The 144,179-nt window shown below is 43.9% G+C and overlaps 1 protein-coding gene and 1 non-coding gene across 5 annotated transcripts; one reads left to right on the forward strand and one right to left on the reverse strand.

The window, feature by feature from the left end:
* Window positions 1–13,942: 13,942 nt before the first annotated feature.
* On the reverse strand, window positions 13,943–14,047 carry LOC147116643 (U6 spliceosomal RNA). Its single transcript, XR_015078893.1, has one exon. It is a non-coding gene; the product is annotated as a U6 spliceosomal RNA (small nuclear RNA).
* Window positions 14,048–14,362: 315 nt separating this feature from the next.
* On the forward strand, window positions 14,363–110,156 carry vps9d1 (VPS9 domain containing 1). 4 transcript variants are annotated; one of them, XM_085991732.1, is made up of 15 exons: window positions 14,363–14,591; window positions 22,095–22,167; window positions 22,334–22,426; window positions 25,712–25,871; window positions 27,236–27,347; window positions 39,795–39,857; window positions 41,320–41,372; window positions 42,770–42,857; window positions 43,338–43,423; window positions 53,304–53,896; window positions 57,769–57,898; window positions 59,265–59,470; window positions 60,834–60,918; window positions 80,692–80,796; window positions 86,001–86,376. In XM_085991732.1, exons 1-15 carry the CDS (start codon window positions 14,499–14,501, stop codon window positions 86,095–86,097), a joined length of 2,037 nt encoding a protein of 678 aa, XP_085847858.1. In that variant the 5' UTR covers window positions 14,363–14,498; the 3' UTR covers window positions 86,098–86,376. The 4 variants fall into 4 exon arrangements, with proteins under 4 accessions (XP_085847858.1, XP_085847860.1, XP_085847861.1 ...); XM_085991733.1 differs by lacking the exon at window positions 86,001–86,376 and adding an exon at window positions 104,955–110,156 and having other exon boundaries at window positions 14,365–14,591; XM_085991734.1 differs by lacking the exons at window positions 80,692–80,796; window positions 86,001–86,376 and adding an exon at window positions 61,150–61,875.
* The last annotated feature ends 34,023 nt before the right edge of the window (window positions 110,157–144,179 follow it).

A 144,179-nucleotide genomic window follows, 5' to 3' on the forward strand; every position in this document is an offset into this window, starting at 1 on the left:
TTACTTTCTCTGAAAGTCATAATTAAATAATACATTCATACACATAAATAAAGGAATATATACATAACACGCAAAGGAATATATACAGACATACATACTTTCAGAAGCTCCACGATAAGAAATATCTTCCTCCGCAGCCTGTGGAGCAACTGTACCCATGCTTCTTTCATGTGTAAGTTGTAATGACTGGACCTCACTGAAAGCATTAATGAAAGCGGCGAATTATACTGCGCACGCGCTGCCTGTGCAGTCGCACGCGTTCTGCCTCTGAACCCCTTCGTTCAGAGGACAGGAAATGCCGGTTTTCCCCACATGCACTGTGAATGCTGAAAACCGGCATTTCATCCGGCCAGATGCGTAAGTACCCCGACCGTACTAGCGCATTTGGAAGGGAATTACTGGGCCAACATTTTACATGTCAATAAAATAAAAAATTTAACAATTGCACGACTTGCCCCCTCGCATCTGCGACTGAGGGCCCAAGGAGGTGCATTGCGCAAGAGGTCATCATCGTACGTATCCTCACACTGTTCCCTTTGGGGAACTGTATGAAGTGGTGGAAGGATTTATGGCCGTGATTAACGCTCATTCCGTGACCGTAACCATCTTTGAACCAGCCATTAGGGTGGTTAGTCCTATGGCGGGAGGGTTTTACGGGCTCCCACAACTCTTCTGAGGGGGGGGGGCCACCAACACCCACGGACGCAAGTATCCCGCTGGATGTCCACCCAGAATTTAAAGTTGGAGCTCCGACTCCACTTGCCGGGACTGTCTGGAGTGGGGTTCAAAACCCTACTCCTTCTGGCCCAGCGGCGGGGATGCTTACTGCTACGCAAAAGGCCCACTCCGCACAAAAGGTGACACCCATACGTTTCCTGCGCCTTTTCCCTCCCCGTGACTGGAGCCCTATGCTGCCATTTCACGTTGCTAATTGGATTGGGCCTTTGTCATAGCGGTAGGATCCCCGCCGCTGGGCCAGATCAGGGTAGGGTTTCGAACCCCGCTCCAGACAGTCCCGGCAAGTGGAGTCGGAGCTCCGGCTCTAAATTCTGGGTTGACATCCAGTGGGATATTTGCGTCCGTGGGTGTGGGTGGCCCCCCCTCCTTGTATAGCTTGTGGGAGCCCGTAAAACCCTCCCGCCATAGGACTAACCGCCCTAATGGCTGGTTCAAAGATGGTTACGGTCACGGAATGAGCGTTAATCATGGCCATAAATCCTTCCACCACTTCATACAGTTCCCCAAAGGGAACAGTGTGAAGACACGTATGACGACGACATTGCTAAATAAATAAATGGAATTTAAAAAATTCTTTTAGGGCTTTTAAAAGTCTTTAAATTGCTTTAATTCTCTTTAAAACTACTTCAGATTACTCAAAATAATGTAAACATTTTAAAAAGTTTATAAAAGTTACCAAAATCTTCAAAAAACTTCCAAAAACCTATTTAAACTGCTGCTTTGCATGTAAAAATCCTTAGCAGCTTGACAGAAACATTGGGGGCGTGTCCAGTGAAACTGAGACCTCAAGGGGCGTGTCTCACTTACACTGCACGCTCCTGGCTTCGCGCTGGCTGCACTCCTGGGCGGCGTGACGTCATACGCTGCCCGGGAATGTGCTTTCTATTTCTGCAAGTTCAGGCGTCCCAGAAGCTGATCGGCACGAGCGCGGGGTAAGTGCAAATACGGGGCTTGCACGCGCTGCAAGCACCGTTCTGGAATTTCTGGGCCAATATTACTACACAGTGCTTATATACCGGTGTGGTCACCACCGGTATTACGTATACAGCAGCCAGAGAAAGTAGTACATCTCTTAAGGTGGAACAGGCTTAAGTTCTCTTAAGGTGGAACAGGTTACATACACCACAATCCTCCCTTTTTAGCTTAACAGTCATATCCCCATTTAACATAACATAATAACATATATACATATATAACTTCAGGTATAACAGTTCAAAGGTTCAGTCTCTCAGGAGGCTTTCTGATGCGGCTTGGATAACGCCTCTCAGTAGTCTCTGATTCTTGTTGTTGAGGTGCCTCCTCTATTTGGTTTCCAATGTATTGGACGTCATCATCAAGTACATTCCCTGCCGAGGTAGATACTTCAGGTTCATTAACGTCTTCCACAGTTGTCTCTGTCACAACCATGGGTTCGACCCTTGCTCTCGACTCTACCAGTTGATCCGCATGACGCCTTATCACATTATGACCAATATCTACTGTGTACATCAGAGGTCCTTGTCTGGCCCGAATTGTTCCGGACTGCCATTTTTCGTTTCCATAGCCCCTTGCCAACACTGGTTGTCCTATGTCGAAAGTTCGAGTGGTCTTGTTGTTAATATGCCGAAACTGTTTGTTTTCCACTTCCCTCCGCACATTTGGTTTTAACAAGTCCAACTTGGACCGCAACCTCCTGTTATAAAACATCATGGCAGGACTTTGGTTAGTCATTGCATGATCGGCGTTTCGATATGACATCAGGAACTTGTCGACCTTGTGTTGCAGCGGAATCTGATCATCGTTCATGGCCTTAATTGCCTTTTTGAATGTCTGGACAAATCTTTCAGCCAACCCGTTTGTCGCCGGATGATATGGGGCAGAGGTATAATGTTTTACTCCATTCTTCTTTAAGAATTGTCGGAATTCTTCCGATACAAACTGTGGTCCGTTGTCCGAACAGATCTGTTCTGGCAATCCGTTCCTTGCGAATATTGTTCTTAACACCGCAATTGTCTTTTCTGAAGTAGTGGTATTCATCTTGATGACTTCTGGCCATTTGGAATGTGCGTCCACCGCGATTAGGAACATGGAGTCCATGAATGGACCAGCAAAGTCAATGTGTACGCGTTGCCATGGGGCTGAAGGCCATTCCCATGGGTGTAGCGGTGCTATCGGAGGTGCATTTTGCACTTTTTGGCACCCAGCGCAGCTTTTCGTTAACTCCTCAATCTGTTGGTCAATACCCGGCCACCATACATAAGCCCTAGCAAGACTTTTCATTTTAACTCCCCCCAGATGACCTTCATGCAGTTCGTTTAAAACTCTTTCCCTTAACTTGGGAGGAATAATCACTCTTGTCCAGTACATCAAGGTACCATGGCAGACGGACAGCTGGTCTCGCCTTGCCGAAAATGCCGGTAACAGAGGATCACCCCGTGTTGGCCATCCTTTCACTGTCACCTCGTAGACTCTGGACAGTGTCGGGTCGTTCCTGGTTTCTCTTTCAATACTTGCATTGGTGACTGGTAAACACTCGATGATGGTCGAATGAAATAACTCAACAGGGTCAACTTTCGTCGTGTCTTCTTCTTCAGGTAGTGGCAGGCGCGACAGCCCATCAGCATTGCCATGCTGTTTCGTACCTTTGAATTCTATTTGATATTGATGTGCCCCTAGGAAAAGAGACCATCTCTGGAGACGCTGCGCTGTCATCACCGAAACACCCTTCTTAGGGTTAAAAATGGATACCAACGGTTGATGGTCTGTCAGAAGTGTGAATTTTTGGCCCTGCAGGTAATGATTAAACTTCTTCACTCCCCATACAAGGCTAAGAGCCTCCCTATCGATCTGCGCATAGTTGCGCTCAGCGGAGGTCAATGATCTGGATGCAAACGCGACTGGCCTTTCTGTGCCATTTGGCAACTTGTGTGAGAGTACTGCCCCAATACCATATGGAGAAGCATCACAAGCCAACCGAATAGGCAGTGTCGGGTTGAAGTGAGCCAACACTTCCTCTGAGGTGATCAATTCTTTGCTTTTGCGAAATGCCTTCTTACAGTTTTCGCCCCATTCCCATGGTACCCCTTTCTGTAAAAGAGCGTTTAACGGGTGCAGTACCGTGGATAGATTTGGCAGAAATTTATGGTAATAGTTAATTAATCCTAGAAACGACCTCAACTGAGAGACATTCTCCAGAGCGGGAGCCTTTACAACTGCCTCAATCTTGTCAGGAGACTTATGAAGCCCCTCCCGGTCAATGACAAGGCCACAGTACGAGATCCGCTTCTGGAAGAACTCACATTTCTGCCGATTTACTCTAAGTCCATACTCTTTCAGTCTGTTGAGCACCAGTTCCAAGTTTGCGAGATGTTGTTCATCACCATCACCTGTGATCAGAATATCGTCCAGGTAACATTGTGTGCCTGGAATTCCCTGTAATACCTGCTCCATGGCCCTCTGCCAAATTGCTGGAGCCGATGCCACTCCAAAAACCAGCCTATTGTACCGGTACAACCCTCGATGCATGTTGATCGTGAGGTATTGGCGTGACTCTTCCTCAACCTCCATCTGCAAGTACGCCTGCGCCAGGCCTATCTTGGTGAAGTGTTTCCCACCAGACAATGAAGCGAAAATATCCTCAATCCGTGGAAGCGGATACTGCACCGTGTGAAGCACCGGATTAACGGTGATTTTGAAATCTCCACAGATGCGAACCTTCCCTGGATCTCCTGGCTTGTTGCTCGCAGGACGTTTCATAACGGGAACAATGGGCGTAGCCCACTCACTCCACTCTACTTTAGACAGTAGCCCTGAACGTTCTAGTGCTTCCAGCTCCGCTTCAACCGCAGGTCGTATTGCATAGGGTACCGGTCTGGCTTTAAAAAATTTTGGTTGTGCATGTTCATCAATCTTGATGTTTGCCGTAATTCCTCTCAGTGTTCCCAGTCCCTGCTGGAACACCTCTTTAGCATCATCCAATATTCTGGACAATCGTTTAGGTTTAACATCTGTTTCCCCGGAATCTACCGTTAGTGCCTTCAAGGAGTGCCAGTCCATATTCATTTTCCTAATCCACTCCCGTCCTAGTAGTGGTGGACCTCCTTCAGGTAGCACATATAAGTCCATTACTTGGCTTTCTTCGCCCTTGTGGACCACTTCTACCTCTATTTTTCCGATGGGGTACACTCTTTGCCCCGTGTATGTTTTCAATATAATCTCCGTATCCTGTAGGGGAATATGTTGGAATAACCTTCTGTAATCTTTCTTATTCATGACCGTCAATGCCGATCCAGTGTCCAATTCCATTTTTACTTGGACTCCTGCTATCTGAAGAGTGACCCAAATTGTCTGGAGATCTGCATCCTTACCAACGTTGTGTACTCTTAAGCTATCCAGTTCATTACTGCTAGCGTCTGAATCTGACTTCTGTTCGGTCAAACTGTTCTTTGTCACCTTGTGTACCTTTGCGTATTTTCCTTGCGGTGACTTTTTGTTGCTGGTCTTCTTTCCTGACCGGCATACTTTAGCTATGTGGCCAAGCCTGCCACACGTTCTGCATTCTTGGTTTTTAAACCAACACTGGTTCTGATCGTGCGTTGTCTTTCCACAACGATAACATTTGACAGAACTCAAACCCAATTTGTTTGTACCGAGTTCCGGTGACCGTAGCTGCATTACTGCCGTGCCTCTCGCTGCGGCTTCGTGTGCTGCTGCCATAGTGACTGCCTTCTCAAGCGTCAGCTCATTCTCCTCGAGCAGTCGCTTTTGTGTATCCTGTTTAAATAAACCACACACAAATTTATCTCGTAGTGCCTCTGTCAGTCCCGTTCCAAACTGACAATATTTTGCTAGCTTACGTAATTTCATCAAATATTCAGCATTGCTTTCATTCTGCAGCTGCCTTCTGTCGTAAAATTTAAATCGTTCCGCTAGCATCAGCGGCGTGGGGTTTAGATGATTTTTCAGGACAGTAACAATCTCATCGAACGTCTTATCCGCCGGTTCATCTGGTGATAACAGGTGTTTCAATTGCCCGTATGTCTTCGCACCCATTACATTTAATAATGTTAGTGCTTTATCTGCATCAGGAATTTTATTTGCCTTACAATAATTTTGTATGCGTGCTACATACATGGCCCAATCTTCGATGTCACTATCAAAGGTATTAATGTTCCCATGTTTAGGCATCGTTGCAATTTATTGTATTTTTATGTTATCCAAGATGGCGGCTTCCCGCTCTTGTCTTCGTCCTCTGCCCACAAAATGGTGGTTTTCCCGCGCTTGGCGGTCTTCAACCGTCCCCCGACGCTGTCTCCGCTTCACCGCGGCTCTCGCGCCTTCAGTTTCCCCAGACGCTGCGCCTTTTAGCCCGAATGCGGCCCTTATCTCCGGTCGCGATCGATGTCCCCGCGCTGCGCCTCTCGCTCGAAAGCGGCCCGGCCCTTATCTCCGGTCGCGATCGATCTCACCGCCCTTATTCCTCCATCTTCCCAGCCCCGTCTGTACAGCCAACGCGGTTGACTTTCTGTCGCGTCGCTGCCCGGCTTACCCACCCCCGAGGTAGAAAGAAGAAAGCTGACAGTCGCTGATGGAGGCTTTGAGGTTAGGATGTCTTCTGCACTCCGGTTTCTCGATGCCTGCCGCTCGACGTGTCTTCCAGTAGGGTGATGAGGGTGGAAACCTCTCTTCGACGTCCTGTCTGTGGACGAAGCCGCCGTGGAAATAATTGCCGCAGGGTAAGAATCGGACTCGTCGCCACTGTTAAGTCTGTGTGTTATAGTGATAATTACTACACAGACTAAGAGAGTAAATTCAACAGGTCTTTACTGGTTGGAGGTAGGGACTATACTGAATACAATATTACTACACAGTGCTTATATACCGGTGTGGTCACCACCGGTATTACGTATACAGCAGCCAGAGAAAGTAGTACATCTCTTAAGGTGGAACAGGCTTAAGTTCTCTTAAGGTGGAACAGGTTACATACACCACAATGTCGGCAGTTAGCAATGAAAAGATCTAGAGAGGGTAGAAGGCCAGAGGGAGGGATCCAAGTAGAACGAGAATTTAGAAAGCGGGAGAAAGGATCAGCCGTGCGGGGGGAAGACTCCTGGCCAAAGTAGTGGGCACGGAGACGAAGGCGATGGAAGAAGAGCTCAGCATCGTGCCGAGCTCAAAATTCATTCAGGTGGGGGCGTAAGGGGATGAAGCTCAGGCCTTTGTTGAGGACTGAACGTTCGGGGTCAGAGAGGGGAAGGTCAGAGGGGATAGAGAAAACACGGCAGGGGGTGAGATTGGAAGAAGGGATCGGATCGGAGGAAAGTAATGGGGAAGAAGGTTCTGGGGGGGCGTTGGTGTCCACCAGTTGACGAAGCTTGCGATCCTTGACATCAGAAAGGAAGAAAAAAAGTTTTTTGTTGAAGCGTCGGATGAGTCGAAGGATGAAATGGAACTGTGGACCCGGACAGCATTGAAATAGAGTGCGTCGGTGCTGCTGAAGAGAGAGGTCGAGGTTGTTCATGTGGCGGCGCATGGCGTTGAGCGTGGATCTCAAGATGCGGCGAGAGCAGTAGTTTGAAGAACAATGAATATCGAGGAGATATTTGTAATCCTGGGTGGATCCAAAACATGAAGGGTGTAAGTTTAGTTGGAATCCACGTGGAATAACTCTGAACCGGAGACAGTTACTGAGGAAAGAGGTGTGGCTGTGAAACCGAGTCTTGGCAGATACCTGGTCAAAAATGAGAAGGGAAACTGAAAGCAATGAAGATGAACAAGGTTGAATAGATAAACGGTGTTTATGCTCCACATGAGCCTCCACCCACCCTACTTCAGAATGTCCTTCTATTCCTTTCTCCCTCATGTACTTATCTAGCTTCCCCTTAAATGCCAATCACCTCAACGACTCCATATTTTTTTTATTCCTTCGTGGGATGTGGGCATCGTTGGCAAGGCCAACATTTATGTAGTAACAAGTTCCATATTCAAACCACTCTCTGAGTAAAGAAGTTTCTCCTGAATTCCTTATTGGATTTATTAGTGACTATCCTTTATTTAAGACCAATGCTCCTTGTAAGTTGTGCTTTGTTCTGTGCGGCCTGTTTCTTTTAATGTGCGGTCCCTTTAAGTTTCTGCGCATGCGCAGCATTTACAATGGAAAAGCCGGTGAGCGGCCTGCGCGGGACCTTTCAGATTACGGTGTAGCCGCGCGCGCGCACCTTAGCAGGAAAGTTGTTTATGATCCCTAGTTTTGGATCCCCCACAAGTGAAAACATCTTCTCTACTGTTGTGTCCGTCAGTAGTAAGACACAGACTGCAGGAGAACGGTACAACAGGTGTTTACTCAACGTGGCTCACCCTGGAACTGAACTGTACAGATTACTACTCAGTGCTATATACAGGTGTGGTTACTGCCGGTACTGCAGTATACATGAGCTGTAAAATGTAGTTCCCCCCTTAAAGGTATATACATTACAATTCCTCCCCTTTTAGATTAACAGTACCATAGCACTCATTTAACAATTAAATATCAAACTAATTACAATTAACACTTTTAACATACAACGTTAGCTGAAAATAGTCCATTTATAGATTCAGTCTTTGGGGAGGCTTCCTGATCCTTTCTGGATAATGCCTTTCCCGAGTGTCTCGCTCTTGGTGCGGAGGCGATTCTGGCCCCCTGTCGTCGGTTGGGTCATCAGCTTCCGATGCTACTGTGTCTGGGGTAGATGTGACCTGTATGTCGGGTTCCTCACCAGGTACGTATGGGCGAGACATGGGGTTGACTCGTTCCTGTGACTCTAGGATCTGGTCAGCATGGCGTCTCACGATGTTCTCCCCAACGTCCACTGTGTACATTAGTGGGCCCTGCCCTGTGCATATCGTTCCTGGCTGCCATTTTTCTGTTCGGTAGTCATGGGCCAAGACTGGTTGCCCTACATTGAAGCTCCTTGTTGGTTTCTCATGGATGTGCTGGAATTGCTTACTCTCAACATCTCTTCGTACGTTTGGTCTGAGCAAATCCAGGCGAGATCTTAACCTTCGGTTAAAGAACATCATGGCCGGGGCCTGGTTGGTGACTGCATGTGTCGCATTCCGGTAGGCGAACAGGAAATTGTCCACCTTATGCTGCAGCGGAATGTTGTCATTGTACATAGCCTTTATTGCCTTCTTAAAGGTTTGTACGAACCTCTCAGCCAATCCATTTGTGGGTGGATGATACGGGGCGGATGTGTAATGCCTTACCCCATTCTTCTTCAGAAACCTCCGGAACTCTTCGGACACAAACTGTGGTCCGTTATCGGAGCAAATCTGTTCTGGCAAGCCATTCCTGGCAAAAATGGTCCGTAGGACTGCAATAGTTTTCTCCGTGGTGGTGGAGGACATTTTGATGACCTCAGGCCATTTCGAGTGCGCATCCACGGCTATTAAAAACATTGAGTCCATGAATGGACCAGAAAAATCAATATGCACCCGTTGCCATGGAGATGAGGGCCACTCCCATGGGTGTAGAGGGGCATGTGGTGGTGCATTTTGGACTTTCTGGCATCCTGAGCAGCTCTTGGTCAGGTCCTCGATTTGTTTATCGATTCCCGGCCACCACACATAAGCCCTGGCAAGGCTTTTCATTTTTACCCCTCCCAGATGACCCTCATGAAGCTCATTGAGCACTCTATCCCTTAACTTGGGTGGAATTACCACTCGGGATCCACACATCAAGGTCCCCCGGCACACTGACAGCTGTTCTCTTCTTGTCGAGAATGCTGGCAACAGTGAGTCGCCATGTGCTGGCCATCCCTTCACCGTCAAATCATATACCCGAGACAGTGTCGGGTCATTTCGAGTCTCCTGTTCTATACGAGCATTGGTTACCGGTAGGTATTCAACTGTAGTCGAATGACATATATCGACAGGATCCACTGCTGGTGCTTCCTCAGCAGTAGGCAGTGGCAGGCGTGATAGTCCATCAGCATTTCCATGCTGTTTCATGCCCTTATATTCAATCTCATAGTGGTGCGCCCCTAGAAAGAGTGACCATCTTTGTAGTCGTTGCGCAGTCATCACCGGAACGCACTTCTTCGGATTAAAAATGGAGACAAGAGGCTGGTGGTCAGTCAGCAAGGTGAATTTCTGCCCGTGCAGATAGTGATTGAACTTTTTCACTCCCCACACTAGGCTGAGGGCCTCCCTGTCAATCTGGGCGTAGTTACGCTCGGCTGAGGTTAGTGATCGTGACGCAAAGGCTATTGGCCTCTCTGAGCCGTCCGAGAATTTGTGCGACAGCACCGCTTCAATGCCGTAGGGTGACGCATCACACACCAACCGAATTGGTAGTGCTGGGTTGAAATGGGCCAATACCTCTTTCGATGTGATTAGTGTTTTGCTCTTCTGGAAAGCTCGTTTACATTCGTCACTCCACTTCCATGGCACCCCAGTTTGCAGTAGGGTGTTCAGTGGGTGTAGTATTGTAGACAAATTTGGCAAGAACTTATGGTAGTAGTTTACCAGCCCGAGGAACGACCTCAGTTGTGACACGTTTTCCGGTGCTGGAGCCTTGACTACTGCCTCAATCTTTTCTGGGGACTTATGGAACCCCTCTTTATCGATAACGTGGCCACAATACGAGATCTGTTTTTTAAAAAACTCGCATTTGGGGCGGTTAGCTCGGAGCCCATATTCCTTCAATCAAGTGAGCACCTGCTCCAGGTTGGCGAGGTGATCACTGTAATTTTCACCCGTGACCAGGATGTCGTCCAAATAACACTGGGTCCCTGGGATCCCTTGTCAGACTTGTTCCATTGCCCTTTGCCAAATAGCTGGAGCTGATGCTACCCCGAATACCAGCCGGTTGTATTGGTAGAGACCTTTATGGGTGTTGATTGTGAGGTATTTTTTTGATGCTTCTTCTACCTCCATTTGCAGATATGCCTGGGCCAGATCAATCTTAGTGAAGCGTTTCCCTCCAAATAGCGAGGCGAAAATATCTTCAATCCGCGGAAGTGGATATTGTACGGTGTGAAGGACTGGGTTCACTGTTACCTTAAAGTCCCCACAGATGCGAACCTTCCTTGGTTCCCCAGACGTGCTGCTCAACGACTTTTTCATCACAGGGACGATGGGTGTAGCCCACTTGCTCCAGTCTACCTTGGACAGTACTCCTGAACGTTCCAAACTCTCCAGCTCTGCTTCGACGGCTGGGCGGATCGCATAAGGTACCGGTCTGGCCTTAAAAAATTTTGGGCTTGCGTTTTCTTCGATTTTAATTGTTGCTGTCATGCCTTTTAGTGTTCCGAGTCCTTGCTGGAACACTTCTTGCGCGTCGGTTAGGATCTTTGACAGTCGCCCAGGTGTGACGTCGTCATCCTTTTTGGCAGCCACAGTCAGTGCTTGTATGGAATGCCAATCCAGCTGTATTTTCTGGATCCATTCACGTCCCAGTAATGGTGGTCCTCCATCTTGCAATACATACAGGTCTAGTTTTGGTGTTTCCTTACCGTTATTATATATAACGGTCACCCTTATTTTTCCTTTGGGGTAGACTTTTTGCCCCATGTACGTCTTCAAAATAATTCTTGTGTCTCTCAAGGGTATGTGTGAGAATAGCCGCTCATAGTCCCGTCGGTTTATGACTGTTAGGGCTGATCCTGTGTCCAATTCCATTTTTACCTGGACTCCTGCTATCTTGAGAGTGACCCAAATGGTTCGGTGATCCTCCGTTTTGATCACATTATGTAGTTTCAGACAACTCAGCTCCCTGTTTTCGGAGTCGGTATCATTCTTTTGTTCGTCTGAACTATTCTCCGTCACCTTATGTACCTTCTTGTACTTTTCTTTTGGAGATTTCTTATTGCTGGTTTTCTTTCCCGACCTGCAGACTCGTGCTATGTGTCCTACTTTTCCACACTGTCTGCACACTTTGTCTTTGAACCAGCAATCATTGTGGTCGTGTGTTGTTCTGCCGCAGCGATAGCACTTCTCTGTTCTGTATGACATTTCGTTTGTGCCATATTCTTGCGGTCTCTGTTGTATCTCTGCAGCGCCCTGTGCTGCTGCTTCATATGATACCGCAATGCTGAAAGCCTTGTCCAGCGTAAGGTCCTTTTCAGATAAAAGCCGTTTCTGGGTTCCTTCACTTTGAAGCCCACACACATACTTGTCCCTTAAGGTATCTGCCAGTCCCGTTCCAAACTGGCAGTGTTTTGATAGTTTGCGCAGTTCTGTTAAATATTCAACATTGCTTTCATCCTTATGCTGGTTCCGTTTGTGAAACTTGAATCTTTCTGCAGCAGCGGTGTGGGGTTTAAATGTTCCTGTAGTATCGTCACTGTGTCTCCAAAACTCTTTTCCACTGGCTTCGCTGGGGTTACTAGATTTCGTAATAAGCCATACGTCTTTGCACCCATTAAATTTAACAATACCGGTGCTTTCTTGTCATCTGACACCTCATTTGCCTTGCAGTATACCTCTATTCGTTCGACATATGTAGTCCAATCTTCGACTTCATTGTCAAATGCGGTGATACTGCCACTCTTCGGCATTTTGGGTGCGGTTTAAGATGGCTTAAAATGGCGTCTCCCGCGCTTTCCTTCCTCCCCCGCTGCTGCCAACGCCGCTCTCAGCGGTCCTCGTGGCAATGGCGGCGCCTCGCGGGTTTCTGCGCGTCTCTCTCCCTCTCCTCGACGCTGCTCGGCCCCTGAACACCGGCTGCACCCTGTGCGCTCTGCCCTCTCTCTCTCTCTCCCGTCGACGCTGCTCGGCCCTTTGCTGTGCCGCTCGGTCGGGCTCCAGCCCGCCGCTGTCTGGGAAGGGTCTGCACACTACCTGTTGCCAGCCCGTTTCGCTGGACCACCGCGACTGGAAAGCCAAGCCTGGCTCTCAACAGCTTCCCCCGCAATTCTCGAGTCTCTGCTGGATGACTGGGCGGTTGCCCGTGGTCGACGCCCGTGTCTCTGGCCTTGACCTCCAATCTACTGGTCTCCAGGAACGAATCCCTGGGAGGTGATGCAGAGTTGCAGGTAGGATCGAATTTGCCTCGTCGCCAATGTTGTGTCCGTCAGTAGTAAGACACAGACTGCAGGAGAACGGTACAACAGGTGTTTACTCAACGTGGCTCACCCTGGAACTGAACTGTACAGATTACTACTCAGTGCTATATACAGGTGTGGTTACTGCCGGTACTGCAGTATACATGAGCTGTAAAAAGTAGTTCCCCCCTTAAAGGTATATACATTACATCTACGTCCATCCTATCGAACCCCTTCATCATTTTAAAGACCTTTAGCAGGTCATCTTTCATTCTTCTCTTTTCTAGAGAAAAGAGTCCCAGCCTGTTCAGTCTTTCCTGATAGTCATAACCTCTCAGTCCTGGTATCTTCCTTGTAAATGTTGGGCCTCGGGCCGCCTTTAAATGAGACCGGCGAGCAGTGGGTAGCTGCTGGGTGTCCCTTGGCAGTTCACCGGCGAATTGATTTCGAAGCCCAGCGCCGGCCACGTTCAGAGTAACTCAGCTTTGCACAGGGGGTGTCAAACATGCGTTAGGCCCCGTATTTGCATATACAAAGGGCCTAACACCCGTCTCAGGCGAGGGCTCTGGACGCCTATTATTTTGCTACTTGTGGAGAAGCACAATCAATTTTGACTTTTAGCTGGTTGCCACACTTCAGGATTTTTTGACCAGTTTTTCACAACAAAAAATTTAGAAAAACCGTTACTTTTATCGTTGTGTTTAAAAAGCATGTTTAAAAAAAATTCATTCATGGGATGTGGGTGTCGCTGACAAGGCCTGCAGTCATTGTCCATCCCGAAATGCCCTTGAGAAGGTGTATTACAGCAAGCAGCAAAAGGGGAGGTCTGATATGGTTTGTAGTTCAGATGCTAATGAGCTAGCCTTAATGCTATTTCCCCAAACTGTAAATAATAAGTAGTGGTTTGTCTCTATAATTGATAAACATCTCACAACCATCGCGCTGAAGGCTTTTGATCCTTTTTCTTATTATAAGCAGTCAGGAGATAAAGCAGGATGTCAGACAACTAGAAATGCAATCTGTGTTTTGCAACAGAAGCTGCAGCTAGGACAAAAAGGTACCAGGAAAGGCTCATAAAAATCAGGATGCAGAGGAGTTGGTCTGTTTAAGTCAAGCAATACAACCCACGGAGATGGAGTAGTGTAGAGCATTCATTATTTTCATGTTATTACCTGGAGAAAAGTTTCAAGGACAAAGACTTTAAAGAGAAGGACTACTTCACAAATTCATGTGTCATCCTTCTGCAGGGGCTATGCTAATTTTCTCTGTATCGTTCTAATTTTTGTATATGAGCACTTGAAACGCCAAAGCCTACAAGGCTACGGACCAAGTGCTGGAAAATGGGATTAGAATAGACAGGGCTTGATGGCTGGCATGGACACGATGGGCCAATGGGCCTCTTTCTGTGCTGTATAACTCTATAACTGCTAGGTGGTATGTAAAGATTGTCAGTAAGGTCAAGAGATCTACCATACATCTGCAGCATTCCTGCTTCCTTAAATATAAACGTATGTACATTTTTAAAAAGGCACAATACATTTGGGAATTAGAGTGATTTGGAAGCTCTTTGCTGGCATGGGCCTCAGATCACTCCCAGCAGTAGGCTCCGTGTGTCCCACCAGATGGCGCTGTGACATAGCCGCAGTCTATGCCCCGCAGTGTCCCACGATTTAAGTGTCCGGGCGCCGACCATCCCGTCACACGATATTTTCCGGGTGATTCGGTACTCCCCGGTCGAAGGTTCCGGGCGGCGGGGACATGGCGCTGGCGGAGCCGGGAGCGAATGCGCTGCAGAACGCCATGAAACTGGCGAGAGTGGCGATCCAGCTGGACACGGACAGCAAGCAGAAGGTGAGAGTGAAGCAGCGCCGCCGCCCGCCCGGCTGCAGGAGGCCTCGGTCAGAGAGGAGCGGCGAGGCGAGGCACGGGACACCGCGGCAGTCAGTGAGCCGGAGCCACCGCCTCCCGGGCTCGGCTCGCAGTCAGACCCGGGGCCGGGGAGGGGACAAGACGGCAGGCGGGGCTCCACCGCCTTCAGTGTCCGCACTGGGCCCCGACTGACCCCCCACACGGCGCTGTTTCCCAGCCGGGCACAATGTCAGCTGTGGCTCTGTGGGTAGCACATTGGCCTCGGAGTCAGAAGGCTGTGGGTTTAAGTCCCACTCCAGAGATTTGAGTACAAAAATCTAGGCTGACACTCCCAGTGCAGTGCTGAGGGAGTGCTGCACTGTCGGAGGTGCTGTCTTTCGGATGAGACATTAAACCGAGGCCCCATCTGCTCTCTCAGGTAGACCTGAAAGACCCCATGGCACAATTTGAAAGAAGAGCAGCGGAGTTATCCCCGGTGTCCTGGCCAATATTTATCCCACAGTCAACATCACTAAAAATAGATTATCTGATCATCATCACATTGCTGTTTATGGGAAATTGCTGTTTGCAAACTGGCTGCCATGTTTCCTGCATTACAACAGTGACTACACTTCAAAAGTAAAGTGCTTTGGGATGTCGTGAAATGCACTATATATAAATGTAAGTATTGCTTACAAACTGGGAATATTGAGCCTGAGGACCCAATGATGGGGATATTGGGGAGAGAAGGGAAGGGGACGGTGCTGGGGCTGGTCCTCACCAAGCAGCGTACAGAGATTAAGTTCGCGAGTTTCATACAGAAGTATTATGTGAGACAATTCTAAAAATATATAGATTTATTAAAGAACCAACGTAATTACAGTAGGTGTTTCAATCGCAACATTAACAGTTCCAAAAAGAATAAGCTTTACAATTCTTATTAGAGATCTTAACTTCTCTACAGTTTTACAGTTCATAGTCTTATTCAAGGATATCCACCAAAATCAAATACAATACCGTTGATCCCCGAGATACAAAGAGGTGTAGACTTACAGAGCCTGCCTCTGAAGCCGAGAATCACTTTGCCCCTTTACACAAGTTTATCATCCCATTTGAAAGTTCAATATTTATATCCTTTTTCAGTGGTATTTCCTTTGAAGTTTTCTGCTGATGTAAGCTAATTATCTTTAGTCATTTTTCTGCTGACCCCTGCTATTCTTAGTCATTTCAGCTGGTAGCATTAAGAATCATGTCTCCTGTGTAGGTGTCTTAAGCTCACCATTTAAAAAAAAGTGTAACAGCAGGTGCATCTATTTGATGTCATTTTTACCAAGGTCTTCTGTTTGTGTCTTTTGCATTTAGAACACCTCAACTAGGATGATCTATGCAATTCTTAATCACCTCAGCTGGTTGTAACACAGTCCCCCCTCCGTAGGTGTTCTAAGTTTAACATAAAAATGATTTGATGGCAGGTGTTTCTTTTACTTGATGTCATTTTTACGAAGGCATATGTTTCTTCTTTTATGTGCCTGTTTACGAAGTGTACTTTAGAACACCTTAACAGGGTATACCATTGTCTTTTTTCCAAAGATTCAGACGTCGGGAACCTTTAACCTTCTGTTTTAACTATTGATTCAGTGTCAACAACTTATCTTATCTCAATAGCCTGAATGCTGTTCACAGTTTCTCCGTTGTTGAGGTTCCAGATTTCCAGACCCAGTTTGTCCTGTTTTAATAAGGCCAGAATTATTTCATAGAATGGTGTCTTTTTCTGCGTAGGTTCTATGGCTCATTCCTTCACAGTTCAACACCAACCCTAAAAGATATTGGAACACAATTATTAACCTTCCTCCTCCATTTTAGCAAGGCTTTTGATAAGGTCCTGCATGGCAGATTGGAAGGGGCAAGTTGGATCCAAAATTGGCTCAGAGGCAGGAAACCAGGGTAATGGTCGAAGGGTGTTTTTGTGACTGGAAGCCTGTTTCCAGTGGGGTTCCGCAGGGCTCAGTATTTGGTCCTGTGCTTTTTGTGGTATATATCAATGATTTGGACTTGAATGTAGGAAGTATGATTAAGAAGTTTGCAGATGATACAAAAGTTGGCCGTGTGGTTGATAATGAAAAGTAAGCTGCAGACTGCAGGAAGATATCAATGGACTGGTCAGGTGGGCAGAACAGTGACAAATGGAATTCTTTCCGGAGAAGTGTGTGGTAATGCATTTGGGGAGGGCTAACAGGGCAAGGGAATACACTATAAATGGTAGGACATTGAGAAGTGCAGAAGATCAGAGGGACCTTGGAGTGCATGTCCACAGATCCCTGAAGGTAGCAGGACCGGTAGATAAGGTGGTTAAGAAGGCGTACAGGATCCTTGCCTTTATTGGCCGAGGCGTGGAATATAAGAGCAGGGAGGTTATGCTTGAACTGTATAAAACATTAGTTAGGCCGCAGCTAGAGTACAGCGTGCAGTTCTGGTCACCATATTACAGGAAGGATGTGATTGCACTAGAGGGGGTGCAGAGGAGATTTACAAGGATGTTGCCTGGGCTGGGGAATTTTAGCCACGACGAATGATTGGAAAGGCTGGGGTTGTTTTCTTTGGAACAGAGGAGGCAGAGGGGAGACCTTAATTGAGGTGTATAAAGTTATGAGGGGCCTAGATAGAGTGGATAGGAAGGACCTATTTCCCCCAGCAGAAATGTCAATAACCAGGGGCCATAGATTTAAAGTAATTGGTCGGAGGTTTAGAGGGGGTTTGAGGAGAAATGTTTTCACCCAGAGGGTGGTGGGGGTCTGGAACTCACTGCCTGAAAGGGTGGGAGAGGCAGAAACCCTCATCACATTTAAAAAGTACTTGGATATGCACTTAAAGTGCCGTAACCTACAAGGCTACGGACCAAGTGCTGGAAAGTGGGATTAGGCTGGATAGCTCTTTGTCGGCCGGCACGGACACGATGGGCCAAATGGCCTCCTTCTGTGCTGTAAATTTCTGTGATTCTATGATGATTTGAATTCAACAAGGCAATTAAAGCCTTTCAGGTCTAATTGCACCAAAATGTGTACACTTTTCTGTAAATAATGTGATGATATTTAGCCAAGGTTTAGCTTTTTTTATTATAAATTAACATTGAAAACATTAACTTTACACTAGTAATGGGTCTACTCCTTCACTGCCATACGCTTCCTTTGTTACTGTAGAATATCTGCATTGGATGGCAGAACCCTGGGCAATTTATTTTTCGCTAATCTGCTGGCTGGGTTGAAATTGTCTTACTCAGCAGACAGGGAACAAAACTGAGCATCATGGTCTGTATCATTTAGGATCACCGCACGAGTGCATTGAATCCAGGTAGATCTAAAGGGACAATTATTTTGACTATTTAATGCCCAACTGGTCAGTTTCCTATGGCATTGCACGCGGAGAGGTAAGACCAAGTGAGATTGATAGATTTTTGGATACTAAGGGCATCGAGGGATATGGGGACAGCGCAGGAAGGTGGAGTTGAGGTAGAAGATCAGCCATGATCTCATTGAATGGCGGAGCAGGCTCGAGGGGCCGAATGGTCTACTCCTGCACCTATTTCCTCCTTCTGTTCTTATTCTTCAGGTGAAGCAGGATAAGAGGACAGGGATAATTGGACCAGAACAAACGTGTAATTCAGACCCAATGCTACATTTATACATTCTGTCCTTATTATTAAATTTCCATTCTAACTTCCTATGTCCACTGCTTATGTAAATTTGTCACCCTGTAATCACAGAGAATGCTGGCAACACTCAGCATGTCTGTTAACTTATCTGCTCTTTCCACAGATGTTAACATTTGAGGTGTAGACATTTCGAAAGGTCAACACCTGAAACATTAACTTAACAGTTCTCTCCACAGATGATGACTGACCTGCCGAGTGTTCCCAGAATTTTTTGTTCTATTTTAAATTTCCAGCATATGCAGTTTTATGCTTTGTGTTCAGAGTCATTACACCCTCCCACCAATAGTGGCACTGCACACTTCCACTGGAGGAGATGGTGGGTGGGCATCGGGCTATATTTAAGGACATAAGAAGTAGGAGCAGGAGTAGACCATTCAGCCCTTCGAGCCTGCTTCGCCATTTAATAAGATCATAAGAACATAAGAAATAGGAGCAGGAGTAGGCCAATCGGCCCCTCGAGCCTGCTCCGCCATGCAATAAGATCATGGCTGATCTTTTATCTCAACTCCACCTTCCCGCACTAATCCCATAATCCCTTGATTCCCTTCGTATCCAAAAATCTATCAATCTCTGTTGTGAATATACTCAACGACTGAGCATTCACAGCTCTCTGGGGTAGAGAATTCCAAAGATTCACAACCCTCTGAGTGATGAAATTTCTCCTCATCTGAGTCCTAGATGGTCGACCCCTTATTCTGAGACTGTGACCCCTAGTTCTAGACTCCCCAGCCAGGGGAAACTTCCTCCCAGTATCTACCTTTAATAATTTTATGTGTTTCCATGAGATCACCTCTCATTGTTCTAAACTCTAGGGAATGTAGGCCGAGTCTTCTCAATCTTGTGACAAGTTTACATAGGTACTTTCCATTGCAAATGTGCACCAAGGAATTTATAATGGAAAAGGTTGATAGGAAGGTCTGTGCAGATGCAAGATTTTTAATATCTTTATGTTCCTGAATGCCCAAATACCACAACAGAAAACTACTTAACTATCAAGTTTGAGTTTTGCCAGAAGCAGGGAGCAGTAATTGACAAAAGATTTGTTTCATAAAATGAAGAATGCAATATTCCGAGTTAGTGAACAGTCATGTAATTCAGGAAAAGTTAATGGTCTAAACAAAGTCTGAGACAAAGGAACCAATTTCACAGCAGGAGGTGACCTCAGGCAATAGATTTAGAATATTTTAACACAAATTTATCATAAATACAGAGCATCTCCTTCAATAATCCAGGGGACTTTACATGAGCTGGCTTTCAGCTGTCTCCACCTTTGGTTGCCACCGTGAAAATTTTAGCAAACATTGAAGTTTGAATTTAGGAGCAAGTGTAGTCCCTAAAATATGTTTAATAATTTGTCAGAGAGCTAGTTTTGCTCATTAGCACAATTACTCAGTGTCATTGTAAGTATCACAAATGTATTTTCAAAGTGGCCTAATGGCTAAGTACTAGTAATACTGAATCACTTCTATTTTAGGTCAAGGGAATGTCAAATAAGGAATTGAATCCTGTTGAGAAAGCATTTAGGTATTAAAATTATAGCCAGCACAGACTTGATGGGCCAAATGGCCTATTCCTGTGCCAGAACATTCTTATGATTCTAATACATCTGTTTGACATGTAGGTTCGGAGAAGAGAATAGAGACCTTGGGTGGTTGAGAGGAGGAGTCCATAGTTGTAGTTGTCATGTATAGGCTGAAGAATGAGGAACCTTCATTAAACAAATGGACTTCTCTTGTTCCAAGTTTTCCTGTGTTTTCCTGAATTTGAGTGGATCCTTATTATCTGCCTGGCTGCAGTGTGAAACTGTGTTTAGGATGTTGTAATGTTTACAACTAGTACAAAATTATTAAAATGTAGTCATCTTCGAACTTTGAAGTTCTGGGACAATGGGAAGTAGGAAAATATCCCCAGTCTCTGCAGTGAAATACATTTATTCAGATAAAATATTGAATAACAGTGTGCTGTGTTCCATACAGGGTGTGAAAATGATAGCTTTGTCACTCGTATTTTGTGATCTGTACTACCTGTATATAGATCGTATTAGCTAGCTCTTTATTGAACATGAAAACATATTTAATAGTACTGGGTAAGTTTTTTTCTTGTTGGGCTGTGCCTTCAAAACCGAAGGATCACTGCGATTGCACAAGAGTTCAAAATAAGTACCTTTGTACTGAGAAAGCTGATCATCAAAAATGTGTTTTGGAGTGGGGCAAAGGGGAAAGGCGAGTGAGTCACTGGAAAAAAACATCATTTTTCTGTCACATCCTGACCACAGTCATAACAGTGGATCTGCTGCAACAGCACATTTGCATCTTACCACAGATTGACCACTTTTCTGATTTGCTATTTGCAATAATTGCATCATTTAACCTTTCCTGCCGCTTTGTCCGTGCCCTGTATTTGTGTCCCTATACAAATCCTTTTTAAAGCGTGATTCACAGGCGAGTCTGAAGAACATTCTATCTAATACAGTATTAAAAAGTTATTTCTAGCATGTATTTTGTGGCCATCACGCGCCTGTTGCACTTGAAATGTCTTAAATTCTTGTACCACAGTTAAAAAAAATAAAGGAACTCTTTGGGAACATAATGTGGTGTCTGACTTCCAAAAGGCATTTGATAACCTTCCATGATTGGCTATTAGTTCATCTTAAAATGTCGGGATTCGGCGTAAACCCTGGGAACGAATAAGAAATTGGCTGAATGGTAGAAAATAATGAGTACCCGTTCGACAAGTTATTTTGGGGTAGGTGGGGATATACTAAGTGCCCCGGGCTCGGTGCTAGGACCACAACGCTTTCCAATTTACTTAAGTGACTTGAATTCAGATACTCAGTGCAAAGTAATCAAATTTGCTGAAGATACTAAACTAGCAGGAATCGGAAGAGGCAACTCGGAAGTTACAGAATAAGTTTGATTAAAATATGTAAATGAGAAGAGCCGTGGCAGATTAAATTTAATGCTGACAAATGTAAAGAAATCTGCTCGTACACCAATTTAAAGTTGAGATATGTTCATCACGCTAAATCCATCCTACTTTTAACAACAAAAAAACTCCTCGTAACTGACCTCAGAGTGTGCCTTTTTATCACAGTTCAATCTTGTGGCCTTAAAAGGACACCATGCAAGTGTACATGTTTTTGTTCACACTACGAGGTATGTAAATCCAGCAGCAGAACAATACATTGTGTGTTACATGATGGAATGCTCCTGTCCTTCAACTTTAAGACTGAGATGAGGAGAAATTTCTTCACTCAGAGGGTTGTGAATCTTTGGAATTCGCTACCCCAGAGGGCTGTGGATGCTGAGTTGTTGAGTATATTCAAGGCTGAGAGAGATAGATTTTTGGGGCTCTCGGGGAATCGAGGGGATATGGGGATCGGGCGGGAAAGTGGAGTTGAGGTCGAAGATCAGCCATGATCTTATTGAATAGCGGAGCAGGCTCGAGAGGTTGTATGGCCTACTCCTCCTATTTTTTATGTTCTTAACTTACTGTGAGCAACACTTGGGGGAGATCTGTTCTGATATATCAACACCACAAAAAGAATGACACGAGCATTTGAGGCAGTCTGCTGAATTATTCTGTAGTCCTCAATCATGCTCTTGATGGTCCGTTCGGTTTGTGGTATAATAAGGGTGATTGAGCCAGTGGTTTTAATTGGTGCCCGTTGATTTGCCTCATTGGATGCAAGTCAACTCGGAAAACTTTATCTTTCTCTGTTGTCACTAATTGTACTGCAATTATACTGAAGCCATAAAATTATGGCTTCTTGACTCATTTTCTTTTGTTGTTAACAGGAAGCTTATTGCGAGTACCTGAAGAGCATAAACTTTATTTCACAAGCTTTAATAGAAGATGCCCAAACAAAAGGTAAAGGTGTTCATCATATTTGCAGAATGTACATTTTCTTTACGTTTTTGGTTTAAAAGTTTAGCTCCCCATTAAGGTCAGCGTCAAGTTCTTGTTATATGACCACAAAAAATGCTGACAAAAGCAAATGCCAAGGAATTTAAAGTAAATGATGTGTCTGTTGCAGATGAGAAGGAGCTGGTAACACCTGAAGTGCAGAAGATGCTAAAGTTGGCCGACCAATGCTTAGAAAGAATTAAAACCACAGCTGCTAAACTCGGTGGGTACTTAGATTTGATATTTCGTGGTGGATTATTTCTCTTCAAGGAACAGGACAACTTCACTGCCACATTGTCGCAAACAACAAAAACTTGCATTTATATAGCAACTTTAACATAGAAAAAAACACCCCAAGGCACTTCGAGGAGATGCAATGAAAATATAAACCGTAAGCCAAAGAATGAGATACTAGGAGGGGTGACCAAAGGCTTGGTTGAAGAGGTGGGTTTTAAGGAGGATCTTAATGGAGTATAGAGCAGTGGAGAGGGGGCGTGGTTTATGGAAGGAATTGTGGAGCATAGGGCCCAGGCAGCTAAAAGCACAACCAACCAATGGTAGGGTGAAGGGGGGTCTCTACCAGAGGAATAGAGAGTTTGGGGTGGGGGGGTGGCAGGGGGTGCAGGGTTGTAAGGCAGGAGGAAGTTATGGAGATGGGAAGTGGCAAGATCATGAAGGGATTTAAACACAAGGATAAGAATTTAAAATTTTGAGCCATTGGGGACCGGGAGGCGATGTGGGTCTGCAGCGATAGAGGTGATGGGTGAGCGGGACTTGGTGTGGGATAGGATGTGGGCAGGAGAATGGTCTGAAGGTGGAGAATGGGAGGCCAGCCCGGGGAGCATTGGAATCCTCGAGGCTGGAGGTGACGGAGGCAGTGGTGAGAGTTTCACTGGCAGATGGGCTGCGGCAGAGATGAAGACGGGTGATGTTACGGAGGTGGAAGGAGGCGGTACTTGTGAGGGAGAGGCATTAATGCACGTTGTTAACTTCTAGAAATGCACAAACAAGAAGAAAATCATAGTGCCAAAGAAGCTTTACCTTGGCTTCTGTTTTATCTGGTTTCATTCGTATTGCTAACAACATAATCGGTGCTAATCTGATTTTTCTTGCCTCACAAACCATCTTATAAAATTTATATACTTAGTAGTGTAAACAAAAATGTAACCATTTATAAATCGCAACCAATAGAAGGGAGTGATTTTAAGGCTACATTCCAAACTCTGGTTTTTGATTGGTTTCAAGCCTTGCATCTGGATAAATGTTTCAATTTGAATAGAGGAAAAACTTGAAAAGGACGAAGGTATTCTCGGCTTTCTCCTTTTAAGTTGTGTTCACAGCAAAAAGGTTTCCATAAGCAGAGCAAGTTTCATATGAACCAAAATCCACAATCTTTATATATGCGAGAAGTAGGATAACAGGCTACATGATTACTAAATACCCCTTAAATACTGTATATCACACCAGAGAACATGAGGGACACCCACAACATTCCCCTTTATGTCCAAAAGCCAGTAAATGCCACAGCACCAGACCAAAGTGTAAGGCTAAAACTTATGGATAGATTCATTTACAAATAAGATATGAACAGTAGTATTTTAGATACAGCAAGCAACCAAAATGTATAATACTAGACCTACACACTATATAAATTGTTTCAAAACAAAGGAGCCAATCCATATTTTTTTCTGTTTTTTTTCCCCCCTTTGCCTCTGACTGAGTCGCTGAGGGATGTTAAACATAGAAACATAGAAGATAGGAGCAGGAGTAGGCCATTCGGCCCTTCGAGCCTGCTCCGCCATTCAACGAGATCATGGCTGATCATCCAAACCCTAACACCCGGTCCCTACACCGACAGCCATCCCACCCAAGCCCTATCCCCGTAACCCCACATATTAATCCCCCCTAACACTAAGGGCCAATTTTTTTTAATTTTTATCATGGCCAATCAACCTAACCCGCACATCTTTGGACTGTGGGAGGAAACCGGAGCACCCGGAGGAAACCCACGCAAACACGGGGAGAATGTGCAAACTCCACACAGACAGTCACCCGAGGCCGGATTTGAACCCGGGTCCCTGGCGCTGTGAGGCAACAGTGCTAACCACTATGCCACCGTGCTGCTGTTATGTGGGAGATGCAGCCCTCTTCGCTACCTCACGTGGTATAGGCCATGCAAAGCAGTCAGCTGAAACACATGGGACAAACTTTTGTTTGACGTAAAGGCAGGCTCTTTATAGACCATCCACCGCTGGTTATTGAAATCAAATCTTGTCCAGTCCTCGTATATGTGTCGATGTTTTCAAACAATGTACAATCTGAGCGTCTCTTGGAACAAAGCTCCCTTAATAATTCAGCCATTTAGGATATAATCCGTTTATCTGCAAGCTTACACACCTGCCAGCAATTGAATCCATTCCTATGTCCGATTGAGGTGAGCTGGAGTTGGCATATAAAATACCCATTATTCTTCAAAGGATCAATAGTTTGTTTAGCAGCAAGAACCTAGCTTCTGCATCCAGGCCTATCTGTAGATAAAATAGCGTGCCTGTGTTCTCTGAGATAGATGAGCTGTGGTCTCCATTTTGAATTTGGGGAAGATAAATCTCCTTCCAAAAGCTAAATACTGCAGATGCTGGAAATCTGAAATAAAAATAGAAAATGCTGGAAATACTCAGCGGGTCGGGCAGCATCTGTGGAGAGAGAAACAGAAAAAATGGGCGCAGTGATTTTTTGGACAGCAGCTGTTGGTAATGATTCTGCTATTCCCATTTACACCTCCTCTGGACCCATCTTTTGTTTATTTACTTGTTCCATTACCATCTCCTTTTGCCTTGCACCATCATCCCTTTTGTCATTTAATTTCTCAAGCCTTCCATCCCACCACAGACCTTCCCTTTGGTTCTTTCCTCCCCTCTCCCTTTCCCAGCCGCTGTACTTGCTTAAAACCTGTTACATCTCCAACTTTTTCCAGTTCTGATCAAAGGTCATCGACCTGAAACGTTAACTTTGTTTTTCTCTCCATAGATGCTGCCTGACCTGAGTATTGCCAGCATTTTCTATTTTTAAGTCACTTTCTATATTGACTTCAATTGTTTCAAGGTTGTATACAGTAATTTTTCCTTGTTGAGTGCAGGACGGGAATTCTGCTTCTATTACAGCAGATTTTTTCCCCTCATATTTTGCACATTGTATAAATACAACCTTTCCTTTGATCACACAGTACGCACTAATTGCCAGCTATGTTGATATTTCAAAAGCTTGTTTACACTAATGTTGCATTGATTTCTTAAATTCTTGTACCACATATATGGCTATTGTAAGTGATGGAGGGTAAATTTGCATGGTGTGTAAAGTTAAAAGAAAAATGAATTTACTAAATTCGTATTGGACACCAGTGACTGTTTGTTTGGTTAAATAGTTTTTCTTTAATTTTACACACACTGGAAAATATACCCTACAGGGAGCTGTTCGAATTAGTCATTGCTGTTTGCTGTATGTCTCACAGGTAAAGTGGAAAGTAAGCCTGCAGCAAGCCAAGTCACCAAGCCTTCATACACACCAAGTCATCGCAGAGTCGTCTCTGATGGGGGAGGCACTAGTACATCATTTTTACCTCCGGAAGTCTTCCAAAAAATGCAGATTCCAGAAACGCTAATACCCAAAAGGTTAGAACCAGAGAATGTAAGGAAAGATTCCACACTCTCAGCAGGGTTGCCACACCCAAAGGGAAGCAGATCAGAGATGGAGTTACAAGTTAGCCCTGATTCTGCAGCCCATGCTCCCACTGAGCGTGGCTCCTGCTGGCAGAGCAGGATCGCAAAATCACCCCATGGCTTGCATTCATAATTTGATCGAAAAGACAGCATGTTATGCGGGTACAACATAGTATTGCTATCAAAATCATTTTCAAGCGTTTTGCCATAAAATTCCATGCTTCATCTAATGTATGCCAATGAAATAGTCCTTCATCTCGTGTGCTTCAGGAGGGGAATGAACGTTAGCTATTTCCTCTGTGCCTTCAAATCTTGGTGGGAATAAAATATGTTAACTGTCCAAAAGCAGCCCTTTCTCCAGTCGTCGGGGAACTCCCCAATGTTCTCAAAGCCTGCTCACAAACCTGGTGCTCCCTTGGTGCCACCCAGCGAAGATCAGTTGAAAAATCACCCAATTATGAGGGACAGGTTTCAGTGTTAACCAGGATTTCAGCCTTTGGATTCACTGCTGGATTCCTCAACCAACTCGGTACCGTGGGATATTTGTTTGCCTTCTTCGAATTTGAACACTGTAAGTGTTTGGGAATACTAGTTTCTCGGGCCTGGTAAAGCTGTAGCATAGTTCAAGAAATATACTGGATTTCCAGCTGCTTTTCAATTTCACTCCCAATTCTAATTTTGGATTTAAAACATTTTTATAGAATCGGATAAGGCTACCTACCATTTGTAATCTGTACACTGCTGCTGCGCTTAAAAACGTTGCAAATTTGTGGTTTTAAACAAATTAGACTGTAATTTTTACGGCCCAAACATTCCCTGGAAACGTATAAAGCAGTGCTCAAGCCTTACGGCCGATAGAAGACATGGTGGCAGATTCTTAAAGGCTGCCAAGTTTCTGATGGGTGTTGATATGGTTGTGAATAGGTGAGCAGCTGTCCACGCAAGGAGCTGAGTTTGCGGAATCCAACCGTGTCCAAACATCGGGTATATTTTCATTTTATTTGCATCAACCTTTAAAAAGTTGAGCTAACAGTCCACCTTGTTTCAAAAGACTTGATTTAACTTAACCCCCACGATACAGAGAAGAATATAAAAAAAATTTCAGGCATTAAATGTGCACCTTATATTTTAGGTGCACTAAATTACCCACTTTCTTTTCAATTACTAGAAAATATATTGCTTCATAATAAAAACGGAAGGACATTTTCTGAGCATTCTCCCCTTCTCCTGCTAATAATTCAAAGACTGCAAAGCTGCCTCATTGTTTAACTAATTTGTGACACATAAAAAATAGTTTTATAACTGTACCAATCTAGAGAACTTACTCCATTGGAAGAAGCATCGAGACAGAACCAGAAATTGAAGGCTGCTTACGAGGCACGGATGGCACGGCTGAACCCTAACCAGGGCATGCAGAAAACATCACTGGTGAGTGGAATTGCTGTTCCAACAGCAAGGCAGAAACATCGATGCATAGAAGCAAAGAAAATGAAATGTATATCTCAATCGCTGTGCATACAGTGAAATCCTATTGTACATAAGAGGTTAGGAGTATGCAAAACTAGTGCGCATGCAGTGAAATCTTGTGCATAATAGGTTAGGAGAAACAAAAATGAAGCTTAGAATCAAACCTGCATGGAATGTGAATGCCTATCTTAGTACAGAATGCACCACAAACAGTTGAGGCTTTCAAATATAGCTAAAAACATCTGAAGGTTTTTCTTTCCATTGGTTGGCACTCTTATTCCTTCTATACACAACTTATTATATGGGGCAGCAAAAACAATTCAAGTCTGCATAATATTTCAATTATATGGGGCAGCAAAAACAGTTCAAGTCTGCATAATATGTAACAATAGAGTACATGAAATAAGGTTTGAGATTCACTGTTTGCTCTGCTGTACCTGGAGTGAAGTATTTTCATTTTGGCGTGGATACTAAATTTGACACCGAGCTCGCTGTAAAGCGATCATCTGCAATGAGTCAAGATCACTGTTTAGGCAGAATTACAGAGAGGTTATCCATCCCTGTTAATTATCAAGTAAGGAAGAAGATTTTAAATGGAAGATCCCAGTCCCCAAGAAATACTTTTAGTTTTACCCAAGGGATCACCCGCTTCTGAATGATAGAAATCTTTTTTAAATTGCATGAGAACACAGAAGTTAAGAAATTACTTACATCGTGAATATGTCAATTAATGCAAAAGGAAGTCCATTGCTAGCCATTCTTTTTATTTATTCTATACACACGGCATGACCAACCTCTGGAGCTATTCAACACAGAGCCAGCACGTGCTGACGTCAATAGTCACCTTGGCCCCAAATGGATTTATGTCGATACAGATCTGTTCAGTGCCAGGACTGTTTATTTCTTCTGCACTGAGCCAGACTGTTTCTGGGACTAAACCAAATGTGTAAGAAGTGTCGAAGTTGTAGAATGCATATCATTTCTGTTGTATCATAGCCAATGGCATATGCTATCATTGTACTTAGCCTATGATGTCCACATAAATGCATTGCCGTGTCCACAGCAATTCTCACAAAAGAAGTATGAAGTGTCAGGTTTTTGTATCAAAAATTAAATGGAATTATTAAATGGAATTATTGTCATTATTTAGTATTGTGAAGGAGAATACAGGAAACTTTTGATTAACCGGCCCCTAAATATCCGGAACGCTCTATCCACCGGCAAAATTCAAGAGTCGGTTCAGATAACTTTTATTACTTTTTTTACTCCATTTGTTGCTGTGCAAGGGTGTAGCTGAAGCTGTTGCTAAGCTACAGAGACGCTTGCAACTTGTGCCGATTGTTTTGAAGCTGTCGACAGGGTTTGTTGCTTTATACGGAGCTCTGAGCTCCGTATCTTTTACTATAGCGTTCGGTTATCCAGAATTGTTGATGAACCGGCAACACGTCAGTGCCGGATACCAGAAAGTTTCCTGTATTAATATATCTGCGTTTTATAAAAAAAAAAAAAAAAAGTGTCCATTTGCAAAATAACAAATATGAAAGAGGCTGAGAAATATCACCGCATTAATTCCTATTGGCTGCAAAACAGAACAAAAAAAATACTTGCGGAAATTAATCATCTGGACATCTTCAAAGCCTTTGATGGTACAATGTTATGCAGTTTTAAACAAGTTACCATTAGTCTTTCATCATAAATGACATGATTATTAAGGGACCTCTCATTGCGTTACGTTTGCTGTTGTTGATGGTTCATCCTCGAGCATGCGCTCTCGCTCACAAGCTCCACTTGTCATCCAGCCCGTTCCACTGATTTGATGATTGAGAAATTCTAAAATAAATAAAAATAAATCATTAGGGAAGTTAGTTAAGCCAAAGGAGGACAAAGTGCCAGGACCTGATTGAGATACACCCAAGGATCTTGAGGGGAAACGGGGGTAGAAGTGGCAGAGCCCGAGAAATTATATTTCCGGGTTCTGTTGGGAGTTGATTTGTGCTGGTAGACTGGAGATTGGCCAATGTAAGACCCATTTTCAAATGGGGAGACCAAGCTAACTTGAGTAATTGCAGACCAGTTAGCTCTGTGATAGGGAAAATTTTGGAGTCTTTCATTAAAAATAAACCACTGATATCAGAGAGGAAGATCTGCCTGGCAAACTGATGGCATTATTTGAGCAGGTGACATATGGTGGATGGGAAAATGCAATGGATGTGGTGCACATGGACATTCAGAAACCCTTTGACAAGATAGCATATGTGAGACTATTGGAGAAGATTAAGGAGTATGAAATTAGGGGCAAAGTAGCAAATTGGTTTTAAAAGCTGGTTAGAAAGGAGGAAACAGAGTAGGAGTAGAGGATAGTTTCTCAGACTGGGTTGGAAGTGGGTAGCGATGTCCCACAGGGTTATATTCTGGGGACTGCTTTTTTTCCACTGTATATCAATTATTTGGATTTAGGGTTAAAGGGATCAGTGTCTAAATTTGCAGATAATACTAAAATAGGAGGCATAAGAAATAATTCTGAGAAAGCTGCAAAGGAATATTGCTGGTGGAATGGGAAAAAAATGATAGATAAAATTCAATATCAGTAAATATGAGTTGGTACATTTGAAAGAACGACTTGCATTTCTATACTGCCTTTCATGACCACCGGAAGCCCCAAAGCGCTTTACAGCCAATGAAGTATTTTTGAAGTGTAGTCACTGTTGTAATGTAGGAAATGCGGCAGCCAATTTGCGCACAGCAAGCTCCCACAAACAGCAATGTGATAATGACCAGATAATCTGTTTTAGTGATGTTGATTGAAAGATAAATATTGGTCAGGACACCGAGGACAACTCCCCTGTTCTGCTTCAAAATAGTGCCATGGGATCTTTTACGTCCACCTGAGAGAGCAGACGGGGCCTCGGTTTAATGTCTCATCCGACAGTGCAGCACTCCCTCAGCACTGCACTGAAGTGTCAGTCTAGGCTTTATGTGCTCAAGTCCCTGGAGTGGGACTTGAACCCACAAACTTCTGACTCCGAGACAAGTGTGCTACCAATTGAGTCACGGCTGTCACACTGTTAAAGAAGAAAAGTAATATGAGCAGACGAAAATAATTAGTCTGTCCTGTACAGTTGTGATGCCTTGTGCATTATGATACAGACACTCCAGACCCACCCGGAGCCATGTAATCCTCTTGGAGAGGCAAAAAAAAAGAGAAAAACTCTGGCAATTAGCGAATAAAGATCTGGAAAATTACTCTCCAACCCCTTTAGGAGATCGAAACTAGTCCAGGAGACCTAATAGAATTTGGCTTATATTGCAGGTACAACATCTTGTACAACATGATCTCCGCCCTAGCCAGAAACAGGTCCAGTTCTCTCTTCAAGGTGTACAGCTAATCAGCTTTCACCACACGAGCTGGCAACCTGTTCCACAAGTATACTATTCTCTGGGAAAAGAAGAACCACTTAACATCCAACATAGTTCTACCCTCATGTAACTTGTAACAGTGACCCCCGGTCCTCCCTAATCTATCCAGTTAAGATAATTTGTTCATGTAAACACAATTTAGTATCTTCATTATTTTATAAACCTCGATCAAATCTCCTGAGTCTACACTTCTCTGAAGTATACAGACCCAGCTCTTTAAGCCTTTCTGGGTAGCTAAGGTGTTTTAAAGTGGGAAATCAATTGTGTGGCCATCCTCAATACCTTTCCCAAAGCCTCAATATACCCCACCATGCAAGGGGACCAAAACTGGACACAGTATTCTAAATGAGGGTTGCCCAAAATCTTGAACAAGGATAAAATGGGATGTTTTGTTTTGTAGTGTAATGTCCTGTGAATACAACCTAATACCCTGTTTGCTCTCGATGTACACGTTATTGGTCGTGAACCTTCAGCGAGTGATGCACTGTAACACCCAGATCTTTCTCCTTCATCACTGGTTTCAGTTCTGTTCCCTGTAAGGTGGATGTATATTTAGCATTAGACTCGCCCACATGCATAGCATTGCACTTTTCTAGGTTAAACATAATTTGCCAAACACGGGCCCATTCCCCCAACACATCGCGATTGCATTGCAATAGTTGAACATCCTCTACAGTCCTAACACTCGCACGTAGTTTTGTATCGTCCACTAACTTACATATCATTTCCCCAACAGCTGCATCTAGGTCATTAAAAAAGATAGTAAAGAACAAAGGACCTAACACCGATCCCTGTGGGACATCACTGATAACTGGTCTCCAAGAAGATCCAAATCCTTTGACAACAACTTTCTGCCTACAGGCATGCATCAAATTCTTCATCCACTACAGCAGATTACTACGAATTCCCCAAGATTCTGTCTTGTAGAGTAGCCTCTTGTGAGGTACCCTATCAAAGAATTTCTGAAAGTCTAGATAGAAAATGTCTATGGGTTGCCCTCATTCACTAACTTAGTAACCTCTTCAAAAACATTCCATCAAATTAGTAAGAATATGGAAAGCCTGGTGATGTGGAAGAACAGTGGAATTTGGGTGTTCAGGTTCACGACATTGAAAGGACCACCTCCTATGGATCAGGCTATAATGAAAACTAATGTAATACTGTGTTTATGGCAAAAGGTATAGGATACAAAAGTTGAGATGTAATGGTGAATCTATATAAAACTTTAGTGAGGCCATAATTGGGGTATTGAGCGCTGCTTTGGGCTCCACGCTATAGGAAGAATGTTGAGGCAACAGAGGGTACAGTGCAGATTCACTAGGATGCTGCCTGCTATGGTGAAATATAAATACCAAAAAAGATTTGAAAAATTGGAGTTGTTTTTGTTAGAACAGAGGAGATTAAGGAGTAATTTGATACAGGTGCTTAAAATTATGAAGGGATTGGACAGAACATATAGAAACAGATTCTTTCCAGTGATTGAGGGGTCTCGAACAAGGGGACATAGATATAAATTTAAATGCAAGTTATTTATGACAAAGAGCAGGAGAAGCTTTTTTACAGAGGATTATTTAGCTGTGAATTCACTACGAGAGTTAGTGACTAAATCAGAAGCCATGCCAGCATTTAAGAATAGATTTAGATAGGTGGTTGAAGGAAAGGGGAATAAAAGGGATTTGGGAACCTGGGATTCAGACTACTGCTTATGTGGAAGATAAACACCAACCTGGACTGATTGGCCTGTTTCTGTTTGAATTTCTGTATAATTCTATATAATATTCCTTTTGCAGTGCAATGGTTGAATCACCAGGTCGTAATATCTTTCGATGGCATATTGAAAACTTGTTTCTTTCAATTATTTAAAGGCATGTTTTATTTTAATCAGTCCTGGGATGTGGGCATCGCTGGCAAGGCCATCATTTATTGCCCATTCCTAATTGCCTTTGAGAAGGTGGTGGTGAGCCACCTTCTTGAACCGCTGCAGGTACTCCCACAGTGCTGTTCGGGAGGATGTTCCAGGATTTTGACCCAGCGACGGTGAAGGAACGGTGATATACTTCCAAGTCAGGATGGTGTGTGACTTGGAGGGGAACTTGGAGGTGATGGTGTTCCCATGCGCCTGCTGCCTTTGTCCTTCTAGATGATGGAGGTGCTGTCGAAGAAGCCTTGGCGAGTTGCTGCAGTGCATCTTGTAGATGGTACACACTGGAGCCACGGTGCGCTGGTGTTGGAGGGAGTGAATGTTTAGAGTGGTGGATGGGTGCCAATCAAGTGGGCTGCTTTGTCTTGGATTGTGTCGAGCTTCTTGAGTGTTGTTGGAGCTGTACTCATCCAGGCAAGTGGAGAGTATTCCATCACATTCCTGACTCGTGCCTTGTAGATGGTGGAAGGGCTTTGGGGAGTTGGGAGGTGAGACACTCGCCGCAGAGTACCCAGCCTCTGACCTCTTTATAGCCACTGTTTGTGGTTGGTCCAGCTGGTCAATGCTGACCCCTAGGATGTTGATATGGGGGATTCGGCGATGGTAATGCCATTGAATGTCATGGGGCAGTGGTTAGACTCTCTCTTGTTGGAGATAGTCATTGCCTGGCACTTGTGTGGCGTGAATGTTACTTGCCACTTATCAGCCGAAGCCTGAATGTCGTCCAGGTCTTGCTGCTTGCGGGCATGGACTACATCATTATCTGAGGAGTTGTGAATGGAACTGAAGGTTGTGCAATCGTCAGCGAACATCCCACTTCTGACCTTATGATGGAGGGAAGGTCATTGTTGAAGCAGCTGAAGATGGTTGGGCCTAGGGCACTACCCTGAACAACTCTGCAGCGATGCCCTGGGGCTGAGATGACTGGCCTCCAACAACCGCAACCATCTTCCTTTGTGCTAGGTATGACTCCAGCCAGTGGAGAGTTTTCCCCCTGATTCCCATTGACTTCAATTTTACTTGGGCTCCTTGATGCCACACCACATGCTGCACTGGAACCTCCTCCTCCTATTGGTTGTTTAATTGTGCACCAACATTCACGACTGGATGTGGCTGGACTGCAGAGCTTTGATCTGATCTGTTGGTTTCTTTGTGTTTCTCCAGGTCCAGTTAACTGCTGTGCCTTATTTTTGATAGATTCTCTTTCAATTCTTGACATTTTTTTCTTACTGTCTCCACTGATCTTAAATGGAATCCCCTTATCTTTTCCACTGCTATCACTGATTGAGCTTGTTTTAATTCACTCTTGTTAACTTGGGGGGGCGGGGGGTAGTATTCTGCACTTTAGACATTGGTCTTTTTGAATTAAGTGTAGAAGAATTGTCTGGAACATGCATTTTAAATTGTTTATTTATTTTAACTTACAAAATGGGAAGAGATTAAGGAATTCTAGCAGAGGTTTTTTCCAGTTACACAGCAGCAATGTTCCCTCAAAACTGCGCAGATGCGCAGTGTCTGTGAGGTCCCGCCCGGGCCGCTCACTGGCTTTTGCATTGTAAAAACCGCGCGTGCACAAAATTTGAACGTGCCGCACAGTAATTTAAAGGGATCGCGCACAAAAAAAAAATAGAGGGAGCATTGCACAGCAGCATGATCACTAGGGTTGCATTTGTAAATATGTATATTGGTTGAAGTGGATTTCTCAAGATTGTTATTTTCAGAAATTTAAAGTATTTGACTCCAGTAGTACTTCATTTCTTTCTGCCTCATCTTTCATCAACTATGGGATCTTGGGCTTCATAAATAGAGGTATTCAGTGCAAAAGTAGAGAAGTTATGCTGAACCTTTATAAAGTGCTGGTTGGGCCGTAACTGAAGTATTGCGTCCCGTTCTGGTCACCACACTTTAGAAAACTCTTGAGAGGGTGCAGAGGAGATTTACCGGAATGGTTCCGGGGATGGGGATCTTAGCTACAAGGACAAGTTGGAGAAGCTGGATTTGTTTTTCATTAGAGCAAAGAATGTTGAGGGGTGATTTGATAGAGGTGTACAAGATTATGATGGGTTTGGATAGGCTAGACAGGGAAAGGCTGTTCCCACTAGTTGCTGGCACAAGGACTCGGGGACACAGATTTACGGTTTTGGGCAAGAGATACAGGGGGGATGTGAGGAAAAACTTTTTTACGCAGCGAGTGATGAGGACCTGGAATTCGCTGCCGACAGAAGTGGTGGAAGCGGACACACTCAGTGTTTTCAAGGGGAGACTGGATAGGCACTTGAGGGAAATAAACTTGCAGGGCTATGGGGATAGAGCGGGGGAATGGGACTGACTAGATTGCTCTACCGAGAGCCGGCACGGACTTGATGGGCCGAATAGCCTCCTGTGCCGTTATGACTATGACACTATTCGGTGCCTCTATTAGAATGTTGATGTAGTTTCAGTAAGACATAACCTCATCATGGGGGCTGGTGATCCAATCATCAAATAGAAGGTCACTCATTCATTTACGATCTCCGGAAAGGAAAAAGAAACAAACCCTCATTATTAGAGCCATCCGGGATAAACGTCTATACTTTCAATTTGGATTTTTCTTTTAAGCTTATGCTCCACTTAGATGCAAAAGAAATAATTATATCAATGTAGCAACTGATTCCTCCAAACTTTTCACGGACAAGTAAATATTTTCCATGGTCAAAATCCTAAAATGCTTCCATTTCTGGCTTCATAAGTTTTTTAAATGACTATTTGTCAGGAGGTATCCCCTTACGCTGTGGAAACATACGTAATTGCTGGGTAGTTGGTGGGAAATTAGCCCAACTCTGCACCAGCAATTAGATTTACAATGTTGGTGCAGATGATCTGTCAAGTCAGAACTTGACAGATCGCAAGTTCGGGATTTAGCGCATGTAATCCCAAATTTGCTGTCCATTTCAAAGGCGGTATCATACCCACCGCTCATTCTGGACCAATATGTTTTTATAATTTTAAAAAGATGAGTATTTAATGGCATTGCCCTTTCTATCACAATTGACAAGGTAAATCCATAAAATATATCCACATAGATTTTGAATATTAAGCCCATTTGCAGCATAAATTACATCACAAAAGTGCGCAACTGTTAGACTGACTCATGCTGCTACTACTTGAGTTTACAGTTAATTTATTCTTACACAAGTACCCATTTGTGTGGAAATAATTATAAAAATATAAATGTGCTATTTGCTGACTGCAAAGACTCCTAATATCGCATTTTATTTACAAAAAGGGTATGTTGGCACTGAATGCAAATTTGAATAAGTTTACTATCCTTTTTGTAAACGAAACAACATGAACTCTCAAACCCTAAACTGGCCCAGATCCAGACCAATTCAGAGAGGCAAGGAGAAAAAAGCAATGCAGACTTGGCACCCTTTAGTTCTCCTGTTCTCTCCTTACCACGACACAGGAACTGGCTGAAGTATATAGGTAAAATAATATGATAGAAAACAAATTACATTATTCACATGTGAAGTATCCTCTATTTTGCATTTTCATTTGATCAGAAAGTGCTTTGAAAAGCAAGCAAACCATGACAACACCTGACTCCAGGCAAGCTGTAAACTGTCTTCGCAGCAGCTATCTTTTCTTTACTTGTTGGAGCAAGCGACTTATTTAACATATTGGTACCAATATGCTAGTGGGAAAAACTGCACTTCAACGAATGCATTCAATTTACATTAGACAAGTGTGCTTCCACACTCGCTGCGTCCCTGGGATCCGTGGGTCACTACACTGCCTTCTTGTACGCAGCATCAAACAGCAGGAAGGTCCCCATCGGTTAAGTTCGCATTCTATTCGGATGCTGGCAGCATACTCCATAGGTACGCCGCCGACTGTAAAATCCAGGCCATTAATGCTCACCATCCACCCATGGAACCATAGAAGTTAAGGAAGCCGCTCAGTCCATTGTGATTGTGCTGCTCTTTGCTACATCAGTTCAAAACTAATCGCACTGAATCTTTGCCTCAACCACTCCACGTGGCAAAGCATTCCATGCTCCAACAATCCTCTTCAAGTGGGTTCACGACTCCCACCCTGTGCTTAACTCAACATTTGATCCACCCTTTTGAAATATTTATTTCTAATTAAAAGGACTATAATCAGCAATAAAAACAGAAAACGCTGGAGATACTCAGCAGGTCAGGCAGCATCTGTGAAGAGAGAAACAGAGTTAACGTTTCAGGTCGATGACCCTTCGTCAGTTCTCTCTTCACAGATGCTGCCTGACCTGCTGAGTATCTCCAGCATTTTCTGTTTTTTCAGATTTCCAACATCTGCAGTATTTTCTTTTTATAGTCAGCAATATCTGTCCACTCATTTGATCCTTTTGTAGTTGTTCTACTTTTATTACCTTCTTAATTTAAGCATATGTTATCTGGCCCTAAATTAAGAGACTAAAATTTGAAATGATGCTTTGTTTTTTTAACAATTTTACTTGGGCTTGTTTTGCTTTAAGTTTATCATATTTTTGAATTCAAATGAAAAAATAATTAGATTGCCTTTTTTTAAAAGTGATTTGAAGCGTGTGTTTTCATCAGTTGCCCATGTACATGTGTTGGTCTGCAATCTAAAGGGCAATGGATTAACTAACCACCTACAGCGACAAGGCAAGTTAAAAATGATTTCAGAATTTTTATAACCTCATGGTTCACATATCTTAGATAATCTGTTGTCTGCAGTGTTTTTTTAACATTTTGCTGATGCAGTCACTTTCAAAATTATAAATCAAATTTATTTTGTATGTTTTATTAACCACCTGTTTGGCTATTGAATGAATTTACAGATGTTTCTGGTTAATAAGGTAATTATTTAATTCCGTGCTGTCAGATCATTAAGAAGCTTTTCGTGACCTATTAGCATCTAATTAGAGGGAGGTATTGACATAGCTCACTCTCAACCAGTTAAAAAGTCCAAGTGGCTTTCTTTTAAAAAAGGCTTAGAGAACCACACTGTGCTGCTTGTTGGCTGAGCAGGATCTCATTACAATGCAGCAGTTCCCAGTTAGCGTATAGTACCTTCATCATCAAACTTGCTTCAACCTGACCGGGAAGAATTTTAGCTTGGCTTAATACGTGGTGCAAAAGCAAAATGGCTGTCTCTGCTCGATCTTTTCGTGATCATTGGGATAGGTTGAAAACTTTCTTTCAGGTACAGTAAGGTTGGCAGTACAGTAGATGATTGCAGTGTGTTTGTTGCTAAGTCTACCTTTTTTTGCTAACCATCAATAATTGGAACGTGTTTGCATTTCATTTTCAGCTTGCACTATACTAATCTGTATCACTTAGCATTTTATTGATTTTTTCGAAATTTGAAGTCTTGTCTCAATATATATTGTTACTTGGATACCTGGTTAAAAAATGAAATTGTAACCAGTAACATCTGAACAAAACAGGAACTTTATTTAGACTCTGATTACTACAATGGTGTCGGTCCGAATTAAGTTTGTGCTTTTTGGTCGTGGATAGTTTGAGATGCTCTGTGAATTGGAAAATTGAAGTTTGAGTCATCTGACACTTGAGAGCCTTCTAGTTATCAGTTTAAATCAGCAATGAGAGAGGTGTGGGAGGACTTTAGCTGTTTTCTGGGGGAGAGGGAAGAGAAAGGAAAACGTAGAGTGTGAGAAAACAATTTAGAGACTGCGATGAGGATTGAAACTCTACAATGAGGTGGGAATATCTTACAACTTTTTTAAAGCTATATAATATAAAAAGTAAGCATTGGAAGGTACTTTACTTTATTTGGCCAAAACCTTATTCCCTAAACCCCTGCGTTATCAATCCCAAATAAGCACCGGCATTATTTATGTACCACAAGACGAGACACCTAGTTGCCAGTAAGGAAAAGTTTCCTCTTTGGGTGCTTTGATGTTGCCTATTGACCCTTCTTTCCTTCCTTCAACATATAAAGATGCCTGCCCTGAGTCGGTGCATAGTTCTTTTCCTCATTGTTTGCAGTTAAACATCCATTAGAGATTGATGAGGATTGAAACTCTACAATCCCATACAGCCATTCCTCTTTAAATAAGAAAGAAAGAAACTGGAGTTTTTTTCAATTCATTCTCTGGATATGGGTCTCGCTGGCAAGGCCAGCATTTATTGCCCATCCCTAGTTGCCCTTGAGAAGGTGGTGGTGAGCCGCCGTCTTCAACCACTGCCGTCCATGTGGTGAGGGTACTCCCACAGTGCTGTTCGGTAGGGAGTTACAACACTTCATTGGCTGTGAAGCGTTTGGGATGACCTGAGGTTGTGAAAGGCGCTATATAAATGCAAGTTCTTTCTTTGTTACTACATATTCTCATGACTTTGGTGGAGTACTTGTGCCCATGTTTGAAAAACCTTTCTGCCTTGCTAGCTGAAGCAATCTTAGCTGTGTTTGTACTGTAAGCCTGTAGAAGATAACATTCAGCACCGAAGATTGTCTTGTACTTTTTGCATTTTTGCCCATTTTCAGTTGCTTCAATACGTAATATTGAATTGCCAGGGTTATTCTTTTCCCCTTAGCCCTTCAAACAATAAATAACTAGACATTTGCAATTCGTCAATCTGATGGACAATAGTCTTCAAAAGTACTACCTGTCGGTGAGAGTTAAAAAATAATGATCTTTACCAAGCCCAGTAAAAGATGTACTGGATTCGTTTGCATCTTTCAAAATGTTCATACTTTCTGTCATACTAACTTTCAAGATGGATTTGTATCATTCTGGCATTCTCCTAAGCTAAAATTCAGTAAGAAATATAAGAAAAATTAAATGTTAAGTTAATTTTTCATGAACTTGAGCAGTAGCTTGGTTGTCAAGTTGGAGGACTTTGAAAAAATTTGCTTCCCATAATTTGTTTTTTAATTGGAACATGAAATAAAAATGTAGAGAAACTGAAACCTGCAAACAAAGGAAGATAACGTGCAGCTGTCTCATATCACCCGCATAGATACAGTTACACTCCACTTCTGACTTTGTTGAAATAGCAATCTCCTAAGCAAAGCATAAACATTTTAAATAGAATTTTCTTGTCAAAACATGTTTTTATTTTCAGACATTGTCTCTTCAGCGGCAGATGATGGAGAACCTGATCATTGCACAGGCAAGGCAGGCAGCCGTATCCTTTTTATTGTATTACAGAGATGACTAGAGGAATTTGGGGTTGGTCTGGTTTTATATTCAGTGGACATTTTGATCTTGCCTCTGGCAAATTGGTATCTAGAAATGGTGACTGTGCATCAGTGGGTGAAGTTTTAGAATTTCCTGTTCACTGTAGAAGTAATAGCACTTATAGTCCCTTCATCGGGTAATGCCAGCTTAATTCTGTGTCCCGCTAAAACCCATTAGCCCGGAAAAATAACCCTTGCATTTGAACTAATCAAATATATTGAACTAAAAATATTGCTAAATTCAGCATTTTGTACATTCGGTGTAACTTGCATGGTATTGAAGAAATTAATTGAGGCCAGCATTGCTTCTAAGATGCTAGCAGTAATTTCATCTTGCATTAAGAAACCTGTAGGTTTCAAAAATCTTAGTCCAGTAAAATGTCATCTTCATGTTTTTTCGATATTCATTCATTGACACCGACTCTGTTGTCAGCCTGCTTGTCTGACATCCATTCCTGGCTGAACCAAAATTCCTCCAGTTAAACATTGGGAAGGCCAAAGCCATTGTCTTCAGCCCCCGCCACACACTTCATATCCTCACCATCCCCTTCCCTGGCCACTTGTCTGGTTGAAGTTAACCGTTCACAACCTCAGCGTTCTATTTGACCCTGAGCTGAATTTCCCACCCCATTTCCTCTCCCATCACAAAGTCCGCCTACTTCCACCTCTAACATCACTCAACTCCGCCCCTGCCTCACTCCATGCCTTTGCCACATCCAGACCCGACTATTCCAATGCTCTCCTGGCCGTCTTTTCATCCTTCATAAACTTCAGCTCATCCAAAACTCTAATGCCTGTATCCTAACCCACACCAAGTCACGCTTGTCCATCACCTCTGTGCTCGCAGGCCTACATTTGCTCCCAGTCTACAAGGCCTCCCACATAAAATTCTTATCCTCCTGTTCAAATCACTTCATGGCCTTCCCCCTCCCTATCTCAAGTATTCACACCAAGGTGGTAAGATTGTTCTCTTCATGTAATTTTTTTTTCAATGGAGAAGTCACACGTGATTAAAACACTTTGTGATTGTAAAAAGTCCTTTTGTTGAGTGTGGCAATATACAAACAGTGGTTTTATCTTTACTCTGGAAGGTTGACCCTACCTTTTAAAAGGGTCAAGCCATTGATTCAGGGTCTGTGACGAGAAACCTTATCAGATGTGTAAACTTTTCCATTCCTTTCTCAACACTCCTGCCTTTCAAAAGAACCTAGAAGTAATGTTTACAGTCTTGAATGGTTAACTTCTGGGAGCTTAGGGTTATTTGTTTTTGCATTTAACAAAAAAAGATAATACTGCACTTTTAAAGTGATCTTTATTCCTGTTCTTTTGCATAACTTTAAATATTCTGGGAACCCAGTAGTTGTAAAATTATAGAAAGTGAGCAAATATCCGTAACAGTGTATTGTACAGCTGCAAAGAAAGATGGAAGAACGGAGGCTGAGACTTCAAGAAGAAGCCAACAGGTGATAAACAAAGCCTTAAAACTGCAGTATCAGTGTGATTTTTCCACCCCCTCAACCCCCCCCCCCCCCATAATTGCTCAACTCTTGTCGACACTCCTTGTTCTGTGTTTTATTTTTAAGAACCTTTTTTGTTTAGAAAACTGGTTTAACTGTTCTCTAAAATCTATATATGATATTACGTTGGCAAGAGATTTTGCATGGAGACTAGAAGGCCGATTTTTAACTCTTGGCTGGATCAGACGGCAATCCTGCATGGGAGTCTTTATCGGAGGCTCGGCAGATTTTAATTGTTGGGCCTCGTTTGAATTACGCCGGTCAGCTACGCAGCTGTTCCACTGGAACGCGGCAGCTGGCCGGCGGGAAGGAAATGAAGATTTGGGGGGCCCAGAGGCTGCCTTCTGGCACTGAGAGAACGCTGCTGGCAACAGTGTAAGTCCAGGGGGTGGTGGGTGGTTCAGGGTCTTGTGGCTGAGGAAGGGGGGGGGCGGGGGGGCGGTGGCGCGGTGATCCGAGGGCAGCAGAGCTCGGACTTTACTTCTGGGGTCCGGAGGAGCAAGAGTGCTCCTCTGGGTCCCACTAAGGAAAGTTTATTTTTTGAACTTTCCTTAGCGGGCCTAGATGGCTTCCCCACAGGTTCACCTGACGGAATGGCTGTGGTAGGCATCCTCGCTCAGGAGTGGGTTAAAATTCCATCATGTGAAGGGGGGGCGGGGTGGGGAAGGAACTGCTGGACATTACTTAAAAGTGCTATTGTTTGAGGCAAACTTTCAGTGCATTATTGATAGTAAACCGCTGCTGCTGATCCCAGTGCAACTCCGCCCCCCGCCTCCCCAGCTCTCCCTGCTGCCTCAGTTCTGCAAAGAAGCTGCTGGATTTTCCTGCCCGTCCCCCCCCGTCCCCCCCCGATTGGTGAGCTGCCTGCCATCACTCATGTAGCACTGGCTGGTCACTGATTTTATTTAAATGATGCCCAATCACCAAAATTGATCCCGTGGGTGACCTGGGCTGGGTGGTGCGATCCCTCCATTTACCACCTGCCCAAAGTTTGCTCGAAATGAAAATGGCCCCCCATAGATTGTGTACATGTGTGTTTTGATTTTTTTTTTAAGCGATGTACCATCTTCCTTTCTCTCAATGTGTTGGGTTAATGATCTCTGTCAAAAGAGTACCTTTTGGGCTTTAGGTCCTCATGTACAGTGTTGCAAAGAAGTAAAAATATTTGTTTGCAGATGCTTTAAATCTTTTAAAGGTCTTTGTTTGGACTTCTCCCACACACTCCGTTTAGTTGGTGAGGAATGTAACTTTTTCCAAAGAATAATGACTCTATGTAATGATGACTGTATGTAATCAAGTAAATAGAGAGATATTGCATCTAATGACGTTGGTTCCTTTTTAAGGAGGTTTTCAAACAGTGCCACGCTGACCCCTGAGGAGGAGGAGCAGAGAAACGTATACGCAAGCATTTTAGAGTTTGAGCAGGACCATGTAAGTACCAAAAGAAAAATACCTGTATCTGTTCAGATGTACTGAAACAAAATAAGGGTTGATGTTTCATGCCTCCATGACAATATTCCATTAACCAAACAAAAAGAATAATTTTATTTTCGAGAATCAAAAGTAGTCCTAGCTGTCCTAGATCCCTTTTTAAGGCAACATTATACATTTTACTACTTCAGAAATCGCTGCATAAATATCAAATTAAAGTAAGTCTTGTGTATACACACACAGTTCTATATAGCATGTGTAGGCACAATGGCCTTTTTAAAGAAGCAAGCTAAGTATTTGATTTTAACCAAGGCTTGGACAGTTTAGCAGACAGCAGCTTGTGATGATTTTGTTGTAAAGCTAGAGTTTCTTCTTTCAGAATTTGTAGGTTAACAGCAATTGTGAGTACCATTTACAGTAATAAACTTTCCCACAACCAATGACAATTGTACTGAAGCTATTTTATCTTTTGATTTGTAGGAGTGGCCCAAACAATGGAAAATGAAATTAAGATCACAACCTAATGACCTTGTGCTGGTGGCTGGTCTTGTAACGCAAATACTGAGGTACAGATTTGTTTTTTTTTTGTATGATTATAATACCCTTGCAGAGGCTGGAAATGTTGCAGCCTCATAGTGATTTTTTCTGCAATTCACTATTGAAGCTGAAGACAATTTATAACTTATTATAAGTAGCCTATAACGGCAAGATTACTGCCAATATCTGGAAGAATAGATCATTGGAAGAGTTCGATAGCAAAATACTGCAGATGCTGGAAATCCGAAATAACAACAGAAAATGCTGGAAAAACTCAGCAGGCCAGGCAACATCCGTAGAGAGAAATTAGAGTCAACGTTTCGGGTCAAAACCCTTTATCAAGACTAAAGAGGCACAGGGAATGAAACAGATTAAGAGGCCAGGCTGGGAGAGAACAAAAGAGAAGAGACATTAAGAGGTATTCAAAACAAGACGAGATGGTGATAGGACTAGTGGAGACAAAAGACAGCTCTAGATTAGGTGTGAAATGTGCTGGCAGAATGGGAGACAGCTGCCATGTGGGAGAGAGAAAGGAAAGGGGGGGAGGGAAAAACCAAAACAAAGGTGTGGATAAAAAATATAAGTAAAAATGTAATAGGGGCCGAGGTTATGATCTGAAATTGTTGAACTCGATATTGAGTCCGGAAGGCTGCAAAGTGCCTAATCGGAAGATGAGGTGCTGTTCCTCGAGTTTACATTGAGCTTCCATGAAACAATGCAAGAGGCCAAGGACGGTGAGGTCCGAGTGGGAATGGAGCGGTGAATTAAAATGACAGGCGACCGGAAGCTCGGGGTCACCCTTACGGACTGAAGGGAGGTGTTCCGCAAAGCGGTCATCCAATCTGCGTTTGGTCTCCCCAATGTAGAGGAGACCGTATCGTGAGCAGCGAATACAGTATACTAGATTGCAAGAAGCACAAGTAAATCGCTGTTTCACCTGGAAGGGGTGTTTGGGGCCCTGGACAGTGGGAAGTGGGGAGGTATAAGGGCAGGTGTTACATCTCCTGCGCTTGCACGGGAAGGTGCCAGGGGAAGGGGTGCTGGGGGTGATAGAGGAGCGGACTAGGGTGTCTCGGAGGGAGCGGACCCTACGGAATGCTGAAAGGGGAGGGGAAGATGCGTTTGGTGGTGGGATCACTTTGGAGGTGGCAGAAATGGCGGAGGATGATCCGTTGAATGTGAAAGGTGAGGACAAGGCGAACCCTATCGTTGGAAGAGTTGGTGAATTGCAGGTCCACAATTCAGCCTTTGGGTTCATGCTTGATCTTCATTCTTGCAGCCTTCCAAAATCTAAATATGAATTCTCACCCTGAGTCACCGAGCCTCCATGTAGCAAGGCATTACATAGAAACATAGAAGATAGGAGCAGGAGTAGGCCATTCGGCCCTTCGAGCCTGCTCCGCCATTCAATGAGATCATGGCTGATCATCCAAATTCAGTACCCTGTCCCTGCCTTCTCCCCATATCCCTTGATCCCTTTAGCCTTAAGAAATATATCCAACTCTTTCTTGAATATATTTAATGAACTGGCCTCCACCACCCTCTGTGGCAGAGAATTCCACAGGTTCACCACTCTCTGGGTGAAGAAATTCCTCCTCATTTCAGTCCTAAATGGCTTACCCCTTACCCTTAGACTATGACCCCTGGTTCTGGATTCCCCGGCCATCAGAAACATCCTTCCTGCATCTAGTCTGTCCAGGCCTGACAGAATTTTATAGGTTTCGATGAGATCCCCTCTCAATCTTCTAAACTCCAGTGAGTATAAGCCCAATCGACACAATCTCTCCTCATACGTCATTCCTGCCACCCCAGGTATCAGCCTGGTGAACCTTCGCTGCACTCCTTCCATGGCAAGAACGTCCTTCCTCAGGTAAGGCGACCAAAACTGCACACAATATTCAAGGTGCGGTCTCACCAAGGCCCTGTACAACTGTAGCAAGACATCCTTGTTCCTGTACTCGAACCCTCTTGCTACGAAGGCCAACATACCATTTGCCGCCTTAACCGCCTGCTGCACCTGCATGCTTACCTTCAGCGACTGGCACACAAGAACACCCAGGTCTCTTTGCACTTCCCCCTTCTCCCAAACTATTGCCATTCAAATAATAATCTGCCTTCCTGTTTTTGCCACCAAAGTGGATAACCTCACATTTATCCACATTATAGTGCATTTGCCATGTTTCTGCCCAAATCGTACTGGAGTTTCACGACATCCTCCTCACAGCTTACCCTCCCACCCAGCTTTGTGTCGTCTGCAAATTTGGAGATATTACATCCAATTCCCTCGTCCAGATCATTAATATATATTGTGAACAGCTGGGGTCCTAGGACCGATCCTTGCGGTACCCCACTAGTCACTGCCTGCCACTCGGAAAACGACCCGTTTATTCCAACTCTTTGCTTTCTGTCCGCCAACCAGTTCTCTATCCAAGTCAATACCTTGCCCCCAATCCCATGTGCCTTAATTTTGCACACTAATCTCTTATGTGGGACCTTATCGAAAGCCTTCTGAAAGTCCAAATACACCACATCTACTGGTTCTCCCTTATCTATTTTACCAGTTACATCCTCAAAAAATTCCAGTAGATTAGTCAAGCATGATTTACCTTTTGTAAATCCATGTTGACTTTGTCCGATCCAGTCACTGCTTTCCAAGTGCTCTGCTATTACATCTTTTATAATAGACTCTAGCATTTTCCCCACTACCGATGTCAGGCTTACCGATCTATAATTCCCCACTTTTTCTCTACCACCTTTTTTGAATAGTGGGGTAACATTAGCTACCCTCCAATTCATGGGTACTGCTCCAGAGTCTATCGAGTTCTGGAAGATGACCAGCAATGCATCTACTATTTCTAGGGCCACTTCCTTAAGTACCCTGGGATGTAGATTTTCAGGCCCTGGGGATTTATCGGCCTTCAGTCCCATCAATTTTCCTAACACCATTTCCCTACAAATACTGATTTCTTTCAGTTCCACCCTTTCATCAGACCCTATGTTCCCCGGCATCTCTGGGAGGTTATTTGTGTTCTCCTTTGTGAAGACAGAACCAAAGTATGAATTTAGTTGGTCTGCCATTTCTTTGTTTCCCATTATAAATTCCACTGATCCTGACTGCAAGGGACCTACGCTTGACTTCACCAATCTTTTTCTCTTCACATATCTATAAAAGCTTTTACAGTCAGTTTTTATGTTCCCTGTTAGCTTACTCTCATATTCTATTTTCCCTTTCTTAATTAATCCCTTTGCCCTCCTTTGTTGAATCCTAAACTGCTCCCAATCCTCAGGATTATTGCTTTTTCTGGCCAATTTATATGTCCTCTCCTTGGATCTTATGCTATCCCTAATTTCCCTTGTTAGCCACGGTTGAGTCACCTTTTTTGTTTTATTTTTATGCCAAACTGGGATGAACAAATTCTGTAGTTCATCCATGCGGTCTTTGAATGTTTGCCATTGCCTATCCACCGTCAACCCTTTGAGTGCCATTCCCCAATCAATCCTACCTAACTCGCTCGTCAGACCATCGTAGTTTCCTTTATTTAAATTGAGGACCCTAGTCTCTGAGTCAACTACTTCATTCTCCATCTTAATGAAGAATTCGATCATATTATGATCACTCCGACCCAAGGGGCCTCGTACAACAAGATTGCTAATTAATCCTTTCTCGTTACATAATATCCAGTCTAAGATGGCCTGATCTCTGGTTGGTTCCTCGACATATTGGTCCAGGAAACCATCCCGTAAACACTCCAGGAATTCCTCCTCCACAGTATTGTTACTAATTTGGTTGGCCAATCTATATGTAGATTAAAGTCACCCATGATGACTGCTGTGTCCTTATTGCACACTTCTTTAATTTCCCTTTTAATGCCATCCCCAACCTCCGCCTTACTGTTGGGAGGTCTATATACCACTCCCACTAATGTTTTTTTCCCCTTAGTATTTCTCAATTCTACCCATACAGATTCCACATCATCAGAGCTAATATCCTTCATTACAATTGTATTAATCCATTCTTTAACCAGTAATGCTACCCCACCTCCCTTTCCTTTTTGCCTATCTTTCCTGAATATCGAATACCCCTGGATGTTGAGTTCCCAGTCTTGGCCATCCTTGAGCCACGTTTCGGTAATCCCAACCAAATCATATTCGTTTACCTCTATTTGCGCAGCCAATTCGTCCACCTTATTACAAATGCTCCTCGCATTAAGACACAAAGCCTTCAAGCTTGTTTTTTTAACGCTCTTAGACCTATTAGAATTATTATTTACTGTGGCCACGTTTGATTTAAACTGTTGAGTTCTCTGACTGCCACTTTTGGTTTTTCTCCTTCCTATCTTTTGCTTTTATCCCTGTTTCCCTTTCCTCTGTCTCCCTGCTCAGGTTCCCAATTCCCTGCCATTTTAGTTTAAACCCCCCCGAACACTGCTAGCAAACCTCCCCGCAAGGATATTTGTCCCGTTCCGGTTCAGGTGCAACCCGTCCGACTTGTATAAGTCCCACCTTCCCCAGAAGCAGGCCCAGTGATCCAGGAAACTAAAGCCCTCCCTCCTGCACCAACTCTTTAGCCACGCATTCATCTGCTCTATCCTCCTATTCCTTTACTCATTAGCACGTGGCACCGGGAGTAATCCAGAGATTACAACCTTTGAGGTCCTGCTCTTTAATCTGCTACCTAGCTCCCTAAATTCTTGCTGCAAGACCTCATCCCTCTTCCTACCCATGTCATTGGTCCCAATGTGAACCACGACCTCTGACTGTTCACCCCCTTCAGAATGCCCTGCAGCCGTTCAGTGACATCCTTGACCCTGGCACCAGGGAGGCAACAAACCATCCTGGAGTCACGTCTACGGCCACAGAAACGCCTATCTGTTCCCCTTACGATAGAATCCCCTACCACTATTGCTCTCCCACTCTTTTTCCTCCCTTCCTGAGCAGCAGAAGCACCCCTGGTGCCAGGAAGTTGGCTGCTGCTGCCTTCCTCTGGTAAATCATCCCCCTCAACAGTATCCAAATCAGTATACCTGTTTTGGTTGGTCTTCTGCAGTCCAAATTCCAGTTTCTGTTTTGCTTTTGAACTGGTCTGTTCTCAGGCAGGCCACTAGATGGAGCACCACATAAGAGTGCTGCTCAATTATTTGTTAATTCATCGTTTTTGCATTGTCTTTTGTTGCATGGAGAATATGCAGTAAATCTTTTCTTTTTCAAACTGATTTTCACGGATCTGTTGCAGCACACAAATTTTGAGCCAACATGCAGAAATGTTAGACCTAGCAAATTTCCCATCAGCTGAATTAAAGATGTTTAGGATTGTTTTTCTTTTTATTCCCATACACTTTCCTCCTCCTTCTCCTCCAACCCCACATAGGACTACTCTCACACTGTGGACAGATGTATGACTCTCCAAGACCTCGGAGCACAGCAACAACTAGGAACTATGTAAAAGCAAAATAGTTTAATTTCCTTTCTTGTCCAGTTGGTAAAACTGTACCTCAGCATGAACTAGCAACGAGGGAGAAGCCTAGAATATGGCACCACCTGAAAAGAGCAGAATATTGATCCATTTGTGCAACCATGCTTTCCAAAATATATTTTCTTCTGTGTGGTTGTGAATATTGGCATACTTTCGAGGCTCTCCGATCCTAATTTCAGAAAGACATTGGGCCGGATTTTCCGACCCCCACGGGTGCGTACGAGGTGTGTACGCAACCGTAGGGGCCGCGCAAGTGCATGTGAAGCGCATGCGCTGAAACCCGGCACTTGCGATCTGTCAAGAATTCTCTTGACAGATCATCCCCATGCCCAAGAAAAGTGCCTCTGCAGGCGGAGAGTTGCGCTTTTTGCACAACTTCTGCCTGTTGAATGACTGTCAAATTCTTACGCCTGGTAAAAGCTGACGTAGGGCCTGCTTTTACCTGCAAAGAGTTTAAAATAACTGAAAAAAAATTATTTTTATATCATTTAGACATTAAAAAACCTGTGCAATCAGGTAAGGTTATTTTTAGCCCCTTTAAAACATTTAAATTTATTTTTCAAAAAATTAAATTTTTGTTTAAAATATGACATTTTAATTAATTTTATATATGTAATGGTTTTTCTTTATTTATTTGTGTGTTGGTGCATTTTTGCTGCCATTCCAATTCATACTTTTGACAGTTCCGTGCATACAGACCTGTCAAAAGAATGAAGGGCGATTCCCTTCTCCCATTGGTTCACCTGGCCTGTAGAGATTCACGTATCTCTGGTAAACAGGATCAAGTGCAAACCAATATGGTGGGTATATTGTGTTTAATCAGAGTTTAGGACGGAATATAACACACTAGTAATACAGCAAAAACATACGACCGTGACAAGCAGCTGATATCGGACCCGATCGGACGGACGGCTGGCATGCGTAAACAGTTCTCTGGCTTCTGGTCTCTCTCTCTTTCTCTCTCTCTCAGGCCTTCGATGGTGAGCATGGGATCACTCTTAAAAGAGCGTTCGACCAGCTGTTCGGCTCTCCCTTCCACCGTCTGTGTGCAAGCCCTTGGGAGGTCACTTTTTATTCTCTTTTTAGGGGTGGGCCTGAGGCCAAGTTATTGACAAGACCATTTAACCTATAGGGATTCCTCCAAAACTTCATCAACCAATGACAGCTTAAGTTCTTTGTTTTGGTGTTTGAATGAAAGCCCTCCCCAAAAGAAGGTCTCATTACTTCATCCTTGTTTTTTTACATTTTGAAGGTTCCTCCATTGGAATCCATCTTATCTCTTTTTTTACTCTCTCCCCCTTTTTCCCAGCAAGTACAAGGCCCTGTCCCTCTTAATCATGGCCCCAGCCAGAGCTGTCACACATTAATCAGTCGCTATCTCACCTTCATCTAGCAAATGGCCCATTCTAAGATGGATACCTTATCCTTCTCTATGTCTTTTCCTAATTAACTTTTCATTATCTTCACAAGCAGTTCTGCTAAACAAACTCCAAATTCTATCTGTGGAGATTATAATATGGTTATTAGTAATAACGGAAGAAACATAGGCTGGGCCTTCACTGGCCAAATTAAAGATACATTAACTAAGTCAAAGCCCTAACTTACAAACAACAGATAACTAGCCTGGCAGGACCATCCTATGGGCCCCCGTGTGGAATGTTTATGTTTCACCTAATCTAACTGATTAAAAAGACTGTCTCAAATTCTAATGCAAGCTTCCCAGGAAAACGAAACTTATTTAAAAGCCATATACATTTTTAGGCACCCCTAGTTTCTAACAGGCCCATGTGATCCCAGGGGTGCTTGCGAACCGCATGCGCCCCTGGGATACCTGGGCCTCTGCGCATTTCAAAGAGGAGAGGCCCAGGATCGCAAGCCTCGGGATCTACAGATCCTGCAGATAAGTTCGTAGATTTTTTTATCGATCGGAGGCATCCGCCTGCAGGAAGCTTCCGATCGGAAATTCAGGGCCAGTATCAATTCTCAAAGGAAAATAAATCCTTTTTTATTTGCAAACAAACAATGTGCCAGTAAGTAACCAAATATAGAAAACTTCTGCAATCTGATTAGTTCAGGGACCTTCCCAGAACTTCTCACAGTCACCCTAGGTTCCTGGAACTCTCTTTAAAAAAACATATAGTGAACAAATCCAAACTGCAATTGCAAGTTTTTTCAGCAAAATTATACATCTTTTTGCTGTACTGTAAGTACATCCTGTTGAGTGTAATTGAATAACTTCTTTTCCACAATGTTTTAGACACCTCAGGATGTACGTAATAAATTATGCTGCAGTCCAAAACAATCCTTTTTTTCCCCAATTTTTTTCTTCTCCTGTTTTTGGCTCTTGCTGGAATGCTGGCAGTCCTCTGATACCTCACCTAAGCGGTCATCCTTAACATGTGAGCCAAGATGGTGAGTGTCAGCCAACTGGTATTGGAGGCAAGCCTGATCCTGTCTTCAGAACTCCCACGCACACCGACACAGACACGCACACTTTAATACGAACTGTGCTTTGAATCCGAGGTCTTCGGATCTGTATGTCTTAGTACCACATTAGGCATCAGGACAGATCAGATAAAACTAATTTTAGTTTTAAAAGGTGTTTATAAGCAATACTTAAAAACTAGATTACTTAGAGTGTGATACTTAATCTGCTGAACAAAGGCTGCAAAACAAAATTCCTAAATACTTTGCCGGAAAAGAATGGATGGGGGGATTTATTGCTTCTGTCTACAAGCTCCTTTACTGTTTTCCACAGGCTTTTGAGTCGTAGCCTTACTGTGGCCTACCTTGGTGTAATCTTGTGCAATTGATCCCCACTTTATCTGGTTGCAAATGCTTGTCATTGGCTTTAACATTTTACTGAGAATTGCCAAGGACTGACTCTAATTTGTTAGCACTGTTTACAGTGTCACACAACTTTTTAAAGTGTGAAACCACCTCCAATTTCAGCACAAGGACGCATATGCTGGAAGGCTATGCTAACTACAAGAATATTAATATTTAATTCTTCTCGGCACAGGGAGATTATCATTTGTTTGAAAGCTATCATTCATGTCATTTACAAGAATGTTGTTGGATGTTGACAAAAACACTGAGGGGGAGAAATTGGGTGAGTAGTTTAGCACCTAAAGAGGCAGTCAGTGGCTGTAGCGCCACTGGCTGCGTCTCCGGCGATATTCAGTAGGGGCGCTAATGGTGGCGTTAGGCATTTGCGCTGCGCCACCACCGATGACGTCATCGGTGTGCGCAGTGCCCCGTTCGCGATATTTGGTAGCGAACGCCACAGTTGCGCCGCTCGCTACCCGCGCCCGGTTCACGGGGCCTTACTGTGCCGGCAGCGGCGCAAGTTAAGGTGGAGGTGTGGGCCGGCCGCTTTTTCGGCGGCCGCCTGCCAGCACCTCCGTCCCCGGCCTCCTAACCCCCCACCTGCGGCATTGCCGGCTGTTTCCCGAGAGCCCGGCACTTCTCCTTGGTGCCAGGCTCATTTGCCGGCACTCGCTTTCGGGGATCGTGCTGTTGCAGGCACCTCCCCCTTAACAGTGGGAGGAAGGCCTGCAGTACCGCGGCGTGCCGTGCCACAGCATGTGGCGCTGCGGCACGTTGCGCTGCAATATTCAGTTTCAGCGCCCTAAGAGGGACGCGGAACGCCTCGAGCCTTGCCCCGTCTCCCTCGAGGGGCACTGAAACTGAATTTCTGGCGATCGGTATCACACCGATCGCTGCGCTAAATCCTGCGCTTAGCCGACTTTTGCGCCACTTTGGCGCCCCAACCCAATTTCTAGGCCTCAATTCTTTTGTTAGTTTCAGGATGATCCACTTTTGCCCATTTATTCACTTGTGACTGTTTATATTGGAACGTTCTCTGATTCAGTTTTGTTCACACCAACTCCTTTTTATATTGATAATAAAATATCACTATGATGATGCCAAGGAATTCACTGCTGATATACTTGTTTAAAATTTGCTTCTGGACCCTCTCTTGGGTTATTTCAACAAATTTGCACCTCATAGGAATCTAATTAACTTTTAGATATATTGGGAAATTATGCACCCAGCCCACAACTGTTATATTTATTCAAAAAATATTGCTGTACATCATTAAACATTGAGGGAGCAAATGGATTTTAAAAGTTACGTAAATGGCATGATTGAAAATTCACTTCTATTTTCAGTACTAATGTAATTCATATGACGTTAGCTGTGATTTAATTCGAGGATAGATGTTATAATTGTTTTTCATGTTTATAATCATACTTTCAAGGGTTGTTGATTTTTGTTTTTAATGTAGTTACTTCTGAATAAAATTCTGCAGAGTTCAAGATTTGGTAAAGTGGGAATAATGCAGTGAAACTCTGAGCTTATGTTTCTCCCCCTCTCCTCACCAGCAGTTGTGAATTAATTTTGTCTTTTGGTCAATCTGTTTCATTCTGTAGCTGTTCAGAATATCCAATCTCCCAACTACTGAAGAAGCTGCAGTGTAGGATCTACAGCAAGCTCTATCCTATTGTGAATAAGCATTTTTCAGACCTGGCTAGAGTCACCGAACTGGGTGCAGGCACTGCATTGTGCACCTCCTTTTCCCAGTGCTCACTGAAGACAGATGTAACATCATCACTCAACAAGGGAAACCGGTTAAAGTCTTCCAAAAGTGCATGTTGTTTGGGGTCTGTTCAAGATCACAATAAAATGAATAACGGTGGATTAAGACATAGTTCCTCTGTTAGCTCAGTGGCATTCAGTGAAAATCAAAATGCAAGCTCCGATATTAGTGAGCAGATTGGACTGGCACAAAATGTTACAGACCAACAAATCAGTTCGACAGCGAGTATTACTCCAGATCTGATGGCTGACAAGGACAGCCCTTTTGAAGATTTGGAACACTACGTAATGAAGTTTGAGCAACAACCAGGAAGCATCATCGACAACCTGCTGCAGGTGACGCACACTGAACATCTTCACCAAATGGAAGATATTCCATTGCAAAATCACCTGAAGAATATTGTAACAGATGTACATAATTCAATAGGTAATGTACTCATTCCCTCCACAACTTTGACTAGCTGTAACTATTCTGTGGTTCCAATGCGCGCTTTGGAGAGGAGATTTGTTGGGGAAAGTCTGCTACTAAAACTGGCATATATTTTTGAATTGTTACTAGCGCAATGCACCAGGTTTGCATCAGCACAGTTTCAAAATCTACAATTCAGTTGGAATATCCTACATTATATAGGCCCCGATTTTAACTGCCTCAGTCTGGCGGAAACCAGCTGTGGGGAGGGTGGTGGCGGTGGGGGCGGGATGGCAGTTAAAATAAAGCTAGTTACTCACCCCTTCTGATCCCGCTGCCTTTCCGCCGTGTCCCGATCTTAACCTGCTCTTTTGAGCAGGACACCTGCAGGAAGGTAGCGGGGCCCTACTTTAAATATTGGGTCCGATGATGTCATCAGGACCTGATTAGCAATTTTAGTTGAAGGCCTGAGCGAGGGAGCAGTGACTGCTCCCCGTCGGGCAGTCCTGTCAGGAACTAGATTGCGGGCCAGAAGGTAAGTTTTAAAGTTCTATTTTAGCTGTCCTATGGGGCAGGCGTGCTCCTCCGGGCCTCACGAGGAAGCCTTGGACCTCTCACTTTTTGATCATGCTCGGGGCCTTCTACCCCGTGCCCAGCGCCTTCCCTTCCTGCCCCTCCCACTGTCTGCCGGGGACCATTCCCATGGGCTCAAACCCCACTCCAGAGCCAGGAGCACGTAATCTAAGCTGGCATTGGCGGTGCCATGGGATCTTTACAATAAAAGATCCCATGGCACTATTCAAAGAAGAGCGGGGGACTTCTCCTATTATCCTGACAAACATTTATCCCTCAACCAACAAAAAACATTACAGGAAACTTTCGATTAACTGGAAATGTCAGTTAACCGGCAAAATTCAGGAGTCGGTTTCAGGTAACTTTTATTACTTGCACAGCAACAAATTGAGGAAGGCAAGGGTTTGGCTGCAGCTGTTGCTAAGCGACAGAGACTCTTGCAACTTGTGGACGTTGTTCTGAAGCACAGGGTTTGTTGCATTATACGGAGCTCCAAGGTCCGTATCTTTTACTATAGCGTTCGGTTATCCAAAATTGTTGCTGAACCAGCACCACGTCGGTCCCGTTTGTGCGGGATACCAGAAAGTTTCCTGTACCTGGTCATTGATCTCATTTCCATGTGTGGGACCTTGCTGTTTGGAAATTGCCTGCCGTGTTTATCTACATTACAACAGTGGCTACACTTCAAAAGTACTTTATTGGCTGTGAAGCACTTTGTGGTGGTGAAAGGCGCTATATAAATGCAGTTTATTTCTTTCTCTCTCTCCCTCTTTGTTTTTCTCTCCATTTTCTCTCTCATATTAATTCCTCTTTTCCCACTTTGCTGCCGTGTTTATAATTGTTTTTCTGGCCACCTCCTACTACATCTGGTGTAGTTACCACCTTGTTATGCTTTTGTTATGTACAACTGTCAACTTCAAAAATTTAATTAGTCAGAAATCGCCTGGAGCTACAACATGCTCCTGACTTTATTTTTTCCCAGGGAATAACTATGGTTGGTGCAAAATCCAACATGCACATTTTTATGGGGATCTGATTGTTTCGTGTTTTACAGGCTTACAGTATTAAAGGTATTGGGCACCATTTTTTGTAACCTAGATGGATATAAGTTTGCTGCAAGTTAGGTAAGCGAGATGAGATTTTTAAGTTAGTGGGTCTGATTTTTCTCGTTATGGGGACATATGTGGCTGAAAAATCATAGAATCATAGAAACCTACAGCAAAGAAGGCGGTGGACATTCGGCCCATCCGATCTGCGCCGGTAATAATGTCAGTTTTAAATGAAGCCCTAGCAGGAAATGGGGCAGTGAGAGAATATTAAAATGTTTTAGATAAGCTCAATGTAAATTTGTTCCAACCTTTTGATTTTATGCTAAATGTTGAATAATTGCTAGTTACTCTGCTGTGTGTCACATTAAAATGTAGGTTAGAATGGAAATGTGTTTCCTTTTATCTTCAAGGTCAACTTTTTACTTAAATCAAGAGAAAGGGGTTTAAGAGGAGAGTTGTTGATATGAACAGTGTCAATAAAAGCCAGGTTTAATATTGCCGTTGGCCTGGCGGATGCTCTGAGGAAATACTCGAATGACAGAAATTAAATGTGATACAAAACCAGCCACTAGGTGTCAGTGTGCTTTTAGCTATATGGATTGAAATAAAATTCTGACAACATGTATTTCACAAGATAAATCTGTATGAATAAGGCCATTCGGACCACTCTAACTCAATCATCCATCAAGATTTTACAGTTATTCCTCTCCCACTTCATCCAATTGTTTCTTAAATGATACCAGGGTTTTCACCTCCAGCACTGTACCCATTACAATCTCGTTGATCACTCTTTGATGTGAAGAACTTCCTGATATGGGTCCAAAATTTACCTTTTTATATTGCTTGAACCTGTATTCCCTTGTCCCACTCGCACAGTTTAGTTTAAAGTAGTTTTCTGGATTTACTTTTTCTGTACTATTTACTATCTTGGTGCCTCTCTAAGATCACCTCTCGGTTGCCTTCTTTCCAGGCTGTAAAGCCCAAGCTTCTCCAGTCTTTCCTCATAGCGCAGTCCTCTAACCTAGGGATCAACCTCATGAATCTTCTCTGAACTGTCTCCAGGGATTAAATATCTGAGTTGGCAACCAGCACGAGACATGGTGAGCAAGAGGCTCTGGCCATAGTACTGTACAGTTTGAGTTTGACTTCATACATCTTTTACTCTGCTGTTTTTGTGTACAGTTCAGCATTCTCTTTGCTTTGTGGTTGGGCATGTTATGCAATGAGTCTGGTAGGACCTCTAGTTTTCTTTTGACTTGATCCTTAGCTACTTTGGCAACATTCATTGAGAATTTATGCTGCCCATTTTATTCTCCCCATTGCAGTACATTACACTTGCCCATGTTAATTTCCCATGTTTAGTCATTCATGAGTTGCCACAAGAGTTTCTGAATCCAAGTTGCTCACGTAAAGAAAAAAATGGAAGAACTTATATTAGCAACTTTCACAACCTTAGAGTGCCCCAGAGTGTTTCACAGCCAATTTGTGCACCGTGTCCCACAACAGAAATGAGATAAATGACCAGTCTGTTTTAGTGATGTTGATGAAGGATAAATATTGGCCAGGACACGAGGAGAACTTCCCAGCTCCTCTTCAAATAGTGCCATGAGGCCATTTACATCCACCTGACTGTGCAGATGGGGCTTTGGTTTAATTTTTCATTAAAGACAACACGCCGGACAGTGCAGCACTCCCTCAGTAATGTACTGGTGTGCCAGCCCAGATTATGTGCTCCAGTCTCTGGTCTAAGGTTTGAACCCACTACCCTCTTACTGAGCCAAGATGTGAAACAATATGGTACCAACATGGACCATTCCCCTCTGCCCATTCTTGATATAACTGCTCTGATTATGCTTCTTTTAAAAATCCAATACTACTGCTTTGAGCTTAACTAGTATCCTTTTGTCTGAAACGTATTAAATTATTTTTTTGTAATCCTGGTACACCGTGGTCCTCGTGTCTTGGGAAGTTTTTCTATGTTAAAAGCGCTATATAAATGCAAGTTGTAGTTATGTAGCAGGATTCCTATAAATGAACATTATAATAAATATGGGCACTTTATGAATAAATCAGATGTTTATGCCTTGATTGGGATTCATTATGGGATCTTCATAGACATTGGGGAGCCATTGCAATTACCATTATGAACTATTGCTGATATGAATAAGCAAATTGGAATGCTGGAAATTACATACAACACAAATATTGTCTTTTCAGGTTGGTTGGATACCATTTTTATTTAACATTCTTGTCCGCTTTTTTTTACAGACCGATTACTGTCCTTGTGTATTCTGGCTTTTGAACCCCTCAGCACTGCGACTGGAAAAGACCAGTGTTTGGCCAGCATTGAGGAGACTTTGTTCCAGCCTATCTGGCTGTTCCTTTTGGCTCTGTTTAGGTATTGTATTACATGTAGGTCTTAAAATGAATGGAAATCTGAATTTTTAATTAAAAAAAAGGGAAGTTTTTGAAAGCGGAAGGAAGCAAGTTTTTGGTGTAGGTTTTAAAGTTGAGTTGACTGCAGTTACCAAAATTGTTTTCTTGTTAAAATACTATAAGATATATCTTCATGCATGATTTTGACTTTTTTTCCAACAAAGAAAAGTGACACGTACACTATTACCAAAATGGTAATAGAAAATACAAGATTTCATAGTATGTATTCACGACTTCAACTCGAGGGTTGAGGTTATGTGTTCTCCCTTTGCCCCATCACCCCACCCTGTCTGATCATCTTTGCCCTTGTGTCTGTTTTTCCTTGCACCTCTAGGAAGCATCTTGGGACATTTTTTCTACATTAAAGGCACTATATGTAAATGCAAGATGATGATGATGATGATGATGATATAAGATGAAGAAGGAATAAATATAGTTACAAGATTCTTCGATGGGGATAAGCTAGGATAATGTATGGCAAGGGAATTTCCTACAGCATATGTGTTCCACAACATTGGCCCGCATTTTCCGATGCCTACGGGTGTGTATGAGCTGTGTACACACCCGTAGGGACCTCGCAAGTGCCGGTTTCGGGCATGCGCTGAAAACCGGTGTTATAAATCTCATCATCAAGAAACTACTTATGAAATAACGCTGGACGGCCAGCTGGTGGCGCCGTCCAAGGAGTATAAATACTCGGGCGTTGGCCCCAGCTTGCCAGGGACATTTTGTAAGACAAGGAACTAGTGAAGTACAACTAGACCTCCATGTTCTGAAACAAGTTGATTAAAGCCTTGCTTTATGCTCAAACCAAGTGCGTAGTGAGTTTTATTACATCAACCGATATTTACGATCTTGACAGATCGCACGCCTGCCCTGGAGAAGGGCCTCTGCGGGTGGAGAGTTCCACTTTCTGCAGAACCTCCGCCCGCTGAAATCCCTTAAAAATCTTACGCCTGGTAAAAGCAGCCTGGACCAGATCCCCGCCCCAGATTGTGAATTGGACCTACCTGCTCCTGCGGACTGCTCCAGAGTGCTCCCCACCCAACTGGAAGCCAAGCCTGTCAGTCTGGCTGACTTCCAGGCAGTGATCCTGGCAAACAAAAAAGTCGCACACTGTGGAGTTAAAGCTCCACAGCGTGCGGCCCGTCTGAAATCCACCCCCCCCAAACCTACGTATCCCGCACCAGTTAATATTCAGGCCATTGTGTCAGAATGAGGGTAGGTTCTAAATGCATTGGCTTTCTTCCTAGAATAATGAGAAACTAAGGTTGCACCACGCATGGTGTGGTGAAATGTGTTGTGACATTCATTCTGTTTTCTTTTAGAAAAGTGAATGTAGAGAGGGAAGTAGCACTCGACAAGAGCATGAAGTTGTACAAGACAGCTGGCCCAGCAGATGTTGGTGTTGCAGCTAAGCTCTTCCCCAAGGAATCTGCTTCCTCAAGTGATTCCTACCCTTATGACTTGGCAGTGCAAGAGTTAAGGTTAATAACCAAAGAATATTGTCCACAAAAAAAGCTTGAATGTATTGGTAAGCATTTAAAAATATATATATATATATTTGCTGAAGTTCATGAAATTAAATTCTCTTACTAGATGGCTACCCCCTTGATGGTTGAACTAGATTGATCTTGCTATTGTCTATACTCGCACAAATGTTACTTTCGTCCTTTGAAGTTACAATTTAACTGTTTATAAAATCTTAAATCAAAGTACTGCAGATGCTGGAAATCTTAAGTAAAAGTAGAAGATGCTGGCAACACTCAGCAGATAAGGCAGTATCTGTGGCGAGAACAAGTTAACATTTCATTTTTCGTAAGAACTAGAAGACCTTACAGATGAATGAAATAAAGGGAAGGGAAGGGGGAAAACACAAACACAGGCGCACCCACAAGAAAATAAATAGAAGAACCCGTAAAGTGCTTAAGTTGAAAACAGGAGAAGTTTAAATGGCACAAGTGAAATAAGTAATAGGAGGCAAAATGAGAGAAATCAAAGAAATAAAAAAGTACATTTACAATACATGGTGTATATGTAGTTAACGGGATGAGGAATAGACATGTGAAAGGGAAACGTGATAAACATGCTCCAGTGACCCGGGAGCCTGATGGAAGAAAAAAGCAGATTGGTACCAAAGGTGTGGACCAACTCAAAAGCATGGTTCCGATGGGGAGGGGGAAGGATGGTGCCCACTCAAAGCACAGAACCTGCAGCAACCCCTCCCTGTTTAAAATTGTAAACTGCTAAATCTGATAAAAGGTGCATAAACTCCTGACTGCTTGTTCTTTTGGCATTGGAGGGGCTATCTTAATTTTTTTTGTGCAATAGACATGATTTCTGCACTGGTGTGAAACTGAGATGGTGACAACTTAATTTTCCACCACCTCCTATCATTTTGAGACACTTCTGAGAGACATGATATGGTGCGATATAAATGTAACGTGTCCTTTCTTCTCCAATCTTGCTGTACGATGCTACCACTGGCACTCCGAAGGTGCAGGGCCAGTCTACAAAGTGGCAGTTGGTGGTCAACCTAATGACTACTTTTGATTTTTCTTTTCTCCCTCAGCAGCAACTCTTGCAACACTGTACCTCACCGCTATCACAGTTGTTCTACGAAGGCTAAACTTTTTGCCAAATATTGCTGTAAATAAACTTTTTTTTAAGCACCAGACTCCAGCAGACAGAATTTTAAAAAAAACCTTACCACAAGGCATAACATTGATTTACAAACTTTAGTTTGTTTTGTGGATCTCCTGAGTGTTAAATTAAAAGGCTATGGTGGTAGCAGATTTTTTTTTGCCTGTGCCATTAGTACCTCTCCCATCTAGTGCAAAATGTATGGATGATTTAAATTTAACAATTTATAATACTGTTGTATCTTATTGCTACAGTACGAACGCTGCGTCTTATCTGTGAGTGTGCTGAACATTACTGCAATTCTAGGGAGGCTGGTACCCTGCATGTTGCTTCTGCAATGTAAGTATTATGTGTTGGCAGTTCAGTGGAGTTTTATAAAGCAGTACATTGCTTAGTAATCTACCAATAATTTCTTTTCGGTAATCTTCCAAACATAATTTGCCTGCTAGTTATTGCACAACTTCCTGTTTGTTAATTAGAACGGTGTTGTACACTTTATTTTGATGAGGGTTTACTCAGCCAGCTCCGGACTTTAATCCGACTCTCCTTTTTGTGCTTTTGTTTTCACAGTCCACAAACCTATAAACCTGCCGAGACTCCTCTGTACAATACTGTGCTCATTATTTCTACCTTTCCTTCCCTGTCTCTCTCCTCGCCATTCCCATGATTGTAACTAGCCTAACTACCACTGTGCTGATCAGAACTTATCACGCAAGCCTTTTTGGTGCTCGCCACCACCAAGTTCTCTGGAAGCCTCTAAATTTCCTTCGCAAACTCCCCGTCATTTAACTTTTTACTACCCACTTGGCACTACAGTCTCTCGTCCATCCACTACTACCAACCTCTCCCTTAACGTTTCATACCTCCCCACCATTTCAATGCCAATCCCTGGTCTACCTCCTTCATCAACTGTTATAAATGGAACTTCGCGCTTCTATTGAAATCACCACAGGAATCGACGCACACATTTAAATATAGTCTCTTTCAACATATAGCACACACGCAAGATTCCCCAATTAGAATTTTTGCCAGAACCCTTGGTAACAATACACCTGAAAGGTTAGGTTTTCTTTTAAATGCAATTGAATCCCTTTCCTGGGCCCCGTGCTGGTATTTTAATGACCGGTTAAAAGAGATCTGTGTTTGATAGCTCACAAAGTAAACGTTCTTTCTGGAAGCAGAATGGTAACCATTTCAGGTAATTACTGGTTAGGGAAATAGTCCTTTTGGATCATGTGGCGCTCTAATGTAAACTAACATTTGATTCCAAACCGGATTTGATAAATTTTAATAAATAAAATACTGGAATAATAATGAGTGATGTATTTAGAATTCATTTGTTTCTTAATATTTTTCATCCTTCTCGCCTTTTTGTTGTTGCCTGATTTCTTCTCCTAAAGGCATTCATTTCTTTCTGGGGTACAGTTCCACAGCTGCTGGCTGCCCTCCTGTGCCGCCTTGCCTTGTGTGAGCTATGATGCTGAGTGTTGACAGATTCTTCGGCTGCAAGCGGCGTACCAGTAGAACTGTCCCTGCCTGATATCTGCACACGGTGCCCTTCCAACAGGCTGCTGGATAGCAATCTGGACCGGCAACCTTGGCAGTTTGTTTTCCCCCCTTCTCGAGCAGGGGCATTGAGGCCAACTAGCACCGTGGCTGAGTTCATTAAGCTGCTAATAAAATGGTGACATGGTATACGGTGGCAGAAGTGGCCTGGAATCAAATTCAGGTTTTACTGTACTTAAATTCTGTTATGTCTGTAAATGGCAAACATGCTGAGGCTTTAAAATTAAAGCTTAGAAAAGATCTTGCATGTTTTAACTTTTTGGATGAAGACCTTTATGACCCAAAACATTACTGTGTCTTCTCTAGTCAAACACTGATGTATTTCCAGCATTTTAATTTTAATTTTTCCATTTTTCTTTATATCCTTTTGAATATTTTATTTGTTTCTATTAACCCCACCTGATTTTTTTTCTTTCCACATATTTGTATTCCATTCTCCAACCAGTAGAACTCACAATCTTCCTCCCCCGCCCCCCCCCCTGCCCCCATTCACGGCCTTTTACCCACATTAGCATGGAGGCTGGAAGAAGCACAAGTGTGACTTTGTGAGGGGTAGGGATGTGTTTATATATACATGCCATGTAAAATAGTGTCTCCATATGGCGTCATGTAGGAGAACATTTTTTTTTAAAAGGAAACTTTTTAAAGAATTAATATTACTTCATTTGGCTGAATTTTTGTAGTTGCTCTTCAGCCAGAGGTGAAATGTTAGTTGTGGTTACCAGCTGTAAACAGATTGCATGAGCCAGATGGTAGAATAAACAGCTGAATAAACTATTGACAAGTTACTTTTTAAAGGAAAAAGGCACAGAAAAATTGGAATAGTTTTATAATGGGGGAAGTAAAATTAAAATAAGAGAGAATGGGGAGGGAATGCTGAATGAGAAGTGAAATGTATGTTCAGTTGTGTTTTGCAGAATAATGCAACGTACAATAATCAAACTAGTCCTGACATTTGTGGAGCTCCGTTGTTTCAGTGTTTGTGAGCTGAAAATGTTTTTGAAAAACAAATGGTCAACCAAAGAAGCCTGGAATTTCCCGAAAATGAAGTTTAATAATTCATAAATATACTTTAAAAAGTTAAACTAATGGATTTTTACTTAAGTTAAAAGTTAAACTACTGCATTTTTGTTAAGTCATGCTTTTTAAAAAAAAAAGACAATCAAAAAATAGCAGTTGATGATTTTTTTAAAATTTGATCATAAAGTCTGCTTCATTTTTTTTTTAGTTCTTGCTAATGCCTTCAGAAACCATTCAGGTATTTGTGTGCAGCTAAGTTACCTTTTAAACTAAATAAAATAAACAGAATGTGTTAAAGGAATTGCGTTCAGAGTAATCTGCATTAAATTTCTGGCTTTTCAGAGGTGTTAAGTTTAGCTGAAGGGCCTCCGCTTGAAGTGACTGATCTTTAATTCAATACCCAGTTATTACATCTGCTAAATCTATATCGTTTAAACAACTATTTGGATTACACAATGCAAACCACAATGTACCTAAGAAATATTGGCATGGAGTCTTGTTCTCCAGGCGGAAAGTTAATGCCAGTCCTAGAGTTGTGATTTTTTGTGGATTCCCCAAGATTGTTCTGTACTATCGCAGTGTAATAACAATGTCCGTGAGAGGCAACTAGAATTAATTGCATTTAAGATTGTTAGGGGAGATTTAAGAGTATTTTAAAATTATGAACGATTTTTGTACAGAGGGTTATTAGAACATGGAATGTTTTACCGCATGTGGCTATTGAAGTAGATGCTTATAACTTTGTTCAAAATTGAATTGGATAAGTACTTGAAAAGGAAAAATGATAAGCAGAAAGAGCTGGGAAATTGTAGTAGAATAGGTAAGTCCAGTTGTAAAAGCGAGCACATGTGTGATGTCTGAATGGCCTCCATGTATGCTGTAATTTCTGGGATTTCCAAGTTCATTGCAGGTGTCAGTTACGAGTGGATAAATTCATCCTTGGTAAGCTGAAGATCCACTGCCGGATAAATTGTTAGCATTTTGGCTTGAGTAACTTATAATCAATAGTGGAGACACTAAGGGAGAAAATCATCAGCTTCACCACCTGGCCAGTAATCTGGTGGAGCAGATCATAAACCGCGCCACTGCCAACTGTGGAATCCACATGATTATCATTCCATTGGAATCAATGGGTGGGTTCTACAATGGGCAGGCGATCCGCTCCAGCAGATTACTGCCCAGACGATGAAGACAAAAGTCTATCCCTTAGGCTCCAGTTATGCACAGTTAGTCAGTAGCTTTAGAGTGAAATGCAGTGGCAAGACCCACATTATATCATGGTGCTGCACCTGGCTGCCTCTTTTAATCTGCACTTAGTGCTTACCTGCACTTTGTCCCCCACTGGTTACTTCTTAATATGAGAGCAGGTGGCAGTACCCACTTCCTCACAACATTAAGTTGATAAAGTGCTCAAGAGATTCAACCAACTACCTTGGCACTTTTTAAAACTGGCTACGCACCAGACTGGTATTATGGTGAAACAGAAACAATGCGAGACTGACTCTTTGAGGGCTTTTGCATAAATTGACTTTAATGCACTTTTGACGCCTAAACTACGCAGGTGCTTTCACCTAAAACTCCATCGCACTGACGCAGAAGTAGCAGTATCACTGCAACTTAATTTGAAATATGTTAAATCTTTCACAGCTTTGAATTGTAATATGTTGTTCCAGCAGTGAGAGATTTTGTGTAGGATTAGCAAGTATGCCAGTGCTTATCCAGTTTAGATACATTTTGAGAAGCTCTCTTCTGCCTGTGAAATCTGTAATGATTTTCCTTGGGTTTTTAAGAAATCCGAACAATATTGTATTGTTCTATACATTACACTGACTTTTCCATTAGGGAGTGAGGCCTGCACTGTTATTTTCTTCTTGTGTTTCTAGGTGAAATGTATTGTTGCTCTTTTAAAGGTGAAAGATGTTCCTTCAAAAAAAAATGTGACTAGATACAGAAAAAATATATAAGAAGCTAGTTCTTGAGGGAATCGAGCCAAATGAAAAAAGAAATTTGCACTCCGGTGACCTATTAATACCATGTTAAAAGGTTCTGCAAGTATTTAAATTGAATTGAACAGTATATGTGACAAGGAACAGGTGCATTCTCTGAGGATGTAAGTATCAGCAAACTAGTAACTTGGAATGCAATAAATAGTCATTATTGGAGGCATTTTAAGGTGTTCTTTAGGTTGCATCCGTCATAAGAACGTAAGAAATAGGAGCAGGAGTAGGCCATTCGAGCCTGCTCTGCCATTCAGTGAGATCATGGCTGATCTTCTGTCTCAATTCCATTCACCGGCCTTATCCCTTACTAGTCAGAAATCTATCAACTGTTTTGAATATACCCAATGACTGAGCCTCCACAGCCCTCTGGGGTAGAGAATTCCAATGATTCAACACTCTGTGTGAAGAAACTTCTTTTCATCTCAGTCCTGAATGGCCTACCCTTTATCCTGAGGCTGTGGCCCCTGGTTCTAGACTCCCCAGCCAAGGGAAACACTTTCCCAGCATTCACCCTATCAAGCCCTGTAATAATTTTGTATGCTTCAATGAGATCCCCTCTCATTCTTCTGAATTCAAGAGAATACAGGCCTAGTTTACTCAATCTCTTCTCATACAACAGTCCCGCCATCCCAGGAATCAATCTCGTGAACCTTCGTTGCACTCCCTCTATGGTAAGTATATCCTTCCTTAGGTAAGGAGACCAAAATTGTACACAGTGCTCCAGGTGTGGTCTCACCAAGGCCCTATATAATTGGAGTAAGACTTCTTTACTCCTGTACTCAAATCCTCTTGTAATGAAGGCCAGCATACCATTTGCCTTCCCAATGGCTTGCTGCAACTGCACATTCACTTTCAGTGACTCATGTGCAAGGACACCCAGGTCCCTTTGAGCATCTGCATTCCCCAATCTTTCACCATTTAAGAAATACTCTGCCTTTCTGTTTTTTCTACCAAAGTGGATAACTTCACATTTATCCACATTATATTCCATCTGCCATGTTCTTGCCCACTCACTGAGCCTGTCGAGATCCCCCTGAAGCCTCTTCACATCCTCTTCACAACGGACACTGCCACCTAGCTTTGTGTCATCAGCAAATTTGGAAATATTACATTTAGTCCCCTCATCCAAATCATTGATATAGATTGTGAATAGCTGGGGCCCAAGCACCGACCCTTGCGGTACCCCACTAGTCACAGCCTGCCATCCTGAAAAAGACCCGTTTATCCCTACTCTTTGTATTCTGTCTGTTAACCAATTCTCAATCCATGTAAGTATATTACCCCCAATTCCATGTACCCTAATTTTGTTCACCAACCTCTTGTGTGGGACCTTATCAAAGGCCTTCTGAAAATCCAAATACACCACATCTACCGGTTTCCCTTTGTCTACTCCACTAGTTAAATCCTCAAAGAACTCCAATAGGTTTGTCAAACAAGACTTCCCTTTCATAAATCCATGTTGACTCTGCCCAATCTTACTATTAGTTTCTAAGTGCCCAGTTATTGCATCCTTTATAATAGATTCCAGCATTTTCCCAACTACTGATGTGAGGCTAACAGGTCTGTAGTTCCCCGTTTTCTCTCTCCCTCCTTTCTTAAATAGCGGGGTTACATTTGCTATCCTCCAATCTGCAGGAACCGTTCTAGAATCTATAGAATTTTGGAAGATGACAACCAATGCGTCCACTAACAGTCTCAATAACATAGCTACCATTTCTTTCATCAGTCCATCATTTTCTTAATGTGTTTTCACTCTTGTGGCCACACGGGAAAACCACTAATGAATTGCAGGAAGATATGCCTGCTCCATTGGGAAAGCCCAGTTGTGAACCAAGTAACACTGTATTCCATTTTTGGCGCGTAATCTGTAGATCAAGTATTCTCGCATCAGGTATGCTGCAAGCTAGAGGCACAGTAAAGACACCCAAACACACTCCTGCACTATATATGTGCTTTAACCCCAAACCTTGGAAGACCAACCAGTTGATACCACTAATATTTCCCAGTGCTGCCAATATTGAGCTAATTTCAGGTGTGAGATTTTTAGTCTCCAGGCACTCAAACATAATACAGTATCAGGAAAATGCCAGTAGAGAGATTTGTGATCAAGGATGAGACAAATTGTTAGCTTATTTAAATACAAGGACCTGTGTTTATATTCAGAATGAGATATGTCAAAAAGATTAGATTTTTAAATCCAAATGAGTGGGGCTGAACAGATCTACAAACAAAACATACCCACCTACCAAGTCAAGTTATTGTTTCCAATCATTACCACTGTTGCTTAGGGAAAAAAACAGCAATTCAGTTTTTAAAAAAACACAGACACGTGGTTTGTTCATTTTCAAGAGGCTTAAAATCTGTCCCTATTAAGTGTCAATGTAGCTTTTTTTAAATCCATTCTCAGCATATGGTCATTGCTGGCAAGGCCACATTTATTGCCCATCCCTAGTTGCCAAGCGAAGGTGTTGGGCAGTGTTTTTGAATTGCTGGTTTACTTTGTGGCGGTTTGATGCAACTGAGTGAAGTGGCCTAGCAAGCCCAAGGGCAGTTAAGAGTCAACCATGTTGGTGCAGGACCAGAGTCACATTTCGGCCAGACCATCAGGTGTCCTTCCCTAAGAGACATTAATGAACCAGTTGGATTTTTATGACAATTGGATAGTTTCATGGTCACTTTTCTACTGATACCAGTTTTTTTTAATTTCCAGATGTTTTAAAAATTGAATTCAAATTCTCAAACTGGCACGGTGAGATTTGAACTCTCATTCTTTGGATTATTAGTCCAGGCCGAAAGCTAGGCCGTTTAGGAGGAAAATCAGGAAGTACTTTTTCGCACAAAGGGTAGCAGCCTGTCCCAAAAGGCTGGGGGACAGTTGCAGCTTTAAAGACCGAGATCGATGGATTTTTGTTCGGTAAGGGTGTCGAGGGATATGGAGGAAAGGCAGGATAATGGAGTTGAAGTACAGATCAGCCATGATCTAATTGAATGGTGGTGTGGAGATGCCGGAGTTGGACTGGGGTGGACAAATGTAAGAAGTCACACAACACCAGGTTATAGTCCAACAGCTTTATTTGAAATCACCAAGCTTTCGGAGCGCTGCTCCTTCGTCAGGTGAAGTGGAGAAATGCATAAAGACACAGCTTATATAGTCAGAGAATCATGTCAGATGTTTACAGGTAATGTTTCCAACTGCCATTTATCACACCATTCACACCTTTGATTGCTGTGATTATCTCTCTGCCGAGGTGTGATAAATGGCAGTTGGAAACATTACCTGTAAACATCTGACATGATTCTCTGACTATATAAGCTGTGTCTTTATGCATTTCTCCACTTCACCTGACGAAGGAGCAGCGCTCCGAAAGCTTGTGATTTCAAATAAAGCTGTTGGACTATAACCTGGTGTTGTGTGACTTCTTATAATTGAATGGTGGAACAGGTTCGAAGGGCTGAATGGCCTACTCCTGTTCCTATGTTCATATGTACTCCTGGTCTTAGATAGTGGGATTACTGTTAGTTGTGATGCCTTAACATTGCTTGTTCTAATTTTAGCTCCTTGCACTTGCGAGTCTCGCTGCAGTCCATCACCATGTGTAAGCTGCTGCTTAGTTAATGGTCCAACCACTTAGCTGCAAGTTGCCAGTCAATGTTGTGACGGGCCTGGAGCAGAGTAATGCAACTGTGAACTGTTTCCTCTGCTGGGTGAAAATATCTGCTTGCTGTATATGTACAAGAGGTAAGGAGATACAAGTCTGCATAAAGTTTAACACTTTTGGTTTCCCAGTTCCTGAATGTATGGTCAAGCATCTCCATTCTGAGTGAAATAGCAAAATACTGCAGATGCTGGAAATCCGAAATAACAACAGAAAATGCTGGAAAAACTCAGCAGGCCAGGCAACATCCGTGGAGAGAAATTAGAGTCAACGTTTCGGGTCAAAACCCTTTATCATGACTAAAGAGGCACAGGGCACAGGCCTGCTGAGTTTTTCCAACATTTTCTGTTGTTATTTCCATTCTGAGTAAGTTACTCAATTTGAAAAGCACAAAGAAAAACTTGAGTAGCAAGCATTATAAAGCCACAAGGAATGTTTTGACCAGCAAAGGAATAGGAGCCATTGCACTATCACTGCTTCCTCTGAGCTTGCTCATTGTGATTGTTTTAAATGATGGCATTCTTTGTGTATGCTCACAATATTTTAATATATTTTCATAGTGTACCACTGTGGGAGACAGAGCCATCTATTAGCATGAGATTTATGATTCTCAAAGAAGAGGATGGATATCTCCATCTCACATACAAGACTCCTGCCAAATGCAAGTGTGTTAGTAGACCTGCATATCTCTTTCCAACAACCTGTGAATCCCTGATGAGATTGCTGAAATTTCCATTTCCAGCAACAGCCATCCTATGGCCCTTGAGTAGAGTGCTTAACTACTTTTGTGCAGTGGACAGAGGTCCGTGGGCAACTGTATTGTGAATGTCCAACCCCATTTCACTTGGAGAGGAGGGAGCTTACTGTCATCAGCAATGGAGACTTCTCTGGGAAGCAGGACTACAGGGAAGTAGTGCTCACTCACCAGCCAATTATAATGTTAATGTATGTCATATTAGGTTAAATACAAATGGGATGCTAAATCTATGGAGAATTATTATTACCAGTACTTAACCATTGAGGTTCGTACCTAGCTTCCAATATTGTAAGCAAAGATTTGGAGAAATGAATATAATTTATCCTGATTAGTGTCTGTGACTGACTGAGAAATGTCCCCAATTCTGCAAAATGGATGCACTGAACAGTATCTCCCTGACTGATATAATATCAGTGTGTCCATTCTTTATTGGCAGTCTAGATATTTGCAGGGTTGCATGGAAGAGCCTTGACATTCATTTTGTTTGTGGGTTGAGGTCTGCGTAGAGATCAGGGTAGAATTCTGAGTAAGTATTAGTACATGTTCTTAAGAGTTTCCTTCACCTTTAATACCATATTCACTGAAAGTAAAGTTTGAGAAGTGGCTGACGCATTGGTCAGAATTTTAATTTGGAGGTGGGTAGGGAGCGGAGCGCGCTGGAAAGGGGGCGAGAAACCCGGGAGAACGAATTTAACGCAGGGCCTGATTAGCGTTTCCCGCCCGCAGCCAGCCAGATGGAGAAGCGGGTAGGCCTGCGGCTCCAAGCCGCAGAAAGGATGGATCGGGAGGCGTATCGGAGGTTGGAAGGTGATCGGGGGCCAGAGGGGGGAAGTCGGAAGGTGATCGGGGACCAGATGGGGGAAGTCGGAAGGCCTGCGGGTGATTGAAGGGGGGAGATCGGAAGGCTGTGGGGTTATCTGGGGCAGGACGGGGTTGGATGGAGGGCCGGAGGGGGAGATCGGGGGCAGAGGGGTAGGTTGGGGGGTAATTCAGAAGGGTGGTGGGGGGGGAGGGTGTCCGATCGTGGGAGGGTTGGTGAGGCAGGAATGTTGGATCGCGCAGTTCTCGCCTCCCTTTAGCTGGTGGGTTCCCCGCCCGCCCATTAGCTGGTGGGTTCCCCGCCCGCCCATTAGCTGGTGGGTTCCCCGCCCGCCCATTAGCTGGTGGGTTCCCCGCCCGCCCATTAGCTGGTGGGTTCCCCGCCCGCCCATTAGCTGGTGGGTTCCCCGCCCGCCCATTAGCTGGTGGGTTCCCCGCCCGCCCATTAGCTGGTGGGTTCCCCGCCCGCCCATTAGCTGGTGGGTTCCCCGCCCGCCCATTAGCTGGTGGGTTCCCCGCCCGCCCATTAGCTGGTGGGTTCCCCGCCCGCCCATTAGCTGGTGGGTTCCCCGCCCGCCCATTAGCTGGTGGGTTCCCCGCCCGCCCATTAGCTGGTGGGTTCCCCGCCCGCCCATTAGCTGGTGGGTTCCCCGCCCATTAGCTGGTGGGTTCCCCGCCCGCCCATTAGCTGGTGGGTTCCCCGCCCGCCCATTAGCTGGTGGGTTCCCCGCCCGCCCATTAGCTGGTGGGTTCCCCGCCCGCCCATTAGCTGGTGGGTTCCCCGCCCGCCCATTAGCTGGTGGGTTCCCCGCCCGCCCATTAGCTGGTGGGTTCCCCGCCCGCCCATTAGCTGGTGGGTTCCCCGCCCGCCCATTAGCTGGTGGGTTCCCCGCCCGCCCATTAGCTGGTGGGTTCCCCGCCCGCCCATTAGCTGGTGGGTTCCCCGCCCGCCCATTAGCTGGTGGGTTCCCCGCCCGCCCATTAGCTGGTGGGTTCCCCGCCCGCCCATTAGCTGGTGGGTTCCCCGCCCGCCCAGATTTAAAGTTAAAATGGTGGATCACCATGAGGCACGCAACCTCATTATAATGTTTAAAGTGCCAACCCGATTTTTAACTCTTTAACCTCCCACCCGACCCACCCTTTTTTTGAGGTTAAAATTCCCCCATTGTTATTTTCCACCTCATAGACCTGGGTACAAATGCAGTGCAGACTGATGAGATCAAATTTAAACTTCTAATTAATTTTTGCGTGCTGTGTTTTCTCCTCCTCTCCCCCCAGCATTGAATCATGCTGGAATACAGTTTTCAAAGTGCAAGTACCCTCTTGTACCTCGCCCATTATTGGCACTGCAATTATTCGTCATGCATCTCGATAGTCAGTGCCAGCAGGCAACCTGATCATGCAAAGCATCACAGTTAGCCCTGATCTTGTCCTCGCCCAACATCTTTGCACATTTTTCCGGGACTACTGTTGAGTGATCGTAAGTAATTAGCTCTAAGACTAATTGTAGCACAGTGTCATGTACATTCTTCGCTTGGCATGGAGAGCAATCTACAAATAGCTAGCAGGAAAACTTGCTGAAACTGGGAATTTTGAGCGAATTACTGTATTTGGAACAGTTCTCCTGTTCTTGCGCAGAGCTTATGCACTCCTACACTGTGTAGCCAGAGATGTTTTGAGTAATTATTAAGTAAGGTATATAAATTGATTTCTCACTGTATAAAACTTGAATTGGTCTTGCTTCAGGCTACAAACAAACCTCTACTTGCACGATACAATGAGAATGGGAGTGTGCGTGAGTAGCTAGCTAACCACAACTTAAAATAGAAACATAAAACTTCACTCTCTGTCACGCATAGCTATTGTTGTCATTGTTTTTCAATGTTTGCTAGTCAAGCGTCTGTGCTTGTATGTCTAAATACTTGGCTGCTACAATAATTGTAGTTGGTGGCTATTGGATTACTTAGCATGGGTCTCCTGCAGCAAGGGAATCCTATCTAACCTTAAGCAGTCCTCAATCAGGTTTCCATAAATTCTCGAGTATATCTGTGAAAATCTAAAGGCAGGGGTAGGTCTGGTTCATTAAACAGCATTTTTTTTTCTCGGCATCAGTCAATGTATGTTGAGACAGCAAGTATCATTTTGAAGAAATTTGTAAAAATCCAAGTTATCTTCTACATATTGCCCTCCATATTGGTATCTTATTGGAAAATACTATTTATGTAAGATTTCTCTCTGCTCCCTATATTCTGGAGAGTTCTGCGAAAGGTTAGGATTAAGGAAACCATATTTATTCTGATAACCAATACTGGCTGAGGAAATCTTGAATCTCTGGTTACATTTGAATGTCTATATTTCTCAAAGATTGCACCTGCATATCTGATGGACAGTCAGATTTAACAAAGCACTTAAGTATCGAAGTGACAGTTTGACTTTTGAAAGGAGCAGCCTATTAATTCAAGAATTTGTATCTTCAGTGGTAGATGTGCTTGTGGAATGCAGAAAATGTACCCTTGAAAGCTTCCGGCCAGCTTTTAAATATAGAAGTATATGGTCTAAAATGGAAGAGATTTAGCATGTTTTTAAACTGTGGTATCCTGATGAATTTTATGTGCAATCTTTACTCAATCTTAATGTAGTTTCATTAGAGATCATCATGTTGCCATTGTGGCCTACTTTTTGTTTATATATTCGTTCATGCTTTGTGGGCGTCACTGGCAAGGCCAGCATTTATTGCCCATCCCCAGTTGCCCTTGAGAAGGTGGTGATAAGCCATCTTCTTCAGCCGCTGCAGTCCGTGTGGTGAAGGTACTCCCACAGTGTTGTTAGGGAGGGAGTTCCAGGATTTTGACCCAGCGACGATGAAGGATCGGCGATATACTTCTAAGTCCAGATGGTGTGTGACTTGGAGGGGAACTTGGAGGTGGTGGTGTTCCCATGCGCCTGCTGCCCTTGTCCTTCTAGGTGGAAGAGGTCGAGGGTTTGGGAGGTGCCGCCGAAGAAGCCTTGGCGAGTTGCTGCAGTGCATCTTGTAGATGGTACACACTGCAGCCACGGTACGCTGGTGGTGGAGGGAGTGAATGTTTAAGGTGGTGGATGGGGTGTCAATCAAACAGGCTGCTTTGTCCTGGATGGTGTCAAACTTCGAGTGTTGTTGCAGCTGCACTCATCCAGGCAAGTGGAGAGTATTCCATCACATGCTGAAAGGTATGATTCTGAGATCCAAATTAAAAAGCAGAACCTTAAAGGTAATAATCTCTGGATTGTTACCTGAGCCACGTGCAAATTGGCATAGGGACAAACAGATTAGAGGTTTAAATGCGTGGCTCAAAGAGTGGAGTGGGAGGAAGGGTTTCAGTTCATGGGGCACTGGCACCAGTACTGGGGAAAGAGGGAGCTGTTCCGTTGGGACGGGCTCCACTTAAACCGGGCTGGGACCAGTGTCCTGGTGAACCAAATAACTAGGACAGTAGACAGGACTTTAAACTAGTGAAGGCGGGGCGGGGTGGGGGGGGGGGCGGAGAATTCAGGAAAGTGTAACTTTAAAAGCAGTGAGTGAAATATCAAGGCTCTAGACCAGAGTAGAATTTTGGGTAAAAATAAGCAGAGTGGGTCAAGAAGGGACAGAGAGAATAACAAAGGTAATAGGGCATCAGTGACTACGGTGACATTAGAGAAAAATAGAAAGAAGTCTGAGGCACTATATCTGAATGCGCGAAGCATTTGCAACAAAATAGATGAATTAATAGCGCAGATAGAAATTAACAGGTTTGATCTAATAGCCATAGCGGAGACGTGGTTGCAAAGTGGCCAAGGTTGGGAACTAAATATTCCAGGATACTTAACTTTTAGAAGAGATAGGCAAAATGGAAAAGGAGGAGGGGTAGCCCTGATAATAAAGGATGGGATAAAGACAGTAGAGAGAAAGGATCTTAGCTCTGAAAATCAAGAAGTAGAATCAGTTTGGATGGAGCTAAGCAACAGCAAGGGGCAGAAAACATTAGTGGGAGTTGTTTTAGGCCCCCAAACAGTAGTTGTAATGTAGGGCGGAGTATAAATCAAGAAATTAGAGGCGCATGTTACAAGGGTAATACAGTGATCATGGGGAACTTTAATCTACATATAGACTGGGCAAACCAAATTTGCAGTAATAGTGTGGAGGACGAATTCATGGAATGTGTGCAATTTAGTTTTCTAGATCATTATGTTGAGGAACCAACTAGGGAACAGGCTATTTTAGATCTAGTATTGTGCAATGAGAAAGGGTTAATTAAAATCCTTGTAGTAAAGGGGCCTTTAGGGAAGACTAACCATAATATGATAGAATTTTATATTGAGTTTGAAAGTGATTTTAACATCGAAACTCGGATCTTAAATCTAAACAAAGCAAACTACGTAGGTATGAGGGGCGAGTTGGCTACGGTAGATTGGGAAAGTACATTAAAAGGTATGACTGGACTAGCAATGGCTAGCATTTAAAGAATTAATACATAATTTACAACAAATATACATTCCTTTAAGGCACAAAAACCCCACAGGAAAAGTGGTCCAACTGTGGCTAACAAGAGAAGTTAAAGATAGTATTAGATCAAAGGAAGAGGCTTATAATGTTGCCAAAAAGAGTAGTAAGCCTGAGGATTTTCGAATTCAGCAAAGGAGGACAAAGAAATTGATAAAGAAAGGGAAAATAGAATATGAGCGTAATCTAGCAAGAGACATAAAAACAGACTGTAAAAGCTTCTATAGGTATGTAAAAAGGAAAAGGTTAGCGAAAGTAAATGTGGGTCCCTTACAGGCTGAGACAGGAGAAATTATAACGAGGAATAAGGAAATGGCAGAGAAATTAAACAAATGCTTTGGCCGCGATTTTGCCTATCGATGGGGCTTGGGGGCGGGACAGCTGTCAACCGGGTTCCAGTCTCGCCCCCAATGACATCAGACGCGATTTGCGTCAATTGGCCTGCTCTCCGGGCTTCTCGGCCAATTGAGAGGAAGCCGTTGTCAGATGACGTCAGTGGATGACGCGTCATCTGCACAATTTTTTTTGACAGCTGATTTTTCACTGTTTTGACAGCATTGAAGTGCTGCAAACACTGACAATCACTGTACAAAGGTGAGCCCTTGTACCCAGGCTCTCCAGTGACCCCCTCCTTAGGCTAGAATAGATGGCAGCTGCAGGTGAGATTACAGAAGCAATCTGTCACTGGTGAGAGAGGTTCTCCCAATGAGGTGGGACTACACACAATCCAAAACTTGTCACCTACAGGAAAGTGTAAATGCATTAAAAATGATTTTCCCAACATTTTCTTACCTCTGAAACTCATCAGTGCACCATTGGATCCTTCACCCCACTTTTGCAGCTGTCATCAATGCAGAAACATTACAGTACACCCACAGCATGCCACATTTACCTGGCATGGTGTCCGGATGTCGGGAAGCCCGCAGTAGACCTGTCAAAATTGCAAAAAAGCCTCTTAACTGCCTGTTAACGAGCAGTTAAGTGCCTATAATCCTCTTCCTGCCGCTAGGTGTCGGGTCCATGTGCAAACCGGGGACCCGACACCTGGGAAGATTGTTTGGAGGCGGCTTGACAGTGGATATCCAACCCGCTGTCGATCTTTGCGATTTTGCTGGATGTCCCGCCTCCAAACCCGCCCCCTGAGCGCCGGCAAAATTCCGGCATTTGTGTCTGTCTTCACGGAAGAAGACACAAAAAATTTCCCGGAAATAGTGGAGAACCAATTCTCTAGTGAGAATGAGGAACTGAAAGAAATAAGTATTAGTAAAAAAAATAGTACTGGAGAAATTAATGAGATTGAAAACCGATAAATCCCCATGACCCGATGGCCTTCATCCTAGGGTTTTGAAAGAGGCGGCTATAGAGATAATGGATGCATTGGTTGTCATTTTCCAAAATCCCATCGATTCTAGAATAGTTTGTGCGGATTGGAAGGTAGCCAAATGTAACCCCACTATTTAAGAAAGGAGGGAGAGAGAAAACTGGGAACTACAGACCAGTTAGCCTGACATCAGTAGTAGGGAAAATGCTAGAATCTATTATTAAGGACATGGTAACAGGGCACTTAGAAAATAATAATAGGATTGGGCAGAGTCAACATGGATTTATGGAAGGGAAATGATGTTTGACAAATCTGTTAGCGTTTTTTGAGGTTGTAACTAGCAGAATAGGTAAAGGGGAACCAGTGGATGTGGTGTATTTGGATTTTCAGAAGGCATTCGATAAGGTGCCACACAAGAGGTTATTAAACAAAATTAGGGCTCATGGGATTGGGGGTAATATACTAGCATGGATTAAGGAATGGTTAACGGATAGAAAACAAAGTAGGAATAAACGCGTCATTTTCGGGTTGGCAGGCTGTAACTAGTGGGGTACCGCTAAGATCAGTGCTTGGGCCTCAGCTATTCAGAGTCTACATCAATGATTTGGATGAGGGGACTAAGTGTAATATATCCAAGTTTTCTGATGATACAAAGAGGCTTCAAGGGGACATAGACACGCTAAGTGAGTGGCCAAGAACATGGCAAATGGAGTATAATGTGGAGAAATGTGAAGTTATCCACTTTGGTAGGAAAAATAGAAAAGCAGAGTATTTTTTAAATGGTGAGAGATTGGGAAATGTTGGTGTTCAGAGGGACCTGGGTGTCCTTGTACACGAATCACTGAAAGTTAACATGCAGGTACAGCAAGCAATTAGGAAAACAAATGGTATGTTGGCCTTTATTACAAGAGGATTTGAGTATAAGAGTAAAGATGTCTTACTGCAATTATATAGGGCACTGGTGAGACCACACCTGGATTATTGTGTACAATTTTGGTCTCCTTACCTAAGGAAGGATATACTTGCCATGGAGGGAGTGCAACAAAGGTTCACCAGACTGGTTGCTGGGAGGAAAGATTGAGTAGACTAGGCCTATATTCTCTAGAGTTTAGAAGAATGAGAGGTGATCTCATTGAAACATACAAAATTCTTAGAGCTTGACAGGGTAGATGCAGGGAGGATGTTTCCCCTGGCTGGGGAGTCTAGAACTAGGGATCACAGTCTCAATAAAGGGTCAGCCATTTAGGACTGAGATGAAGAGAAATTTCTTCACTCAGAGGGTGGTGAATCTTTGGAATTCTCTACCCCAGAGGGCCGTGTCAGCTCAGTCATTGAGTATATTCAAGACAAAGATCGATAGATTTTTGGGCAGTAATGGAATCAAGGGATATGGGGATAGTGCAGGAAAGTGGAGATGAGGTAGAAGATCAGCCATGATTTTATTGAATGACGCAGCAGGCTCGAAAGGCCAAATGGTCTACTCCTCCTATTTCTTATGTTCTTAATCTCCTCTCCATCCTCCTGTGAAACTCCATCCACAATCTTACTAGGTAGGCATGTTGTTACAAAGAAATAATTAATATTTAACAAAAATGGATGTTTAAATAAAAAAGGGTAATGAAAATTTAATGGTGATATTAAATTTTGATGTTTTCTACAAAAAAAAGACCTAAAAGTTTCTAACTCATCCCCACTGCTTCTGGTAAATTCACTCATGCATCCATCACTTACCTGCTTGTCTTGTTCTGCACTGCCTGCTGGCCTTCCAAGCTCTACCTAGCACAAGCTCCAACTTATCCAAAACTCAGCTGGCTGCGTTCTATTCCCTACTAAATCCCACTCATCCTAGACTATCTCTACTCGGATATGACTTTGTCTTAATTTGTCCCCACTGTGTGATCACAGAATCACAGAAACCCCACAGTGCAAATAGAGGCCATTTCGGCCCATCGAGCCTGCACCGACACATATCCCACCCGATCCCTGTAACCCCTACACCAACACATATCCCACCCTATCCCCGTAACCCCACGTATTTAATCCCCCCTAACACTAAGGGTCAATTTTTATCATGGCCAATCAACCTAACCCCGCACATCTTTGGACTGTGGGAGGAAACCGGAGCACCCGGAGAAAACCCACGCAAACACGGGGAGAATGTGCAAACTCCACATGTTTGTAAGTAACTTAGATACTTGCCATAGAGTGAGTGCAGCGAAGGTTCACCAGACTGATTTATTTCTTGAGGATCAAGGGATATGGGGAGAAGGTCGGGACCGGGTACTGAATTTGGATGATCAGCCATGATCTCATTGAATGGCGGAGCAGGTTCGAGGGGCCGAATGGCCTACTCCTGCTCCTATCTTCTATGTTTCTATTTTTCCTGGGATGGCAGGACAGTTGTATGAGGAGAGATTGGGTCAACTAGGCCTGTATTCAGTAGAGTTTAGAAGAATGAGAGGGGATCTCATTGAAACGTTTAAAATTCTGACAGGGCTAGACAGACTGGATGCAGGGAGGATGTTTCCCCTTGCTGGGGGGTCGAGAACGAGGGGTCACAGTCTCAGGATATGGGGTAGGACATTTAGGACTGAGATGAGGAAAATTTTCTTCACCCAGAGGGTGGTGAACCGTTGGAATTCTCTACCACAGAAGGCTGTGGAGGCCAAGTCACTGAGTATATTTAAGAAGGAGATGGATAGATTTCTAGACGCAAAAGGCGTCAAGGGGTATGGGGAGAGAGCGGGAATATGGTATTGAGATAGAGGATCAGCCATGATATTGAATAGCGGAGCAGGCTCGAAGGGCCGAATGGCCTACTCCTGCTCCTGTTTTTCTATGTTTCGATAAAGTAAAGTCTTTTCCATTTGCAGCTCATTTTTCTAAGCTAATTCTCTCTACATTCCACTTGAATGAATTAACTTAGCTGGTTATTCTGCCATCCTACCCCGTTTATAGTCATTCATCAGGTAGTGTTTCACTCCGTAATGCAGTGCGAATAGTATTTGTGCGAAAGAGTAGATGTAACTGTGTGTAGCACCGAGTAAGAACTTGGCTGTAACCGTGGCGGTTTTGGGAATGGGAGTGGGTGGTCAGTTAGTAATGCAATTATAACAATCTTCTAACACTGGTAGATTTATCTCAACAACTCTATCAAAAAAAATCACAGGCATTAAGGAAATGCTCTCCATTTCTGTGTAATGTTAAGAATCAACAATGCCAAATATGTTTAAATTCAAAAACATAGCAACTCAAAAACAAGTTCTGAAAACATCTCATCTGTTTAAGGACTATGTCCATCCTCTCTCTAACCAAGCATAAAGGCAAGCACAGAGGTTGGCAGCATTTGTATTACTTTCTTTCTCTGCGGTCTTTGCTTACACCTGAGTCAGCACATACAATATGGTGGAAATTGGAGAGTGTGACTGAGTCTAATAACTTGTTTTGACAAATATTTGATTGAAGAAACACAAAGATAACAGCCTGACATTATCGATCTCTTAAAACAACTTTTGAAGCAGTGAGGTGGAGAGTATTTGATATTCTGAAAGCTTGTGCAAGCTAAAGTTTGTACTTTCATATTAGACTGGGTGCCTCATATTTATTTCCTCAAATGTCAATCGTGTGGCCATATATTCACAGACGAGTTTTACTCCATTACATTCTGAGACAACAAGTACTTGGGCTATGGAAAGCTAACTCGGCACAGACAGCTGAGATAAACCTATCATTATGAGAGGAATATCTGCAAATGGATTGCTAGAATCACTCTAACAACTACCCCTTCCCCAAACTGTTGGCTCAGGCATTAGAAGGGCAATACCTTGATGGAAACAGCCAGGGATTGAACCAGACCTTTCTGGTGTGTATGGCTCAGTTACTCACTGGATAAACCAGCCTCATGATTTGGCAAGCCTTTGATCAAAAAAAGTCTCGATGACCAGAAGCACAACAATAACTTTAGAGGTGTATTCGTTTCAGAACTGTCGGTAAATCTTTACACATGGCCAACTGTAAGAACTAATGTCACTAGCAAATGTTATAATTGGGACAGAAATGGTCCAACTCATCTTGCATCTCCAAAAAAATTGTACTGCAGTGCTGAGTACCTTCCTGCAGCCAGAGAATAAAGTGAATAGAGTGGAGATTTTGGCAACAGGAGAATAACTGCTATAGATGAAATCTCAACTGTTTTCATTTATTTCTCTCCGCTCTTCTCCCCGTGCCTTAGTCTGCTAACAAATTGAAATTACTAACACTTCTCGTATATAAAATGTGTGTGTGTGTGTGTGTGTGATTATCTTTGACCACAGCTGAGTTGCTTGTAAATAACAATTTAAATATTGTAGAGAAGGAGTCACTAAAAGACATGCAAGAGAATTAACTTAAATACATTAATATTTGTGAAAATTCTTCTGATTGACCTCTCTGACCTGACTTGTGACCTCTTGCAGTGGTGCCGATGATCTGCTACCCATTTTGTCTTACGTGGTGCTGAAGAGCAATTTAACACAACTCGTATCAGAGTGTGCAGCTCTGGAAGAATTTATTCATGAAGGGTAAGATCCTAGTTACGCGACTGCAGTAATGTTAAAAAGGCAGTATGATTTTCCAAACTAATAGATTGTTTTAAATAGGACTAATCCGAAGTCCACAAATTTGCAATTTTCCCTTTCCTAATTCAACAGCATTGAGGCTAATGATAGCACCTCCACATGTGGCCTGCTTGAGACCAGCTAATATAGCACCGCTTGGGGATCAAACCTGGGACCTTGCTGGTCTATATGGCTCAGCTTTTCGCTGATTCAACCAAATCAGCAGTGGCTAACTTTTTTTTTTTTTTTGACGCAATTTAAGCAGAAAACCTATGTGGAGTTTAGCTCCCTTCTTTAAATTCCAATGGCCCTGACTTGTGCACACCCACCAGATGGCAATGCTATTCATACTAGAAGATAGTGCTGTTGCTGTTTTAAAATGTTTCCATGTACTGATCAAATTATCTTGGATATTCTGAACCTATTAATGCCTTTTGCAATATGTTTTCCCTTGCCTGATGTGTTGTGTGTATTCTGGGTTAAAAAAGTTAAGTATAAAATAAAATCTAATTTCTGCCCAATTCTAGGTAGTGCTATGGAAATTTTGGAATTATACAAGATAGCTGATTTTTTTTTTTAATGTAAATTTAGAAACATAACTGTCAAGTGTGAGATTCATGCTCAAAAGAAATGAGACACTTGTAAACCCATTTACACTCAGATATGTTTGTTGTTCAAAGTGAGGTACATTCTTAAAATAGGCACATTTTAAACCAAATGCAAAAGCATCAGTCCAAGTGAATGAGATTTGATGGATGCCAACTTTACTGGGCCTAATTTGTGAACTTCTGCAACACTTTGGTTTGATAATCTAAAATCAAAACACAGGAAACTTTGTGATATCCGGCACCGACGGGACCGAGCTGTTGCCGTCCCATCAAAACTGCCGGACAAACCAGCGCTAATGTTGAAATATTCAGCTCCGTATCTGGCAACAAACCCTGTTGCTTAGCAACAGCTTCTAAACAGTTGGCCGTACCTTGCAAGCATCTCTGTAGCTTAGCAACAGCTTCAGCGAGACCTTGCAGAGCCTGACTGGTTGAAAAAAAAAAGCAACGAAAAGAAAAAAAACCTAACGAAACGGCTCCTGATTTTTGCCGGTGGATCGAGCATTCCGGACAGTTAACCTCCGGATAAACCAAAGTTTCCTGTAACTGTCAGAACCATGCCATTTCTCGCAAAATGCATCCATTTCTACATTGGGATCATTTTGAGGATCCAAAATGAACTGCAATTGTAATAGTTGTTATTTGCTTAGATTTTTCAGATCACTTAATTAGTGGCGATTAGCCAGCTCAATTTAAAAATTGGTTCGGCAGCACAAAGCAGAATCTGGCACTGAATGGAAAAGGCACTGTCTGGCAGTGCCGAGCAGACTTCTGCAGTAGTCTGCTCTGGTTCCTTTGCTGTTAAGAACATAAGAAATAGGAGCAGGAGTAGGCCATTCGGTCCTTCGAGCCTGCTCCGCCATTCAATGAGATCATGGCTGATCTTCTGCATTAACTGCATTCAGAAGATCAGCCATGTTCAATCTATTAAGTGATTTGGAGGAGATTGCTTCTTTTAATATTAGAACTTTCTCTTATGAGTTCTTTAACAAAGCGATAAAAATAGCAGGTGGATTTTAATGGCAATAAATATAAGATTGTATATTCAAAAGGGAAATTGTGTATAAACTATGAAAGGGTGGCGTTTATAGGCTCAAATGTGGGATTTTATTTTGTCTAACCAAAACTTGGTGCCGAGCACAGACTCGGCATAGTGATATTCACTTATCGAGAATGCATTATGGAAAGTTATGTATTGTCATCTTGAACAGTACAATGGTGTAGGTTGGATTTCAGCATATGGTTCAAAATATTAAACAGACAATTTTCATTTGCGAATAAATTATTGAAACTTGTACAGATTTATTTTGACGCTTAAGTCCTTTTTTCAAAGATGCAGTGATCTATGAATATTAATGGTTTATTTTTTCTATAATTATGTTTTCATTTTTCCAAGGAATTTGTAAACCATATTCATTGACAAGTTTGTGATTTATCACTTGTGAATGTATATAGAATTTTAAATCCAAAAGACATGGCGAAAATTGAGGAAGGGAAGCAATTGCCCAGTTGTTTGAGCAGTATCAGGCCCAGGCAGAATGTTTTAATCTACTTGATGAATTTATGTGTTATGACATGTAAAAATGTTATTTTAAGGGAAAGAAAACACAGCTGTCAGGGATCCTTAAAACTTGGCCACTGCCTATTAAGTTTGGAGTCCGAGTTTGAAACTGGCAAAGAACAAAGACAACAATATTTCGTTAATGACTGTGAAGGGTGGCAACTGAGCTGAAAACAAGCAGCCATCCGTCAGATTTGCAGCGAATATGAATCTCCAGCACAACATTGACATTTGTGCTCCAAAAGGTCCCAACTGAGCCCTGAAAGTATGGAAATACCATTCAGATGCATCGTAAGAAACTCTTGCAGGGAGGACTCGTAAAAATCAACATTTCATTGTGCAGTACACATGTCTGCTGCATATATGACAAATAAAATTGAATTGAATTGAATTGCAACATTTGATGAGATTCTGGGATAATAGAGGGCACATCTTGGGATGGTTTACTGCATTAAATTCATTAAAGAAGTACAAGTTTTGTATGTAGCAAGATATATTATGCAAAACCAAGATTTAAGAACCAGAAGATGTTTTTACAACAACAACTTGTATCTATATAGCACCCTTAACGTAGTAAAACGTCCCAAGGCGCTTCACAGGAGTATTATAAGACAAAAAAATTTGACACTGAGCCACATAAGGAGAAATTAGTATAGGTAACCAAAAGTTTGGTCAAAGAGGTAGGTTTTAAGGAGCACCTTAAAGGATGAAAGAGATGCGGAGAGGTTTAGGCAGGGAATTCCAGAGCTTAGGGCCTAGACAACAGAAGGCACAGTCACCAATGGTTGAGCGATTATAATCAAGGATGCTCAAGAGGGCAGAATTAGAGGAGTGCAGATATATCGGAGGAGGGGGGGGGGTGCAGTGGGGCTGAAGGAGATTACAGAGATAGGGAGGGGCAAGGCCATGGAGGGATTTGAAAACAAGGATGAGAATTCCAAATAAAAGAAGCATAGAGCCATGATGAAGATGCTAGTTTTAATATCTGTACTTACAAAATGAATTGAGTGGCGGAACCAGCTGATTGTTTCCGAAACAGTATTTTATTTGTTGAGGGTAGACAAGGTATATCATTTATATTTTTTGTGCCATTATCAATAACAGATTTATTATAATTGCTAGGTATAATTTGTACAGTTTGTGTAGAACTTTTTAATATGATAATGTAAGCCAAATGTCAGGTTTGTGCCTTTTCATTAATCGGTTGATCTGACTGGGCAGTTGGAATGAATTGTAGCCCAACTTTCAGTCAAGAGGTTCAAGGAAAGAGAGAAGGAGAAGAAAAACGGAGGAGCGTGGAAGTGGGTGATGGGGATAGTTGGGTGTGAATGTTTAGGGGCTGGGGGGTCTAGAACGAGGGGTCACAGTCTCCGAGGCCTTCGACACTGTCAACCGTGAGGGATTATGGAGTGTCCTCCTCAAATTCGGCTGCCCTCAAAAGTTTGTCACTATCCTCCGCCTGCTTCACGACGACATGCAAGCCGTGATCCTGACCAACGGTTCCACCACAGACCCAATTCACGTACGAACCGGGGTCAAGCAAGGCTGTGTCATCGCACCAACGCTCTTCTCAATCTTCCTTGCTGCAATGCTCCATTTCACCCTCAGTAAGCTCCCCACTGGAGTGGAGCTAATTTACAGAACAAATGGGAAAGTGTTCAACCTCCATCGCCTCCAGTCCAGATCCAAGGTCGTCCCATCCTCTGTCGTCGAATTAAAGTATGCAGACGACGCTTGCGTCTGCGCTCACTCAGAGGTCGAACTCCAAACCATCGTAAACACCTTCACCGAAGCATACGAGAGCATAGGCCTTACACTAAACATCCGTAAGACAAAGGTCCTCTACCAACCTGCCCCCGCCACAGTGCTGCCCCCGATTATCAAAATCCACGACAAGGCCTTGGACAACGTGGACCACTTTCCATACCTCGGGAGTCTACTGTCAACAAGGGCAGACGACCAAGTCCAACACCGCCTTCAGTGTGCCAGTGCAGCCTTCAGTCGCCTGAGGAAGAGTGTTTGAAGACCAGGACCTCAAACCCGGCACTAAGCTCATGGTCTACAGGGCAGCAGTGATACCTGCCCTGCTGTGTGCCTCAGAGACATGGACAATGTACAGCAGGCACCTCAAAGCACTGGAGAGGTACCACCAACGCTGCCTCCGCAAGATCCTGCAAACCCATTGGCAGGATAGGCGCACCAACGTCCGTGTTCTTGCTCAGGCCAACATCCCCAGCATTGAAGCTCTGACCATGCTCAATCAGCTCCGATGGACGGGTCACATTGTCCGCATGCCCGATACGAGACTCCCAAAACAAGCGCTCTACTCGGAGCTCCGGCACAGCAAGAGAGCCCCAGGTGGGCAGAGGAAACGCTTCAAGGACACCCTCAAAGCCTCCTTGAAAAAGTGTAACCTCCCCACCGACACCTGGGAATCCGTGGCCCAAGACCGCACAAAGTGGAGGAAAAGCATCCGGGAAGGCGCCGAACACCTAGAGTCTCTTCGCCGGGAGCAAGCGGAAGCCAAGCGCAAGGAGCACATGTCAACCCAAGCAGCCCACCCACCCGCCCCTTCAACCACCGTCTGCCCCACCTGTGACAGAGACTGTAGGTCCCGCATTGGACTTATCAGTCACCTGCAAGCTCATTTTTAATGTGGAAGCAAGTCATCCTCTGTTCCGAGGGACTGCCTAAGAAGAGGAGACAGTCTCAGAATACGGGGTAGGACATTTAGGACTGAGATGAGGAGAAATTTCTTCATTCAGGGTGGTGAACCTGTGGAATTCTCTACCACAGAAGGCTGTGGAGGCCAAGTCACTGAATATATTTAAGAAGGAGATAGATAGATAGATTTCTAGACACAAAAGGCATCAAGGGGTATGGGGAGAGAGTGGGAATATGGTATTGAGATAGAGGATTAGCCATGATCATATTGAATGGTGGTGCTGGCTCGAAGGGCCGAATAGCCTACTACTCCTATTTTTCTATGTTACTATAAGGTTTGAGAAGGTTGCAGAGGTATGGTTGAGCGAGGCTATGACAAGGTTTGAGGATGAGGTTGAAGAATCTGTTTGGCCAGCAAACCAGTGCAGGTAAATGTTTCTATGTCTTTGCTCCTGCTTCAACCCATCTGCTGCTAAAACCCTTCTCCGTGCTTTTGTTACCCCCAGACTCAACTATTCCAATGTTATCCGGGCCAGCCTCCATCTTCCACCCTCCACAAACTTGAGCTCATCCAAAACTCAAAAATCCTAACTCGCACCAAGTCACGTTTACCCTTGACCCCTGTGCTCGTTGCCCTACATTGGCTCCCAGTTCCTGAACGCCTTGATTTAAAAATTCTCTTCGTATTCCAATCCCTCCGTGGCCTCACCCCTGCCTCTCTCTCTAACCTCCTGCAGCCCTATAACTCTCCGAGAACTGTGTATTGCTGCAACTCTGGCATCGTGTCCATCCCCCACTTCCTTAACCCCACCATTGGCGGCCATGCCCTCAGCCATCTAGGCCCTAATGCAACCTCTTTGATGTGGGGAGAATTCTAATTGTGCTCCAGGCATGTTGATTTTGTGTGTTTTTTCTGTTCTCTGCTCATGACCCAAGTTAGGTATCTTGCTTACACCTGCATTATCTATGCCTCTCAACATTTAAAAATACTGTATTATCTCTACCCTCAATCTTCTCTCCAATGTAAGATAGTTTGCTTCTGTATCACTTTCATCATTACTCAAGTGCTCCAAGTTCCAAAATCATCTTTGTTACTTGTCTCTAAGTTCTTCCCAAGAAAGCGAGCCACACATTGTACACAGTAATCCAAATGTGGTGCCTGTAAGATTGAACTAATTTGTTTTGACTTGTGATCAAACTGTGCCAAGTAGATGATTGCTCTTCTGGAAAAGTTTGAACTTAACTGTTTAGTAAGTTGTCAGTAATCACATCCAAATTATTCTCCTTTTCCATCTTTGCTGATGGGCACTCTTTCATCATTTGCATTTCGTGCTGTTATCTTGTGCAGTAAGATTCCTTGGCCCTTTCTTAGCACAGATACTTTACTGGTCACTTTGTATTATTGTAATTTAGTTGGCTTATGTTTATATAGTTTTAAGTAGTTAGGATAACTTGCGTTCAAATTGAAAGGCTGGTCCTGCACGAAGTTAAAAAGAAATGACTGGCAGAGTCCCAAACAGAAAGTGTGTGTGCGCGCGCACGCGTATATAGTTCTGACCTTCCAAAACATTGATCCAGCAAGCCACAGGATAATGGGCAATGAGGCGGTGAGCCACATTGTCAGCCTGTAATTTTGTCAATTATGTGTGTATTAATTGGTGTTAAACCCTGAAAATTTGAAAGAAGCGATTACTGCTGCCCTGATGTTGGAATTCCAGACAGTGTGTATTTATCTTCCCTTTAGCCCTCCATGGGATCTTTTGTGTGAATTTAAATTGGAGAAAGTTGAAATGGAATGTCTAGTTATTTTCATGAAGTCTATCCAATTTGTTCTTTTAGTTATAATCCTTAGTCTCTGCCGCCTTGCTAAGAATTCTCCAACTAGAGGAAATCATCTTTTATTATTTGCTCTCTCAAAACCATAAGGAATTTTTAATTTTAGCTACCCCCCTGCATTCTCTTTCTGAGCCAGATTATTGTTTAAAAACCTGACTGACTGCGTGGCTCTCTGTCTTTTTAAAAAAAAATCTCCCAGTGTTCTAACCAATAAGGGAGGGCGTAACCCAGACAACCCCTGCTGAGTGCCCAGTAATAGGGACCTCCCAGCACAATGGGTGTAAGGTGTTTATCCACTGCTGATTGTTTACAATCTTTGGGGAAACAATTTAAAAGCATCGCTTATTAGCATTTAATCCCGTTCCATCTCCGTGCCTTTTTTTAAAAAAACTTTTGTGAATACACGTTCCTTTCAATACAACCCTTAAATGTAACATTCCAAATATTTTCTATGTAAAAATGGTTAAAAAAAAATGCAATGACCTCAACATATTGCAAATGTATTCCTACATTCCTTCACGTTAAAAGTACTTCATTGGCTGTAAAGTGCTTTGGAACGTCCAGTGGTCGTGAAAGGCACTACAGTATATAAATGCAAGTTCTTTCTTTCTTTCTCCCTCTTTCTCTCTTTTCTTTTATCTTGATTAGATCTATCTGACTGGCACATTGCCTGATTTTCACTGGCAGTTGTCTGTAGGACGAATTTGTTGTACAGTGTATTTATTTCTAAAGATACACTTAGACATCCCATTTTGACATTGTCTGAATTTCTAGAACCTGATGGAATTTTGTAGACAGCTGATATAAGTGAGAATTATTCTGATTCATGTTACAGTAACTACCTAAGTTTACTGGGGATGCAATCCTTACAACTGAATTGTTGGATCCGTTTTTTTTTAAGTGCAACAGTGAGGGTGATTGTTTGGCCTTGGGTCATCTAATGCTAATCACTTGTGGGGAAAACTGCAGGCATTCATGAAACAGCTAATAAAAATTTGAATTCTGTCCCAAGAAATAAGCAAATTAGCTGAGCAGAGCTCTACTAAAGGCTCCTGAAAACAAATAGTCCTGTAGAGTAATGTGGCTACCCTTTGCAGTTCTACAGGAAACTTTTTTTTATCCGGCACCGACGTGGTGCCGGTTCATCAAAAATTCCGGATAACCAAAAGCTATAGTAAAAGATACGGAGAGCTGAGAGCTCCGTATAAAGCAACAAACCCTGTTGCTTAGCAACAGGTTCAGAACAATGGCCACAAGTTCCAAGAGTCTCTGTAGCTTAGCAACAGCTGCAACCACACCCTTGCACAGCAACAGATCGAGGAAGGCAAGTAGAATACGAGGTAAAACTTACCTGAACCTACTCCTGAATTTTGCCGGTTAACCGAGATTTCCGGTTATTAGGTGCCGGTAAATCGAAAGTTTCCTGTACTATTAACTGATTTTTATCTCAAATTACTGGAACCTATATTTTATGGAATGGTGGTGAATTTACATTGCCCCCCAACCCCAATTGATTTGATTGGTGTTTTATTGCAACTTGCATTCATATAGGCCCATATTTTCCGATGCCTACAGGTGTGTACACACCCGTAGGGACCTCGCAAGTGCTGGTTTAAGGCATGCGAAGCGCATGCGCTGAAAACCGGCATTTCCGATCTGTCAAGAATTCTCTTGACAGATCCTCCACCTGCCCTGGAGAAGGGCCTCTGCGGGAGGAGAGTTCCGCTTTCTGCAGAACCTCTGCCCGCTGAAAACCCTTAAAAATCTTGTGTCTGGTAAAAGCAGGCGTAAGGCCTGCTTTTATCACATTTATCAGCATAAGAGTTTTAAAAAGTTTAAAAAATAATTTTTTTTCACTAATTTATAATTTAAAAATACTTTAAAAAAGGTAAGTTTATTTTTAGCCCCGTAAAAAAACTTCATTTTTTTGAAAAAATTTAATTTTTGTTTAAAATATTTAATTTAATGTCATTTTAACTCCTTTTAAAAACATGATTTAAAAAAAAGTTTATTTAATGTTTTGATGTGTTATTGGAGTGATCTCCATTCATACTTTTGACAGGTCCATCTGTCAAAAGTATGAAGGGGATTCCCTTCTCCTATTGGCTGGCCTGGCCCACGTGATCCCAGGGACGCTTGTGAGCTGCATGCGCCCCTGGGATACGTGGGCCCTGCGCATTCCGACTGTGGAGAGGCGAAGTGGCCGGACCTCGGGAGCCCTCGGATAAGGGCGTAGATTTTTTTTCCGATAGGAGGCATCTGCATGCAGGAAGCCTCCTATCGGAAATTACAGGCCTAGTGTCTTTTAATGTAAATAATAACCCAACTGCACAGCATGAGCAAAGTGCACACCATGTCAGGAAGGGAGAGATTAGGAAAGATGAACAAGGCATTGATCAAAAAAATGGGTTTTAAGGAGATTTCTTTTATAGGAGGAGAGGGAAGTGGAGAGGTTAAGGGAAGGAAATACAGGAAATATGTTTCATGGACCCAGGTTGCTGAAGGGTCCAATGGAGGGTGATGAACAAAAGGCCAAAGTCAGAAGAATGGAGTGTTCGGGGCAGACAATATAGGCTGGAGGAGGATGCAAAGATGAGATGTGGCAAGGCTATAACGTGGATAAATGTGAGGTTATCCACTTTGGTGGCAAAAACAGGAAGGCAGATTATTATCTGAGTGGCAATAGATTGGGAGAAGGGGAAGTGCAACGAGACCTGGGTGTCCTTGTGCACCAGTCGCTGAAGGTAAGCATGCAGGTGCAGCAGGCGGTTAAGAAGGCAAATGACGTGTTGGCCTTCGTAGCGAGAGGGTTTGAGTACAGGAACAAGGATGTCTTGCTGCAGTTATACAGGGCCTTGGTGAGACCACACCTTGAGTATTGTGTGCAGTTTTGGTCGCCTTATCTGAGGAAGGATGTTCTTGCCATGGAAGGAGTTCAGCGAAGATTCACCAGGCTGATACCTGGGATAGCAGGAATGACGTATGAGGAGAGATTGGGGCGATTGGGCTTGTACTTGCTGGAGTTTAGAAGAATGAGAGGGGACCTCATTGAAACTTATAAAATTCTGACAGGATTGGACAGACTAGATGCAGGAAGGATGTTCCCGATGGTCGGGGAGTCCAGAACCAGGGGTCACAGTCTAAGGATAAGGGGTAGGCCATTTAGGACAGAAATGAGGAGGAATTTCTTCACCCAGAGAGTGGCGACCCTGTGGAATTCTCTACCACAGAAGGCAGTAGAGGCCAATACATTAAATATATTCAAGAAGGAGTTGGATATATTTCTTAAGGCTAAAGGGATCAAGGGGTATGGGAAGAAAGCAGGGACCGGGGACTGAATTTGGATGATCAGCCATGATCGCATTGAATGGCGGAGCGGGCTCAAGGGGCCGAATGGCCTACTCCTGCTCCTATCTTCTCTTGTCTATGTTTAAGGCTATGGAGGAATTTAAAGATGGGGACCAAGATTTAAAATTTAAAGGATAGGGATTCAATGTAGGTCAGCAAGACTAGGAATGATTAGGACTTACCACAAAACAAGATGTGTTGTGACAAGAGTTTTGCAGAAGTTTGAGTTTATGGAGGGTGGTGGATGGGAAGGAGACTGTTGGAGTGAAAGTTGTTATGCTACTTTTATACTGCACCTTTGGTGCCAGTGCTGTGCTGAGATGTCGCCAGCACCAAAAGTGCAGTATAATCTACAAGTGCCAGCCTGTACTGAGTGAAGCCAAAGTATCTCCAAGAGGTGGTCCATAAAATACCAAACAAAAGTTACCTTGTGGTCATTTTTATTTCCTGGGGAAGGCGATTAGTAACCGTTACCCTGGTAGCATTTGTGGCCATTCTTGTTCTATTAACAACAATATGAAAAACACCAAAAATGTATGGCTCACTCGGAGGTCGAACTCCAAACCATCGTAAACACCTTCACCGAAGCATACGAGAGCATGGGCCTTACACTAAACATGGACCATGTACAGCAGGCACCTCAAAGCACTGGAGAGGTACCACCAACGCTGCCTCCGCAAGATCCTGCAAATCCATTGGCAGGATAGGCGCACCAACGTCAGTGTTCTTGCTCAGGCCAACATCCCCAGCATCGAAGCTCTGACCACACTCAATCAGCTCCGATGGACGGGTCACATTGTCTGCATGCCCGATACAAGACTCCCAAAACAAGCGCTATACTCAGAGCTCCGGCATGGCAAGAGAGCCCCAGGTGGGCAGAGGAAACGCTTCAAGGACACCCTCAAAGCCTCCTTGAAAAAGTGTAACATCCCCACCGACACCTGGGAATCCCTGGCCCAAAACCGCACAAAGTGGAGGAGAAGCATTCGGGAAGGCACCAAACACCTCGAGTCTCTTCGCCAGGAGCAAACGGAAGCCAAGCGCAAGGAGCGCACGTCAACCCAAGCACCCCACCCACCCGCCCCTTCCCACCGTCTGCCCCACCTGTGACAGACTGTAGGTCCCGCATTGGGCTAATCAGTCACCTGCGAGCTCATTTTTAATGTGGAAGCAAGTCATCTTCGGTTCCGAGGGATTGCCTAAGAAGATGATTAACAACAATATGAAAAACAGCAAAAATGTATCTAAATTTCCAATATTTGAGTGCATTAATTTCTGTTTCTTCCCCAATTAAATAGATTTTAGCCACCAAAACTATACTTAGTTTTGGTACAGCACTGCATAAACAAAACTTAAGCCTTCAGGCTGCTTAACCGCTGAACCACATAATAGTTTTCTCAGCCGCAGTTGAGGACCAAACTATGTACATGGAGTTTGGTCATTCACTCCCTTCTCAACTTGTGCATGTGCCAAAGAAAATGAAGAAAACAAAATTACAATTTAAAAAAATCAAATGACAACACTGGGCTGAAAGTGAAATATGTCCTTGTGTCTTGAACTAATTATTTCATACGGTCACGCAATGTTAAAGTTTCCAGTTTTTGCAAACCACGTTTGTCATGATGTCAGTTGGAAGACCCCTAACTGTTTGAATACTAGCACAGCTGTAGTCCATTCGCCTCTGAAATAGAAGACATGCTGATTCTTCTGGACACGCACTTGTTCCAAGAGGGCACATTGATCCATTTGGCTGCAGTTGTTTTAGTGTGGACTTAATTTTTCTTTGCATTTTCCCCATTTTTATTCCCCATTTCATCCCCCATTTGAGAGATTTGTCAAGAGTACATATTAATACATATATACAGCCAAAGTTTGAACATATTGAACAATTAACATTGGAGACATACATCATTTCCCCTTCCTCTGCAACCATTCTATTCTGAATGTGCATGAATCTCTCTTTTTCCTTTCTGATGACAGCTGGCTGATACCAATTCCTCGCACATTGTTATGCCTGTGTTGCAAGCATGCTGCTTAGCAGGGGCCTCGTGCAATTATGCTCCACTAATGCGCAGAGCTGCTGTGCAGACAAATCATTTTTGCTGGGAATGTATTTTCAGATAATTGAAAACCATTATAAATACACACAAAGGCAATGATGCAAGCAAGCATAAAAATGCAAAGACCATTGCATGGAATTAATAGCTGGGAAGAAAATATTGATGCTGAGATAGGAGGAATCCAATATGTTTAATCTAAAATGTATTTATTTTTAGAGGCCTTAACCTGCCTTTTTGTTTAACTGTGACCTTCAGAATATGATGTAAACATTTTTTTAAATAAAAAAATTAGCTTTGATTTTAAAAGGATTGTTCACTATCGTGCCATGATTTAATAGGATATGCAGTTGTGCCTGTGATTTTCAAACCAGTGAATTTTGTACCTTGTTGCATGAGAGAGAGAGAGAGAGAGAGATAACTGAGTGAAGGGAAAGCACTCCGAGAAAGTTCCCAGGTATCAGACAGCGAAGCTGTTGCCTGCCTATCGTCTTATCGGAGATCTGAAGTGTGTGCTTTTATTTGGGAGTTGGCTTGGTTTGTGCAGTGATTTATTTCCTGTGGTAATCCTGCCTAATTTGTGCTAATACCCTATTGAACACTTTCACTGATTCTATTTTTGTCAGATAAGTAACTCAAAAAATGTTTCTGTTCACTTGATTATACAAAAAGTAAATAAAAATGTTGGGGTTTTTTTCCTTACCGTTCTGATAAAATAAATGGAGCATCATTTGTTTAAGCAAAGGGCGAGGTAACTTCCTAATAACTTTATCATCAAAACAGCAACTTATATATGTAATGTATGTACCTTTAAGGGGAGAACTACTTTTTACAGCTACTGTATACTGTTGTACCGGCAGTGACCACACCTGTATATAAACCCTGAGTAGTGATCTGTACAGTCAGTTGCAGTTTGAACCCTCATTCAGTAAACACCTGTTGATCGTTCCCTGCAGTCTTTTGTCTGATTATTGAAGGACACGACATTAAGGTACACGGATCTAACATTGGCGACGAGGTAGATTCGAACCTACCTGCAACTCTGCATCACCTCCCAGGGATTCACTCCTGGAGAACAGTGGAAGGAGGTCGAGTCCAGAAGCACGGGCGTCGACCACGGGCAACCGCCCAGTCATCCAGCGGAGATTTGAGCATCGCAGGGGAGGCTGTCGAGAGCCAGGCTTGGCTTTCCAGTCACGGTGGTCCAGTGAAACGGGCTGGCAACAGGTACTGCGCAGACCCTTCCCGGACAGCGGCGGCTAGAGCCGACCGAGCGGCACAGAAAAAGGCCGAGCAGCGTCGACGGGGGAGCGAGAGAGGGCAGAGCGCATAGGGCGCAGCCGGTGTTCAGGACCGAGCAGCGTCAACGGGGGAGAGAGACGAGAGAGAGCAGAGCGCAGCCGGTGTTCAAGGGCCGAGCGGCGTCAGCGGGGGAGAGAGGCGCGCAGGAAAACGCGAGGTGCTGCCATTGCCACGAGAACCGCAGAGAGCGGCGTTGGCAGCAGCGCAGGAGCAGCGCACGAAACCCACAGGGCGTTGCCATTTGCCACGAGGACCGCCGAGAGCGGCGTTGGCAGCAGCGCGGGAGACGCCATTTTAAGCCGCAGCGGGGAAGGAAAGCGCGGGAGACGCCATTTTAAGCCGCAGCGGGGAAGAAAGGAAAGCGCGGGAGACGCCATTTTAAGCCAGTCTAACCACACCCAGGGATGCCGAAGAGTGGCAGTATCACAGCGTTCGACAATGAAGTCGAAGATTGGACGACATATGTCGAACGCATAGAAGTATACTGCAAGGCGAATGAAGTGCTAGATGACAAGAAAGCGCTGGTATTGTTGAATTCAATGGGTGCAAAAACGTATGGCTTACTACAAAACCTAGTAACCCCAGAGAAGCCAGTAGAAAAGGATTTTGAAAACATAGTGTCAATCCTACAGGACCACTTAAACCCCACACCGCTGCTGATAGCAGAAAGATTTAAGTTTCACAAAAGGAACCGGCATAAAGATGAAAGTAATGCTGAGTATTTAACGGAACTGCGCAAGCTATCGAAACACTGCCAGTTTGGAACGGGACTAGCAGATACTTTAAGGGACAAGTTTGTGTGTGGGCTTCAAAGTGAAGGAACCCAGAAACGGCTTCTATCAGAAAAGGATCTTACGCTGGACAAGGCTTTCAGCATTGCAGTATCACACGAAGCAGCAGCACGGGGCGCGGCAGAGATACAACGGAGACCGCAAGAATATGGCACAAATGAAATGTCATACGGAACAGTGAAGTGCTATCGCTGCGGCAGAACAACACACGACCATAATGATTGCTGGTTCAAGGACAAAGTGTGCCGACAGTGTGGAAAAGTAGGACACATAGCAAGAGTCTGCAGGTCGGGAAAGAAAACCAGCAGCAAGAAATCTCCACAGGAGAAGTACAAGAAGGTACATAAGGTGACGGGGAGTAGTTCAGACGAACAGAAGAGTGATACAGGCTCCGGAAGCAAGGAGCTGGGTTGTCTGAAACTACATAATGTGATCAAAACGGAGGATCACCAAACTATCTGGGTCACGCTCAAAATAGCAGGAGTCCAAGTGAAAATGGAATTGGACACAGGATCAGCCCTAACGGTCATAAACCGAAGGGACTACAAGCGGCTATTCTCACATATACCCTTGAGAGATACAAAGATTGTCTTGAAGACGTACACGGGGCAAAAAGTCTACCCCAAAGGATAAATAAGGGTGAACGTTATATATAACGGCAAGGAAACACCAAAAATGGACCTATATGTATTGCCAGATGGAGGACCACCACTACTAGGACGTGAATGGATCCGGAAGATACAGCTAGATTGGCATTCCATACAGGCACTGACTGTGGCTGACAAAAAGGATGACGACGTCACACCTGGGCGACTGTCAAAGATCCTAACTGACGCGAAAGAAGTGTTCCAGCAAGGACTCGGAACACTAAAAGGCATGACGGCGACGATTAAAATTGAAGAAAACGCAAGCCCAAAATGTTTTAAGGCCAGACCGGTACCTTATGCGATCCGCCCAGCCGTCGAAGCAGAGCTGGAGAGTCTGGAACGTTCAGGTGTACTGTGCAAGGTAGACTGGAGTGAGTGGGCTACACCCATCGTCCCTGTGATGAAAAAGTCATTGAGCAGCACGCCTGGGGAACCAAGGAAGGTTCGCATCTGTGGGGACTTTAAGGTAACAGTGAACCCGGTCCTTCACACCGTACAATATCCACTTCCGCGGATTGAAGATATTTTCGCCTTGCTATCTGGAGGGAAACGCTTCACTAAGATTGACCTGGCCCAGGCGTATCTGCAAATGGAGGTAGAAGAAGCATCAAAAAAAATACCTCACAATCAACACCCATAAAGGTCTCTACCAATACAACCAGCTGATATTCGGGGTAGCATCAGCTCCAGCTATTTGGCAGAGGGCAATGGAACAAGTCCTGCAAGGGATCCCAGGGACCCAGTGTTATTTGGACGACATCCTGGTCACGGGCGAAAATGACAGTGATCACCTTGCCAACCTGGAGCAGGTGCTCACTAGATTGCAGGAATATGGGCTCCGAGCTAACCGCCCCAAATGCGAGGTTTTTTAGAAAACAGATCTCGTATTGTGGCCACGTTATCGATAAAGAGGGGTTACATAAGTCCCCAGAGAAGATTGAGGCAGTAAAGGCTCCAGCACCAGAAAATGTGTCACAACTGAGGTCGTTCCTCGGGCTGGTAAACTACTACCATAAGTTCTTGCCAAATTTGTCTACAATACTACACCCACTGAACACCCTACTGCAAACTGGGGTGCCATGGAAGTGGAGTGATGAATGTAGACGAGCTTTCCAGAAGAGCAAAACACTAATCACATCGAAAGAGGTATTGGCCCATTACAACCCGGCATTACCAATTCGGTTGGCATGTGATGCGTCACCCTACGGCATTGGAGCGGTACTGTCGCACAAATTCTCGGACAGCTCAGAGAGGCCAATAGCCTTTGCGTCAAGATCACTAACCTCAGCCGAGCGTAACTACGCCCAGATTGACAGGGAGGCCCTCAGCCTAGTGTGGGGAGTGAAAAAGTTCAATCACTATCTGCACGGGCAGAAGTTCACCTTGCTGACTGACCACCAACCACTTGTCTCCATCTTTAATCCAAAGAAGGGCGTTCCGGTGATGACTGCGCAACGGCTACAAAGATGGTCCCTTTTTCTAGGGGCGCACCAATATGAAGTCGAGTATAAGGGCACGAAACAGCATGGAAACGCCGATGGGCTATCACGCCTGCCACTGCCTACTGCGGAGGAAACACCAGCAGTGGATCCTGTCGAAATATTTCATTCGACTATAATTGAATGCTTGCCAGTAACTAACGCTGGTATAGAGAAGGAGACCCGAAATGACCCGACACTGTCTCGGGTATATGATTTGACGGTGAAGGGATGGCCAGCACATGGCGACTCACTGTTGCCAGCATTCTCATCCAGAAGAGAACAGCTGTCAGTATGCCAGGGGACCTTGATGTGTGGATCCCGAGTGGTAATTCCACCCAAGTTAAGGGAGAGAGTGCTCAATGAGCTTCACGAAGGTCATCTGGGAGGGGTGAAAATGAAAAGCCTTGCTAGGGCTTGTGTGTGGTGGCCGGGGATCGATCAGCAAATCGAGGACCTAACTAAGAGCTGCTCAGGATGCCAGAAGGTCCAAAATGCACCACCACATGCCCCTCTACACCCATGGGAGTGGCCCTCATCGCCATGGCAACGGGTGCATATTGATTTTGCTGGTCCATTCATGGACTCAATGTTTTTAATAGCTGTGGATGCGCACTCGAAATGGCCTGAGGTGATCAAAATGTCCTCCACCACCACGGAGAAAACTATTGCAGTCCTATGGACCATTTTTGCCAGGAACGGCTTGCCAGAGCAGATTTGCTCTGATAACGGACCACAGTTTGTGTCCGAAGAGTTTCGAAGATTTATGAAAAGGAATGGGGTAAGGCATTACACATCCGCCCCGTATCATCCAGCCACAAGTGAGAGGTTCGTACAAACCTTTGAGAAGGCAATAAAGGCTATGTACAATGACAGCATTCCGCTGCAGCACAAGGTGGACAATTTCCTGTTCGCCCACCGGAATGCGACACATGCAGTCACCAACCAGGCCCCAGCCATGATGTTCTTTAACCAAAGGTTAAGATCTCGCCTGGATTTGCTCAGACCAAACGTACGAAGAGATGTTGAGAGTAAGCAATTCCAGCACATCCATGAGAAGCCAGCAAGGAGCTTCAATGTAGGGCAACCAGTCTTGGCCCGCGACTACCGAACAGAAAAATGGCAGCCAGGAACGATATGCACACAGCAGGGCCCACTAATGTACACAGTGGACGTTGGGGAGAGCATCGTGAGACGCCATGCTGACCAGATCCTAGAGTCACAGGAACAAGTCAACCCCATGCCTCACCCATACGTACCTGGTGATGAACCCGACGTACAGGTAGCATCTACCCCAGAAACAGTAGCATCGGAAGCTGATGAACCAACCGACGACAGGGGGCCAGAATCACCTCCGCACCAAGAGCAAGACACTCGGGAAAGGCGCTATCCAGAAAGGATCAGGAAGCCTCCCCAAAGACTGAATTTATAAATAGACTATTTTCAGCTAATGTTGCATGTTAAAAGTGTTAATTGTAATTAGTTGATATTTAATTGTTAAATGAGTGTTATGGTACTGTTAATCTAAAAGGGGAGGAATTGTAATGTATGTACCTTTTTAAGGGGGGAACTACTTTTTACAGCTCCCGTATACTGTAGTACCGGCAGTGACCACACCTGTATATAAACCCTGAGTAGTGATCTGTACAGTCAGTTGCAGTTTGAACCCTCATTCAGTAAACACCTGTTGATCGTTCCCTGCAGTCTTTTGTCTGATTATTGAAGGACACGACATTAAGATACACGGATCTAACAATATATATTTATATAGCGTATTTAGCATAGTAAAATGTCCCAAGACACTTCATAGAGGTATAAAGAAAAGCTAAAGAAGGCGATATTAGGAGGTTAACCAAAAAACTGGTCACCGAGTTGGGTTTTAAGGAAAGTCTGAAGGAAGATAGGGAGCTGGAGTGACAGACGAGTTTAGGAGGGATTTCCAGAGTGAGGCCTAACCTACTAAAGCCAAGGGCCACCAATGAAGTGCATTCCACCCCCCACCCCCACCTTACCCATAAGGAGCAAGAGTCTTAAAGAACAGAGAGTTCAAAGAGACTTAAGGGCTTGAGAAGGTTACAGAGATAGGGAGGGATGAGTTCATGGAGGGATTTGAACATCAAATGCAAAATTGAATTTGAGGGGACTGGAAGTCAATGTAGCTCAGTGAAGACAGGAATGATGGGAGAATGGGACTTGGTTCGGAATAGGAAATCAGCAGCAAAGTCTTCGATGAGCTGAAGTTTTTGAAAAGTGGAAGGTGGAAGACCAGCCAGGAGAGCGATACAACAGTCGCGTCATTGTCTAGAGGCAACAAAGACGTGAACGAGGGTTACAAAAATAAATGGGCAGAGGCAGGGGCGGAAGTAAGTGATGTTACAGAGGTGGAAGTAGGCAGTCTTTGTGGTGGAGAGGATATGGGATCAGAAGCTCAGCTTGGTTGAATAGGAGTGAAGGTTGCAATTAATCTGATTCAGCCTCGGACAATGACCAGGGAGAGGCTACGAAGTTTGTGCTGGGGAGGAATGCTTAGCTGGAGGAAATGGCAGCATGTGCAGCAGTCAAGGATGAGTTTATGATGAGGGGGGTTAATGACTGTGAAGCGGACTGTGCCTGAGGGTAGAGAATCATTTACAATATCAGTGGCCAGCAAGAGATGTTTGGTGATCAATAATTTTGTGGGAATGGGATCAAAGGAGAGAAAGTGTCATTGGTCAAATGAGCTTGGAGAGGGCATGGGAAAGATGGGAGAAATTAAAAAAAGCTGGGAGTTCACAATTAGGGTGGGGATAGTTTGTGGGAAGGTTTGGCATGATGGACAAGGGGAAGGTAGGAAGGCAACAAAGGTTCCTGAACAGATAGTTTTGTCTTGGTGATGATGAAATCCATGAGCTCTTCGCACTTGTTATTAGAGATGAGGGTAGAGATGACAGAGGAGGGGGGTTTAAGGAGATGGTAGTGGAGAATAAGAGTCCAGGGTTACCTTTGCCTTTCAGGATGATCCTAGACTAGTGAGCAGTTCGGGCAGAAGAGGTTGAGACCTGGTAGAGCTTGATGCAGTCCAGCCAGATCTAGCAATGAATGGCTAGGCCAGTTGTGTGCTCGAGGCACTCTAGTTTGTGCCCCTTGGACTTAATTTTTTTTTTTTTTTTTTTTTAATTTATGGGATGTGGGCATCACTGACAAGGCCAGCATTTATTGCCCATCCCTAATTACCCTTGAGAAGGTGGTGGTGAGCCGCCGCCTTGAACCGCTGCAGTCTGTGTGGTGAAGGTACTCCTACAGTGCTGTTAGATGGGGAGTTCCAGGATTTTCACCCAGCGATGATGAAGGATCGGCGAGATATTTCCAAGTCAGGATGGTATGTGACTTGGAGGGGAACTTGGAGGTGGCGGTGTTCCCATCTGCCTGCTGCCCTTGTCATTCTAGCTGGAAGAGGTCGCGGGTTTGGGAGGTGCTGCCGAAGAAGCCTTGGTGAGTTGCTGCAGTGCATCTTGTAGATGGTACACACTGCAGCCATGGTACGCCGGAGGTGGAGGGAGTGAATGTTTAAGGTGGTGGATGGGGTGCCAGTCAAGCGGGCTGCTTTGTCCTGGATGGTGTTGAGCTTCTTGAGTGTTGTTGGAGCTGCACTCATCCAGGCAAGTGGAGAGTATTCCATCACAATCCTTACTTGTACCTTGTAGATGGTGGAAAGGCTTTGGGGAGTCAGGAGGTGAGACACTCTCTGCAGATTACCTAGCCTCTGACCTACTCTTGTTGCCACAGTATTTATGTGGCTGGTCCAGTCAATGGTGACCCCCCCAGGATGTTGATGGTGAGGGATTTGTCGATGATAATGCCGTTGAATGTCAAGGGGCGGTGGTTAGACTGTCGCTTGTTGGGGACAGTCATTGCCTGGCACTTGTGTGGCGTGAATGTTACCTGCCATTTATCAGCCCAACCCTGAACATCGTCCAGGTCTTGTTGCATGGGGGCATGGACTGCTTCATTATCTGAGGAGTTGTGAATGGCGCTGAACACTGTGCAGCCATCAGCGAACATCCCCATTTCTGACCTTATGTTGGAGGGAAGGTCATTGATGAAGCAGCTGAAGATGGCTGGGCCTAGGACACTGCCCTGAGGAACTCCTGCAGAGATGTCCTAGGGCTATGATGATTGACCTTCAATAACCACAACCATCTTCCTTTGTGCTAGGTATGACTCCAGCCAGTGGAGAGTTTTCCCCCTGATTCCCATTGACTTCAGTTTTACTAGGGCTCCTTGATGCCACACTCAGTCAAATGCTGCCTTGATGTCAAGGGCAGTCACTCTCACCTCACCTCTGTAATTCAGCTCCTTTATCCATGTTTGGACCAAGGCTGTAATGAGGTCGGGTGCTGAGTGGTCTTGACGGAACCCAAACTGGGCATCAGTGAGCAGGTTATTGGTGAGTAAGTGCCGCCTGATAGCACTGTTGATGACACCTTCCATCGCTTTGCTGATGATTGAGAGTAGGCCGATGGGGCGGTAATTGGCTAGATTGGATTTGTCCTGCTTTTTGTGGACAGGACATACCTGGGCAGTTTTCCATATTGTCTGGTAGATGCCAGTGTTGTAGCTGTACTGGAACAGCTTGGCTAGAGGCGCGGCTAGTTCTGGAGCACAAGCCTTCAGCACGATAGCCGGGATGTTGTCGGGGCCCATAACCTTTGCTGTATCTAGTGCGCTCACCCATTTCTTGATAGCACGTGGAGTGAATCGAATTGGCTGAAGACCGGCTTCTGTGATGGTGGGGACCTCGGGTGTAGGCTGATATGGATCATCCACTCGGCACTTCTGGCTGAAGATGGTTGCAAATGCTTCAGCCTTGTCTTTTGCACTCACGTGCTGGGCTCCGCCATCATTGAGGATGGGGATATTCATGAAGCCTCCTCCTCCCGTTAGTTGTTTAATTGTCCGCCACCATTCACAACTGGATGTGGCAGGACTGCAGAGCTTTGATCTGATCCGTTGATTGTGGGATCGCTTAGCCCTGTCTATAGCATGCTGCTTCTGCTTTTTAGTATGCATGTAGTCCTGTGTTGCAGCTTCCCCAGGTTGGCACCTTTATTTTTAGGTACGCCTGGTGCTGCTCCTAGCATGCTCTTCTACACTCCTTATTGAACTTGAGGGAGCAAAGATGGAGCCAAAGCAGGGGGAATGACCAGGATGGATGACATCAAAGGGTTTGCTGGGGTCAAGGCTAGGCATTTGGGAGTTGTCGTAAAGTGCAGTTGTAAGCGACTTGGAGAGTTTTCTTTTCCAGAGACTGAATCAGAAGCAAGTGGGACTGGAAGCGGGTAGGAAGATATGTGTGCTGAGGGAGATAAAGAAGTGGTCAGAGATGACCATGTCTGTAATCAAGGCCACTGGCGATGGCATGGTTGAAGGACTATGGATATGGGTGGAAGAGTTTATATGAAGGGGGAGGTTCAGGGAGAACATGAGGGTGGTGAGCTCAGAGGAGAGCTGTGGTGGAGATTGAAACCGCTGAGGATGATGAGTCGCTCAGTGTAGAGATTGAGGGAGGATATCCTGTGAGAAACTCAGGATGGGGTGGAGGGGGGCAGTAGATAACGAAGATTTTAAAGGGGAGACGAGAGGGGTGGAACAGTCAGATACTTGAAAAAAAAAGGTGTTGAAGAAGTAAGGGAGAGACCAAGGTGCAACTTGGAGATAATGGCCACCCCTCCACCATGCTATTTTTGGCAGGGGAGGGTGGAAAGTAGTCAGGTAGAGAGGCTTCAGTAAGGCTAAAGTGTCGCCGAGCCAGGTTTCATCAAAGCCAGGATGTCAGTACAGTCAACTACAATAAGCTTGTAGATGGCAAGGACCTGTTCGTGAGTGAATGGGCATTCTGAAGGGAAATGCAGAGCCGAGTGGTCATTGTTGATCTCTCGGCAGAGTCCAAGGGGACAGTGGTGAGTGAGGTGAGCGGGACATGAAAGGAGGTTGTTGAGGTTAGCCCACAGCAGGTAAACTGGGTAGGAAGGTTAGCGAGAGAGTAGAATGTTTTATATATTGAATAAAAATTAAGCTGTTTGAAGACGTGCCGCAATATATTTAAAAAATCCCTACCATACTATGTTCTGATATGTGCTTCATTCATTTTTTTCCCCCGCACAGGTGGTAGAGTCTGAAGATGGAGGTGTAATATTGTCATTGTTTTAAATGATCAACTGTGACTTTGAGGAGTATCTGGATGAAATTATGAGCAATTATGCACTTGGAAAAAAAAACCTATTGTTGCTCTTCACACCCAAATAGTTTAGAAGGCTGAGTGAGAATTTCTAAATTACTGCACTGGCTCAGTACCAGAAACGGGGTTACTCAGTCTGCTTCACAAGATGAGGACCAACATCATGACAATAAAAACACATTTTAAATAACTGACTGAATCAATTTTAGCAAATTAATAACGTGCAACAAAATAAATGATTGTTTTTCAAAATTGCTGCCTATTAATGATAGAAATGTTCATACACTTCTCTAAATCTGATCATGTATAGATACTTGGATTAGAAGATTGCTTCCAAAGTTATGGATTATCTATTTTATGATTCTGAAGATATTTAACATTGATGAACTCCATCTCCTTGCTTATATTTGAGTTTAAACTGCAACGTACCATATTATAAGATAAACATTATTGTGCGATTCAATAGGAAAGATAGCGCTGGCCTGATGGGCTTTCCTTAAAAAATCTACATTTATATACTGGTTTGTGTTCAGCATCTAAAAAGACTATTTTTTCCAGTTCTGTAAAGTTTGTATGTCACTGGTTGGTATTTTATTATAAAGACTTTTATACATCTCATTATATTACTTTCAAATTAACTGCTCCTATGCTCGGCTGTAACTTCCTAAAATTTAACAGCCACCACAGTAAAGTAGGACACAGTTTGCCCCGAGGAGCTGTCTGCCACGAAGACCATATCCTACAGTGACTGGGTTCTTGCAACACAGCCAGTATTTTAATCGGTCAGTTTTGCGAGGAAAAGCATATCTTCAGAAGATTGACGAAGAGGGATTTTTTTTCCCATAGCATTCTCCAGTTCCTACTGAGCTTTCCAGTTAATTACAGCTGAAGTAAAACCTTAATATACTGTGCATTTCCCAAAGCAAGAAACAGCATGTATGTTGCTTATATTAACAAGGACGTTTCCAAGTTTTTTGACTGTGTGAACCATTTGAGTGTGTACTATGGTACCGAGTGGACTACAACTAAGTTTAAATCAATGCTCCTATTAATTTACAATATATCTCAAGCTGGGATTACTAATAGATTCTGGTGTTCTGAGTTAGCATTTTTCCACGAATGAGTAAACAGTTTTTTTTTAAACGCTTCCAGGCTCATGAAATTCAAACCAGTAAGAAATAGAAGTGCCAATAGAACAGAGTTGCTTAAATTGCAAGGGTCATATTGTTGGGGCCCATGGATTGGTTCTGGTCCAAGGTCATAGTTTGGACACTCCTGTAATATAATATTAAATCCATTCATCTTTGCTACCTTGGCTTGAGGAAAGTCTTGAGTATCTGTTTTTATTACCTATTTTAATATCTCAATCTACTGCAGAAAATGAAATGTCCATTAACAGTCCCTGATGAGACTCTGGGTAAATGCACTCTGGTGACACACCCAGGTGTTTCTTTTTCTTTTTCATCCTGTTTCAACAGTTGAAAGATGAAAACTTTCAAGGGTCTCTTGGCTTAAAGCAAACCCTGCCTTCCCACTGGAAAATTCTACTTACTCATGCAGCTTCCAAATAGATGATCATGAAGAATGCTAATGCCAATTTTTCTTTCTTTTAGGTATTTAATCGGTGAAGAAGGCTACTGCTTGACATCTATGCAGAGCGCTCTCTCATATGTGGAATCTTTATCCAAAGGATGAATCCTATAGTTTACATCCATACATTCCTTATGAATCTTCAAGAGTGTCTTCTTGTTGCACTTACTAAAGGTTTATTTTTGTATTAAATTCACTGGATTCAAGGTACTGTTCTTCATAGATATATAAAATAAGTTGTAAGATTACAATATTTAGGACAACCATCTTGGTGTTGCACAGAATGATCTCACTGTAAAGTTAATCTCTGTATATGGGACTGTTAGGGTAAAATATAGTGACTGGTTGAGGGTAATAATGTAAGACTACATGAGGGGAGCTAGAAGATTCAATATCTCGTGCTAATGTTAAAGAACACCACTGCACAGTAGAGTTAAACAAGTGCACACCCTCTCCTGCTCCAGTGCAGGTATTGCATTTTCTGTGGAGTTATTTTTGTTATTGGGTCCTATCCTCTAATATATTTAAACCAAGTCGAAGAAAGTGGTTTGTTTTTATAATGTTTTAAGTTCCAAGTCGTATTTGGTTATTTTGTATTTTTTCATAGTTATTTAAAATGGAAAGAAATAACACTCTTAACAGGAATTGTAAACCAGCCTACTAGTGTTCTGTCTTCCAATGCTGCTTTGCAAAACTTTGAGGGCACACTTAAGAAAATGGAAGATTTCCAATGCTGTTCCTACAAATAACGTCTGTTTTAAGTTTCTGATGAATTTTTAAAATACTTTTTGATGTTGTACATTTTTCTTATACACTTTAATAGTATATATATGTGTAAAAACAATGCAAAGTATAGGCAGTTACAAATGTAGAAATAATTTATTGTAACTTTGCTGGAAACAATTTGAAAGGGAGTTATGTGGGGAAGGAGAAGTAATTGTCAAATATAATTTGAGCTGTATGTGTCCAGTGTTATGTCTAAAATTAAGCATGCTTTTGGAAAGATAATGAGTAGCTTCCGGGCTCCTATGTAGAACCCAGGATCTGGTTACTTAAGTGGCGGAGACACAATTAGCTGACACTAAGCTGGGAATCCTCTGGAAGTGTGTTCGATGGTTGCCACTCCCAGCTATTTTCTCATACGCAGGTGTGCTATGCTGCTGTTAGGATTTGCTTTATTTAAATGACACGACGGCGAAGCCACTCAACTGCTGACCATTTTTCCAATAAGCTTTAACAAAAAAAAACTGAAATGCTGGAAATCAAAATGAAATACATGGCAGGTCTTTTAGCATTTAAAAAGAGAAAAGAAGGGTTAATGTTTTGTGTAGTAATCCTTTATCAGATCCGTAAAAGAAAGGCAGCAAGCTCTTTTTTTTATCCACACATTATGGGATAAGTACAGGAAAAACTACTTTTAACTATTCTCTTTTTCCTTCCCTTTCGCCTCACCACCTACACACATTCACTTGCATTTGGATTCAGCAATCTTATATTTACCCATTCAACAAATATTACTGATTGGATTGTGTACATGTAGTTGATTCTTGTTGATGTAATTTTTAAAACATTGGATGTTGTGTATGTTTTCTATGACGAGTTATTACTAGTACAGTAAAGACCAGAGGAAAATCAGTATTGCATCGAGGTTTTCTTTGCTTTGACTCACTAAATACACAATTGAATTACAGAACATGAAACGGAGTTAGATTATTTTGGAAACTGTAATATACAAGTGGGTTTCACTATGAAAATGAAATCGTAACGCATTTTTCAAAATGCACCAGCTTCCTGGAAAAGAAGAATGCAGTTAAAAAGTTACCTGCTAACTCGGGGTTGAAAATTGGTCTTCAAACCTGACAACCTAAGAGACAGTCAATCACTCATAGGTGACACCATGGTAGCAGGGAGGGGGGAGATCACACAGAATTACATAGAATATACAGCACAGAAACAGAATATACAGCACAGAAACGAGCCATTCAGCCCAACTAGTCTGCTGGTGTTTGTACTCCACACGAGTCTCCTGCCATTCTGTCTACCTTATTCAGCCTTTCAGCATATCTTTCTATTCCCTTTTCTCTGATGTACTCGTCTAGTTTCCTTTTGAAAGCATCTATTTGCTTCAACCACTTCCCGTGGTAGCAAGTTCCACATTCTAACTACTCTGAGTAAAGAAATTTCTCCTTATTTCCCTCTTGGATTTATTAGTAACTATATTGTATTCATAATTTTAAAGACCTCTATCAGATCTCCTCTAAGTCTTCTCTTTTCCAAAGGAAAAACCCAACCTGTTCAATCTTTCTCGATAACTGTAATCTTTCCATTCTGGTACTATCCTTGTAAATCTTTTTTTGCATGTTCTCCAGTGCTTCAATGTCCTTTTTATAGTAGGAAGACCAGAACTGTGCACAGTATTCAAAGTGTGGCCTGACCAGAGTCCTCTACAAGTTTAACATAACTTCACTACTTTTGAAAACCTAGAAATAAATCCCAGTGCTTTGTTAGCATTTTTAATTGCTTTGCTGACCTGAGATCTGCTTTTAATTTTACTGTAACCTCTTTTTGAAGATGCCCTATTTTAAAAACTCGATTGAAGGAATATTTTAAAGTTATTGTCCTTTGTGTAAGATTGAAACTTGTGACTGAAGATTCTCAGTTGCCAATTAGAAGTACTGCTAAAGCATTGATTTGTGGTTTTTTGTAAGCTTCAGTTGATTGTGGACTAATTGATAAACATATCGTACACATTTCAAATATTATAAATGGTGTTTTAGTGATTCACCATTAAAGCTGCAATGAAAGAAACAAAGCAATAGTATTCAAATACATAAAGAATTTACATATGAAAAATCCTAGAGATTATGACCACTTTCAAGAATCTGTTTGATGTTCTGCCAATAATTTGATAATAAATGACTCCTCCCTTCTTAGGCAGTCCCTCGGAACCGAGGATGACTTGCTTCCACATTAAAAACAAGTTCTCAGGTGACTGATGAGTCCAATGCGGGACCTACAGTCTCTGTCACAGGTGGGGCAGACGCTGGTTGAAGGGGCGGGTGGGTGTGGTGCTTGGGTTGACGTGTGCTCCTAATTTTAAAATAATTGAAATGTTTAAATGACTTCATCAGACATCGAAGACCTTTTTTATGGTAATTTTAAAAACATTTAACTCTACTGACATTTGGAACTGAAAATGCCACTGTCTGTTTTCTGAATCCCACTAGATTTAATTATCCCTGTAAAAATTTATAATTACATAATTTATTGATCTCCGTAAAGCTAAGCCCATCCGTCCATTGTGTTCTGCCCTAGGGCCAATCCTAAATCAAGATTTTTGAGCCACTTACTAAAGAACAGTAGCTGAGCTGGTTTCCCATTGTCTTCCTTACAGTTTTTATCTTCGAAGTACCTTCTCCTAGGTGAGCTGCAACCAAAGCTAAAGAGCCCTACCTACCCTTTACAATTGGAGGGTGGGCACCTTCACCCTTCGAATGCACGTATCCCTGCTGCACATCAACCCAGTAGTCCGAGCCAGTGCTCCAGTCTTTGCTCACCAGGGCTGTCTGGTGTGGGGCCTGAGCCTAACCCTTCGGACTCTAATGAGAATGCTACCACTGAGCCAGTATTCAGTCTATAGGGATGCGAGCACCTTGCTAGGAGCCAGCCCAGTATTTAAAGACCAGACTCTAGTCTCCACTCGCCGAGGCTGTCTGGAGTGGGCGTTGAACCCTTCATCCTTATGCTCAGAGATGAGAATGCTGGCACAAAACCAAAGTATCGCTCCCTAAAGCTAAGTACTTCATGTTCATCTTAGTTTCTTGCAACAAGATGTCAGGAAAATCTGCTTTTAGCAGAACCCAGAGTAACTCCAGTAGAACGTTCTGTGGATATCCCTCGGAAGAGCAGTCCCACCAAGGCAATGTTGTGCTCGAAATATCTTTAATTTTTGTATCCTGAAGAATATACAAAACTTTGTTTTATAAACTAGTTTCTTATCTTGGTTATTTGAGTTGAATTACCTCACACTTCTGTTGACAATATGAATGTTTCATTTCTGAATGTATATTTTGATATACTTTCTGAATGTAAAATAAAAGTGGGTGATGTGAAGTAGATATTTTTGAATGTATGAAACATATTTTTTGAATGTATAAAATGAAGTGTCAGCAATAATATAACCTTGTCAATCAGTTTATTGAAAGGGACAGGAGGTGAGAAAAGAGTGAAGTGCCTTGAGGAGATCTAAAATAAAATTGGTCTAAGTGCAATGGTGGTTGATGTCGGTGGAAACTGTATCGGCTTAGTCACTCGAGGTAGCTATAGGTTTACTATATTGGAAATAGTTTTTTTTATAAATAGTTAAATTTTAGATCCTTCCTTGTAAAGTTCACAGGAATCAGTACATATAGATTATTAAATTACTGTGATTTTTGAAGTGGAAATCTATCTTATCTGACTTAACTATAGAAATAAAGCCAGAAGAGATTTTATTTATCAATTTTTTTGTTTTTGTTTTCACAATTCAACTTTTAAAACAGCTGAATTTTCTGTGTGGCCTGCTAATAGTGTGAAATCTGCTCGAAGATCACTTTTAAAGATTCCAGTTCATAAAAGGGAAGGTCTATATCTTTTTTGATATCTGACAAACACTTGAAACACTATTTTCAAATGGGTCTTTAAATCAATAACGATGGTGGATCAAGATGTGAGAAAGTAAAGTGGCATGATCAATGGAACTGCATACATTTGTTCTAAGTGTTGAGTCTTTCCTTTTTACCCTGAGGTTGCTAAAAAGTTTCTCTTTCCTGTACTTTGGTCCGTGAATCTTAGTGGTGAGGAAAGCTTGCATGTGTTCGCAGGGGAGTTGTGCTGATTAGGCTAATATACTTTATAGTGGTGGAATTCTATGGTAACAGTCCTGTAAATTCTGTACCTTTGGAATGTAACCTGAATGTTTGTTTTTTAAATGACATTTTAGATTATTTACTAAATTGTGCTCAAACAAATTAAGTTGCTAATTCTTCTGTATAAATAAAAAATATAAATGTTCTGCCTGAATTATATATGTATTCAATTGTTTAAGTGCAATCGTATGAATGTATTAACAGAAACAATACGTCTATGGATTATTGTGATCTTATACTTTTTAGAAGTAAAAATAAAGGTATGGTGATGGGAAGCTCATGGCTTTGAGCTTTCTTGATCACTGAAAAGTCACTTTATATCAGGCTCTGGTATTTTTCCTTTTTGAATTTTAGGATTTGTTTCATAATGGCAAAGTTATAAATCAAAACTTCTTTTGAGAAATAAAATTTATTAAGGTAATTCTAACCAATGATGATGCCTATAATTTAGTCTGAGTAAAGTATCTCTTTAAATTGGTGGTGGTTATTATTTTGAAATGGCACAACACTCCCAAGATATCCTTGAAATGTATATTCTTTGTGACATTGAATAATCTCGGAAAACACTCATTAATTTTTGTTCACATTTATGTCTAACGTGCAGATTACCAGTGTAATGCAGCCTAAGTGGCAGGAGTAGGGAGTGTTATTATATCAGCTGGTCAAAATGTCACTTCAGACCACTGCCTGGTCCAGTGTTCCAGTGTGTTATGTTGTGGAGTATTAAGTTGCAGAGCGAATTCCCATGTAGTGAACTTGCTTGCTCTCTCTGCTTACCATTTCCAGGAAGGGAAAATTGGGAATGTGATACTGCTATTATACCTGTAACAGCAGTATTTGGGAAACCATGTAAGTGAGGCATATTAAATAGTGATGCTGGAATGGTGGGTAGGAATCAGAAAGGTATATCTATTTGGCAGGTTATACGGATAGGAGTTATATTTACCCAAATGGACTCCAGGGTGAGCGCTTTTCTTCGGGTGAGTCTCATCGATCCAGATGCCAATTAACGCCCGTGTGGTGCATGTATGGACAGATTTTGGGGAGTTCTTTGTGTAAACAAAAAGGAAAGTCTAGGGGAGTAAAAGAATAAATGAGCCTTCTAAGGATCCCTACCTCTTAGACTAAAATAAACATATAAATGATAAATCTGCTGTACCAGAGCACATTACAGAAACTAATTAGATGGGTGTGTGAAGTAACAATGGATTAATCATTAAAATACATTTTAGAAAGTAAGTAGATCGCCCATGGTATTGCTCACGGGCAAATTTGGGGCATGGGATGTGATGACATACATAATAGAGTTATTAGTTTAACGTAGATGGGTTAATGCCTCTGATAAAATAATTGAGGGGGTAATCTGATACAAGTATTTGTACATCATCACTCATTTCTGGCTAAAATGAAAGGAAACCCAATGTAGAGAAATGAAACTGAACCTGCAGACAGTGATGGAGCAGCCACCACCAAATACTATTTGATGGCTGAAGTGAAGGTGGCGCTAGGAAGGAGAGTGGCCCTCTTTGCAGTTCTAGGGCATCCTCAACATAGGACAGCATTGCAGCATGCCTGGAAGGAGGTGGAGACCGAGTTCAGGGCACAGCTGACCGTTGCTGTCGGTATCCTTGCACAGCCCTGCATCTGGCTTCCTGCTGCTGCAGAGCCTACAGCAAGTTCCCCACAATCATCGCCAGGTAGGTGTGCCAGCGTGTACGTATATGGTTGGTGGCGCCTTGGCAGGTACTCAGCAATCGGGCTCAGCTGTTGAACTCTCTGCGATACCTTCTTCCATCTAGTACCACTTAAAATATGATGATTCGATTGCTGTTGAAGAACCCCTCCACATTAAAGTTAGTTAAAACTTCACATATCGTATTCATGACTATTGTGTCTGCTTGGTAATCAGATCCTCACTGATCTGATAAAGTAAGTTATGTGTGCCTGACTGTAAATGTGTGAGTGTGAGGGTACTGGGGGCTGGATACTGAAACCTCTGGTGCAGTCTGACCTGCCTAGCACCCCTTTATTGGTTATCCTGCCTCAAAAAAGCACAATTATAGAGGGATTCCAACAGACAAACCCATTCACTATTGATGTTGCAAAGAAGTTGCTGTGTCACAACAATTGTCATTTAGATAGTCAGGCGCCTTGTGACAGCAGAAAAAAAGAAAAAGGCTCGCGGATGGTCTGCAAACGCGCAACGATTTTCAGGCAAAGCTTTCAATCCAATTCCTTATACAGCTGTGCCCCGAGCATCGTAAATGAATGAGAACATCTAAATGACGACATCAGGACTTCAATGTATTAAAATTAACTCCCTGCCTATTTCAATAGGGAGCTTCCTGTGCCTGCCCACCCCACAACTGGGGTGATGCAATGCACTAAACGGGCAGAGATCTATACTGGATCTCCACCTCTTTCTAATCAGTTGCAGACACTTTTCAGACATAATCTTATCAAATCTACTCCATTGTTGTTTTAGTTATTAAAATATTTTAGTTTAGCCTATTTGGGGGTGAAATTTAACTTGATAGTGCAAAAAAGGTGATAACAAATCAGCAGCCTGTTCTACACTCTGCCTGATTTTCTTTCCCAATGGACAGGCTACCGATTCCCTATTGCCCATCTGCACTAATGCCCAAGGCGGATTTCACCGCCATTGTTAATTACAGTTTTCATTTTTTTAATATTTCTAATTTTAGTTTAGTCTTTGGTGAGCTTTAGATTTTTGCTTTAGACTGGGGAGGAGGAAATATTTAGTCAAAAGCTGATTATGCTTGTAATATTTTAACTTTCATAATTTTTTCAACATTTATTTTTCAAAACATATCAATTGTTTCACTTCTCGTACAACTCACAAAGCCACAAAAATAACAATGTTGCTTGAGTGATAATTAAGACAGTTTCAATTACCAAAGGCTACCAAACCAAATGCTATTATAACCCCAGAAATAATTCTACGGTGACTTTTGTCTCTTGATTTTGGTGCTGTAATAAGGGCAAATTCAGCAAGGCTATGTTCCCGAGTACAGCTTCGCTGGACAGGAACATACAGCTACAGTTTTATAGCCCTATCTCTGAAACATGCTTGTTTCTCACACAATTCCCCTCCAAGAGGGTAGTCATGGTGAATTTACCCTATAGTCGTCTTAAGAAATTTTGTCCCAATTTAATGCCTATTTTCTACCTCATTTTCATTAGCTAATCGTCACTAGTTCAAAAGCCAACATATATTTGGAATATAGGGCAATTCTATCGCCATTTGCTCTGAGGACTTCATAACCAGGTACAGATGGCAGTATTGTTAATTTCTGCCCATCATCCTATCCCTTAGCTTTTATCTGGTCTGGGTGCTTTGGTACAGTACAATTTGATTCATTTGCACTGCCGTTTTATTAGCTCAGTCTACTTTGTTTACTTCCTAGTACATGAACATGGCAGATTACAAAACAAGTTCTGAAGGACACAACTTATTTCATCTCATACTTCCAAATACCAACCTTGCCACCTTATCTGAATGGCCAGAAACTGCAAGAACAGCAACAGATTATAGGTTGGCTTGAAGGCTAAACATGTTTTTGTCATGTATTGTAAATTTATGATCTATATATACATATGCACATACTTAGATACAGCATGTCCAACTACCCTTCTTCCCCTCCGCCCCCCCCCCCACCGCCTCCCATGTTTAATTCAAGAATCAGAGTGGCCAGCACTAGGGTTTATGACCTTTTTATATCCCACATATACTGTAAGGATGGAATCAAAAATGGGGGAATGGATTTCAGGGGCCTCTGTATATAGCTCACTCCCCATGCTGACCCTTTGCAGTCTTGAAATGAATTTCCTCCTGAACTGACCAAATTGTCAAACCTTTGTTCTTCACCTAGTGGATGACCAGAGAAGTGGCCTTGGTAAGGTGCTGAATCAGGCTCAGAAAGGTTCTGGATTCCAAAGATAAACTTCAAACCTGGTTCTACGGGGGTGAACTTCCCCAGCCAATCTCCTGCAGAAATTCACGCCCTATGTATTTTTCTGCCGTATCACTCCATCAACCAAATATAGAAAGAAAGACTTGCATTTATATAGCATCTTTCACTACCACCGGATATCCCAAAGCGCTTTACAGCAAATGAAGTACGTTTTGAAGTGCACTCACTGTTGTAATGGTTATATAGGTTGCAAGATGGAATCCTTACACATTCGAATCCGCACAGAAAACATTTTATTATACATACTTTGAGACTTCTCTCACAAGCAAGGACCAGTAAATTGAAATTGAATGTACAAATGGAAGAAAGAAATTGTGCTGAAAAAGAAACTTACAAGTGTGTTGTTGTGAATGCCTGACAGCTGAATAAAACATTGTAGCAAACTGTTTTCTCGTTAAAAGTAAATTTTAATGTATGTTACCTTTTGAACTATGGATTTGAAAGCTAATATTTATGCCATGGCTCGCTGACTTTGACAAATCTTTTACCAAACATATCCATGTGTAGTTTTAAACATCTATTTGTCTATTGTCAAAACTAAATACAGTTCAAAAAAGGTTGGAAATATTGCAATCGTGGTGCTATTTTGCTGAATAATAAATACTGCCCATCTTGTGATTATTCACAGTTAATTTACACCGAAAAACACTTCCCTTCTCTGCTTATTGCTTTGGAGCTGGAGTGCACACATCTGCTGAAGTGACTGGGGTGGGGGTTGTCCTAATGCCGAGCAATTTTAGACATTTTCCCGTGCACACAAGAATTAGGAATCCTATTTATGCTTTTATAGTTCATGTTTAAAAAATCTTTGTGCTGTAAATGGCAATAAAAAAATAAGCATTTAGAAGGTTACAGTAGTTAAGAGTATCTTAACATTTTGATTCACCTGAGGGTCCTGGCCTGAAACCTTAAAAAAAAAAGCACTTTATTAGTGAAAGATGCTGATGAGATCTGATGGCTATGAAAGCATGTAGTGTCCCTGATAATTGCAAACATGGCAAGTGACAGGCAGGCAGACAGTGCATCCAGCTGGATTGCCAAAATGCCATCAACAATGGAGTAAACATGCCATGCTGCATCATGTACAGAAGACTGAGTAAGAAAAAAACATTCACATCCGCAGTTTAGCACAGACATTTCAGTCCCTTATTCTCTATTTATACATTAGTCTGAGGCAGACTGATTTAATTCAATTATTTGTGATTTGTATAATGCAAGCAACTTTGAACCCTCATCATCTTCAAAACTTAATAAGGTTTTATTTGCCTTTGGAAAAATGACAAGACTCAATTAATCTGACCGATAGTCTGAAAGTGATGATCTACCTGTGTATCCCTTATTTTAATGTGACATGTTAGGTCATCTGTTTTGCAGAAAAATTACTATACAGCTTGATCCAGTGTTTTGTAGGGTTTGTTCTGCAATGGCATGGTTTAAGCTTGGCAACATGAATCTTAATTTAACCAATCCATTTAACCAGATTTCTTACTCATATTTCCTTTAGGAGTATTGAATTTATGTCTTTGTTATTCAAGGCTGGTTTTTGAAATGTGAATTATAATAAGCATTATTTATAAGAAAGCATCGTTATTATTATTGTATGTATCTATTTAGAATGAGCTAGAGGCTAAAACCTGGTGTTTTATAAAACAAAATTATAATTTGAATGATTCTCGTTATGTAGTCTTAGTTAACGTTTTACCTCAAAATTATTCTTTGAAACTCACTGTCACTAATGAGATGTCCTTTTTATTTTATTTTTAGCTGTCATTTTGTGGTAGAAGCACAAACTAATCATGACCATAGAATATGTTGTCCAAGCCACAAAACTGGGTTTCTTTGTATCGTCTATCATTTATAAAATGTTTTCCTTCTCTGGAAGGGACGTCTGTAATATTGTACAGCCTCAGTTGACACTGGATCATGCATGACAATAAACCTTTGCATGAAGTTACTGCATACCTTTTCAAATATACTTCTGTTGTGTCTGTGTGTAAATTATGCTTATGTAATTTAATGCACACCAATCAGAATTATGATGTCAATTTATGAAATAAATATATAAAACAAATATGAATCACTATGCATTTTTTAAAATTCCTTTATGGGATGTGGGCGTCGCTGGCAAGGCCAGCATTTATTGCCCATCCCTAATTGCCCTTGAGAAGGTGGTGGTGAGCCACCTTCTTGAACCGCTGCAGTGCGTGTGGTGAAGGTACTCCCACAGCGCTGTTAGGGAGTTCCAGGATTTTGACCCAGTGACGATGAAGGAACGGCGATATATTTCTAAATCAGGATGGTGTGTGACTTGGAGGGGAACTTGGAGGTGGTGGTGTTCCCATGCGCCTGATGCCCTTGTCCTTCTAGGTGGAAGAGGTTGCGGGTTTGGGAGGTGCTGCCGAAGAAGCCTTGGCGAGTTGCTGCAGTGCATCTTGTAGATGGTACACACTGCAGCCACGGTACGCCAGTGGTGGAGGGAGTGAATGTTTAAGGTGGTGGATGGGATGCCAATCAAGCAGGCTGCTTTGTCCTGGATGGTGTCGAGCTGCTTGAGTGTTGTTGGAGCTGCACTCATCCAGGCAAGTGGAGAGTATTCCATCACACTCCTTACTTGTGCCTTGTAGATGGTGGGAGTCAGGAGGTGAGACACATTGCAGAATACCTAGCCTCTGCCCTGCTCTTGTTGCCACAGTATTTATGTGGCTGGTCCAGTTAAGTATCTGGTCAATGGTGACCCCCCCCCCCCGCCCCCCAGGATGTTAATGGTGGGGGATTCAGCGATGGTAATGCTGTTGAATGTCAAATGCATGTGTGAAAGGAGATAACATGGGGAATAATGATTTTAAAGGAACTGAACAAAATAGATTAGTTGTCTTGTGGGAGATGAACTTTACAACTAACTATAAAATCTGACGTGTCTTAGGAACATAGGAAGGAACATCGGAACAAGAGTAGACCATTCAGCCCCTCAAGCCTGTTCCGCTATTCAATTAGATCAGGGCTGATCTGTATCCTAACTCCATCTATCTGCCTTGGTTCCATAACCCTTAATATCCTCGCCGAACAAAATTTTGAAATTTTCAATTGACCTAGCCTCGACAACTTTTTGGGAAAGAGAGTTCCAGATTTTCACTACCTTTGCATGAAGAAGGGCTTCCTGACATCACCTCTAGATGGCCTATCTCTAACTTAAATAACATTTTAATTAAAAATGTTGCCCCCTAGTAATAGTTTATCAACCCTATCAAATCCTTTAATCATCTTAAACACCTCAATTAGGTCACTCCCTTACATCTTCTAAATTCAAGAGAATACAAGCCTAGTCTATGTAACCTATCCTCATAATTTAACCCTTTTAGCCCTGGTATCACTGCAGTGAGTCTGTGCTGCATCTTCTCCGTGGCCAGTATATTCTTCCTGAGGTGCGGTGCCTAGAAATGAACGCAGTACCCTAAATGGGGTCTAACCAGAGTTTTATAGATCTAACATAACTTCCACCCCTTTGTATTCCAGCTCCCTTGAGATAAAGGCCAACATTCCATCAGCCTTTTTAATTATTTTTTGTACCTGTCCACTAACTTTTAGTGATTTCTGTCTTTCAACCCATAAATCTCTCTGCTCCTCCACAGCTCCAAGCTTCTCGCCATTTAGAAAATGATCTATCTTTCTTAGGTCCAACATGGATGACCTCACACTTCCCCACACTGAACTCCATCTGCCACAGTTTTGCCCACTCACTTAATCTATCAATGTCCCCTTGCAAATTTCTGCTCCCATCTACGCTATTTACTGTACCACCTAACTTTGTATCGTCAACAAACTTGGATATATGAATCTCTATTCCTTCATCTAAGTCGTTTATAAGTATAGTGAAAAGCTGAGGTCCCAGAGATCACTAGTCACAACCTGCCAATTTGAGTGCGTACCCATTATCCCTACTCTGTCTGCCACCTCCTAACCAATTCCCTCTCCTTAAGGGAATCTGTGGAAGCAAAATTGGCAGATTCCAGAATAGTAGTGTGTTCTGTGGGATAAAATCACAATTCCTTTAAAATGTATTATAAAATGTTTTCAATAGAGAGATGGCCAATTTCAAGGCATCTAAGCAGAAAGTGTCAGGACGTGCGTCAAAGCAGTAATGCATCTGAATGCACCTTATGCATCCCAGGCTCTAATGTATATTCCTGCAGTTTGTAAAAACAGTTGGCAATAACCAACTTAAAATATGTCTGCTATGATCAGCAATAAAGAATCTGATTTTTTTTTTACAAAGCTAACAAAGACAGAAATGTTTCATTTTGTCCCAGTCAACTGTCCTTGAATGGGTGTGAAGGTCTGGCTCCAAGAAACAGCATATTTTTTATCATGAATCGTAGCCTGCTGAGGCAAATCTCTTCAAGGCAAGTGCACCTTGTTCTGTACACATCTGTGATTGGGTAAGGGTGGGTGCAACATGACTAAGGTGTAAATACACCTCTCTCCTATCTTTAATGCTCAGAAGAATCTTTGTTGTTACATTGGATCTCCAAAGATTACCTTTTTTTTTAATGATTTTACAGTGACTGCTTGATGGGTGGGCTTATGGGGATTCCTAATTTTTTCTTCCAGGGGAACCCAACACCCATCAAGCACCTACCCCAAAAAATTTCAATTGTGCTGAACCATGAAATCCCCTAGGATCAGGCCAGTGGGCTCAAACCCCTGCCCGTCAAATGAATACTAGCCAGCTTGGCTATAGGAAAATCTGGGCCAAGAGGTCCCCTACTGGCTTAGTGCATAGTGTGCTGTGGCACTGAATCATAGGATCTCAGAAGATCCTGTGTTTGTTTCCTGACCTTCAATTAATTGTCGGGTTCCCAGGCTAGGGAGGGGCAAAATCAGCCAGGCTCCCATGTTTGACCAGTGCTATCCAGTCACTTGCTATATATGCAATTATGTTTGACTAAAGCTGTAATGCTTCCTATGGTCTAATAGCCTGGGACACATTGTGTAGGCTTACAACTGAAGAATTGCAAGTTGGGTTGAGGTACCAGAGGGGTGTTAGTGCCTGTGAAAATGTTCTTCAGTAAGCGGTCCTGCGCTCAGCAGAGGATCTAAATTATGCCAAAAATGTATCAATACCTCAACATTCTTATCTCAGAAATACACATTCACAAAAATTCCCAAGAGGGGCAGTTTCAGAAACCACGCTGGAAAAACACACAGGAACAAGTTATTATTCAGCTTTGGTGAGTTAAAAAACAATCTCTCAAGCTTCGTAAGAACATAAATAGGAGCAGGAGTAGGCCCCTCCAGCTTGAGCCGCCATTCAATAAGATCATAGCTGATCTTCTACCTCAACTCCATTTTCCCGCCCTATCCCCATATTCAAAAATCTATTGATTTCTGTCTTGAATATACTTAACGACTGAGCATCCACAGCCCTCTGGGCTAGAGAAATCCAAAGAATCACAAGTGAAGCTGAGTGAAGAAATTTCTCCTGATCTCAGTCCTAAATGGCCGACCACTTATCCTGAGACTATGCCCCCTAGTTCTAGACTCTCCAGCCAGGGGAAACAGCCTCAGCACCTACCCTGTCAGGTCCTCTAAGAATTTTATCGGTTTCAATGCGATCAGCTCTCAAGGAAGTTATGATGAACCTTTATAAAACACTGGTGCAGCCTGAACTGGAGTATTGTGTCCAATTCTGGGCACCTCACTTCAGGAAGAATGTGAAGGCCTTAGAGAGGGTGCAGAAAAGATTTATAAGAATGGTTCCAGGGATAAGGGACTTCAATTACATGGATAGACTGGAGAAGCTGAGGTTCTCCTTAGAGCAGAGACGGTTGAGAGGAGATTTGATAGAGGTGTTCAAAATCATGAGGGGTATAGACAGAGTAGATAGAAAGAAACTGTTTCCATTGGCGGAAGGGTCGAGAACCAGAGGACGCAGATTTAAGGTGATTGGCAGAAGAACCAAAGGCGACATGAAAAACTTTTTTACGCAGCGAGTGGTTAGGATCTGGAATTCACTGCCTGAAAGAGTGGTGGAGGCAGGTTCAATCATGGCTTTCAAAAGAGAATAGGATAAGTACCTGAAGGAAAAATATTTGCAGGGCTACAGGGAAAGGGCGGGGGGGTGGGACTAGCTGAAGTGCTCTTGCAGAGAGCTGGCACGGGCTCGACAGGCCAAATGGCCTCCTTCTGTGCTGTAACGATTCTATGATTCTTCTAAACTCCAAAGAATAGAGGCCCATTCTATTCCATCTCTCCTCATCTGACAACCCTCTCATCCCAGGAAGGAATCTAGTGAACCTTTGTTGCACTCTCTCTAAGGAAAGTATATCCTTCCTTAGGTAAGGAGACCAAAACTGTATACAATACTCCAGGTGTGGTCTCATCAAAGCCCTATATAAGTACAGCAAGACTACATATCCTCTTGCAATAAAGGCTAATATGCAAATTGCTTGCTGTACCTGCATATTAACTTCTTGTGATTTGTGTACGAGGACACCCAGGTCCCTTTGAATCCCAACATTTACCAGTCTCTTATCTTTTAAAAAATATTCTGCTTTTCTATTCTTCCTACCAAAGTCGATAGTTTCACACTGAGCATGAAATTATCCACTTTCAAGTAACACCACAGAGGGGATTTTAACTATCGTGCGGTCGGCCAGTGGCGCAGGCGAGGCAGCTGGCCGATATCTCCAATGGGAGGCCAATTCCATTTTGAGGACCAGACCTCATTAACATACATCAAGTGAGCTCCCTGCCCCAAACGGGCATCTCACTGCAGCTCTTTGGATCTGGACCAGAGCAATATCGGGCAGGTCGACTCAGTCGGCAGAAAGGTAGGTCCGGGGGGTGCAATCACGATGTGGGGGGGGGGTGCGGAGACGCAGGGTGGCAGCAGTATTCCAGCTCCCCCTGGTCCCACAAAAATAATTTCAACACTTAACTTTTCAGGTCTCTTCTTGGAAGGTTTTACTGAATGGAGCATGCGTGGTGCATGCTCTACATAGTCGGCCATTAAAATTGCCTTAGGGTCCGATGTAAGTCATAGAATCCCGATTTGCATGGATACCAGGCGGGTGCCTGAGCCACCCTGTAGAAGGACCAAAGAAAATGCCAGCAGTGTGAAAGGATATTCTTCTTCTTCCTCTTCTTAGGCAGTCCCTCGCAACCGAGGATGACTTGCTTCCACATTAAAAATGAGTTCTCAGGTGACTGATGAGTCCAATGCGGGACCTACAGTCTCTGTCACAGGTGCGGCAGACGGTGGTTGAAGGGACAGGTGGGTGGGGTGCTTGGGTTGACGTGCGCTGCCTGTGCTTGGCTTCCGCTTACTCCCGGCGAAGAGTCTTGAGGTGTTTGGCGCCTTCCCGGATGCTTCTCCTCCAATTTGTGCGGTCTTGGGCCAGGGATTCCCAGGTGTCGGTGGGGATGTTACACTTTTTCCAAGGAGGCTTTGAGGGTGTCCTTGAAGTGTTTCCTCTGCCCACCTGGGGCTCTCTTGCCGTGTCGGAGTTCCGAGTAGAGCGCTTGTTTTGGGAGTCTCGTATCGGGCATGCGGACAATATGACCCGTCCATCAGAGCTGATTGAGCGTGGTCAGAGTTTCGATGCTGGGGATGTTGGCCTGAGCAAGAACACTGGCGTTGGTGTGCCTATCCTGCCAATGGATTTGCAGGATCTTGCGGAGGCAGCATTGGTGGTACCTCTCCAGTGCTTTGAGGTGCCTGCTGTACATGGTCCATGTCTCTGAGCCATACAGCAGGGCGGGTATCACTGCTGCCCTGTAGACCATGAGCTTAGTGCCGGGTTTGAGGTCCTGGTCTTCAAACACTCTCTTCCTCAGGCGACCGAAGGCTGCACTGGCACACTGAAGGCGGTGTTGGACTTCGTCGTCGACGTCTGCCCTTGTTGACAGTAGGCTCCCGAGGTATGGAAAGTGGTCTACGTTGTCCAAGGCCTTGTCGTGGATTTTGATAATCGAGGGGCAGCACTGTGTGGCGGGAGCAGGTTGGTAGAGGACCTTTGTCTTACGGATGTTTAGTGTAAGACCCATGCTCTCATATGCTTCGGTGAAGGTGTTTACAATGGTTTGGAGTTCGACCTCCGAGTGAGCGCAGACGCAAGCATCTTCTGCATGCTGTAATTCGACGACAGAGGATGGGACAACATTGGATCTGGACTGGAGGCGACGGAGGTTGAACAGTTTCCCGTTTGTTCTGTAAATTAGCTCCACTCCAGTGGGGAGCTTACTGAGGGTGAGATGGAGCATTGCAGCAAGGAAGATTGAGAAGAGCGTTGGTGCGATGACACAGCCTTGTTTGACCCCGGTTCGTACTTGAATTGAGTCTGTGGTAGAACCCTTGGTCAGGATCACGGCTTGCATGTCATCGTGAAGCAGGCGGAGGATAGTGACAAACTTTTGAGGGCAGCCGAATTTGAGGAGGACACTCCATAATCCCTCACGGCTGACAGTGTCAAAGGCCTTTGTGAGATCAAAGAAGGCCATGTACAGCGGTTGGTGCTATTCCCTGCATTTCTCTTGTAATTGACGTGCGGTGAAGATCATGTCCATTGTGCCCCTTAGTGGGCGGAATCCGCATTGCGACTCTGGGAGGAGCTCTTCGGCCACTGGGAAAAGGCGATTGAGGAGGATTCTTGCGATGACTTTCCCTGTGGCAGACAGCAGGGAAACTCCTCTGTAATTACCGCAATCGGACTTGTCACCTTTCTTGAAGATGGTCACAATTACGGCGTCTCTGAGATCCCCTGGCATGCTCTCGTCCTTCCAGATAAGAGAAATTAGTTCATGAATTCGTGCCAGCAGTGCTTCTCCGCCATGCTTTAGTGCCTCGGCGGGGATTCCATCTGCTCCTGAGGCCTTGTTGTTCTTCAGTTGTCGGATGGCCTTTTCAACCTCATGCCAGGCTGGGGTTGTGCTCAGATGGTGGCGGGTAGCATGCTGTGGGATGGAGTTGAGGACACTCATGTCGAAGACAGAGTCGTGGTTAAGGAGATCTTCGAAGTGCTCCTTCCAGCGGGCACTGACTGCTTCCCTGTCCTTGATGAGTACCTCTCCGTTCTTGGCCCGCAGTGGGGAAGGGCCTTGGGTGCTTGGACCGTAGATGGTCTTGACTGCGCTAAAGAATCCATGCACGCTAAAGAGCCACCCTGTAGAAGGACCCAAGAAAAATGCCAGCAGTGTGAAAGGATATTAAAGCCATAGAGACAGTATAGTGTAAATGATACATAGATACATAGAAGATAGGAGCAGGAGTAGGCCATTTGGCCCCTCGAGCCTGCTCCGCCATTGAATGATATCATGGCTGATCATCTAAATTCAGTACCCTGTCCCTGCTTTCTCCCCATATCCCTTTAGCCTTAAGAAATATATCTAACTCCATCTTGAATATATTTAATGAATTGGCCTCAACTGCCTTTTGTGGTAGAGAATTCCACAGGTTCACCACTCTCTGGGTGAAGAAATTCCTCCTCATCTCTGTCCTAAATGGCTTACCCCTTATCTTTAGACTGTGACCCCTGGTTCTGGACTCCCCCGCCATTGGGAACATCCTTCCTGCATCTAGTCTGTCTAGTCCTGTTAGAATTTTATAAATGCATGAGGATAATACCAGGGATGGAAAAATATAGATACGAGGAGAGACTTGAGATACTGGGACGATTTCCATTGCAGCAGAGATGCCCTATATACAAGCAGTCATAGGATGTCTCCAATGGGAGTGACTCCTGCAGCCACTGCTCTTTCAAGTAATCCCCTAGTTGTCAAATCTAGTAGTGACAGGTAGGGTGCCTCAATAGTGCCAGTCACAGAGTTCATGGGAGAATTCTGTGTAGTGCCCTCTGCTTTGGGCTCCGCTACAGTTGCTCCATTGCAAGGAAGTCACTTCCATCGCTAAATAATGGTCACTGCAAAAAAGGAAAAATCATATTACTTTGCAATCATCTATATCTTGCTGAACCAGGGTCATTAAAGCATACACTGGGCTAAAGGAAATCTATGTCTTGATTGTTAGCACTCCAGCACAGTTTCTCCAATTGCTTTTCTGTGCAAACATCGATATCAAATTTATGTGATGTCCATCTCAATTATTGTTGCCTTCAGCTGCACCCTGTTTTATATGTGAACAACAGAAAGAAATATTGTGGTGTCAATATTTGATTGATACAAGTGTTTTGATAATCTTTTATCTGTCTGTCTGTTCACTTATACCGTTATATATCTTAAATAGCTTTTTCTGCAGTTTTACCAAATATGTCTAAAGCCCAACTGGACTTGATTCAGGCAGCCTGTTTCCTGTGCTATATGCTGTCTATTCATGCATCAGCCAGACAAGAACAGCCTTCCGTGACTAACCGTCACTGTGTGTAATACTTAAATAAGCACCATAGTAACTTCCTCATACTTTTGGAGACGTCGCACAGTTCAGCCAAGTTCAAATAGTAACCAACCCACCCTTGAGCAGCATTTCTGAATCGCAGCCAAAATATTTTGCCTTTTGTTCTTTTGTTCCATGGCAACAACACAGCGCAGCTAATGCTGTCAAAACAGTCGCGGTTCAATCAATGTAAAAATCCAATGGTTCATTATACCCTGTTCAAATGAATTATGAAGTAAAGTATTCCTATGTTAAATGTTTTTGGGAGAATTTTGTGCCCTCAGAAAGGGCATTTTTTTTCAAAAGATAGAATTATGTGTGGTAAGTAGAAGGCTGGCTAGATGGCGAATCCATATAGGAAGGGAACTTACTTGCTTTAAGTTGCAACCAGATGTTTCTGCCATCATAATTGATAATGATGTGCCAATTCAATACCGAGAGTTGTCGGGATTCTTCTGAAGCTTATTTCTCAATTCTCACTGATAATTTATTTTTTCTTACAACACGATAGGGGAAAATTTTTACATTCCATAATACAGAATCAAATTAGTGAACACTTAGGGAGGCATGAGCTAATCAGGCACAGCCAACGTGGATTTGTAAAGGGCAGATCATGCTTGACTAACTTAATTGTATTTTTTGAGGAAATCACAGAGTGTACAGATAAAGGGAATGTTGTCCATATGGATTTTGAAAAGCTTTTTGATAAGGCACCATGCTGTAGACTTGTTACAAAATTAAGGCATGATATTGATGGGAGTGCAGCCGCATGGATAGAGATATGGCTAGGGGATAGAAAGCAAAGAGTAGGGATGTAAGAATATTTTTTAGCTTGGCAGGACAGGGTGGTGGTGTGCCCCAGAGAGATGTCCTGGGATCTGTTTTTGTTATTAGAAATGATTCAAACATAGACACAAGTGCAAAGATTTGAGGAAAAATGCAAGAGATTACAGGAGGGCATAAACAAGTTTGCAAAGTGGACAGCTAAGTGGCTGATGCAGATCAATGCAGAGAAATGTGAAATAGTGCATTTTGTGAAAAAGAATAGTGAATGGAATTGTCCTCCAGTCTAAATGATCAGCTCCCTAACAGAGTAGTGGAGCAGAGATATCTAGTGTGCAGGTACAGTCAGCTTTTAAGGTAGCAATGTTGGTCGAAAAGGCCATAAAACGGCAAATGGATTATGAGTTTTATACATAAGCCTAATGGCAGCCAGTGGCTCAGTTGGTAGCACCCTCACCTCTGAGTCAGAAGGTTGTGGGTTCAAGTCCCACTCCAGAGACTTGAGCACATAAAACCAAGGTTGACTCTCCAGTGCACTACTGAGGGAGTGCTGCACTGTTGGAGGTGCCATCTTTTGAATGAGACGCTAAACCGAGGCCCTGTTGGCTCTCTCAGGTGGACGTAAAAGATCCCAAGGCACTATTGGCAGGGCAGTTATCCCCGGTGTCCTGGGCAATATTTATCCTGCAATCAACATCACTAAAACAGATTATCTGGTCATTATCACATTGCTGTTTGTGGGAGCTTGCTGTGCACAAATTGGCTGCCACGTTTCCTACATTACAACAGTGACTACACTTCAAAAAGTATTTCATTGGCTGTAAAGCGCTTTGGGACATCTGGTGGTTGTGAAAGGCGCTATAGAAATGCAAATCTTTCTTTTAATTAAAGGATATTCCTGTAGACTGCAGGAAGATATCAATAAATTGGTCAGGTGGGCAGAACAGTGGCAAATGGAATTAATCCGGAGAAGTGTGAGGTAATGCATTTGGGGAGGACTAACAAGGAAAGGGAATACACATTAAATGGTAGGACACTGAGTAGTGTAGAGGAACAAAGGGACCTTGGAGTGCACGTCCACAGATCCCTGAAGGTAGCAGGCCAGGTAGATAAGGTGGTTAAGAAGGCATACGGAATGCTTGCCTTTATTAGCCGTGGCATAGAATACAAGAGCAGGGGGGTTATGCTTCAACTGTATAAAACACTAGTTAGGCCTCAGCTAGAATACTGCGTGCAGTTCTGGTCACCACATTACAGGAAAGATGTGATTGCACTAGAGAGGGTAGAGGAGATTTACAAGGATGTTGCCGGGAGTAGAGAATCTTAGCTATGAGGAAAGACTGGATAGGCTGGGTCTGTTTTCCTTGGAACAGAGGAGGCTGAGGGGAGACCTTATTGAGGTGTATAAAATTATGAGGGGCATAGATAAAGTGGATAGAAAAGACCTATTTCCCTTAGCAGAGGGGTCAAAAACCAGGGGGCACAGATTTAAAGTAATTGGTGGAAGGTTTAGATGGGATTTGAGGGGAAGTTTCTTCACCCAGAGGGTTGTGGGGGTCTGGAACTCACTGCCTGAAAGGGTGGTAGAGGCAGGAACCCTAACCACATTTAAAAAGTACTTGGATGTGCACTTGGGATTGTTGTGTACGTACCTTTAAGGGAATAACTGGTCTTAGACTGCAGTACCGGCAGTGACCACCCCTGTATAAAATAGCAGGCTTCTGTAGTTTCAGTTTCAAGCTGCCTCTTGTTCAGTAAAGTACCTGTTAAACTGTTCTCCCGAAGTCCGTGTATTATTGAGGCGCGGACTTTACAGTGCCGACGAGTAAGTTCGAACTCACCTGCAGTTTGGCATCATCTCACGGGGATCTCGCCTGAAAGGAAGGTCCTGGAAGGTCGTAGTCTGAGCAACGGGCGTCGACCGAGGGCAACCGCCCAAAGAATCCATCGGTGTTTGGAGAATTGCGGGAGAGACTGTGGTTCCATCGAATCGTGCTGGTAGCAGGTAGCGCGCTGACCCTTCCGGACTGCGGCGGGCTCAAGCTCAATCGAGCAGCTCTACAAATTGGGCCACGCAGCATCACCGGGAAAAGAAAACAAGAGAGAGAGGATGGAGCGCACAGGGTGCGGTCGGTGCTCGAGAACAGGACAGTGGAGAGAAACTAAATGGGGGGGGAGGAAAGTGAGACGCGCCGAAGCTGCGGGTCGCCGCCATTACCCCGTAGAATGCTAGGAGCAGCGTGGCAGTAAGGGGAAGAAGCAAAAGTGCGGGAGGCGCCATTTTATTCCATTGGGGAAGAAGCAAAAGCGCGGGAGGCGCCATTTTAAATCGCCCAAGATGCCGAAAAGTGGCAGTATCGCTGCTTTCGACAACGAGGTAGAAGACTGGACCACGTATGTGGAAAGAATTGAAGTGTACTGCAAGGCAAATGAGGTGGCTGATGGAAAGAGGGCGTCGGTATTATTAAATCTGATGGGTGCGAGTACGTACGGTCTATTGCGGAATTTAATTACCCCAGCTAAACCAATGGAGAAAAGTTTTGAGGAGATTGTTCATATCTTACAGGAACATCTAAGCCCTACACCACTGCTGATAGCAGAAAGATTCAAGTTCCATAAAAGAAACCAGCACAAAGATGAGAGCAATGCTGACTATCTTACGGAACTACGCAAGTTATCGAAGCACTGCCAGTTCGGAGCAGGACTGGCAGACACCTTACAGGATAAGTTTGTCTGCGGGCTCCAGAGTGAAGGAACCCAGAAACGACTACTTTCAAAAAAGGACCTGACGCTAGAGCAGGCTTTCAGCGTGGCAGCATCCTACGAAGCAGCAGCACGGGGAGCTGCGGAAATACAACAGAAACCACAAGAATACAGCGCTAACAAAATGGCGTATGGAGCCGAAAAGTGCTATCGCTGCGGCAGAACAACCCATGAGCAGAAGGACTGCTGGTTTAAAGACAAAATATGCAGGCAATGCGGGAAAATGGGACATATAGCAAGAGTCTGCAGGTCGGGAAAGAAGACCAACACGACAAGAACTACTAAGGAACAGTACAGGAAAGTAAAGAAACTAACTGATAGTAGTTCAGAAGATCAGGAGAGTGATAAGGACTCCGGGAGCAGGTGACTAAGTTGTTTAAAATTACACAACGTGATTGCAAAAGAAGATCACCGAACCATTTGGGTCACCCTCATGATAGCAGGGTCCCCAGTGAAGATGGAATTGGACACAGGATCAGCCCTAACTGTCATGAATTGACGAGACTATGAGCGGCTATTCTCACACATACCCTTAAAGGACACGTCCATTGTATTGAAGACATACACGGGGCAAAAGGTCTATCCCAGAGGAAAAATAAGGGTGCCAGTTGAATATAACGGAAAGGAAACACAGAAACTATACATGTATATACTACGAGATGGAGGACCACCATTATTGGGACGTGAATGGATCCGAAGACTACAATTGGATTGGCATTCCATTCTGGCACTAACTGTGACTGACAAAAAAGATGATGACGTCGCACCTGGACGTCTGTCACAAATTCTATCTGACGCGGAAGAGGTGTTCCAACAAGGACTTGGGACTCTAAAAGGAGTAAAGGCAACCATAAAAATTGAGGATAACGCAACCCCAAAATTTTTCAAGGCCAGACCGGTGCCATACGTGATACGCCCAGCTGTGGAAGCTGAACTGGAGAGTCTGGAGCGTTCGGAGGTGCTGTCTAAGGTGGACTGGAGCGAGTGGGCCACACCCATCGTTCCTGTAATGAAGAAAGCATTGAGCAGCACGCCTGGGGAGCCAAGGAAGGTTTGCATCTGTGGGGACGTCAAGGTGACTGTGAACCCAGTCCTGCACATAGTACAGTATCCGCTTCCGCGGATAGAAGATATTTTCGCCTCACTATCTGGAGGGAAATGTTTTACAAAGATTGACCTGGCTCAAGCGTATCTACAAATGGAGGTGGAAGAAGCATCTAGGATATACCTCACGATAAACACTCACAAAGGCCTTTACCAGTACAATCGACTGGTATTTGGGGTAGCATCGGCCCCGGCTATGTGGCAGAGGGCAATGGAACAAGTCCTGCAAGGGATCCCGGGGACCCAGTGTTATTTGGACGACATCCTGGTTACGGGCAAAAATGACAATGAACACCTTGCCAACCTGGAAAAGGTGCTCACGAGATTGCAGGAATATGGGCTACGAGCCAACCATCCCAAATGCGAGTTCTTCAGGAGACAAATCTCGTATTGTGGCCACATGATTGATGAGGAAGGGTTGCATAAGTCGCCGGACAAGATTGAGGCTGTAGTCAAAGCTCCAGCACCAGAAAATGTGTCGCAACTGAGGTCGTTCCTCGGGTTGGTGAACTACTACCATAAGTTCTTGCCGAATTTATCTACAATTCTGCACCCCCTGAACGCCTTCCTTCAAACTGGTGTAACATGGAAATGGAGTGATGAGTGTAAGCGTGCCTTTCAGGAATGTAAATGCCAAATCACTTCAAAAGAAGTATTGGCCCACTACAACCCAACACTACCGATTCGGTTGGCATTTGATGCGTCACCTTACGGCATTGGAGCGGTGCTGTCACACAAATTCCGTGACAGTTCAGAGAGGCCAATAGCCATTGCATCGTGCTCGCTAACCTCAGCCGAGCGTAACTACGCCCAGATTGACAGGGAGGCCCTCAGCCTGGTGTGGGGGGTGAAGAAGTTCAATCACTATCTGCACGGGCAGAAATTCACCCTACTGACTGATCATCAACCCCTGGTCTCAATTTTTAACCCAAAGAAGGGCGTTCCGGTGATGACGGCGCAACGGCTGCAAAGATGGTCACTTTTTCTAGGGGCACATCAGTATGACATAGAGTACAAAGGTGCGAAACAACATGGAAACGCTGATGGGCTGTTGCGCCTACCGTTGCCTATGGCGGAAGAAGCACCTGCAGTGGACCCGGTGGAGATATGCCATGCGACCATCGTCGAATGTTTGCCTGTTACAAACGCAAGTATTGAGAAGGAAACCCGAAATGACCCGACACTCTCTTGGGTCTATGATTCGACGGTGAAGGGATGGCCAGCATATGGCGACTCACTGTTGCCAGCATTCTCGCCAAGGAGGGAACAGCTGTCAGTGTGCTGGGGAACCTTGATGTGTGGATCCCGAGTGGTAATTCCACCCAAGTTGAGAGATAGAGTACTCAATGAGCTTCACGAGGGTCATCTGGGAGGGGTAAAAATGAAGAGCCTAGCCAGAGCGTTTGTGTGGTGGCCGGGAATCGATAAAGAAATCGAGGATATGACCAAGAGATGCACAGGATGCCAGAAGGTCCAAAACGCTCCACCACAGGCCCCGCTACATCCATGGGAGTGGCCCTCATCTCCATGGCAATGGGTACACATTGATTTCGCTGGTCCATTTATGGACTCAATGTTTCTAATCGTTGTGGACGCCCATTCGAAATGGCCAGAGGTCATTAAAATGTCCTCCACCACCACGGAGAAAACTATTGCAGTCCTGAGGACCATCTTCGCCAGGAATGGGTTGCCAGAACAGATCTGTTCCGACAATGGCCCACAGTTTGTGTCTGAGGATTTCCGGAGGTTCCTGAAGAATAATGGGGTGAAACATTACACATCTGCCCCATATCATCCAGCCACAAATGGATTGGCTGAGAGGTTTGTTCAGACCTTTAAAAAGGCCATAAAGGCAATGTATAATGATGACATACCACTGCAACACAAGGTGGATAACTTCCTGTTTGCTTACCGGAATGCGACACATGCAGTAACCAACCAAACTCCAGCCGTACTGTTTTTCAACCGGAGACTAAGATGTCGCTTGGATTTGCTCAAACCAAACATAAGACGAGATGTTGAGGATAAGCAGTTCCAGCACATAAATGAGAAGCCAACCAGGAGCTTCAAGATAGGGCAACCAGTCTTGGCCCGCGACTACCGAACAGAAAAATGGCAGCCAGGAACGATATGCACACAGTGGGGACCACTAATGTACACAGTGGATGTTGGAGAGAGCATCGTGAGACACCATGCTGACCAGATTCTAGAGTCACAGGAACAAGCCAAACCTGTACCACAAGCATGTGCACCTGGTAATGAGCCTGAAGTACAGATTGCGTCTACCTCAGAAGCAGGGGTATTGGAAGCTGATGAACCAACCAATGACAATGAGCCAGAATTGACTCCACTGCCAGAACAGGATACTCGAGAAAGGCGCTATCCAGTCCGGATCAGGAAGCCTCCTCAAAGACTGAACTTATAAATGACTATTTCAGTTGATGTATATATTACTGAGAAAATTGTAATTGTAATTAGTTATTATTTAGTTGTTAAATGAATGTTATGTACTGTTTATCTAAAAGGGGAGGAATTGTTGTGTATGTACCTTTAAGGGAATAACTGGTCTTAGACTGCAGTACCGGCAGTGACCACCCCTGTATAAAAGGCCCTAGCAGGCTTCTGTAGTTTCAGTTTCAAGCTGCCTCTTGTTCAGTAAAGTACCTGTTAAACTGTTCTCCTGAAGTCCGTGTATTATTGAGGCGCGGACTTTACAGGGATGCTGTTACCTGCAGGGCTATGGACCAAGAGCTGGGAAGTGGGATTAGGCTGGATAGCTCTTTGTTGGCCGGCGCAGACACGATGGGCCGAAATGGCCTCCTTCCATGCTGTAACTGTCTATGATTCTATGATTCAAGGATGTGAGGGTAAATTTGCCCAAGACATTGGTTGGGTCACACCTGGAGTATTACTTGCATTTCTGTGTATCCAAGGATATTCGAGCCATAGCAAGAGTGCAGTGAAGGTTCACAAGAATTATACCAGGAATTGAAGATTATAGCTGTGAAGAAAGGTTTGTAAAATTGGGAGTTTTTTTGACTGGAACAGAGAAAGTTACGGTAGAATTTAATTGAGGTATTCAAAATTCTGAAAGGTTTTGAGAGGGTAAACATTGGTTGGTGAATCAGTAAGAAGGTGGCACAGAATGAGGAGTGTGATACGCTTATCAATTACTTCATAAAAGGTGATGAGTCGAAGAAGAGATGATGAGTCGAAAGAAGAGATGAATAAGGCTTTTATTAGCTAAGAAGAGACCATGCTTCTTCGTGAGTGACTGAACAAGTCTGAACGAAACCCACACAGTGGTGGGTGGAGTCAGCTGAGGCATGCCTCCATACACAGCGCCACCCAGAGGTGGCAATATACAATACAGTGGTTTACCACATTCACCCCTTGTTTAATGTGAAGTCCGGCGGGGTGAAGGGTACTACAAGTTAAGTCTATCAGGAGGCCTTGTCTGACATCCTGATCGTCGTGGTGGCGGCGGTGGTGTTGCAGCATCCGACGTCGGGTCTGGTGTCTGGGTGGTTGGCGAAGATTCCTGGGGCTTTGGCATGCCGTCTGCAGGGGTTGGGTTGGGAGGGGTGGTGGGGGATAACAGTGGTAAGGGGGATAACGGTGGTAAGGGGGATAACGGTGGTAATTCAGGGGTACCCGAGGGTGCGAGATCTCGTATGGAGACCGTGTCCTCCCGCCCGTCTGGGTATGTCACCCAGGCATACTGGGGGTTGGCGTGTAGGAGGTGCACCCGCTCGACCAGGGGGTCCGTTTTATGCGTCCTCACGTGCCTCCGCAGTAGGACGGGCCCAGGAGAAGTCAACCATGCCGGTAGCGAGGTTCCCGATGTAGACTTCCGGGGGAAAACGAACATTTTCTCATGAGGGGTCGCATTAGTGGCAGTACAAAGCAGTGACCGAATGGAGTGAAGCGCTGCAGGGAGGACCTCCTGCCAGCGGGAGGTCGGAAGGCCCTTAGATTTTAGTGCTAAGAGGACTGCCTTCCAAACCGTCGCGTTCTCCCTTTCCACCTGGCCGTTCCCCCGGGGGTTGTAACTGGTGGTCCTGCTCGTGGCGATACCTCTTGTTAGCAGGTACTGCCGAAGTTCGTCGCTCATGAACGATGAGCCCCTGTCGCTATGTATATAGCTGGGGAACCCGAACAGAGCGAAGATGTCATTCAGACACTTGATGACCGTGGTACTGGTCATGTCTGGGCAAGGGATGGCAAAGGGGAAACGGGAGTACTCATCAACTATGTTGAGGAAGTACACATTGCGGTCAGCGGAGGGGAGGGGCCCTTTAAAATCGACGCTCAGGCGTTCGAAGGGGCGGGTGGCCTTGATCAGGCTTGCTCTGTCCGGCCTATAGAAGTGCGGTTTGCACTCGGCGCAGATTTGGCAGCTCTTGGTCATGGTCCTGACCTCCTCGATGGAGTAGGGCAGGTTACGGGATTTGATAAAATGGAAAAACCTGGTGACCCCCGGGTGGCAGAGGTCATTGTGGAGGGACTGCAGCCTATCACTCTGCGCGTTGGCGCATGTACCACGTGATAGGGCATCTGGGGGCTCATTGAGTTTCCCTGGCCGATACAAGATATCATAATTGTAGGTGGAGAGTTCGATTCTCCACCTCAAGATCTTGTCGTTCTTGATTTTACCCCTCTGCTTATTATTAAACATAAAAGCTACTGAACGCTGGTCAGTGAGCAGGGTAAATCGTTTCCCGGCCAGGTAATGCCTCCAGTGACGCACCGCTTCTACAATAGCCTGGGCCTCCTTTTCGACGGAGGAGTGTCTCGTCTCAGGGCCCTGGAGGGTCCTTGAGAAAAAGGCCACGGGTCTGCCCGCCTGGTTAAGGGTCGCGGCTAGGGCGAAGTCGGAGGCATCGCTCTCCACTTGGAAGGGGATGGACTCATCCACCGCGTGCATTGCGGCCTTCGCGATATCGTTCTTGATAAGAGTGAAGGCTGCACACGCCTCTGGTGTCAGGGGGAAGGAGGTGGCTTTGATGAGGGGCCTGGCTTTGTCTGCATAGAGGGGCACCCACTGGGCGTAGTAGGAGAAAAACCCCAGGCATCTCTTCAGTGCTTTTTGGCAGTGGGGAAGGGGTAGCTCCATTAGGGGGCGCATTCTGTCGGGGTCGGGCCCGATGACTCCGTTCTCCACCACGCAGCCGAGGATGGCCAGGCGCTTGGTGTGAAACATACATTTTTCCTTATTGTACGTTAGGTTCAGCCGTTGGGCCGTACGGAGGAAATTTGCTAGATTAACGTCGTGGTCCTGCTGGTCGTGGCCGCAGATGGTGACGTTATCCAAATAGGGGAAGGTTGCCCGCAGCGCGTTCTGGTCAACCATTCGGTCCATCTCCCTTTGGAAGACCGAAACCCCGTTGGTGACGCCGAAGGGGACCCTAAGGAAGTGGTAGAGGCGGCCGTTTGCCTCGAAGGCAGTATACTGGCAGTCCTCATGGCGGATGGGCAGCTGGTGGTACGCTGACTTAAGGTCGATGGTGGAGAATACTTTGTATTGCGCAATCTGATTGACCATATCAGATATGCGAGGGAGGGGGTACGCGTCCAGCTGGGTGTACCGGTTTATGGTTTGGCTGTAGTCGATTACCATGCGGCGTTTTGCAGTGGTTTTAACGACTACAACCTGGGCTCGCCAGGGGCTAGTGCTACCTTCGATAATGCCCTCCTTCAAGAGCCGCTCCACCTCAGAGCTGATAAAAGCTCTGTCCCCGGCACTGTACCGCCTGCTTTTGGTAGCGATGGGTTTACAGTCGCGGGTGAGGTTAGCGAACAGGGGAGGGGGGGGGACTTTTAATGTGGAAAGGCTGCAGGTGGTTTGCAGCGGGCGATTTAAAAGTTGTTGGTTGCAGACTGTGAGTGGGGGGAGGGGTCCACCGTATGCTAGTGTGACACTCTTAAGGTGGCACTGAAAATCCAACCCTAGCAGGACGGCAGCGCAAAGACGGGGCAGGACTAGCAGTTTAAATTTTTTATATTCAGTGCCCCCTACTGACAGGGTCACCACACAGTAGCCGCTGATGTCCATTGACTGGGACTTGGACGCCATAGAAATGCGATGGTGCGTTGGCAGAATCGTGAGGGAGTGGCTACGTACCGTGTCGGGGTGGACGAAACTCTCTGTGCTCCTGCTGTCGATCAGGCAACTGGTGGCGCGGCCGTTTACCGCGATATCCATCATGGAGCTGGATAGATGGTGAGGGAGGGCTTGATCCAGCGTCACGGAGGCCAGTATGCGGCTTAGTGAGTCACTATAGTCATCCGCCGAGACGGTGGTCGGTTCCGGTGACGAAATGGCGGTTGAGTGCGTTGGATACGATGGCGGCGGATGCCATGCGGCCAGGGGTACACAAAATGGCGGATAAGATGGCTGCTCCCACGGCCCGCACGCTGCGCTGCTGGCTGGCTTCCCCTTGCAGGCGTTAGCGTAATGGCCTTTCTTCCCGCAGCCCGAGCAGGTAGCTGTCTTAGCTGGGCAGTGCGCTCTGGGATGTTTTAACTGGCCACAGAAATAGCATTTTTGGGCCTGGTTACTGGGCATCGAAGCAGTTCTTACCGGAGGCTGCTGTCTCGGTTGGGTCGCTGCAGCGGTTGGTGCCGGGGGCGGCGGTCCCGTGTCCCATGGTTTCGATTGCCATGTCTCGGCGCCGTTACGGGGGTATGCCTCGAGGTTTCGGTGGGCCTCCTCTAACGAGAGCGCAAGGGCAATGGCCGTCTTCAGGTCGGGTTCCTTGCTTTCTAGCAGTCTCTGCCGGGTGTGGTCTGACTGGAGGCCCCTGACGAAGGCATCACAGGCGAGTCCCTGCGCGTGCTCCACAGCCGTTACCGCTTTACAATCGCAGTCTCTGCAGAGTGCCAGTAGCGCCCGTGCAAATGCCCCTACCGATTCTCCCGGTTGCTGCCTGCGGGATCCCAAGAGGTGTCGGGCGTAAATTGTGTTCACTGGGCGCGTATATTGCCCTTTTAGTAGCTCGAGGGCCGCCACGTACGTATTAGAGTCCCGGATTAGCATATATACTTGATGGCTCACCTGGGCGGTCAAAATTTTCAGTTTGTGATCCTCCTCTGTAACCTGTGAGATTGCGAGGAAGGATTCAAAGCAGCTCAGCCAGTGTTCAAACTTGGCTGATGCACCCACATCTTGAGGGTCGAGGTCCAGGCGTGGTGGTCTGAGGGCTCTCAGCAATGTCTGCTGTATCCGTTGCTGTTGTTGCTCCTCAGGTGTCGCCATTTAACTTTTAGCTAATAAAATTGATACGCTTATCAATTACTTCATAAAAGGTGATGAGTCGAAGAAGAGATGATGAGTCGAAAGAAGAGATGAATAAGGCTTTTATTAGCTAAGAAGAGACCATGCTTCTTCGTGAGTGACTGAACAAGTCTGAACGAAACCCACACAGTGGTGGGTGGAGTCAGCTGAGGCATGCCTCCATACACAGCGCCACCCAGAGGTGGCAATATACAATACAGTGGTTTACCACAGAGTGTTACCAGAAGAACAAAGTTGGGAGTTAGAAGAATTATTTTTTTCATACAGAGCTTGAGTAGAACATGAATGCTTTACTGCAAGTGGCTATCAAGGCAGAATCTACAACATTTAAGTGGAATTGGATAAGAATTCGAACATGAAACATATAAATGGATATGAGGAGAATGCAAGGAAATGGGATTAGCGTAGGTAGCTACAACAGAAAACATAACACCAGCACTGATGCAATGGGTTGAATGGCCTCCTTCTGTGCTGTAATTTCTATGATTCCACGTTCTGTAAGCACACTCTGGCACCAGCAAGTCACTGGAACAACCTTGCTTCTAGTCACAGTTCTGTAATTTGCTTCTGTTTCTCACAGCTTTGCTGTATACATGCTTCTATCACAACCGCTCTCTGACACTCACATTTACCATAATAGCTCAGTCACACTGCTATAACAGTTTGCTCACACATTGATTTTACATCATCTTTTCTATGCATTTTCTCCAGCATAGATGGGATGTGAATACGAGTTCGAAGAGCTGAATGTCTATACCTAAAGAGAGCGTTCCATCGTCACAACATGGAGCTGGGTGAGGAACAGAAAGAGTTTCTCCCAGAGTTATTGATTTAAGAGGGGAAATCCCATTCTGCCACTGGAAGTGTGATGAGGTGGAATTTCTGCTGATGATCCTGTCCCAAATACTGGGCAAGGTTATTTAAGTAATAGGGGATGGCGCCAGCACCTGTGGCAACACAACAGAGGCTCCCACCATCCGTTGACACTAGAATCCCTGCTGCTCTGAGAGGTGCCTGGATCAGGCCAAAGAAAAAGGTCCATTTTTTCCCCTCATTTTTCCTGTGGGAACAAATGGGCCACTGAGTGATGAGAATCAATCTCTCTGGGATCAATGACCATTGCATTGTCCACTGTTGGAACCTTCACTAAGCCCAGAATAGAAACTGCACTCGTTCTTAGCAGATGGAGCACCTGCTGGGTCTATCGGGATGATTTTAGCATAATTCTTAGGGTAGTCCAGGAGTGGCCCATGAAACACCACCCAAACTGCTGCCACAATGTAAGGGGATTGGCAGACAGAAGAAGTGCCCCCTTCCCCCCAACCCAACACCCCAGATTGGGATTTTCTGAAGAACTTAAATGGGATACAAAGCAGGTCGATCCAGGGGTTCCACCCCAAATTGTACCACCCTCCCTAAACCAACCCCCAACCACCCTGGCACTACTCTGTCAGAATTCCATTCCACTCAATGCAATGAAAATCAGACGGGTTCTACAACAGGCAGGCAGGCAAATTGCTCTACCACATCAACACCCAAGCATTGAAGAGGATAATTTACCCAATGTGCTGTTTGTCTCCCAGTCTCCAATTCTGATTCTATTTGCCTGCAGTGATCTCATCACTGCCTTTCTTCTAGATGAGGAATGAACTGCTCTGTCCTATCATCTGGAGTACATTAGTACTTAATATGGACTTGGTTGTTGATGAAGACAAGAAATGAGAGGTGAAATTTGTTTTTTAACAAGAAGTGGGCGAATGATTTATTTTTATAGCATCCACTAACAAAATCACATTATCAGTAATTGCATGTTTAAAAGCTGAGGTTCCTGTGTTTTTTTATAGCAGATTGTTAAATACAGGGCGCTCTCGCATTTATTTCAGAATATACAGCTGAAATAGTTAATAGGTACACTGCATTAAATCTGCAGGAATGTATAAATTGCATCCAGGTAGTCACTCAAGCCTGCGACTAATAAATGCACATATACATTTAAAGTTATCGAGATAAAAAATAATGATGTTGGCAGTTTTACTTTAGAAATAATTCATCCAAGTAATTGTTACCAGGACAGATTAATTCTATTTGCATAGGAGAGAGAAGTGGTGTCGGCAAACGCTGGCATTGCGCATTCTCCTTTGAACCTGACCACAATGTTACTTTGATGTTTGGCTTTTAATCCAGTGAGGTTTCAATGAAATGTGTAAATAAAAAGAAATTATGTGTAGTTCACCTGAGCTTCTGGAGAATATGGCACCACTGGGCTTTCTTTTTACGAGCTGAGTGTACAAGGTTCTTTTTTATTGAGAATTTTGTATTTCACTAACACACTCTCACTTGGTAGTCATTTGCTTCAAGTTGTTGAGATGGATTTTACACCCACACAACTGCCCATATAATGTGCAGCAAATGCCTCATCCTATACTGCCACCACTTGCTACGAATCATTAATATTGTGTGTCTCACTCAGCGTATTCCCCTCATGCTCACTGTCTAAATCCCCCATGATGGATGTCTCTGAACCAATGATTAGGAGGGAACAGAGTAAGTGATGCTGTCTGTTGTGATGTGCTGGCATCCTTGGATGCAGTGGGACCTGGTTCAGCGTCCTCTGGCACACCTAGAGAAAGAGAAGAGGATAGGATGAGTAGGAAGAGCAGCAAAAGCTTAGCATATACCCATAGCTGGTGGCAGTCCTCATACTTCCCCTTCCCAGCATCTGCTACGGCCTCCTTTCCCATGATTTATAGGGTTTCTTCCTCAGGTAGGGTTAGAGGATGAATGCTTGTGGGTCCTCCTCCTGTAAGTATTCTGTCGCTGTTGTTGTTCTGCAATTGGAGCAGAAGTAAAAAGATTCAATTGTCAAGATACCATGCAGTAATACCAGGGGGCGTGATAACACGTACATGCAGCATTCAACTAGATTAGATGGCAGGATTAATTGGGGGTCAATGCATGTAAGGATGTGTGTGAAGGAAGACTTCCAGGTAAAGGGTGTATAATGAGCATTTACGTAAGAGAAAATTATTGCTCCGTACAGTGGATTCTCCTATCTTGGCTGACCTTGTAAGGCCATTATACTTCTTCCAGCATTACTTCTAGATGTGCTGAATGGTGAATGTGGCATGCACACTAGCTGCCACCTCCTGCCTTTCTCCCTATCCTGCTCTTCGTGTCCTACGAAGAACACTCCCCCGTTCATTGAGGAGAATTTCAATGGCCGCCCCATCTGAGAAACTGGCTATTTACTGGCCTCCTACACTTCTTACAAATCTTGTTTTCCAAAAGGAGCTTGCTATTTTGCAAATCTCCAAATCATCCCTTTAAGTCCTGCTGCAGCTCCTGATTTCCCACCTACCAACAGGCAAGCTTCCAATCCCAGGAGTTTTCCATTGCTGGGAGCAGGCCTGTGTTATGATAATGAGGCTGATGGTGGAAATAATGCTGGGGTCAGTCAGCACGTTCTCTTCCCACACCACCCAACTTCCTGTCACGTGTACGCCTGACCAGATACTCTACACTGATATGTAGAAGTAGGATTAGTTATCTGCCAGTCATGTGATAAGTTTTGCATTAAATGCAAATCAAAAGACAAAAAAAATGTTCCAGGAGACCTGTGTGTGTTCTGAAAAAATGTAATTCACATTTTCCTTTTTATATAATCTGTTTCTATCACAATGGTGTAACATATGATTATTTAATATTATTAACTTTGTTGCATGGATTTTATGTTATATTGACGGAACTGTTGCAAAAACATAAAACTACACTATTTTTATGGCTAAATATTAGTTTCTGTAATTATGATTCATGGAAAAATAGCATCAATTCTGCATTATAGTGTCAGCTGTGGCTCAGTGGGCCGCACCCTCGCCTCTGAGTCAGAAGGTTGTGGGTTCAAGTCTCACTCCAGAGACTTGAACACAAAAATCTAGGCTGACACTCCAGTGCAGTGCTGAGGGAGTGCTGCACTGTCGGAGGTGCCGTCTTTCCGATGAGACGTTAAACCGAGGCCCCGTCTGCTCTCTCAGGTGGACGTAAAGGATCCCATGGCACTATTTTGAAGAAGAGCAGGGGAGTTATCCCCAGTGTCCTGGCCAATATTTATTCCTCAATTAACATCACTAAAAACAGATTATCTGGTCATTATCACATTGCTGCTTGTGGGAGCTTGTGCACGCAAATTGGCTGCTGTGTTTCTTACAATTACAACAGCGATTACAGTTCAAAAAAAAGTACTTCGTTAGCTGTAAAGCGCTTTAGGACGTCCGGTGGTCGTGAATGGTGTTATATTAATGCAAGTCTTTCTTTTTATAAAAAATTATTAGAATTAATTGAATATCATGATTTATGTACCTTGGACCAAAATGCACTTTGAACATTGATTTTACTGTAAAGCTGCTGTTCATTATTCTGTAAAAAGACTGCAGACAGCAGTGGTTGCTAAAATAGTTGTTACATTTCCTGTGCGTGTGTGGAAGACATAGCATCTGCAGCATATTAAAGTTCCTAGATGTGCCACCTCCACAGTAACCAACTTTTACTGCATGCATTGCCAACCGGACAACAACACAACCTCGTCCAAGTGCTTACCCGGTATTTAAGTACAGCAAGGATATGTCAAGATAGGAACTGCAATCCCAATGTACAGTAATGCTGCATATTCTACTTAGGGCTCCTCAAAAGAGGATACCTATCTGTACTGCAGGACTTTAAGAATGTTGTAAGATTGCCAATTCACCGCCTCAATAACAACTACTTCATAATTTCCAGTCACTCTTGTATAAATCTAGGGCAAAAATGTTTCAGTATTTAGTCACAAGCCCACATCTGAACTGTTTAATAGATTACTGGAAAAAACCCAGTATCACACAAACAATTATGTTCACTCGGAATAATTTTACCTCACATGGATCACAGGGAACAATGGAAACCAGAGGTCTAGTTGACTAGAGTTTTCATGCTACTTCCTAGCACCCTGTAAGGCAAGGCCCGAAGTGTCTGTAGAGCCGTGTCAGTAGTTTCCACCTGTTGAATCTGTTGTGTCGGTACCTTTCTACCTAGACACAATTAGAACTCAGAACCCAGAGATTCAAACATGAAGTGCTTTATTCGAAAGGAAAGGAAAGTTCTGGAGAGTTCCGAACAAAGAGAGCTAAAACTTAACCAAGAGAACACTCAACCATTTATCTGCTGTGACAGTGCCACCACAGGTGGGAGGAGAACACAAATTATTAACATATTCCTCCCCTCTTAAATGAAAGGTCCACATTATTCCTCAACAGGTAAGTTACGATCAATGCACTCAACTAACCAAGGGTAGAGGTAGACTGCCTCAAACCCTGACTTTACCCTGGGGTTTATTCCGCCCCAGTCTTGTGGGTAAGTCACTAAGCCTACAGATCCAAGCGTCTTGGAGGCCGCCACTTTCTGACAGGATACCAGCAGTCATCGCTGGCTTCCACAGCAGTAGGCATTGACACAGGCCTAGATAGAAAAGGTGCCTGTGTCAGTCGAAAGTCAGGAGTTTGCACAGGTGGAACAGTCTCTGTGACTTCCTGTGTTGGAGAAGAGCACTGTGGCAAAGGATGCTGGTTTGCGGTATCATCCGGAAACAGTTCAGGCCAACCAGCCGTTGGAGCCTCTGTGGCTGTCTCTGCTCCTAGCAACAGTTGATCTGTGTGTCTTCTCCAGACGACGTCCTCAGCAGTCTCAACCGTGTAAGACACGGGGCCCGTCTGCGCGATCACCGTAGCAGGAACCCATTTCGGTCCAGTGTTGTAGTTTCGAGCTAGGACGTGCTCTCCAGGGTGAAACGGTCTCTCCTTGGCTCTTTTCTCTCTCTTTTCAACTTGAGCTTGTTGTTGACAATGGACAACCTGTTCTGCCCTTGGAGGTTTGAGTAAGTCAAAACTTGTCCGTAACTGCCTCTTCATCATGAGCGAAGCGGGGGAAGTTTTGGTTGTGGCATGCGGCTCGTTCCTGTAGGACAACAGGAAGCTGTTCAGACGTTGGTGGATTGAGCCCTGACCTTGCGAAGCCTTCAAGGCGTGCTTCAAAGTTTGCACGAACCTTTCTACCTGGCCGTTAGTAGAGGGATGATAGGGCGCAGACCTGATGTGTTGGACACCATTCACATGCAGGAAGGTTGCAAACTCCTGTGATACAAATTGTGGATCGTTGTCACTTACAAGTTGTTCCAGTGAGCCATAACGGCTGAACATCTCACCAAGTTTCTCAATTGTTTTCTCTGCCGTGGTAGACCTCATCACAGCGACCTCCGGCCACTTGCTACGAGCGTCCACAACCACCATAAACATCTTCTCTTCGAAAGGACTGGCGAAGTCCACATGTACTCGCTGCCACACTTCTGCAGGCCAATCCCAGGGGTGTAGGGTTGCCAGCTGTGGAACATTCCGGACCCTTTGACATGGGGAACATGTTTTGGCTTTCTCCTCAATATTTCCATCGAGACCTAGCCACCAGAAGTAGCTTCTTGCCATTTCCTTCACCCGAACCATCCCACTGTGGCCTGTATGAAGTTGTTGCAGTATAGGTTCCCTCAGAGGTGGCAGAATGATGACATGGCGTCCCCAAAGAAGACAACCTGCCTGGACGGAGAGCTCATTTCTTTTTGAAACGTAAGGTTTCAAACTAGGAGAATCTCCTATAGCTCTCCCTCGAATGACATTGTCCATTACCTCAGACAGGACTGGATCGTTGCGGGTGTACCTTCGCACCTGAACTGCCATGACAGGTGCTCCCTCCACTTGTCTAAAGTAGAAGATGTCTATCTGACGAGGCTCTGGGGGAGTAACAGGCAAGGGTAGCCTCAAGAGACCGTCTGCGTTGCCGTGCAAGTCTGATTTGCGATATTTGATGTCGTATGTGTGTCCTGACAACAGTAAAGCCCACCTTTGCATCCTGCTTGCAGCAAGAGACGGAATTCTGGTGTGGGGCCCGAAGATTGAAGTCAATGGACGGTGGTCCATCAGGAGTGTGAACCTTCTCCCAAACAAGTACTGATGAAATTTTCGAATTCCAAAAACGATTCCCAAGGCCTCGCGCTCAATCTGTGCATAGTTACTCTCGGCCTTGTTCAAGGTGCGTGATGCGAAGGCGATAGGTTTCTCTTCACCAGAAGGCATGATGTGGGATATGACTGCTCCCACACCATATGGTGACGCATCACATGCTAGCTGCATGGGTAGCTTTGGGTCGAAGTGTGTCAGGACCTCCGACTTCAGCAATGCTTTCTTTGCTTGGGCGAAAGCTTCGTTGCACAGTTCAGTCCATTTCCATGTTTTGCCTTGACATAGCAACTGATGTAACGGCTTCAGCAATGTTGCTAAGTCTGGAATAAACTTCCCATAGTAGTTAAGTAGCCCCAGAAATGAACGTAACTGGCTCACATTCTGGGGTGCTGGGGCCTTCACAATCGCCTTGACCTTTGACGGCGCCTTATGCAGGCCAGTAGCGTCAATCACATGCCCCAGGTACTCAACTGAAGACTGAAAGAATTCACATTTGTCTTTACGAACTCTGAGTCCGTACTCTTTCAGTCGTTGTAGTGTCGCATCCAAGTTCAGAAGATGATCCTCCTCATTTGTCCCAGTGACAAGGATGTCGTCCAGGTAGCACTGGACTCCTGGCAGTCCACTCAAAATCTGATCCATTGCCCTTTGGAATAGAGCAGGGGCTGACGTAATTCCAAATGGAAGGCAGCAGTACCTGTATAGCCCCTTGTGTGTCACAATTGTCAGCAGCTCCTTTGATTTGTCATCGACATGCATTTGTAGATAAGCCTAGCATAAGTCTATTTTGCTGAACTTTTGCCCTCCGGCCAGGCCCGTAAAAAGATCATCAATGAGGGGAAGAGGGTACTGTTCCGCAGACAGCACCGGGTTAATAGTCACATTAAAATCCCCGCAGATTTGAACAGATCCATCCTTTTTCAGGACAGGGACAATGGGTGTGGCCCATTTGCTCACGCTCACAGGCTCCAGGACTCC

Source organism: Somniosus microcephalus, chromosome 6 (assembly GCF_052327205.1).
Source record: "Somniosus microcephalus isolate GS21.2 chromosome 6, FLI_Smic_1.0, whole genome shotgun sequence".
Classification (NCBI taxonomy): domain Eukaryota; kingdom Metazoa; phylum Chordata; class Chondrichthyes; order Squaliformes; family Somniosidae; genus Somniosus; species Somniosus microcephalus.

Coding starts and splice junctions, on each gene's coding strand:
- vps9d1 (XM_085991732.1), top strand. CDS start 14,499: ATGGCGCTGGCGGAGCCGGGAGCGAATGCGCTGCAGAACGCCATGAAA. Junction 22,168..22,333: donor AGAAGATGCCCAAACAAAAG/GTAAAGGTGTTC, acceptor TGTCTGTTGCAG/ATGAGAAGGAGCTGGTAACA. Junction 27,348..39,794: donor GCATGCAGAAAACATCACTG/GTGAGTGGAATT, acceptor TTTTATTTTCAG/ACATTGTCTCTTCAGCGGCA.